Genomic DNA, 141,536 nt, shown 5'->3' on the forward strand with positions numbered 1-141,536 from the left:
TCCCCAGTTGATGGACACTTAGGTTGCTTCCACTCTATTGTGAATTGTGCTGCTGTGAACATCGACATAACACCCATTTGTTTGAATGACTCTTTTTTCAGTAATTTGGGGTGTAGACCCCAGAACCAGAATTGTGGGGTCGTGTGGTAGTCCTGTGGTTAACGTTCACAGGAACTGCCAGTCTCTCCCGCAGTGGCTACGCCATTTTATATCCCCACAAGCAGTGTGCATGTTCCCACTTCTCCTTGTCCTTCCCAACACTTAATTTACTTTCTCTTCTTCATAGTTACGGTAGTGGGTGTGCTGTGGCAGCTCATGGCTTTGATTTGCCTTTCCCTGATGACCAGTGATACTGGGCTTCCTCTCATTTGTGTTTCTGTTTTGGAGAAATGTCTATGCGGGTCCTTTGGCTGTTTTTAAAGTGGGTTGTCTTTTGTTGCTCAATTTTAGTTCATGTGTTCTGGAACTAGACCCCAATCAGAATCCTGAGTTACAGGATCTTGTAACTGATTAATCTGCTGGCTGTCTTTTCTCTTTCTTGATAAAACTTTGGGGCACGATAGTTTTCCATTTTGATGATGTCTAATGTACCTATTTTTTCTTCTGGAATTCTACCTAAGAACTCATTGTCAAGTCCAAGGTAATGAAAATGTGCTTGTTTTCTTGAGTTTTATACGTTAGCTCACTTTTTTATACATGGTGTGAGGGAGGGATCCAACTTCATCCTTTTATATGTGGGTATCCAATTATGTCCACTTATTGGAAAAACATTCTTTCCCCACTGACTGGTCTTGGCACTCTTGCTGAAAATTAGTTGGCCATAGATGTATGGATTTACTTCTAGACTCTCAGTTCTATCCAGAGGTCTGTGTGTTCATCTATAAGCCAGTGCCACACTGTTTCATCATTGTAGCTCTGTAATATGCTTTGAAATCAGAAAGTGTGTCCTCAATCTCTGTTCATTTTCAATATTGTTTTAGAAATCATGATGCATTGTGATGCATTTTTCCTGTTTCTCATGCGTGCAATTCTTTGAGCTTCTTGGATTCTAATATCCGACTAGTAATAGGTCCAGAAAGGAAAGAGAAAACAGAGAAGGAAATAATTCAAGAAACCATCCCAGACTAAAAGACATGGTTTTGCAGACTGAGAGGATCCACACAGTTCCCAACACAATGGATGGAGAAAGAACCACACTGGGAACATAGTGAACATCACTTGGGATAGTAAGATCCAACAGAGCTTCCAGGGGTGGGGAAGCCCAGCTCACACACAGTCTCAGAATGTGGAAGGCAGCGGACTTCATCTCCAGCACGTGGAGGCTGGGGGCAAGGGGGCGGAGCCTGAAAGCATCTGAAGGGAGATGGGATGGCAGCCAGGCCCCTGCTGTGAGCACCTTCTCCCGACAGCCGTGGCAGGTCCAGATGTCTCCAGCCAGGCAAGTGGCCCCCTGGCACAGGAGAGCACTGGAGGCATCCAGTGTTTACCCCCACACCAAAGTGAGGGAGCGAAACAAGGGGGAGATAGTGGGTTCCACCCGCCGAGGCCGTGGAGGGCTCCCGCAGGATGAGGGGGAAGGGAGATCCCCAGAGAGCAGACCCTGCACCCACAGACTACAGTGGCCAGAGGGCCCAGGGGCGACACTTCGACGGGGTGGAGGAAACAGGCCGTCCGTCCGTGCAGGGTCCTGGCCGTGAGGGTGGGTCACACTGCTTCCCCTCAGTTTCCTGTTGGGATCTTGCCAAAGACCCCACAGCAGGAGATAGACGCTCAGGGCCTGGGACTTTGTGGCCCTCCTTGGTGTCCAGCCCTCCCTCCTTTCATTAGCTCAGCCTCCTTGCCCTGCACCCACAGCTGTAACTAGGCTGGGGCAAGTGGGGAGTCCCCACTGCCAGGGCGCAGTCTGGGTGGACTGAAGCACCCTCAGGGTGGGGCAGGAGCGTGCAGCCTGCAGACCTGGGCCCCCAGCGGCCTCCTGTGGGGCAAGCCAGTGTGCTGGGCTCAGTGGGGAGCATGGTGTTCTTGTTTGTGCTGTTTGTTTAAAAGGAAAGGGCTGGCCGGACCAGGGTGTGCAACAGCAGTGCCAGATCACACGTAACCTACTTAAGACAACGAAGTGCTTCAGACCGCGCAGCACATCCATCGCTGGGGCACAGAGGCTGCCCCCCACAAAGACTTCATTGTAGGAACACTCGTTTGCAGATGGGTCATTCCTTACGCATTTTAGTAACAGGGCAGGTCTGTTAGTTTTATTGCTGTCTTCTCGTTAACTCAATCTGGCTTCTGTGATTTAGTTCAGAATAATCAGGCCTTTCCTCCTGGGGCTGGGCAGGCGTCTCCTTCACACCTGCCTGCCCCCTGTACTAGGAGCAGGTCAGGCAGGACTGGCCTTTGGGTGGCCCGGTTGGGGCTGGACTGTGAGCACGCAGTCGGGATGATGAAAGTTGGAGCCCAGAGCCACTTCGCAAGCCGTTCGCACTGAGGACCGTGCCGTGCCTGGAGGACGCGGGTGTCTGCCCTGGCAGCGGGGCCCCTGCAGTGGGCCATGTGTGTGTGGCTTGCTCCCTCCCAGGTCCCCTTGAGATGCCTCCCTTTCAGCCAACAGCAAAACTGGGGGACAATGACTGGATCCAGAGCCAGCATCAGGGTTTACCTGGTTAGCTGAGTGCTTCCGTGGGTCCGCAGGTGGGCTTCTGAGAGGCCGGTGCTGACCCAATGAAGGAAAACAGGCCCACCCCAGCACCACAGAGCACAAGGCGGGTGCTCAACAAACTGCCCCAAATGGTGATGGACAGCAGGAACCAGTTACTTGCTTGCACTGCACGGCTGTGCTTCGAGTAGCGCACTTGTCCAGGGACAGCCGTCTCAGCTCAGCTCCGCCATCCCCAGCGCAGCGGGAAGCATCTGCGAGCTCGCTCACTCCCGCCTGCCTGCTGGTCGGTGCAGGCCCCAGCTGGAACCACTCACAGCCTCTGCATGTGGCCTGTCTTCCCCATCACACGGTGGCCAGGGGACGGTGGCCGGGGACAGGATGCACAGGCAGTGGTCCACCTACGGCGTAAACCTCTCAGTCACCAGCAAGCATCACAGCTACCTCATGCTGTTCTGACGTTACAGTGTAAACCTCACCCAGTTTCAAGGGGAGGGGCCTCACCTGATGGACAAAGTTAGAAGAACGTGGGGGTCTGGAAATGCTGCTGCGGCCATCGTGGAAAACAACCTGCCACAAGACCCCAGAGAGAACAACCTTCCCAGACGAAGAACCACGAACCGCAATGGCGCTGAGTCCCTCAGCACTAAAGTGGACAGTAGTGAACCACCCCTTACATTCTGGATCGAGGTGGTTTCCAAACCCAGTCTTCCCCTGCCTGATCCCCATCTTCATTGAACTTGGGACCTCTGGTGCAGAGTGCTCGCTCTGCACCCCACTCTGGGTCTGGGCGGGCTGCCCTCACTGCCGACGGCCATCCTGGGACCCACTGCTGAGGCTCACTCCCCGCCCCCTGCCGTGGGGCATCCTCGAACAACGCTGTTTTGTGCGCTTCTCGTTTACCAATGGGACTGTGTGATAGATCTGATTTTGCTTTTTCCTCCATCCTAATTTATCTGGAAACCTTGTTTTTCACACCATTTGTGGCTCCACTTCCATTCTGGATGTAGAAAGCCATGAGAGCATGACTTGCACCCTAACAATGAGAAAATGTGGATAATATGCAAAATCTTTTCTCAAGCTCAGAGCGCTGTGGTCACAAGGCTACCAGGTGACTCAATGCCAAAAAGTGACAAGCCCTCTAGAGTGGGAGGGGACACAGGGTGGCCCCCCCTTGGCAGTGCAGGAAGAGGAGGCAGCTGCAAATGGGAGGGCAGGGGAGTGGGGCAGGGAGCTGGAGAGACTCCCACCCCGAGGGTACACCGGCCCTTCCCTCAGATGAAGCCGAAGTCTTAATCCACTGGGGGAGGAACAAGCCCCGCCCCCCTCCCAGAGAGAACCACTATTTGGTGGGAGGGGAGCAGAAAGCCTTTCAGACCCAGGCTCCACCCTGATTCCAGGCACACTCCACCCTAGACCCTACCCAGATATGTCTGCATCAAAGGTAGGTGTGGGCAGACTGCTGAGAAGCTGGCCCTGGAGCCCCTGGACACAGGACCTGCCTGTGACAGAGGCTGAACCGGGAACACACCCTGCCTCCACCTGAGCCTCATCTGGTCTTCTGCTGGCTGGGGCGGGGCCTGGCGGTGGGCCAGAGCCAGGTGCAGCCTCACAGCACCTGCTGGAAGCTGAGGCGTGCAGGAACTCAGAGGAGACCTCAGGATGGGGAAATCTGAGCATAACCAGAGCAACAAAACCCACACCCAGCGACTGGTCAAACAGACTGACCTGGCCCCACACCAGCGGCCTGTCAGAGGGTGCGTGCCCACTTCTGGACCTGAAACTGCTCTACAAAAAGCAGGCAACATTCAACCACAGATTAGGAACAAAGGAAAAACAACTCAGTATCAAAAAGGGGAGATGCTGCCACGAACCCTGAGTGCACCCTGGCTGAGACTCTTGCCCTTCTGTGCCGTCAGGGCCCAGCGGTCCCTCCCAGGGCCACGCCCGCCGGCAGTGTACAGGCTCCCGCTTGCACACACAGTGCCCCCCGCCTGGCCTCTGCCTGGTGAAGTGCTTCCCGGGTCTGTGCCTGGCTCCTGAGCCTTCCAGTGAACATCCTGCCATTTTCCTCTCCATTTCTAGTTTTTTCTCATCGATTTGCAGGAAACTTCCCTTAACCCCAATTACAAACTGCCTGACAGCATTAGATGTAACAAGAAAGAGGGGACAGCCTCTCTCACCTCGTCGCCTGTTTACAGTCCATTTGTCCTTCACTGAATGGAAATCCTCCCTGTGAATCGGCCCAAACCACCAGTGTTCTGTCTCATCATCTTTGCACTTGGGGTCTTAAAATGTCTTCACCCCAAAGCAATCAAATAAGTTCCTGTGCTACCTTCTACTGGCTTCCGAGTCACCCTGTGAGGCAACACCTGGCCTCTGCTTTGACCCTTCTCTTATCAAAGCCACAGGTGCCTGCTGGGGGCCCCAGGCCATGGCCTCCACACACTCACCTCCTCCTGCAAATGCTGCTTCCTCGGCCTCCCTGGCTCCACTCTGCCGAGCCTCTCCTGCAACCCTGCGGGCTGGCTGTTGACACCCACACTCTCTGCAAACTCAGGGCTGCACTGAACCCCCCAACCCCAGACATACACCAGCCAGGGCCTCACGACCTACTTCTGAACACACAAGGCTGTGTTGAGATGATATCAGAGGAAAATAGAGTTTACAGCAAAACATTTTTTAAAATATACCTGATTTTTCTCTATACCCATTTTCTAAAAATGTCTAAGCAACTAAAGCCACCAACATCATTAAAATGCCCCCTTCAGGCCTGCTGGGATGAGAGTTCCTCCTTTGTATTATAGCCACTGTTGGCTTTTATGGGCTGAAGTCTTGGGTTCATTTAAATCATGATATAAAAACCAAATACCTGTGCAAGGTCATGCTTTCCAAATGCCTCTGCACGTGAAGTACAAAACTGTCAGGCAACACTGCCTCGCCCTTCACGGACGGCCAGGGTGGAGCCCGAGACCCTGCAGGACAGGACCTCCCGTGCCCCCCCACCCCTCACAGGGGCTGGTGGGCCTGGGTCAGGGCGACCGAGAGGGAGCCTCCAGAGCTGTGTGCACTCCGGTGAGTCACGGGGGCCGCAGCTGTGCAAATTTCAGCTTCAAGATGGTGCAGCCATCTCCTTAGGTCTCGGAGAAGGTAAGAGAATCTAATGGTAAGAGGGGCAAACGTAATTTGTGCTGGGAATTTCTTCTCACAGTGTGCATACAGCAGAGCACTCACAGCAGCGCACGTGGGCTGCACATAACGCCCCTCACCTAGGACGTCTGCAAGAAGCAAAAACAGGTGAAGCACTAAACATTCAGTGCAGATTCAGTTCTTTTTACTTTCAGGGTTTGCTGGGTCATTACTTACTAACGCATCTCTCGAGACATAAAATTTTGTCAAAAACGGTACTTTTGAGCTAGAATAAACCTCACAAACCAACTTCTTTCCTTTTACAAGTGGAGCACTTGGAGTCTGGAAGGGACGGTCGGCTGGGCCCTTACCTGGTTAATGCCACGTTCGCCCTCACCTCTGACCTCGAGGAGTTGCCGTGACAACGTGGTGACGCCCAGCGGGAGCCCTCCCTGAAAAAGGGCACTCACAGCTGCAGGCCCTAGTCTGCAGCAAGACTCACACTTTCAGATGCACTTTTAAAAATGTGCAGTCTGCAGACTCACGGGAGCCTCGAAGCAGTTTTGGGGGTGCCAAAGCGCCCCTCTGTAGTGGCCCAGATGCCTGTCCGGAGGGTGCAGGGCTGCAGTTTCCAGTGGGACCCATGAAAGGCAGCACCTCGCTCATCGATTATTCTTCTCATTCCTAACAAAGTCGTAAGACTCACGATGCAATACAATAAAAAGCAAATAAAACTTTCTAATTTTTTCCTGGAAAACCAATGACTAACTGAAGCAATTGTAGATTCCTGAAAACGTAAATGGCTCCAGTGCAGGGTGACCCTAAGTTTTAAGTGTGCAGGGGTCACCACAAACCCCAACTGTCACCAGCAAACACGTCAACAGCCTGAACGCATTACTTAAAATGGGAAAGCGTGCGGTGACATGAGCTTTAGAAAATAAAACTTCCATAAGGCGTGTTTCTATTTTTAATTTTTTTTTGCTTTGATAAATCAATTGCTTCACAAAAATCCCTTTTAAAGACAACAATCCAAGAAAACATATTGTTACAGTATTCACGTTTTAAAGATTGTCAGTTCATAGACCAAACGTAACTGAAACGAAGGAAGGTTGCCGAGTCACTTCTGTCACTACTGCCAACACTGCGCCTGTCACACCCTCCGGGTGCATCTGCGTTTGTATGACAGAAAAACGTGCCCCGAACTTTCTCACAGAGGTCAGAGCCGAGTCACCCGACAGGTGCCGGAACTGATTCCTGAAACCCTCGGTGTGGGGTCTGAGCCACGTCACTGCGCGGCCTGTGAACAGGCAGGGCCCTGCCCACTGGCCTTTGCACACGGGATAAATGCTTAAACTTATTTCACCACCTGGAACCAAGAGACTGGAAGCTGGGTCAGTCCACAGCCTGCATTGTCAGCCACCTGCTCCACGGCTGAGCAGCAGGGACAACATGCTTGCCCGGGGTCTCAGATACATTCAAAAGCCCCCTGCCTCGGGGGAGTTTAATGAGGGCAAAGCGTCAGCCTCTTCGCAATGACAGTTCAGCAGAAGCAGCACTTTCACAGGTTCTTGTGACGCCCGAGGGCTGGACAACAGGCATGGACAAGGTGGACACTGACGGCCTGTGTGCTGGGCAGCAGTTTTCTGGACCGAAACAGCCACGGCAGGCGGTTACTAGGGGGAGAGGTCACAGAAACCTGGAGCGCCTGCTCTCTGCGTCTGCCCTGGAGCGCGTGCTCTCTGAGCGGCCTTCACCCTCGTCCCCTGAAGACAGTGACTGAGAACTCAGGGCCTAAGGGAACCAGCTGTGGCTGCAGAGGCTCGTGGGGTGTCACTGGGCCCAGAAGCTTGAGTCTGGGCCAGCGCGAACCCTGATGCAGCCGCCTCCGATCTGACGCGGTGTGCGCAGCCCCAGCCGACAATCTGCTGCCCCCATGGGCACGGTTTCTGGCGGGGGGAGAAGCAACGACCCAGAAGGAGCTCACATCCTCTGAATGTTTTCACACTAAACCAAAGAGCAGGGTGGCCCCGAGGGACAGAGGGAGGGCGGGGTGAGGAAGGAAGGAGAGGGCCGGCTTCCACAGACGATGGTTTCTGAGAAGGCCCCCAGAGTTAGAATTTAAGTAAAGCTAAAATGTAAAGTTGTGTAGACTTAAAATAGTAAAAACTGTTCATAAATAAGGAATGCAATCAACAGTTGCTTAAAAATGGTATTATCTCCCCAAAGAGTTGACAGTCAAGTTTTTCTTTTCAAAGCTCCTGAAATACTTTTTTAAAAGAAATTCCTATTATTTCTCTCAAAAGAAATTCCTATTATTTCTCTCTGCCTTCTAGGTCATCCAGGAAGTCGTTTCCTACGATTGACTTTAATTAATCCATTTTTAAGAAAAAGTCAGTCCCAGAAAAAATGTGCTCCAGCTCTGACTACCTCTCCAAGGGACCCTGTCCACAACCCGCTGCTGCAGCTGACTCCCAGGCACTGCGCCTTCCCAGCCACGGGACCCTCCTCCAGGAAGGCGCCGACTCCCGGCAAGCAACCCGGTTCGGGTTACGTGCAGACCTGCTCCTGAAAACAGGTGCCCTGTTTTCTCTCTGAGCAACAGCCCCGCTTGCAAGCGAACAAGTGAAAACCAACCAACCAAAGCAGACAAAACCCAGTCTATGATTTTGGTTCGTCTTGTCACCAGGAAATGGGAGTCCTAACATTATTTCAAATCTCATGTGCTGGAAAGGAGGGAAGGGCTCTGGACACTCCAGTCACGCGTACGAGGAGGACACATGGGGCCCCAGGACCTATGGTGCACGTGCAGCCAATGGCAGGAGAGCACAGCGCACGGTCAGCATGGCCCCACTCACCTGTCCCTTCACGGGTCTCTCTCCGTTAATCATGGAACAAAGGTGAATGTTTGCGACTTACCCCAGGTCTGAGCCAATGGGATGGAGGACGTTTTATATTAGTTTATAATAAACATTCTATGCATAACATATGGCTGACTAACAAACCCTAAAACAATACGCAGCTAATGTGGCGTGGTCACCACGCAGCCGCAGTCAACTTTAAGTCAGACGGAAATGCGTCTGGGGAGAGCTTTAACCCATCACTGTCTACCACTTCACGTAACTAAGTCCTAGTTAGCAGATGCCATTTCAGGGACATTTAGATTAAGTGAAAATGCAATCTGCACATTTATGTGTAAACTAAAATTTGAAGATACCAAAATTTCATTAAATAGTTGTTTCTTTCATAGTAATAAATGTAAATTACTACCCTAACTATCTTGGGGCAGGTTCATTAAATTTGGTCAATTCATCACTCCAAATTGAAATAGTAAGCATGTATGGTTTCTTCTCTAGAAATTTTACCCTCAATATAGTCATAATCCAATTCATAAGGAATTTATAAAAATAGCTTTTTTATCCAATAAGTCCAGCAAGGTAAAAATAGGAGTTTCTTTCTATATATAGCAAATGAAACAGGCTCCCGCGCTGTGGGAGAACGCAGAGGCCTCGGGGCACCCGCCACGGAGCCACGCCAGTCTGCCGTCGTGTCCCTTCGCCCTGTGCTGGTGGCTTTAAGGTGCAGAAGCTTCTTTCAAACCCGTGGGCCACACAAATAAGCCAGCCCACGAGACCTGCTCTAGCCACAGAACTCAGTTAAAACTGCATAATTTTTTACAAATCGGCAGCACCGATCCTTAACATAATCAGGGGCTCACAGGGTGTTTGTCATCCATCACATTTTTAGCGTTATACCTTTAAAGACATTCCTTGGAAACCCACACGCACGCGCACACACACACACTTGAAAGAAGTCGCTGCACCGGCACAGACGCTCTGGGAGCTCGCTAGGAAATACAAAAGTGCACTCTTCTATATCTACATATAAAACAGATCAGAAATAAAACTGTGTAAAATGTTTGCTGTGCAAACTATTAAAAATCCAGGCCCGCTGCCCTGGGTCCTGGCGCCCCCTGGGTCCGGGCTGCCTGGGTCCTGGCCACGGTCTACTGCAGAGAGTCACTGTTCTCCAGGACCAGCCCGCTGATGTGCGCGGGGGTGAGCGTGGCCCTGCCTGCTCCGGGGCTGTCCACGGACTCGTCTTCACTCTGCTCTGCCATCATGACCTGCTGCACGGCCAGGGTGGCGCCGTCCGAGGACAGGGACTGGAGGCTGTCCACGTTCATGCTCACAGGTGTGGTGATCGTCACGACAGCTCCTGTGGCAGAACGCAGCAGTCACTACTCATGTTAGTGCTCGGTGGAGGAAAGCCGGTCACCAGAAGCAGGTGGGTACTACCTGCTTCTCTGATCTCCTAGGGAGACCCCTGTGTGTTCCTGGGGGATCCAACAGGGATCTGAGACTGCTTCTGGAATGGGCCTCAGGCCTTGTGGAAGGTCTCAGGGTCGGGGCAGAAATAGTGCCACAAGGACAAACGAGACTGGGGAACAGGAGAAAGGCCCACTGAAACATAACTGGGAAAGCAAAGCAGGGGAATGAGGTCAAGCGAGGAGAACAGCTGGGAAGGGAAAAAAGAGGAAAAAGCTGGTATGCGCTGACCCCTGTCCTTGGGGACCACAGTGCATCTCATGTGCTCACCCTTTAAGTGTCTCCAGTGTATTAATAAGCAGCGAGAGCAAAAGGAGACATCACTGTGAATGTTAAATTTGGGAAGAGAGGTTTGTTCACTCTTGCCTGTGCACAGGACACTCTGTCTTGTGTGCACTGGGAACACGCACAGGACCCTGGAAATAAGGGTCGTCTCTGAAGAAGACTAGATTCCCGGAGGGAGGGGAGATTTCTATTCAATGGAAAATCGCATTTGAACTTTTCCCCTGACAGGAACTGCCTTTTCTGAAGGGGAGGACAGAGGCAGAGAGAAACAGTACCCTTCTAACTAATTACTGGATTAAAAGAGAAAATAACAACTTAAAATATAAATAATCTGAACACAAATTTAGGGTTGCTACACATCGACACACACATGATGAAGCCAAAGGTGAAAATGCAGATACCACGAGTCAAGAGGAGTTAATGGCAACAAAATAAGCCTGATGCAACGCCCACTGTGAGGGGCGGGGCCAAGCCTGGCACACAGGGCTGGGAAATGCCTTCGGCACTGGGCACAGGGCAGATGGCAGGCATGTGCAGGGAAACAAACCGAGCTGGAGCCAGGACCGCCTAAGAGTACAGAGCAGTATCCAGAGCTCAGGAGCCAGAGTGGACACACCCGCTACCTGGGACAGTGGGCAGAGCACTCAAGGCCTTTTATTAATGGGGGGGGTTGGTGATCAGCCTGGGACAGAGCCTGCTGGGAACAAGACTCAATCACTAGCTCTGGCTGGTGTGGCTCAGTGGATTGAGTGCCCACCTATGAACCAAAGGGTCGCCAGTTCAACTCCTAGTTATATGGGCCAGGTCCCCAGTAGGGGGCTTGTGAGAGGCAACCACACACTGATGTTTCTCTCCCTCTCTTTCTCCTTCTCTTCCTCTCTCCCTAAAAATAAATAAATAAAACCTTAAAAAAAAAAGACTCAATCACCAAGGCCAGACCCAGGGCTGGCAGAGACAGACTCAGCAGAGAACAGCGTGGAGTGCTAATGGTAACTGTGCTCCATGGGTTCGAAACTTCAGCAGCCCCAGGAGAGACGGGAAGACTCACAGGAAACTGCCGGGGGCGAAACCAGTGTCCAACACAAAGACCGCCCTGGGCAAAGAGCGACTGGGCGGGACGAGAGGAAGATCAAACAGGACAGAAGAGAGACCGGGGAAGCCGGCAGGTAGGAGAGAAATGATCCACCACGAGACAGAAAAACAATCCAAAACCTAAAACAGCCTCCGAGACACTGTGACTGTTAACTGCCTAACAGACAGGCAACAGGAGGCCCTGAAGGGCAGGGGGAGAATATTTATTTGAAGAAATAATGGCCCAAATGTTCTTGACTTATAACAGCTGCTCTGCTGAGGGAAGACAAAGAAAGAAGGAGAATGAAAAAAGTGGCAATGAGATGATAACACCATCATATACATTTAAAAACACCCGCACACACAGCAGAAGGACGTGTGAAACAGAGGACGTGGGTCAACACGTTGGAGAGGGGGCCAGGTCAAAGGGGGTAAGCAAAGCCAGATGAGGGTCCAGGGGCATAAGGGGTAAAGGGGGAGAAGGGGACAATGCCACACTCTGCCCCACATGCGAGGGAAAAGAAAGACGAACGGCCACAGTGCACTGCTGATGCTGGGTCTCGGTGCGGGTCACGTCTCACGTGTGTGTGTGTGTGTGTGTGTGTGTGTGTGTGTGTGTGTGTGTGTATGTGACCTCTCCATCCCTTAGTACACGGGAGGACGCGTCCTCACACTTCAGGCACAGAAACTGACAACTGCACACACCTTGGCTCATGTCCCCTAAACTCTCAGGAAGCAGCAGTGCTAAGGGCTCACCACCCGCCCTGCAGTGTCACCCACATGCACCCTGGGCCCCGTACCTTCCGACATGGCGAGCTCGCTGGGTGGCGGCTGGGCGACTCCTGACGCAATGGAGTCGGGCCAAAACCGCTGAACTGGTCTGTTCTGAGCAGTTTTCTTCTTTGTTTTGGGGGTTTCTGAACAACTAGAATCCAGCATTGGCTGCAGAATTCGTCTTCTAGCATTGATGAACCTGAGCATTGAGGTCAACAAAGGAAGAACTTTCATCAAAACGGCCTATTTATTTTTATTATTTTTAAAGATTTTATTTAATTTTTTTAGAGAGAGGGGAAGGGAAGGAGAAAGAGAGAGAAACATCAATGTGTGGTTGCCTCTCACCTGGCCCCCACTGGGGAGTTGGCTTACAACACAGGCATGTGCCCTGACTGGGAATCAAACTGGCGACCCCCTGGTTCGCAGCCTGCGCTCCACCCACTGAGCTACACCAGCCAGGGAAAAAACAGCCTTTTTAAAGACCCCCAGAAGAGCAACAAAGTCCTTCCAGTAAATGAGCTACTTTTAAAACAACATGAGCCCTGGCTGGTGTGGTTCAGTGAATTAAGTGCTGGGTCTGTGAACCAAATGGAGGCAGGTTCAATTCCCGGTCAGGGCACATGCCTGGGTTGCAGGCCGGGTCCCCAGTTGGGGGCACATGAAAGGCAACCACCCATTGATGTTTCTCTCCCTCTCTTTCTCTCTCCCTTCCCCATTCTCTGAAAATTAACAAATAAATAAATAAATAAATAAATAAATAAATAAATAAATAAATAAATAAATAAAATATTAAAAAAAATAAAAACAACACGAAAACAATCAGAATAACTCTTCTCTTTCACAACAGGCATTTAGGACAGTGACAAGCATATTATCTAAGTGTCAAAAAAAAAAACAGGGCATGAGGTTTTCAAAATAACTCATTGGAATCAAGACTAACTCCTCCATGTCACCCTTTTTTTAGTGTAACTGACTTAGCCTGCATTTGCAAATTGGATATTCATTGTGACCCCAATGACACTGCCCAGGCTATGAATGTGACATGACATTGTTTTCTCTAGGGGAGACGCAGGTCAAAGCAGCAAAGCTGTGTCCCCTAAAGCCTGAGGCCGTCTGTTGCTACCTGCCTGCCTTGCCCTGCGAGGTGCAGAGTGGGGATGAGCCTGAGCCTTCAGGGCTGACTCCAGCCTTGATCTCTGAGCTTTTCAAAAGGCATTTCCAAGTGATGAGCTGGTTCTCATTTTTTAATATCATATTTCACTGATCACACTATTACGGTTCTTTTGATTTTTCCTTCTTTGTCCCCTTCCACCCAGCACCACACCCCCACTTCCTCAGGCAATTCCCACACCGCGTTCATGTCCACGGGTCACACACATAGGTTCTTTGGCTACTCCATTTCCTATACTGTACTTTACATTCCCATGGCTATTCTGTAACTACCTGTTGGTGCTTCTCTATCCCCTCACATCTTTACCTACTCCCCCACACCCCTCCCATCTGGCAACCATCAAAATGCTCTCTGTGTCCACGATTTTGCCTCTGTTCTTCTTGTTTGCTTAGTTTTTTAGATTCAACTGTTGACAGATAGGTATTTTTGCCATTTTATTGTTCATACTTTTGATCTTCTTTTTCTTAAGCCCCTTTAACATTTCATATAATAAGGCCTTGGTAATGATGAACTCCTTTATCTTTACCTTCTCTAGGGAGCACTTTATCTGCCCTTCCATTCTAAATGACAGCTTTGCTGGGTAGAGTAATCTTGGCTGGAGGTTCCTATTTTTCATGACTTTGAATACTGCTTGCCAATCCCTTCTAGCCTGCAAAGTTCTTTTTGAGAAATCAGCTCACAGTCTTATGGGAACTCCCCTGTAGATAACTGCTTTTCACTTGTTGCTTTTAAGATTCTCTATTTTTAACCTTTGGCATTTTAATTATGTGTTTTGGAGGGGGCTTCTTTGCATCCATCTTGTTTGGGGACTCTCTGTGCTTCCTGGACTTGCATGTCTGTTTCCTTCACTAAATTAGGAAAGTTTCCTTTTATTATTTTTTCAAATAGATTTCCAATTTCTTGCTCTTTCTCTTCTCCTTCTGGCACCCCTATGATATGAATGTTGGAACGTTTGAAGATGTCCTAGAGGCTCCTTACACTATCCTCCATTTTTGGACTCTTCTTTCTTCTTGCTGTAATAATTAGATGTCTTTTTCTTCCTTATGTTCCAAAACATTGACTTGATTCCTGGCTTCATCCACTCTGCTGTTAATTCCCTATAAATTGTTCTTTATTTCTGTTAGTATCTCCTTCATTTCTACCTAGGTCTTTTTTATGCTACTGAAGTACCCACTGAGTTTCTTTTTTTTTTTAAATTTTATTTGATTTTACTGATTATGCCATTACAGTTTTGTCCTATTTCCCCCTTCATTCCCCTCCACCCTGCACACCCCCTACCCCCACCATTCCACCCCCTTTAGTTTATGACCACATGTCTCAAGTGCTTTAGATTCTACATTTCCCATACTATTCTTGCCCCATCCTATCTATTTCCTACCTACTGTCTATGCTACTTATTCTCTGTACCTTCTCCCCCTTCTCCTTCTCCCACTCCCGTTGCTAACCCCCCATGTGATCTCCATTACTGTGGTTCTACTCCTGATCTAGCTGTCCTCTTAGTTTGCTTTTGTTTTAGGTGTGGTACTTAATAACTGTGAGTTTGCTGTCCTTTCACTGTTCATCTTTTTTATTTTCTTTTTCTTAGGTAAGTCCCTTTAACATTTCATATAATAAGGGCTTGGTGATGATTAACTCCTTGAATTTGATCTTATCTTAGAAGCACTTTATCTGCCCTTCCATTCTAAATGAAAGCTTTGTTGGACAGAGTAATCTTGGTTGAAGGTCTTTGGATTTCATGACTTGGAATACTTCTTTCCAGCCCCTTCTTGCCTGTAAGGTCTCTTTTGAGAAATCCACTGACAGTCTGATAGGAACTCCTTTGTAGGTGACTGTCCCCTTATCTCTTGCTGCTTCTAGGATTCTCTCCTTCATTTTAATCTTGGCTAATGTAATTATGATGTGCCTTGGCGTGTTCCTTCTTGGGTCCAACTTCTTTGGGACTCTGAGCTTCCTGGATTTCCTGGAAGTCTATTTCCTTTGCCAGAGTGGGGAAGTTCTCCTTTATTATTTATTCAAATGAATTTCCCACTGGTGGCTGCTCCTTTCCCCCTTCTGGTACCCCAATAATTTGGATGTTGGAGCGTTTAAAGATATCCTGGAGGTTCCTAAGTCTCTCCTCATTTTTTTGAATTCTTGTTTCTTCATATTTTCCTGTTTGGTCATTTTTTTCCTTCCTTCTGGTTTACTCCCTTGATTTGAGTCCCAGTTTCCTTTCCATTACTATTGGTTTCCTGTGCATTTCCATTCATTTCAATTAGTTTAGCCTTCATATGTTCCTCTAATTTGTGACTAAAATCAACCAGTTCTGTGAGCATCCTGATCACCAGTGTTTTGAACTGTGCATCTGAAAGTTTTGCTATTTCTTTGTCGCTTAGAGTTATGGGCTCGGGGCTTTGAGATCTTCTTGAGCCATTTTGGTCTGTTCACGCCCGTTAAGTATGAGGAGCGGAGTGTTAGGTTTTCACCAGGGCGGGACTACCCAGGTTGCTGGGTTGTGACGCTGTGTGTGGGGGCGGGATCAGAGCAGGGAAATGGCGGCTCCCTGTACTGCTCCCTGCTGCTGGGGCCTGCTCAGTCCCATTTCACTGCTCACTCCTTCGCTGGTCTATCTGCGCATAAATGTGTGACCACAGTCAACCTGCCCCCCCCCCCACCGCGCCCTCACTGCGTCCACCTGTCGCTCACAGGATACGCCCATTACAATCCCACGCCTGGGACCCGCACACCTGAGTCCATCTGACTGAGTTTTCTTGTGCAACCCCGCTCCACCAGCTGCTGGCTTCGCCCCTCTTACCAGTCAGGCTGAAGAATTCATTGTTATCAGACTTCCAAAAAGCTCAATTTTCTGTGTTTTGGCTGTGTTTTCTGTTGCTAATATTTTGTTGTCTCTAAACTTGGCTCTGTGAGAAAGCACGGCATTTCCACCTATGCCTCCATCTTGGTGGAAGTCCCCACTGAGTTTCTTGAGAATCCTTATAAACAGTGTTTTGAACTCTGCATCTGATAGATTGCTTATGTCCATTTTCTGGAGTTGTGTTCTCTCCTTTCATTTGGGCCATATTTCTCTCTCTCCTCCTTTTTGCAGCCTCCCTGTGTTTGTTTCTGTGTGTTAGGTACAGCTGCCTTGACTCCATGTCTTGGTAGTGTGGCCTAATGCAGTAGGTGTCTGAAGGGCCCGGTGGTACAGCCTCCCTATCAACCAAGCTGGGCACTCAAGGTGCACCCTCCATGTGCGCTGAATACTCCTTCCCTGGTAGATGAGTCTTGATTGCCATCACCAAGTCAGTGGGAGGTATTTACCCCTTGACAGCTGGTAGGACTGGCTGTGACCCCTGGCTAGCAACCACCTTCCTCTGTGGCCTGTGGAGGTAGCTGCGTGGTGCTCCAACGTGGTCTGTAACTGTCCATTGGGTGCACAGGCTCTGGGGTCTCCTGGGTGGTGCAGGCCACGGTCAGCTTCCACCGAGTTCTGGGGCCCCTTGGCATAAGCTATAAAACGGTCTGCAGATGGCTGCTGCTGGTGCTCGGCCTAGGGCCACTCAGCGAGAGGTACGGGGGTTGGGCTCAGCTGTTGCTTGGGTGGATTGAGAAAGGTCTGAAGTCTGCGCCCAGCCCAGCCCTTCCTGTGGAAAGCCTCTGTTGCCAGGGTGGGAAGATTGTTTGGGTGGGCCTGTAAGTTGGATGGGGCAGACCCTTAGGTAATCACCAGGTGGGGCTTACCATGTGAGCCGGGTTGATGGAGACTCAGATATGGTGTCACTACACTGTGGCTCTGTATGAGGGAGGGCTCAGAAGAGGTATAATGGCCGCTGTCTGCAGGTCTGGGAGGAAGCTGTCCTCCAGCTCTCGCCCCGATGCCAGACACTTTGGTTCTTCCCTGTACACGCTGGTGCTGAAGCCCAGAGGGAGTGAGTCTGAGTAAATGAGTGTGTGGTGCGATGTCCTTTAAGAGGAGAGGCCTGAGAATCCTGCAGTTTCTTCCACTGACCCAACCCTCATTGGTTTTCGCAGCCAGAAGTTATGGGGACTTATCTTCCTGGCACCGGAACCCTGGGCTGACTGGTCTGGTGTGAGGGCAAGATCCCTCACTCCCTCTGAGATACCCCTTCCTCTTATACCCACCACACGTGGGTTTGGGACCAGCCCCTTCCTGGTCTCCTTGTCTCTGCCCCTCTGTCCCTCCTGCCTGTCTGGATGAACGTGGTTTATTTCTTTAGTTGTCGGACTTCCCTATAGCTCGATTTCCTGATGGTTCTGAGTGTTCTATGTTTTAGTTGTAATTTTGCTGTGGTTGTGCAAGGCAACAAGCTGTGTTTACCTACACCTCCATCTTGACCAAGAAGTCCTGAGGTTGCTTAATTTTATTTTTTTAAGATTTTATTTATTTACTTTTAGAGCAAGGGAAAGGGAGGGAGAGAAATATCAATGTGTGAGAGATACACAGATCGGCTGTTTCTTGCTCGCCCCCAACTAGGGACCTGGCCCATGACCCAGGCAAGTGCCCTGACTGGGAATCAAACTGGCAGCCTCTCAGTTCATAGGCTGGCATTCGATCCGCCCAGCCACAGGAGCCAAGGCTAATTTTAAAGCCCTGAGATCTGCCTTGGCCGAGTGGCTCAGTTGGCTGGAACGGCAGCCCACAAACTGAAAGACTGCGGGTCTGGTTCCCAGTCCGAACAAGTATGTAGGTTGTGGGTTCGACCCTTGGTCAGGGCGCGTGTGGAAGGCAACTGATCAACGTTTCTCTCTTACACCGATATTTCCCTCTCTAAAACCAAGGAGCATGTCCTCGAGTGAGGATTGGAAAAAACAAAATAAACCCGAAGCCTCAGGAACATGTCAACCTGCATTTGGACACATCTGATCATGCAAATGATAGACTGACTCCACAGAGCTTTGCTCGGCGCCATTTCCGGTCCCCGCAGCACAAGCGTGGCCTGGATGAGACCACCTCACGGCAGCCCTGCTGTCCCCGACGCCGGCGGCGCCTTGGAGGGAAGCCCGCTGCTACTTTCCAGGACCTGCTTCTTTAGCCAATCATGGGCATGTTTAATCTCAGTCCATGATGTAATTTTTGTAAATATAAAAGAAGTAAAGAAAAAGTCACAAAAAGTACCTATAACTATTAAAAGATTTAAAAACACTTTTAATGTATAAAAGTCATGTCATTACACTGTTAGTATTTTTAAAAATTAAAAGTTGGTGTTAAACCTTTTAGATAAGACAATTCTCTGAACACCACAGAGTAGCCAGTTGGGGAACACGAGGACATCAGTAAACAAGGGAAAGTAAGGAGAGGACTGAACAGTAACCAGGCATCAGAAATTCAGAGAAGGAATTCTGTGTCTGCCGTTCATCTTAGCCAATCACTGTCATGACTAAATCAAAACAGGAAGTTTTGACACAGGCTGTATGAAAACAACCGAGTACTTACAAGACATTACAAACATCAAGCAACAATACACTTGAAACCTTTAGATTTCCGTCAGTACTCTAAGATATTCAATAAGAAACAGTCCATATGCTATAGTTATTTATGCTACTCCCCTAAAAATATAATGGCTCAAATGCCAAATAGAAATATTTAATGCAATGCAGAAACATACCTTCTTCATATTTAACTGCAAAAATTAGAAGATTTTATCATTATATTGGAACTTAATTGACCTTCAAGTTTAAGTTTTACAGTTAAAATGAGAATACAACCAACTTCCAGCCAAGATGGAGGCATAGGTGGAAACACTGTGCCTCCTCACACAACCAAGTTTAAAGACAACAAAGTTTTAGTAACAAAAACGCAGCCAAAACACAGAAAATTGAACTATATGGAAGTCTGACAACAATGAACCGTTCAGCCAGAACGGGAAGAGGGGCAGAGCCAGCAGTAGAGCGGGTTGGGCAGGAAAAATCCACCAGACCGACCCAGGTACGCAGACAGCTGTGGGCAGATCCCGAGTGGGGTAGCTATGGGTGGACCCAGTGGGGGCACAAGGCGGCAGACTGACTGTGGTCACACATTCTCGCACAGATAAACCAGCAAAGGAGGTAGCAGTGAGACAGACCGCGCAGGCCCCAGCGGTGGGAAGCAGCAGAGGGGACCCCCACTGACCCTCTCTGACCCCGTCCCCATATACAGCGTCACAACCCAGCGACTGAGTTGCCCCGCCCTGGTAAACACCTAGGACTCTGCCCCTCATATGTGTAACAGGAACAAACAGACCAAAACATTATGGCTCAAGAAGAACTCAAAGCCCCAGAGCCAATAACTCTAAGTGACCAAGAAACAGCCAACCTATCAGATGCACAGTTCAAAACACTGGTGATCAGGATGCTCACAGAACTGGTTGATTTTAGTCACAAATTAGAGGAACATATGAAGGCTAAACTAATTGAAATGAACGGAAATGCACAGGAAACCAATAGTGATGGAAAGGAAACTGGGACTCAAATCAAAGGACTGGACCAGAAAGAGGAAAAAAATGACCAACCAGAAAAGTATGAAGAAACAAGAATTCAAAAAAATGAGGAGAGGCTTAGGAACCTCCAGTACATCTTTAAACGTTCCAACATCTGAATTATAGGGGTACCAGAAGGGGGAAGAGGAAGAGCAACAAGTGGAAAACTTATTTGAACAAATAATAAAGGAGAACTTCCCCACTCTGGCAAAGGAAATAGACTTCCAGGAAATCCAGGAAGCTCAGAGTCCCAAAGAAGTTGGACCCAAGGAGGAACACGCCAAGGCACATCATAATTACATTAGCCAAGATTAAAATGAAGGAGAGAATCCTAGAAGCAGCAAGAGATTAAGGAGACAGTCACCTACAAAGGAGTTCCTATCAGACTGTCAGTGGATTTCTCAAAAGAGACCTTACAGGCAAGAAGGGGCTGGAAAGAAGTATTCCAAGTCATGAAATCCAAAGACCTACATCCAAGATTGCTCTATCCAACAAAGCTTTCATTTAGAATGGAAGGGCAGATAAAGTGCTTCTTAGATAAGATCAAATTCAAGGAGTTAATCATCACCAAGCCCTTATTATATGAAATGTTAAAGGGACTTATCTAAGAAAAAGAAAATAAAAAAGATGAACAGTGAAAGGACAGCAAACTCACAGTTATTAAGTACCACACCTAAAACAAAAGCAAACTAAGAGGACAGCTAGATCAGGAGTAGAACCACAGTAATGGAGATCACATGGGGGATTGGCAACAGGGGAGTGGGAGGAGAAGGGGGAGAAGGTACAGTGAATAAGTAGCATAGATGGTAGGTAGAAAATAGGAGGAAGGGCAAGAATAGTGTAGGAAATATAGAATCTAAAGAACTTGTGACACATGGACATAAACTAAAGGGGGTGGAATGGCGGAGGAGGGGGTGTGCAGGGTGGAGGGGAATGAAGGGGGAAATAGGACAACTGTAATGGCATAATCAGTAAAATATATTTTAAAAAAGAATATAACCATGTGTACAAGTGTTAGAATTTGTGCTTTTTTTCTTTTCCGCCTGTCAACTTCATAAGCTGAAATCACTTTCCATGTCTGAATAATAAGTAAATAAACCTGAGACGAAGGGCTGACAAAACCTGAGAGCACCCAGACCTTGGTGCCACTTAGTAACATGGACAGCTCTCACTGAAGGAAGAACACAAGGACAGGGTGCAGGTGTCCCCAGCCACATGTGACCCAGGACCAGAGTAGGATGGCTCATTAACAAAGTAATTGTCATCCTGGGCATCTCTCCCTTGACACCCCCAGGACCCACTGTGGGGCAGGACCGCCACACAGATGGTGGGGCAGCTGCCTCCCCCAGTCACAGCCAACAAAGAGACAGGAGGGTTGGAAAGGTAGAAGAGCTGCAGAGGGGCTCCCTGAGGTCAGATGTCTCATCCTGGCTGTCCACTGCCCGGAAGCTTGGTGATGAAAACACTGCATCTCTGAATGAATGGGGGGACTTGTTGACAGTAACACAATAGAGACACATTTCTAGTCGGGCAGGTAGGATGTAAGCAAAAAGCTCACAGTGAGGTGTTGATCATGAAAAATGTAAGTCAAGGTATATGCTGATTCATTCTTAAGTGTCTGCCACGGATCCCAGCGCTCAGGTAACAGAGTACTGCTCGTGAAAAGAAAGCTGCTTTCCAACCAAATGCTACTGGTCATAAGCACCAGTGTTTCTGAGCGCTCTATGGCACTGACGGGCGCAGGTCGGGGGCAGTGGGTCTTACCAGTTGTTGACTTGGAGCAATGTCAGATTTGTCTGAGCAGCGATCTGTTTTTTCTCGTCTTCTGTTGGGTAGGGATGCTAAAGCAAAAAGAGGGGTTACCGTGAACTTCAGTTTTTAAAGGGGAACTCAGGATTTTCTAGGTAAAGTAGCAGCATACAAATAACCATTTTTAAATAACTGACAAGTATCAGTCAATACTGCTTTCAGTGAAAACCTAACTTTACTCTCACAGTTTTTTCAGTAGCATCCAAACAGAACAAAGTATTTCTCCTGGCTGTCCAGGAGCACCCTGGTACGGCAACAGCTGGTTACAGCCTAAGGCCCCAAGATAGCTATGCTGACACCGCCAAGTCCTGCCTGTCACCCCAGGTGCTGTCCTAAGACCGTGATACATCTACTGCTTTTGCATCCACTTGACTGAGGAATAACTTACGAACCATAAACAGCACCCATTTAAAGTGGGTAAAGGTGGGTTTGGCCTCATGAAACATTGGGCACAGCGGGCACAGCATGCCTCCATCACCTCTGCACATCCTGAAGCAGTTCACTGGTTCCTCACCAGCACCCCTGAGCCACGCACCCCTAACTTCACAGAGGAGGAAGCCGAGGTGCAGGCAGTTTACAAACTCCCCCCATGCTCCAGCTGGCTCCACAGGGCAGCGGGAAAGGGGCCAGGTGGGCTACTCCACGCGGTCACTTCCGGTCGCAGGTCTCTACATGGGGACCTGGAGGAGAGACCGCCATGGGTTGCACTGCCATGCTCCACGGTTTTTCAGGAACAACCTCTGCTGGGCTCACATGTGCTGCTGATAAAGAACCCAAACGGGGTGGGGGCATCTGTTAGTGTCCTTTCTTTTATGTATTATTAAAACATTTCACTTAAAAAAAAAGAATTAAAACAGACATAACTCTGAAAATTCACAGAAGCACCAAAGAGAAATCATTTCCATTTATGGCAATGAACAACTTCGCCAAGACTGAGCACTGTCCACGTGCAAGAGCCAGTAAGACGTTCACCGTAACACCTATGTGCACGGAACCTACTTCACACCAACCGGGGCCCCAGAAAGTGGATGGTACCAAAGAAGCAGGAGGTGGGTGTTAGCTTTTACTTTCAGTGAGCACCCAGGATGTTGGAAAAGTCACTGTGCCTGAGGGTGACGATGGAACAGCATCAGGAGGACCTCAGCAGCAGACTCTCTGCTCCCTCAACCTGACCGGTAGTGACTCAGTTTGACTCTAGGGACAAGTGTATGGCTTCTCAGGAGAAAAAAGTGGCATTTTAATCGAACTGATGAGGAGGGTTATTGTTTTAGAAATTATTAAAACGTTAAAGGAAACTGAGCCAGAAAACCAATCCCACCACTTCCTTGTGTACCTTCTAACGTTACATCGCGCCTACATTTACTGGTTGCCAGACTCACAACATACTTACAAACATCTTCTCTTTCACTTACCACCATCCGCCTGAAGCCTCCTAGTGCCTGTTTATCATGCTAACTGGCTGGATAATACTCTGTCAGGTGGGTGGGTTCTAATTCACGTCCCATGTCCCATTAGGATAATGAACATCATTGTACCACTTACTCCATAAAACCTTTCATTTTCTTGAGAATCTTTGTAGGACAAATTTCTAGACAGGGTCACACTGTCCCTTCTCCTGACACCCACTGCCATGTCCTGCCGGTGGGAATGGTCTGACAGAGAACAGACACCAGAGAGGAGGGCAGCTGGGGCTTAGCGCTTAGGGGGGAGCTCGGAGCCCCCAGAGTCTTCACCTCAGGAAGGGAGGGTCCCCTTCTCCCCCAGGACTGCTCAGTGACATCACAGCCATCAGGCCCGTGCCTTGCAGGGAAGGAGCCCAATGCCAGTTAGAGGATAGTGGGGCATGACGGGACAAGGGACAAACCCAGAGGGAGACGAGGTGACTAAGACCAGGTGCAGGCCTTGGGGCTCACAGTCGGGGCCCCACACAGTGGAGAGAGGTGGGTGGGTGACAGGGTGAGGGCAGAGGACGGGCACAGGTAGACATGGGTCTGATGACACCTCCGCTGACACCAACGGCACCAGGGCGGAGATAAAAGAGATGCGGGTGAGGAAGCGGCCAGCAGCTGAAGACGCGAGCAGGCTATGACAGCGGCCAAGTGAAGCGCCGGGTCTGGTGCCAGCCCGGCTCTCAGGGACAGCCAGGGGCCATCACTGCTGAAGGAACAGATGCCACTGCACTTGGAGAAAAGTGAGACGCGGGTGGAAGTGCCTGGCTGAGAGCTGGTTCGCGAGGCTGCAAGGCAGCCTCCTGTCGGATTTCTCCCCTGCTGCCCCTGTCCCTCCTGTGCCCCCACAAGCCCCCGCCCCAAGCACAGCGGTAACTCAGCAGGGAGCATCCGCCTTCCTGCCTCTGTTCCCATCCACTCCCCTGACAGCCGTCCCGGTTGGTCCTGACCCTGGCCGCTACCCTGGGAGTCTGACCCCGAAAGCTGCTCTGGTCACAGGCCTGCCCGGGGGTCAGGGGTTCGAGGACTGAGGGGCTCAGCCTGGTAAAGAGTGACTGTCCCATTAAATCATGGACAAGTGTGTGCTTCCCAAGGCAACTCCGCAGAGAAGACGTGGCCACCTCCCTGGGAGTGGGGAACCAGATGCTCAGACAGATGTGGAGTGAGTGGTGCCCCCTCCCGGCCCGACTGCCGCTCACGTTCCACAGCCTCTGTCCAGGCGCCCCACTCCCTCGAGCGCTGTCTGGGGGTCTTTCAGCACATTTTCCTCAAAACTCCAATACAGGCGCCATTGCTGTGTTCCAGGTTCCGTCCACACGCACCTTCTGTCTGTCCGCTGCTCTGGTTGACCCGCCCCGCCCCACTCGCCCTCCACGAGCAGCTTCCCCCACAAGCACGGGTAAGACTGGTATGAGCTGAACTGACTGCCTCTTCACCAGGGGTCCCCTCGTTTCATTTAAGTGCCTTGAAGTGATGTCCTCCATTTTCTGGTAACCCTCCCTTCTGCCCCACACTCAACCCACATGGACAGTTAACAAAACACAGGCAGTGCAAGCCAGGCCTACTAGCATACACAAGCCACTTTTTTCTAGAAGAGCCAGAAAGCAAGCCTGGCGGAGGGTGCCGCCGACCCGAGGCCGCCGCACTCTCACCCCTATGTGCTGGAAGAGCCAGGACCGCATCACGCTGGTGGCGTGCTTCGGCAGGACGCCCCTCTTGTTCTTGGAGGAGCCGTCGTCTTGATGCAAGATGCTCATGTCTTGGTTTAACTGCAGCTGAAGCTTTTAAACAATGGAAAGCTGATGTTAGAAAGCACAGAAAATTACAACACGTCCAAGTGGTTCACGACTTCTAGTGAAGAAAAGAACCGCGGATCTTGGCAAGAAACACCTCGTTGACAGCAGATATGCATACGTCGACCCTGGGCTTTGGCTCCCTCTACCTTGTAACCACCTTCACCACAGGGTCTCGGCTGGGCAGAGGCCTGGTCCGGTGAGGCAGATGGGGCGGATGCTAAGAAGGCCCCTGAGTCGTTCACCTGCAGACAGGTGAGTGTCTCTCATTTACCATCTTGCTTTCTCTAGGAATGGACGTGATAACATCCGAGTTTCCAGCCTCAAAGACATTTCAAGCAGCCACCAGAGAACGGAGAGGGGAGCTGAAAAAAACCCCAGCTAGAGAAGGCCACGCCAGCTGAACAGCAGGGAAGGAACAGCAGCAACAGAGTGAAGGCTGAGGAGCCGGCCTCTGCAGAGGCCTCGGCAGCCACTGGGAACCACACTTCCCTCACCCGAGAAAACCAAGGAACGCTTTCCATAGTTCCATTTTGACAGGAGGGGACATGCACAACACGCCCTACGTAAGTGTTTCATGCAAACCTAGAAAAGACGGTGTTACAGGCCCCACCAGACCACGGCACACTGCCCAGACGCAGCCTGTCGCTCCTGGTGCGCCTACAGAGATGGTGTCACCATGGTAACCATGGATGGACACTACCCTGCCACGGTGGAAGTGCGCCTCACCTGGAGCTGCACGTGCACACAGACAGCCTACCAAGTACGGGACCAAAATCAATTCTCGACACTATGTACTTCTCAGGCCAAGAAAGCAGCAAATGGGGGCTCCAACAGATGGCTGTCCTCAGGGGGATGTCAAAGGGAAGTCCAAGGATATCCCTATGCGAGGCCTGGGCAGAGAGCAGCCTGCACATGGGAGACCAAGAGGGCCAAGAGCTCTGGGACGAGACTGGCCCTGACATGTGACGCAGGCTGGTGCATGGGGCATCACCAAGAATACTGGACTGGAGGGTTTGGCCATCAGTACCAGGGACACCAAGCAAAGGGGAAAACCAAACAGTGACTGGCTGGGGGAAAAGCACACACCCAGAGGCCCAAGGCGGGTCCTCAGAGATGCAGAAAACGTGTGCAGGCGAAAGGCAAGGCAGTGACATGCAGGAGGAATTGGTGCTGCTGACTGAGATCAGGGAACAGGAACAGTGTCCTTCTGACTTCAATCCAGCTAAATGCGAAAGTGTGTGCATGTCCAAAACTCAGAGGGGTCCGGGAGACTGCCAGGGCCAATCACATTTCACCAAAGACTCAGAGAGGACGGGGCCATCCTAAGGCTGCAGCGTGCCACTGCATTTTCAGCTCTGCCGCTGCTGCCCTCGAAGCTGCTGGTGCTCTGGGAGCTGGTGGGCCGTGGGGGGAGAGGTGGGGCAGGTGGCAGCAGACCAGCCTTCTTGAAGCAGGGTCCCCAGGGGGCAGCGAGGAGAGGGCAAGGGGGAGCCCTCTCTCGGGTTTCTCCCCAAGGTGTGGGGGGCATTAAGCAAGTGCCCCAGGCACCCTGAACCCTGCTCCAGCTCAGCAGGAGCAACCAGGAAGGCTGTGGAGAGCTTTTCAGAGTGCACAGGCCACGGCCCAGCCCACGCTCTCACAGTGGAGGTGCCAGCCAGCTGGTCGCGGCTCTGTCCACCGCATCTTCTCTCTGCCCGCTGCTCTAGTTAACGCCGCCTCGGCCCACCCGCCCCCCACAAGCAGTGAAAATCTGCCTGAGGATCTGCTGTGACCTGGGGGTGGAGGGCGGTGTGGCGCCGTGGCCTCAGGTCTCCTGGCTCAGAGTCAAGTGCACGACTGGACAACACGGACTGCTGGAGGGGAAGGGTAATGGGTGACTTTTTTCCTGCCTCCTTAGACTTTTCTGAACTTGGTGACTTTTTCACAGTCAGCGAGATGAAGAGTGAAAAAGAAACAGAACACTACCTTCGGGTTAACGAGGTCGCTGCGTGACAGCGAGTCGGGTCAGTGCTTTGACGCTGAGGGAACGGCCCGCACCTCTACGCCCGGGGCACCCCCACCCCCATCCCGCCAGAGGGAAGGCACACGGACCTGGGAGTTCTGGATCCTGATCGTCCCTGGTGACAATGCCTGCGTCACTACTTGGCCTTGTGGAGTGACAACTGTGACAGGCTGATAAACCGTGCCGCCTCAAAAAGGAAGAAGAAAAAAATTCCATTTAGGTCTCAACAATTTAAAACCAGTCTTCTCACTATATTATGAAATGAATACAATCTCTGGTTTGACGAACTTTTTTTTATCCTCATCCATTTTTTCCCCATTGTTTTCAGAGAGAGGAAGGGACAGAGAAAGAGAGACAAACATCGATATAAGAGAGAAGCATCGACAGGTTGCCTCCCACACACACCTGGACTGGGGATGGAACCTGAAGCCTAGTTATGTGCCCTGACTGGGAATCGAACCTGCAACGTTTTGGTTATGCGATGATGCTCCAACCAACTGAGCGACACTGGCCAGGGCTGATGGGCTTTTTACATCATTTCAATGATCCATACTTTGCCAGCCAACCTGTCACTGTACATTACCAAACAAACTCACAGCACACGCAGTGCCCAGGTGGCACCGTGCCGATGGACACCCCTGCAGCCCTCACAGATGGCGCACAGGGCGTGGCCAGCTCAGGGCCGGCACTTCCACGCCTCGTGCTCACCTGCATGTCCTCCTTGTCCCCACCATTAGCACATACCAAAGGACCTGGCCAGAGGTATCAGAGGACAAAGATTTCTATTGTAGTTCTCTTTCTGATCAAGTGTGCTTTATTTTCCTGTTGAGGCTTCCCTTTGTGCTATGACATGAACTTTTTCGGTGTAAATTTCCCCCCTCCTCCTATTTTCACGATGGCCTTGTGTTTGCAATGTTCCAGGTGCACCAGAGAATTCAGGAATCTGTCCCCCTCTCGTGATGGTTTTATTATACAGGTTAAACCAAGACTAACATGCATTTGTCCTTGCTTGTCATCCATTAATGACCAATTTAATATCTCCCAGGTGCTTCTAAGAGAATAGTTAAAAATCATTATTTGAAAATTACAATTGGTTTTTGCTATAAACTTTCAACTCCTATATAAAACCTTTCTTCCTAACATTTTTTGGTAGGAAAAGACAATATGACAATATGTACGAAGTATTTGTCATTGAGAATTAACAAGAAACAAGCATTCAAAGAGGTCTAGATTTTGGGAGTCCTATTAGGGAACTGGCATTAATTAAAAGTTATATTTATGTATATCTCCATTCTACTCTGAAGGAGTTTTTCTGCACAACTCAGGGAAAGGTGTCCCTCCATCCATCGCCATACCTGCCACTGTTGCCATGGTTACGTTCCCCTGCTGCAGCGCAGATGCAGGCACCACGATTCCTTGGGGGCTGAGAGTGCCCGTGATGGCACTTTGAATCTGCTGTAAGTCAGAAACACACAAGGGACGGCTATCAGGAAACAGAACACCCAGACTGAAAAGTTCCAAACAAGTGGCATAATGGCATCACTGCCAAAGGAGACTCTTGAGAAAGACCACAGTCAGCGGGCAAGCTTTCTCTGAGGCAGGCTCTAGGCATCTGGAAACCAGGGGCAACGACAAGACTGACCGAACATCAGATGTGATGGTCAATACTAAGATGTTAGTTTTGACTGGCTTCCAAAAGACTATCTTCCACCCACCTCATCACGATCAGCCACACCTTACAGTCCTGCAGGTTATGACACCGAGATCACCTGACCTCAGCCTTCTCCACTCCACTTGGCTCGGGCTCCTGATTTTCCGAAAGACAAAGCCTCCTTGACAAGATGAGCGCATTCAGAAGAGTATGCCACAGGTTTGGGAGGTTCTGAGTGGAAATGGGGAGCCACCCCGGGCTTACACAGCTCTGTACCCCGCTGATGTCAGTACACACACATCCGAACCCCTCCCCTCTGTGTGTGCATGCGTGTGGAGTCCTGGGCCTGGCCTGCAGCACACTCCACGTAAACATGTGGTGTAAACGCCACACTGGAGAGTCTACTCATCTGACATTAGAGCCAAACAGGTGAATTTACTTACTGACTGATGGCTGGCTTGGTGGTTGGTAAGGGAAGGGATCCCCACACCCAGCATCTAGCCCAGGGTCTGGCACACGCAGGCACCCAGATATCTGAGCAGACAAGCAGCACAGTGGCTGTGCCCCAGAGGCAGGTACCCTGCAAGCCCGGGCAGGCACATGCAAAGTAGGCCACACTGACGTGGTCAGAATAAAGCTAAGCCATCAAATCAATAACCCGAGGTCACACATCGAAAACTTAAAAAAAAAAAGGAACAAATAACATCAAAGCAAGCAAAAGGTAGGAAATAACAAAGACTGCAGCAGACAACAGTGAAATGGAAAAGAGAAAAAGAACAGTGAAAAGAGCAAGTTCTTTGATAAGATGGACACATTGACAAACCTCTAGTAACACTGGCAGATAAAAAGGGATAAACAAGTTTCTGATACCAGAAGCAGGGAGGTCACGGCAGACCTGCCGGATGGAGAAAGGAGGAGGAGGAGTACCTTGAACTCAACATGGAAATTTGACATAGGCAAAATCCTATTGAAGCAGGTAATTTGGATAGTCCTATAACCATTAAGGAAACTACATTTATAGTTTAAAAACCTCAAAAAAAAAGAAATCTCCAGTGCAGATGGTGTCCCTGGAGAATTCTACCAAACATTTAGAGAACAACTAATACCAATTCTAATCCCTCCCAAAAATCAAAAAAGGAAGGAATACTGTCCAACTTGTTTTCTGAAGCTTGTACTTCCTGATACCAAACCTAGACCAAGACTGTACCAGAAAAGATAGCTACACACCAGTATGCCTCAATATAGACACAAAGATGCTTAACAAAATATTATCAGACAGAATTCAGGAATCCATTTAAAAAGAATTACATGCTATGACCAGGCATAGTTTATTCCAGGAATCCAAGGCATTTTTGGCATTTAAAACCTGGTATTCTACCATATTAACAGGCAAAAGAAAAAAATCACATAATCATATCAATCCATGCATTTGACAAAATTCAATGTAATAAAAACTCTCAGAAAAATAGGAATAAAGGGGAACTTTTGCAACTTGATAAAGAGCATCTAGGGGAAAAAACTACCATTAAAACTAAAATTAATAGTGAAAAGGTGAACATTTTCCTTAGAAGACTGGGAATAAGCAAAGGACGTTAGCTCTCACCAATCCTATTCAATGCCAGCTTTCACCAATCCTATTCTAGCCAATAAGGCAAAAAAGGAAAATGAAAAGTACACAGATTGCAAAGGAAGAAATAGAACCGTCCTATTTGTAGATGATATGACTAAACAGTCAGGAAGTCCTGAGGAATCTATATAAAGGACCTCCTAGAACTAAGAAGTGAACTCAGCAAGGCCACAGAATACAAGATAAATATTAAAAAACCAACTGTACTTCTATAAAATATCATGGACAATGAAGTTTAAAAATATAATACCATTTATAATTGCTAGAAAAAATAAAATAGGTGTAATTCTAAAAACGCATGTGCGGGACTCACTGAAAACTGTAAAATACTAGCGGAGGAAACTGCAGGAGAGTGAACAAGTGGGGGGCACACCGTGCGTGTGCACTGGAAGGGCGAACGCGGCCAAGGTGTCAGTTCTCCCCAGAACGATGGACACATTTAATGCAATTCCTATCAAAATCCCAGTACTATTTTTTGTAGATACAGACAAGATTATTTCAAAATTTATATGAAAAGGCAAAGGAACTAGAAATAGCTAAAATTTTTTGAGAAAGGATATTTTGAAAAAGAATAAAGTGAGAGGATTCGGTCTACCCGATTTTGAGACTTAACGTACAGTGCTGGAGACTGGATGGCACCGATACACAGACCAGTGCGAGAGAAGTTACCCCGTAAATATGCCCAACTGACTGCTGACGAAGGTGCGTATAGGATTCAGTGGAGGAAGGAACCTTTTTAACACATGGTACTGGAGCAATTGGACAAACACTCACACTTTATACAAAAGTTAACTCAAAACCAATCATAAATTTAAATCTAAAATATAAAACTTTTAGGAAAAAAGTAAGAGAAAATCTTTGGGACACAGGGCTAGGCAAAAGTTCTTAGACTTGACACCAAAATCACAACTAATAAAAAGAAAAGATGATAAATAGAAATTATCAATATTAAAAAATATTGAAAAGTACAGAAATAAATTCTCACTTATACAGTCAATTAATCTACGACAAAGGAAGCAAGCATATAAAATAGGGTAAAGGCAGTCTCTTTAAAAACTTGGAAAAACTGGATACATGCAAAAAAGTTTCAACTGGACTGCTTACTTAGACCTTTTACAAAAACAATCTCAAAATGGACTAAAGATTTAGATGTAAGACTTGAAACCATAAAACTCCTGGAAGAAAAGATAGGCAGTGGGCTCTCAGACCCTGACCTTAGCAATAGCTTTGTGGATGTATCTCCTGAAGGGAAAAAGAAACAAATGGGACTACATCAAACTAAAAAGATTTTGCACAGAAAGAAAACCTGAGTTTTCTTCAACTAAACAAAAAGACAATCCATCAAACAGTAGAAGATATTCACAAATGCTACATCTGATAAGGGGTTAATATCCAAAATACATAAGGAACTCACACAACTTAACACACACACACAAAACCCAACCCGATTAAAATACAGGCAGAGGACCTGAGTAGACATTTTTCTAAAGAAGACATACAGATGGATAACAGACATATGAGAATATACTCAACATCACTAAGCACCAGGGAAATGCAAATTAAAACCACAATGACATATCACCTCACACCTGTCAGATGGCTGTCATCAGTAAATCAACAAACAAGTGCTGGTGAGGATGTGGAGCAAAGGAACCCTCAAGCACTGTTGGTGGGAATGTAAATGGGAGCATCCACTGTGGAAAACAGTACGGAGACTCTCAAAAAGGCAAAGATAAAACTGCCATATGATTCAGCAACTTCACTTCTGGGCATTTAGCCCATGAAAAAACAATGCTGATTCAAAAAGATATAGTCACTCCATGTTCACTGCAGCATTATTTACAGTAGCCAAGACATGGAAGCAACCAAAGCATCCATCAACAGATGAGTAGATAAAAAAAGGTGTGGTGTATATATACAATGGAATATCGGTCAGCGATAAAAATAAAGAAATCCCGCCATCGGAGACATGAATGGACCTGGAGGGTATTAGGGAGAGTAAAAACGTGACGAACACATGCATAACCTAAAAGACAAATGAATAACAACAACAAAAACAGAAACAGATGCACGGATACAGGGAACAAGCTGATGGTTGCTAAAAGGGAGAGGGGTGGGTGGCTGGGAGATAAAAATTAAAAATAAATAAATAGCCCTGACCACCACAGCTCAATGGGTTGGGCATCATTCCGCAAAGTGAAGGGCCACTGGTTAGACTCCCGGTCAGGGCACACGCCTGGGTGGTGAGCCAGGTTCCCAGGTGAGAGACGGTTGATCAATGTTTCTCTCTCACACTGATGTTCTTATCCCTCTCTCCCTCCCTTTTCCTCTCTTTGATAAAAATAAAATCTTTTTAAAAAATTATTATAAATAAATAAAATAAAATAAAAACTGGGGGGAAATACTTGCTCTGCCAAAGACCCTGTTAACAATACAGAAAAATAAGCTACAGACTAGGAAAAAATACTTGCAAACTGTATATCCAATAAAGGACTAGTACCTAGACTACCCTAAAAAGTCAACAGTTTAAAAATAATCTGATTAGAAAGTGGGCAAAAGATGTGAGGAGACCTTCCACCGAAGAGGACACACAGATGGGAAGTAAGTACACGAGGAGACAACCACCACCATCGGCCATCAGGGAGGCGCACACCACACCCGCACGAACGCACTGCAGCCCACCACCTGGCTCCAGTACGCAGGCACCCTGAGGTCACTCCCCTGGTGAGACAATCCAAATACAAAAGGACAAATGATTCCCCTTACACAAGGTCCCTAGAGGAGTTCCGGTTTGGGAAGGTGGGAAGTTCTGAAAGTGGACAGTGGAGATGTCCGCACTCCAATGTGCATGTGCTTAGTACCACTGCATGCACACTTCAGCGTGGTTAGGAGGGTAAATGGTGTGATATGTGTATATTCCCACAATTTTAAAAATACATTGTGAAACAAAGAAGTGGATGGAGCTCCAGAACCACTCAGGGTCCCGCACACAGATCGGGGCCTCACCGCACTCACTGCCTGAGGCCAGAGGGGCTGTCTCTGTGATTTGCACTCGGCCCAGGCTCGGGTCGGGGACCTGGAGGACCTCTGAACAGGAGAGCCACTGGGACAGCCTCACAATGCTGATAGGGCTGGTGGTCTCGGGACCGACACAGCTCATCCTTGCAGATGTGACAGCAAGCAGGAAGTAGGGCAGGACCCCAAAATAAATACCTGGGACTGGACAGGGGAGTACGGGCTTCCAGGTTCTCCACTCAGGAGAGTTTCACTGTTCATTTTCGTTTTTAGACAAGCAATGTATCGACTGCAGAAATCTTTGCAGAGTTCATTAACCTTTTCCAGCTCAAGAAGATGAATACGCAAAACCTGGATTGCTTTTACCATCTAGAAGCAGAGAAAATGAAGACTTTCAGACAAGAAAAGGTAGCATGACGTTAAGTTATAATTACCGCCACATAACACATCACTCTGGGTTACTGGCCTGAACCCTGCTTGGCCATCGCCATCCGTACTGCCGGTGACAGAGGTGGAACGATATTAGATACTGTGCAGAACGACAAGTCCTTCCAGCACCGCTGACATGCGGTTTGGCATTTCGGCTCCCTCTGATGTGCACAACGCCCGTGCTCACCTCGGCGAGCACAGCAGCAGGACCGGCCAGGCCCCGGCCAGCTTCAGCCCAGCCTCCAACCCCTCGGGCAAGATGCCAACTCTCGGTTGTCGCCGTTACTCCATCTATGAAGGAGGGTGGATCCAGAGACCCTCATAGGTGGTTCTTGATAAAATTTTTGGATCATGCTTTTGGTGTCAAGTCTAAGTACTGTTTGCCTATCCCTAGATTAGCCCTAGATCCTAAAAATGTTCTCTTATGATTTTTTAAGTTTCATGATTTTATATTAATTGACTAAGTTTTGAAGGTAGTGTGTCTTATAGCAGTAAATAATTATAACAATGATAATAAAACCATTAGCACAAGCAGCGCCTGCCTGTGCATTCACACCCCAAAGCTCAGCTGCTTCGGCCATGACCTTGGCATAGTAATGTCTAGTATTTGTGGAATGAACCAGTCAGTCTGTCAATAATGAGGAATACCAAGCACCAAGCCCTCGACGCCCTGTGCTCTCACACCAGTCAGGAGACCCTTGGTCCCTGCCAGCCTGGGACCACCGGGGCCACTCCTGCTCCCCACACGCTGATGGCTGGCTGTGTGACAGAGAGCTTCTGGCACTAAGCCCAGAAGGGCAGGCACTGTCAGCCCCATTTCCAACATGAGGAGACAGACTCGAAGTCAAACAACTCACCCATAAAATCTATTAGGTTATAAGGGTTAAATATGGAACAAGAAACTTAAAACACAACAAGAATTAAGACCCGGACAATTTTTTTAGGAAAAAGATTTCCGAGGTCCCTTTTCTGCTGACCCGGGCCCGACGAAGGCTTTGGTCTGGGAGTGAGCAGGCTTGGACAGGAGTCCAGTGCGGGCCCCGGACACCGCTGGCAGAGCCCCACAGTACTGACCGGCACCCCTCCCCGCGGGTGCAGCAGTGACGTTGCCTCCAAAGAATTCTCTGTTTTCCTTCAGAAAGCACAGGGAACCCTGCATTTTAGAGCATGGGACCTGGGAGGGGGCAGGGATGTGAGACGGTCTGGCTCCAGACAGAAAGGCCATGGGAGGTAGTGAGGGGCCTTGGGGACCTTTGTTAAGCGTCTCCCTGCTCTGTGCTGGCGGGCCTCCCCAATTCTTCGTGAATTCTGTCACCCACCACAAACCAGTGGGAGCCTCAAGACAGAGCTGTCTGAGTGAAGTCACATGTCCACAATCAAGGGAAAGCCAAGGACTGATGCAGGGCACAGACGCACGGCCTGAGAAGCAAGGCAGGTGAGCACGCCAACCCCAATGAACCCGTCCGAGTGCTGGGAGAGGACTGGACCCTCTGGTCCATTTGGGATGCAGGCTGAAAGCAGCTTAATCACCGAGGGAGAGGGCAGCTGGAGGAGGCCAGAGGACGTTCAAGCCTCACACACAAACAAGCTGTCTCATGAAGTGTAGTATTCTCCCCTTTAGCAGAGCTACAAACGGTCTAAAGTTCTAACTTGAAGTTTAAAATTTATTGACCAGATTTTAAATTTGGAAGAAATAAAATATTTATTTTACTCACTAAATTGTCGGTTTCAGGGTCTTCACAAAAGAAGGGCTTTCCTTCCTTCTCTTGCTTCCTTACAAAATTTTCAATGTCCACGTCAAAACTGGCAGAAGTTGTGCCTTCTGAGCCCTGTGTGGATTGCTCACATTTTTCAAACAACAAAGCTAATAATGGAAAGAGTGGATGCCTGGGAGGGAAAAGAAAAACATATGGATGCTCTACACTTGCATGTTTCAGTATGTATGTATGGAGGCGTTACTGGACCTATTGGCTTCATGAAGATAAAACTCAGAGCATGTCATTCATCCACTCAAAGTGTATGATCCGATAATTTTTAGTGCACTCACAGAGCTGTGCAACCATCACTAGTCAATTCAGAACATTTTTGTCATCCCTAAAAGAAACCGTGTAGCCATCAGCAGCCACTTTCCATTTTACCCACAAGCCCCAGCCACAGGCCACCACTAATCTGCCAATTCTAAACCTTTCATATAACATGTGACCTTTTGTGTCTGGCATCTTTCACTGAGCACAATGTTTTTGAGGCTCACTGATGCTATGACAGGTATCAGTGCCTTGTTCCTTTTTATGGCCAAATAATATTCCATTGTAATGGATGTGCCAATTTTACAGTTTTAAATTTGACATTTGGTTCTATGGTCCATTTTGAGTGAATTTTTATGTAAGATGTAAGAGTAGGTCAAGGATCTTTTTTTCTGCATATAGTTGTCCAATTGTTCTAAAACCATTTGTTGGAAAGCCTGCCTTTTCCCTTCTGAATTGTTTTTGTACCTTTGCTAAAGATCAACTGAATTGTATTTGTGTAGATTTATCTCTAGACTATCTGTGGCATTAATCTATTTGTCTCCTTCCTCACAAATGTCACAATATCTTAATGATTATAAAGTGACAGCAAATCTATGATCAAATACACTGACTCCTCCTTTATTCTTTTTCACAATTGTTTCAGTTGATCCAGTTCTTCTGACTTCCATATAAAATTTAGAATTGTCTATACAAAAACATCCTGCTAAAACTTAATGGGAATTGCATTAAGTCTACAAACTGATTTTAGGAAACTGACATCTTTATTAGGTTGAGCCTTCCAATCCATGGACATGGTACGTCCTGCCATTTATTAGGTTGTCTTTGATTGCTTGCATCAGCACTTTACAGGCATGAATTCATACCTAAGATTCTTTGGAGCTTTTGTAAATGTACTGGTTTTTAAATTTTTGTTTCTGATCATACGTTACTGGTATAGAACCAGGATTGGTTTCTGTGTGTCGCATGCAACCGTGACCTTATTAAACTCCTTCTACACCTGCAAGTTCTCTGGTCAATACTCGGACTTCTCTGCAGACAACCACGTTGTCTGTGCAGAGCCCGTTCTGCTTCTTCCTTTCTCATCTTTTGCCTGCCTCGCTGCTCTGGCCAGGGCGCCCGTTGCAGTGCTGAGCGAGGGGGTCAGGTGGGCAGCTCTGCCTCGTCCTCAGTCCCAGGGGGAAGCAGCCAGTCTCTCGCCATCGAGTCTGATGTGAGCTGAGTGCTTTCGTAGTCTCCCTTCATTAGTTAGTTTCAAAGTTCTCTTTTGCTGACAGTTTTTAATGGTAATTAGCAGCTGATTTTGTCAAACACTTTTCCACATCATTTGATGCGCCTGCACTATGGATCTCACTGGTTAAAGTTTGAACAGCGAACTAACTAGTCTTGGAATAAACTCCGCTTGGGTACTATTTATCGTTCTAATACTATTCTATTACTTTTTGTTGCTGGATTCAATTTGTTAATATTTTATTGATGATTTTTATGTCCCAATTTATGAGGGATACTTGTCTGTACATTTTTTTCCTATTATTTTGGTACCAGATTGATGCTCAATTTGTAAAGTGAACTGGGAAGCATTCCTTCCTTCATCTTCTACTTTCTGGACAAGACTGTACAGACCTGTTGCTTTTTTTCTTATAATTTTGGTAGAATTCTCGTAAAATCATCTGGGCCTGAAAACTGTGTTTTGCAAGGTAAACTAAGATGAAGAATAACATCTGAATCTGCAAATATCTTCACACCAGTAGTTACCACATCACACCTCCTTCTGCCGAGCTCACAGCTCCACCGTCCCCTTTAACAGTCTCCTCCTCTCATGAGCCCCTCACAGCCCACGTGCTTCCCGACTCTCCACTACCTATAAATGGCCTGCTTGTCTGCATCCATCGGTGTCTGGGACCCCACAGGGGGAGGGCTCACTCCTTCCACATCAGGTTCAGAGCAGTTGGGGTCTTGCTCTGTTTTCAACTCTGTTACTACTTGCATCTGTGAAAGCAGGAAAAATTTTGTTACTAAACTGTGAAAGAAGGATAATTCTTGTTACTAAACAGGAAACAAATTACTACTAAATGTTCTATTCTCAAGCAGGAATGCGACGAACAAGGGGGAATGGTAAAGTGCCAGCTATGTGACTGGCAACAACACAAACAAATGCTACCCACAAACTGCTCTTTAGTTTAATGTTTATAAAGTGGTTAAGGATCAAATAGCTACATCATTTAAAAACAAAGAGAATATCTGTGAAATGCTTATGATTTTCAAAGTCATCATCAGCACGAGCCACTGCCAGGAACTGGTCCGTACGCAGTCTTACTCTGTCCTGCCTGCGGTGCAGCCTGGCGCTGAAAACATCACAGGAAGAGGAGAGGACAAATGGTCGGAGCTCTTCTTATCTGGTCGCACAAACGACTCACACCCAGCACACCTTCTGTGACAGGGCCGAAATTCCCCCCTATCTACCCTCAGATGTCAGTAATACATAAACTGTAAATTAAAAAATAAAAGTCACTCACTGTATCTAGAAAATAAAGGCCAGCTTGCTGTGTTTAAAACAACAGTAGTAAGTATAATGGAATAGGAAGTCTTCAAAATAATATCATTTAAATTGCTTTAAACTAGCTGTGTTGTTGGTAAGTCAGGTAAAAAATATTTAAATCCTTAAACGTAAAGAATTCAGTTTACAAAAAGAATTGCCGCAGTAAACGAGTAACCATCCACCAGCAGGTCACCTCCCATTCCTGCCCAATCCCAGGGCCAGGCCTCGAGGAAGCAGCCTGCGGGGGAGCTGAGGCGGGGGATCATCCCCAGGAAATGAGAGAGCCCAGTCGAGACTGCCACCCTGGCACCCCCGAGACTGCCACCCTGGCACCCCCGGGGCTGCAGCCGAGGGATCCAAGGGATCTGCAGACCCAGGCTCCCCCCATCCCTCCCCCCACCGTCTGATGACGACACTTCTGCTCTGCAACCTTTAAATGATACAGTGTACTTGTGAAATTGTTTCTCTCTTAAACAAAACAAAACAAACCACTAAAGTAACTCAAGCTCACTCAAACAAAGTCTGACAGTATTATTAAAAAGTCTATGGCATGTATTTCAAGGTTTCTTTTTTAATGACTGTGAAAAAAGGGGCATCTACATGGTCAACTTCAGAAGAGTGGCTACCTAAATCCGGTATATCTATATATACTATACTATACTAGTAAGTACTTATTTAAAATAACTTATTTAAAACTCCTCCAGGAGTTTCCCTCGCTGGGAGGAAGTGCTTAGCACACAAACCGGGTGATGAACCCGACCCGGCCCAGCACCCCATACCCAGCACCCCTGCCATGCCCAGCACCCCTGCCGTGCCCAGCACTGCACTGGATGCTCGGTTGCACCGGGCACAGGCAGTGAGGAAGGCAGACAGGCACAGCATCACGTCATGGAACGTCAGGAGGTGATCACTGCTAGGAAGGAAAGACAGACCGGAGGGAGCTGCAGTGGTGAGCAGCAGCGGGCAGGGGAAGGGCGGCAGAAAGGCAAAGACTTAGGCAAAGAGCTGCAGGGCAGGAAGGAGCTGGCCAAGCTGCTGCCCATGGGAAGAGGAGTGAAGCGAAGGTCCAGGGCCACAGGGCACAGAGGGGCCCAGGAGTGGGGCGGGCTGGTGAGTGAGCTCCTTGCCCACCTGGGCCTCCCCAGTGGGGGCTGTGGCCTCCTGCGGGTACGTCGACCCTACTCCTGTCCACGCTCACCACGGTCCTCAAGGAGGGGGACAGGGGAGCTGTTGGCATGGCCGGCCGTTCTGCTCCTGCCTTCTGACTGCGGGGATGGCGGGGAGCAAAGGCAGGGCTGAATGTCTTCAACGGAAACCAGCTCCTGGACTCCGAGAAAGAGGGGGATGCCCCCGTGGGGAGCACCCAGGACTTCCCCATGACCGCAGGAATCCCAAGGGAGGCTGCCCGGGCCTCAGTGAGCCTCTGCTCCCCAATTCCTTCAGGTCACAGAACACAGAACGCCTGGGTGGCTTCAGGGAAACGTCTTACAGAGGGAGAGCTACTGAGAAAGCCGCCCGTGCCCTGGCTGGGTAGTTCAGTTGGTTAGAGCATCATCCCGGTAAGTCGGGGTGATGGGCTGGGTCCCTGCTCAGGGCACAGACCAGACTCAACCAATGAGTGTGTGACTAAGTGAAACAAATCGATGTCTCTCTCTCTCCACTCATAATCAGGACAGTGCTCCTGCTGCTCACACCTGCGAATAGGAAACCACGCAATTCCCACTCAGATTAGCAACCATCAGCATGGAAACCTGTGGTTATCAACAACACCCAGCTTTTCTTTCTTTCTTTTTTAAAGGTTTTATGTATTTTTAGAAAGAGAGGAATGGCGAGAGAAAGAGAAGAAGAAAAACATTGATGTGACAGAGAAATAATTGTTGCCTTCAGCAAGTGCCCTGACCAGGGATGGGGTCAGAGTCCAAAACCCAGGCATGTGCCCTGACTGGGAATCGAACCTGCGACCTTTCACTTCGTGAGATGACACCCAACCCACTGGCTGAGCCACACAGGTCAGGGAACACCCAGCTTTTCTTTAAAAGCAACCATACTGCCCTGGCTGGTGTAGCTCAGTAAACTGAGCACTGCCTGCGAACCAGAGGATTGGGGTTCAATTCCTAGTTAGGGTGCATGCCTGGGTTGCAGGCCAGTTCCCAGCAGGGGACGCAAGAGAGGCAACCATACACTGATATTTCTCTCCCTCTCTCCTTCCCTTCCCCTCTAAAGATAAATAAGTAAAAAATTTAAAAAGAATAAAAAAAATAAAAGCAACCATACTTGCTAACGCTGATATTAAAATGGAAAATTCCCACAACAGTATGATTTAAGGGAGTCAAAATGACTAGCAGTCCTGGTATCACTTAGGAAATAATTTGAACAACATAAAATAAATGCACAATACACTGAAGCTGAACCTGCCACCTCAGGGAAATTAAACTATTAACATACAAAGCACTGCTTGTGTTTTAACACCAGGTCAACAGACTGTAATGAAAACACAGATAACCAAGCTCTCACTTGTTGCCCATCTTGATAGCTGTCTATGCTTAATGTCTGTGTAGCCATCATGGTTAATGAGTTTATTACGAAACATCAAATCATCTTGAGTCACAAGCAAACGGTGTCTGCAAAACACAAGCAGAAAAGCATCGGTTAATAACTGCGGTGCACCTTTTGTCCCCTCCTCCACAGCATCTGCATAATTTTTTAAATTTATTTATTTTTAGAGAGAGAAGAAGGGAGGGAAAAAGAAAGGGAGAAAAATATGGATGTGGGAGAGATACATCGATCGGTTGCCTCCTGCATGCCCCCAACTGAGGACCCACCCGTAACCCAGGCATGTGCCCTGACTGGGAATCGAACCAGTGACTTTTGGTTCACAGGCTGGCAGCCAATAATACACTGAGCCACACCAGCCAGGACTAATTTTTTAAATACCTATTTTTACATGAAGAAAAAACCCATCTTTAACTCGAGGCTATGAGTCAAATTCTACTCAGCATCATCCATGTATGTGGCAATCACGTGCTCCTGGCTCCCACATGGGGCCTGACTTGCTACCACACTTTTCAGCCATTTGGATTTGTTCCTTCACTCTGCACGTGTCTACACGTGTCTACACATGTCGGACACTGCTCTAAGGAGCCCCTGCTTTCCCGGGCAGGCAAAGCCAGGGCTGCAGGACCATAACCATGAGGAAGGTCAGCTGGCACACACGGTGTCGTGACAGAGGTGAGTGCGGGGCTCCCCTGACGTGTGCCAGGGCGGGCTCTCTGCAAGGGCACGGGCGCTGAGACCACAGGCACCCGACTCAGGGACTGCTGGGACAGGGAGGCTGGGGCACAGACAGCAGCGGCAAAGGTGTGCTCAGAGAGGCTGAGCCATGTCTGCATGTGAGACAGGGAAGGGAACCATGGCTTGTTTCCCTGTCGAAACACATGGGTAAATGCTGGGAGGTGCCGAGAGGAGGACAACCAGGTGGGGACAGAAAATGACTCTGGGCAGGGCCACGGACAGTGAGTGCCTGGGAGAAACGTGGGACAGGGAAGGAGGCAGCTGCCTGTGACACCTGGGGGCAGGGGGACCAGCAGCACCCACAGGAACAGCTGATGTAGCTGAGCAGAGTGGTGAAGGGGGTAGAGAAGGGGAGGGGTACGGAAGGGAAGGGGGCGGGAGGCATGGAACCAGTTCACACAGACTCTCATGGGCCACAGTGAAGACGCGGGCGTTCCTGGGAAGGTCTGAGCAGAAGCGTGACTTGACATATCCTAGGAGGGTCCCTCTGACTGTTAAGGACAGGCTGTGTGGCTGGGGAACACACAGAGGATATGGGTGTAGGCAAGGGGGGCGCAAGCACAGGGTCTGCAGGTGGCCTGGTGTTGGGTGTGGGCTCAGGGAAGGGCCCGGCACGCCCACCTGAGCAACTGGCAGCGGCGAGCCACATGTCCTGGTGAGGAGCGGACGACGAGGAGCAGGTCCTGTGGCCTGGAAGGGAAAGCAAAAGTCAGGACGTTCCAGGTGTGAGAGGCTTCCCAGAAATCCAAGGGGAAATTCTGAACAAATGAGTCTGGGCCAGAAATATAAAGTCAGTAATCACCAGGGCGTGGTTAGTGTGTACAGAGCGGGGTGAACTGTATCATGTAAGATATGCCCAAGTTCTAACCCCCAGTGCCTGTGAATGGGACGATCTGGAGAAGGAGCTTCACAGATGTAGTTATTAAGGATCTCGAGATGAGACCACCTTGGATTGAGGGGAGGGCCTAGGTCATGGTACGCACGTGTCTTTAAGAGGGCAGAAAGATCTGAGACACGCTGAGGGGACGGCTACATGAATCAGAGGCAGAGACTGGAGTAATGCTGCTATGAGCTGAGAGCGCCTGGCCACCAGGTGGTGGAAGGCCTGATGACCTCCTGATTTTGGGTTCTGGCTGCCAGACCGAGAAAATCCATTCCTGTTGTTTCCGTTGACCCAGTTAGTGGGACTTGGTTAGGCAACCCAGGACCCTAAGGCAGTAATAAAGCCACCAAACTGCAGGAGATCGTGGGGGAAGAAAGAGGAGGGGGACCAGGTAAGACAGCTGAGGGATCAGGTACAGAATGAGGAGCAGCAGCCAGCAGGACAGGAGCAGAATTGAGTGATGCCGCTCGTGCTGGTGGAGGGGGACCGAGGAGGGGGTCGGCCACGTCACTGCAGCTGAGGGTGAAGGAAAAGGACGGCTGAGCATGGCCCCGTGTGGCAGGGGGAGGAGAGAAGATGGTGCAAGATGCAGGTGTGAGCCAGGGCCATCCCCATCTCTGCGCCCGTCTGTGCTGTGGCCTTGACCCACCTCACCGTCTTTAGTGAGCACATCAAAGCCCTCCAGTTAATGATCACCTGTGGTCTCTGAATGTAACCACAAATCCTTTTGTTGGTGACGCCAGGATGACAACTGAGATGAATATCAAACTGGTGACAGTATCGACCATCAGAAGGGATGGCTCTGGCGATACGGCATCCTTTGTCCCTGTGTCCTGTCAACTGTGAGCACCTGAGTCACAGTGTAAACAGCACAGTAACAGGAGTGCTGGGTGTGGGGTCGGATGGTTTGCACAAAATGCTGGGTCCCCTGTCTTTGGTCCAGCCCCACCCAGTCTCCCCGTAAGTAAATTACCCTATAATAAATTCCATTACATCCCATGGAGTTGGCTGCTGTCTCTCAGTCTGAAGACACCTTTTCGTTGAAGTGGCAGTGATACTTCTGCCCCACGTGGAACAGCAGGACTTGGAAACCCCACTGCCACGGAGGGGCCCATGTGCAGTCATCAGGATGTTGCCCTCTCTGCCCTCTGAGACTCCCAATGTTGAGAGACACGCCCCCCTCCCCCACAGTTGCAAACCTGATACTGAGTCTGCCTTCACCAACACCCGGCCCTACTCTCAGTGCCCCAATCTGCTCCTTTGTCCCCAAGCAGTGACCCCAGAGTGGCCTGATCTGTCCGGCACCATGGTCCACACCTTGATCAGGGCAGGAGCTCTGGTGGCCTCTATTCTTTCTTACCCTCTTTCCCCATTCTCCTTTCCAAAGTGCAAATCTGGTCCAAACCGCCCTTACAGATCAAGTCCTAGGGCCGACCTTTGCCTGTCCCTGCCCTTCCACAGCATCCCCCCAACCCTGTCCAGTCCCTCCCCCACTCTAAGTGTGGACACAGTTAAAAGGATGGCCATCTGTAGTTCCTGCAGCAGGTCAACTTCTTGCCCAGCCTGGTAGTTCTGCGCACACTGGCCTCCTCCACGCACGGCCAGCTGCTGCACACGCATCATCATCCACACCACCCTCCCCAAGTCTTCCCTGTGGCTCGCCCCCACCCACCAGTTGGAAACAAGAGTTGTTGGTACGAATTCATGGTTTTTAATGTACACAAATATGGAGAAATAAATGTAGATCAGTGTATCTCACATATATACATGCAAACATACACACATGTACATATACACACAAACACACACTTTCCCTGCTACGTCCACTGAGAGGGCCTAGAAGCAGTGACACCCAGCAGCAGTCAGCACTTAGCACCTACTTATTGACTTATAAATATCATTCTCAATGAAAAGAATCAGGACTCCTCAGAGAAATGGCTGATTTGATTCTAGGGCTGGGTCAGGTCAAGTACAAGATGCGCCTGAAACTGGTGCTCAGAAAATATGAGGATTGCCAGAAGGGCAGAGGAGCCAGCTTGCAGGCCTTCTCACTGGCTGAGTCTGGGACCATCTGAACAACATGACACGAGGGGAACTGGGAGTAAAGTAAAAACCCTGGAGTCCATGCTGACAGCAATACACAAACGAACGAATACGTGGGGTAGGTAGGGGCTCTAAATGACAGTGGAGTCCCGACAACATGTACAGGAAGGAATTTGATCTTCACCATTTGGCGACCAGCACAGTAATCACTGCTTCTGGCAAGAAGTATCGCGGACGGCCACACCAGCCAGTGAAAGCACGGTGTGAGACTGGAAATGCACATGGTCCCAAAGACCTGCCACAAGACACTGACTGTCAATGACAAGGGAAAACAGTAACTTCACAATGGAGACCTGGCAGAAAACACACCAACTGATAGGTGAAAAGTCACATCGACAGCAATGAAACAAGTGAACATGATGGGCCTCCCAAAAGGGACACAGAACAGAACTTCCTGCCTGGGTGGTGAGGCTCAGTGGATTGAGCATGGGCTGCCAACCAAAGGGTTGCCGGTTTGATTCCCAGTCAGGGCACATGCCTGAGTTGCAGGGCACACAGAAGGCAACCATACATTGATATTTCTCTCCCTCTCTCCTTCCCTTCCCCTCTAAAGATAAATAAAGTATTTAATTTAAAAAATAAATAAATAAATAAAATCTTAAAGAAAAAAAAAGAACAGAACTTCTGGGCAGACCTGCCCAGTCCTGAGGAGGTGCCCAAAAATCGAAACAAAAAGGTGAGGGCACTATGCTGAGCTAAAAGAGAGAAAAAACAGCCACCGAATGAAGCATGTGATCCTGGTTTAAAAAACAACAGCTGGGAAAGAAAGCTTAGGAAACTGGGCAGACGGTATATAAGTGGACACGAGAGACTGAGCGTGGAGATGGTGGGACAATGCTGTATGCTCGTGGAAACGTCTTTGTTTTGAGGAGCAAGGGCTGAGATATTTAGGGGTATGGTCTTGGTACCCACTGTTTAAACAGTCTGCAAGGGCGCACACACACAAATTGTGGCCGAAGTCAGCACCTACTGAATGGAAATGCAGGGATGGCTGTTCTACTCTTTGTGTGTTTCAAAATTTTGAAATCAGAGTTTTATTTAAAAAACATGTAGATTAGCAGTCTTTCTATTAAAACTGGTTAAAACTTCAATATCTGATATAAATTGGTACAACTGTTCTAAAGGAAAAACTTGAAATTTCGTGTCAAAAGCTTTGAAAATATGCACTTTCTCTACAATGGAACACCATGTGAGGATTTTTTAAAGGCAATTTTATATGACGAATGTATTTACATTGTTTGGTGAACACAGGGGGCAGAGTCCCAAGGTGGCCAATATTCCTACAGGGACCCCAAAGAAGCCAGACAGGAGTTACCAGCAGATGGCGCCATCTGCTCAGGACTAGCCCCCACTTGGAAGAACCATTTTGCAAATTCATCACTCACAGTTTGTAGAGCTTTCCAAATCCCACTCGAGCAGAATGACATTCCACATTTTGGTGGTAACATCACCTGGCACCTGCAGGCAGGCAGGCAGGCAAACAGGTCTCAGCGGAATTCACAGCGCTCATCCCAACAGACTACTCGGACTTAGAAGGTGGCACTCTGCTCTGGCCGAGGCCTCTGTCAGTCTGCTCAGCCACAGATCCTCAGAATGCTGGCCCAGGACAGAATCTGAGTGACTAAGTGACACCTGTCATCAACGAGGAAACAACTGAAAGCCTCTGACCCCGAGGATGACCGATGATCAACCGGCTTGTCATCCTTTGTCACAATCCGTTTTATGGGGCAACATGTAAAAACCAAAGGCTAACCTAAGATTTAGAAATAATCAATTAATCTTTATTTCTTATCCCCATTACATAGAAAAATAAGTACCTGTGATTTGAAACTCAAACAAGTGTCTTAATTTCTTAACATCACCTGGGACTCTAAAATCCAATCCAAGAATCGCCAACCTAATGCACTTCCAATAAACACCACGGTGTTCAAGGGTCAGACATGGTTTTTCTCCACTTTATTTCTACAAGTTTCACTCAATTAAAAAAGGATATGTAACTTGTTGAAGTTGTCACTTTAGTACCCTTTCAAGAGTTCCAGCCAGACTAATACAGAAAAGCACAACTTTCCAATCTTCATGCAAGGAAATATGAAAACTCACTAGTAATTAAAGAAATACTAATTTTAAAAAAGATTTTACTTTTTTAACAAGATTTTATTTATTTACTTATTTTTAGAGAGAGGGGAAGGGAGGGAGAGAAAAATCAGAGTGTGGTTGCCTCTTGCACACCACCTACTGGGGACCTGGCCTGCAACCCAGGCATGTACCCTGACTGGGAATTGAGCTGGCGACCCTTTGGTTTGCAGACGGGCATTCAATCCACTGAGCCACACAAACCAGGGCTTATTTACTTTTTAGAGAGGGGAAGGGAGGGAGAAAAAGGGAGGAAAACAGCATTGTGTTGAGATACATTGCTTGGTTGCCTCTTGCATGCCCCCAACGGGGGACCTGGCCTGCAACCCAGGCACATGCCCTGACCAGCAATCAAACCGACGACCCTTTGGTTCAGAGGTCAGAACTCAACCCACTGAACTGCACCAGCCAGGGCTAATTTTAAAATAATATACTTTTCATCCAGCAATTACTGAATATAAAACAACCACATTACCAACAAAGATGAAGTAAAACTTGGAACTCTGAAGGAGCCCTAGGACTCACAGACTGCCTGACTGGTTTGGAAAGCAGTGAGACCACATGCAGCCAATCAAGACAAAATATCACAGCCTTCTCAAGTCAACCAGAGAGTGTAATGCTCATGTTGAGACCTTAAAGACAAACAAAAAGCCCTGGCTGGTGTGGCTCTGTGGACTGAGCACTGGCCTGCGAACCAAAAGGGTGCTGGTTCAATTCCCAGTCAGGGCACATGCCTGGGTTGTGAGTCAGGTCTCCAGCAGAGGGTGTGCAGGAGGCCACCACACACTGATGTTTTTCCTTCCCTTCCCCTCTCTCTAAAAATAAATAAAAAATATTTTTTAAAAAGGCAGACAAAAAAATGAAACATGGGCCAAATCTGAGAGGATGACATTTTAAATATTTTTCAACTTTCTAGTCCAAGCTGACTGGAAGAATAAGAAGTTTATTGGAAATGGATCAGATATAAACAGACTGGTTGAATTTCATCTGGTGGTGAAGTGTTTCCTGCTCAGACCATATGGATAAATCTGGGACGGTTGCAGCTGGCTAGGCCCATAGAGGCTGGAAAAGAGGGTGCAGTGTGTGGGTCAGAGGGCGGAGGAAGGCCCTGAAGTTGGCAGGGCCCCATCTGTCTTCCGGCCACAACTCTCTGGCCAATGTGGGTCCCCCAAACTTGTCCAAGATAACTCAGTGCCTTAGTGGTGCTGTTAAGCCTGTGGAAGACTTAGACTTCAGTATTTTGGTATTTGGCTTCAGAATAATCTACTTGACATTCAAAGTGCTTGCAATAGTTAAGAAAATTTAGCGAATTAATCTTAAAGTTTAACCTTGATTTAATTTAAACTGTATACTTGCATTATTGACGTCAGCCATGATTTTTTTTAGTGAAAAGGTATAGGAGAGAAATTAACAAAAATTACAAATGTTTCTTCATTTATGCAAGTTTATTGACTGTCGGGCACAGTTCTAGGTCCTGGGATTAAGCAGCGAACAAACCAAATTCCTGACCACAGAGCTCGCCCCCTGGTGGACAGGATTAGAAAGTTTGAAAACATGAGATTCGTTGTATGTTTAATTTTAAATTATTAGACCTACCTGAGGTTTTACTTGTTTAGGCAGATATAGAAAGTGATTAAATGAAATTAAATCCACTAACCCTGTCTGGTGTGGCTAAGTGGGTTGAGTGCCAGCCTGTGAAGCAAAGGGTCGCCAGTTCAATTCCCAGTCAGGGCACATGACTGGGTTGTGGGCCAGGTCCCCAATAGGAGGCACATAGAGGCAACCACACACTGATGTTTCTCTCTTTCTCTTTCTGTCTCCCTTCCTCCCTTCTCTAAAAATAAATAAATAAAATCCTTAAAAAAGAGAAAATTAAATCCACTAAACTTCAAACTATAGCTCCAAATGTGTACATTGTGAATGAAACTAATCATGAAAAATCGTATATTTAGTCTGATCACCTTGAGTTGATCAAAGGCTGACTTAAAAGTGGAGTTTAGTTAAAATACACTAAATGCATGAACAGAATTTTAAGAATCTGTAAATTCTACACAAAAGTATAAAAAACTGGCCTGTAACTTTGTAGTCTTCTTGACTTTAAAATAACCTCAAATAATCTTTTCTGTGCTCAAACGTCCCATTTGAAAGGACATTAAACATGGCAAGAAAAGCTAGATGCTAACAAGGATTTTTATCCGCACTAACAAAAATGGAAACGGAACCTCCACGTCATCCACAGACAGTGCAATCAGTGACAGTCGCCTGTCATCAATCGTCAGCATGGTGGGTAAACCCAGGGGGCAGCACAGAAAGGCCACAGGAACCTGCCAAGTGAAAGGCAGGACCCACAGCCCCTGGGCATGTCACCGCACCCTTGGTTCAGTCCACAAAGATTTACTGAAGGTCTTCTCCGTGCGGGGCACTGTTGTAAGTGCTGGGGATGGAGCAGCAAACAAAACAGGAAGCAACTTCACACGGACGCTGAAGCAGTCCTGACGGGGCAACGTGGACAGGAGGTACCTGTGCAGTGCCCAGCCGCCTGCTTCGGAGCCCGAGTCCTCTCCCACAGCTGCGTTCCGTCTGATGTCTTCTCTGTGGAGGTCTCCTGTACTCGCGGTTAGATTAATTCCTAACTATTTTATGGCTTTTCTTGCTACTGTCCACACTATCTCATTGCCATGGTACTGCATGGTAGACTGCTGCGTGTTCAATGCCCCCGGTCCATGGGGACTAACTCTACCTGTCAACTTCACTGGGGCCTTTAGTCCTAACAGGTTATGGACAGTTAACTAGTTTTTCTTGGTACGTCATTATCTGTAAGTCTTATAGCTGCAATCCCAACAAAAATTTCTATTTTTTTTAGAAACTCAAAAAAATATTCTAAAATGTACATAGAGGAATCAAGGTCCATGAATAGCTAAATCACCCTTAAAAGTTTAAGAAATAGCCCTGATTGCTGTAGCCCAGTGGGTTGGACGTTGTCCCATAGACTGAAAGGTCGCTGGTTCGATTCCCAGTCAGGGCCCAGGCCTGCATTGTAGGCCAGGCCCCCTACAGAGGGTGTGTGAGAAGAGAGAAACCAAGTGATGTTTCTCTCCCTTTGCCTTCTTCCCTTCTCCTCTAAAAGTAAATAAATAAAACCTTTTAAAAGATTTAAGAAACAGAACATTTCAAAATATCCTGAATCCACTATGTATGTCAAGACCTACGTGAGGCATTTTTAAATCTGAGCTGACCTTACTGCCTCACTCGGAACCTCAAGAATGCAGCGGAAGAGGTGGGGTGCAGCTCCTGGGCCATGTCACAAGCATGAGGCAGCCTCTGCTTTCTGTGCGGGGACACTCATTTCTGAAACCCTGAGGCCCGACGTCAGAAGTCTGAGTAAGCATTAGTGCTCATGTGCTGTGAGGTTCGCCCTTCCCGTGCTGCGGGGAAGTTCCCCGGCTCATGCTGTGAGAAAGCACCGTGCGCCCCCACCCTGCCCCCAGTGCCGTGAAGAAGCCCAGGTCTCATGGAGAGTCCACACAGAGGAGCTCTGGTCAAGAGCCCCAGCTGACAGCCAGCATTAACTTCCAAATTTGAGAAAATTCCTTCCCAAGACAAGCTCTCAGCCATCAAGCTACCCGCAGCCTCTGCATCTTTCTGGCCGGGGACCCAAACACTGTGACACAAACGCAGGCATTTCCACTGCGCCCTCCCAGTTCCTGGCCCACAAACTGGAAGCATCTTTAAGTGGCTGTTTCATGCCACTAACAGAGTAATTGGCTTCCCACTGGCAGTAACCAGAACACTCTAGCAGATGCTTTGTAGCCCGGTCCTCAGATTACTGATGAGAAACAGAGGCACAAAGAAGCCCAGGGACCTTTGTGAGGTCAGGCTCTGGCTCTGAAGCCCTGCCATGTCTCTCTCACACACTTTGAGAACACAGTAACACTGTTTCTAAGATAATTGTGGAACTCGTAAGGAAATCAGGATAGTATTTGACAATCTGTTCACTTTGATTCCTACAAACGTTAATTTCATCAATTCAATCTACGAATTATGGTGTCATTCAAAATGGGAAACACTATTTAAAAGAATAAATGAAGGCAATGCATCAGGTAAACAAAGATGACTTTCAGTCATGGCAAAAAAGTAACATTGAACACTGCACACACATGTAATCTGCTCTGCAAACATTAACAAGTCTAAAGAAAATGATGGCCTGATTCTTGTGTGTAGAAGTGGTGTCTCCTGATAAGGTCTGGAAGATAGGCACCTCCAAAATACGGAAACACAAATTACTGAAAAGGAAAGGGATTCCTCCTTCATGCTCAATCACCATGCACAAGAAATAAATGACGCAGCCCTGGACGGTGTGGCTCAGCTGCTTGGGCGTCACCTTGAAAACCTAAAAGTCGCAGGTTTGATTCCTGGTCAGGGCACATGCACGGGCTGTGGGCTCCATGCTCCACTCCTAGTCAGGCGCTTACAGAAGGCAACCAACTGATGTTTCTCTCCCTTTCTTTCTCACTCCCTTCCCCTCTCTCTAAAATAAAATAAAAATAAAACATTACAAAATACATGATGTAGCAAATGAAACAGTCACCTCTCTAAAGAGGGAGTGGAGCTCCCCATCACATCTCCGTTTTCTGAGCTCCCACAATGCCTGGCCTCCATGGTCACTCTTCCCACCCAAGTCCATTCTCCACGATGCAGCCCAATAATGGGGTTGCTGAAGACTTGCTTCTTTCCCTCCACTTACCGATTTTCAGAACACTGTGCTGGCTCCCTCGCCTTCTCCAACAGTGACCAGTGAGGCTGTTTTAGTACTATGACCTCACGGGTTTGAACATTTTAAAAATAAGTACAGTTATATTTGTTTATGTTCCAAATTATCCCGTCTTCGGCCAATGCAAGCATTGTCAGCTACCACCCTAGGAATTCTTCACAGCTCTCTTGCTTTCCGGTAAAATGAGACCCTCCAGGCTTATCTTCATTTGCTGTACCAAACCCGGACTCTGCCATCCATCCGGGAGGCTCCAACTCCCCACCGTGGAAAAAGGTGTGTAGAGACTGCAATGGAGGTGCTGTGTGTGCTCAATGCTATGGACTGGTCACTGTTTCTATCCTTTTTGATTGACAGAAATAGAAAATTTCTCATAAAAATTTTTAAAAAACAAGTTAACGCTGAGAGCTCCAATTCAAATTTGAGATTATAGAATATTAACTGCTTTGATTTCATATTTGTACATTTTTTCTCTTACCCTGAAAATCCTGTTTCCTAAAGATAGTAACATAATGACTTATCTATCATACAAGATTATATATATATAAACATTTCAAAATGATGATGTGAACGTTATTACTAACAACATGAGCACTAAAACCTGGTTAAGATTTCTTTGCAGTTCTTGCATCTTTAGGTCTCACCCACCAGGGAGCATATACGATCCAATTTGTCCTGAAGTCACCTGAAATAATTCTCGGTGTAGTTATGCCACCAACTCAGTATCGCATTAGGTTCTTTTGATCCACTTTGCTTTTCACTTTTAGGTACTAGTGTCTCCCCATTTGATTTAATTTTATTTAAAAACTATATAAAATTTTCACGTGGCTGGTGTAGCTCAGTGGATTGAGCACGGGCCTGTGAACCACATGATCACTGTTCGACTCTCAGTCAGGGCACATGCCTGGATTGCAGGCCAGTTCCCAGCAGGGGGCGCACAAAAGGGAACGATACATTGATATTTCTCTCCCTGTCTCCTTCCCTTCCCCTCTAAAGATAAATAAATAAAACAAAATAAGTAAGTAAAAACTATATAAAACATTCATATGGTTCTGTGAACAGATGTGTTCAGAACCCAGTTTAACCCTGTCCCTTCCCTCTGCAGTACAGAACCCCATTTTAACTAGTCTAATTTAACCTTCCTTTTTTATTGTAAGCAAATATGCATACGCCTCTCTTAGACAAAGGTGCACATTCCACTCACAGTTCTGAGCCTTACTTTTTTCACTTACTGTATCCTGAAGATGCTTCGTAGCAGGCTAGCGGTCACCTCCACTCCTGTTTAAAGCCGCAGAGTGAGTGCTCTGAAGTGTAGGCTCACCACGGTTTTTTTAAACAGTCTCCTACCGTGGATATGGCCTCTGGAAACCTAGATCTGATCATGATACACCCATTGAAAACCTGTCAGGGGGTTCCTACTGCCTCCCAGACACACATCATAAAAATTAACACAAACAATGACTGTCCGGCACGACTGGGCTCTTACCTGTCCTCCTCTCCCCCGCCCGCCACCATATAACCCCCATATCAGGCCCTTCCAGGTTCTGTGGAGCCCTATACAACCCCCTCCCCACAACACACAACCTCTTAACACACTACCCTACCTCTGTCGGGAACGGTCTTCTTCCTCCTTGTCCTCTCACCCATTCCTGCACCCATGACAGTCACACCCATCTTGGGAAGGCCATCCCTAACCTATGACCCACAGTTCAGAGCTAGCACGCCTCCCTTTCACTGTCCTGACTACACCGTTGTTACTCTCCATGTATTTGGGTGATTCTTGGATTAACCTTTACTACTTCCCTACAGGTAGGAACCCTGTTCGGTACATAACAGGCACTCAATAATTCTTTTGTTCAATGAATGGTTGCTACAACTTATACAGTACAGGTATTATCTGTTCCAAGAAAGTCTGATCTAACTCATGAATCAGTGCCTAGAGCCTTTTTGAGGAGATGAATCTTTGACAACTTTCTCAGTTATACCTAAAGTTACTGATCCATACAGATCTTCTACCTTTGAAGCCAATTCTGGTCATTTATGTTTTCAACCACCCACGGCTCTTGGAATTGCTGCCACCAACTTACACACAGCATGTTCTTATCTGTAAAATTTTCTTATCTGTAGTTACATCCCTTTTGCAAATATTGTGTTCATTTCTTCTTAATCAAATTTGCAAAAGCAGAAACAGTTCTTACTACAGACTATTTTCTTCCATTTTATTTTCCTGGTTTCTGGAGCTGAAAGCTTAATCACCTTTCTTGTTCTCTAATGAATGCAGCTGAGACCTTTTGTTTCCTGGTAACGTTTTTTTTGCCTCATCCTATGGGCTGTGGTGTATGGTGCTCTGTCATTTATTCAGAGTCTGAAAACAGTTTTCAGTCTCCTCTTTAATGTGAGAGATATCAGGGGTTTTCACAGTTGCAGGTAGATATTTTTAGCTATTCACTCACTCTTTGGTTCTAACCAGGGTGTATTGTGGTCTAAGAATCTAGCCTATAGAACCTACTTTTGAAACAGGATTTTTCTATGTGGCTGGTTTTGTTAAATGTCCCATGTAATTGAAGAGAATCTCTATTTTGTTTGTTTGGCACAAATTTCTGTACATACCCATTAGCCATGTTATTTAAATCCTTTATATCAGTGGTTCTCAAGAAGAACCCACTGTGGCCAATCGGGGACATTGGCAATGTCCAGAAGCATTTCTGGTTATCACAAAGAGGTAAACAGACAGCCACTGGAACCTAGTGAGTAAAGGCCAGGGAGGCTGCTAAATATTCTACAGTGCATGAGATGTGCAAGGACGGCTCCCTGACAAGAGTGGCCTGGTCCCAATCCCTCCAGGGCCAGGTCAAGAACCCCCGCCCCACGTCCCTTCACCTTTGTGCTACTTGGTTTGCGGCTGTCAACTCTTCCTGTCCCCATCAACCTTTATTTTCTATATTTCCACAATTCTTTGTTGGTTTATGAGTATGAACTATACCTTCGGGTAGTCTGAAGTATTTCTGCAATGTGTTTCACCACGAGTCTACTTTTATCTGATACTAGTATTGCAAAGCCTGCTCTAGGAGGACGCACAGTTTTCCAGCCCTTTGTTCCCTTCCTGCTTTAGAGTTTTAGATGTATCACTTATACACTGAATTTAGCTAGATTTCTCTCTTTCTTTTTTGCTAAATCTGGAGTTTTTATCCCCTGGGAGAGTGAACCCTCTAACACAAACTGTGATTACTGATAAATGTGGGCTTGTTCACATCTTAGTTGTTTTTAATGGACCAAGCAAGCATCCGTGTTTTCTTTTCTCCTTAACTGCCGGGTGTGGACACGATTAAGTTCCCTGCTGCCCCATTTTCCCCTCCGGAATTCTGGGGGAAGACACCTTCAGTCTTCTGTTGTTCACCCTCGCATCGCCTAACACTGACATCTGGTCGGCCTCCTCGGCCACCCTTGTTCTGTCCCTGAAATGTAGACTTCTGTTCATTGTGCACTTGACTGCGCACTCCTTAGTGTCGGGGACTGAAACTCACTCATCTTCATGGTGCGGTGCAGTAGTGATACACAATAATTAGGGAAGCGACCTCTAGGATCTCTGAGAACATGTTTTTAAACCCTAAAATGAATTTCAGGGCATTTAAGGGTTCAACTTTATTACCTGTAGGTTTCACCTAGCTCTAATGCTTCACTCCCAATTACTGCCAGGTAGCCTGTACAATACCACAAATCCACACACACATGCACACCTTACATACTCTATATATGCTACATAGCCATACAGCGTTATGATGCCTCCTTTCAATAGGAGACCTCATCAGATCTAGCACAGCATCTTACAGTAACCATTTTTGAACATATTATTTGACTAGTCTGTACACTTCAGATAATTTTAATGACATCCTATCAAGAAGATAGCTACAAAGAGAAAATATTCAAATGCTTTGTTTGTACTATAATTGTCACCTTCAAAAGAGGTGTGAAGACAAAAAAAAAAAGTATGAGGGAGGATTCTAGAAAGAAAAAAAGAAGCCCTAATAACCCAAAGAGGCAGCCTTGGCCCAGCTCCACTGAGGTGCAGCCCCTTTCCTTGGCCCGGGCCCCAGAGCCCCCAGAGTCCCCAGGACCTCTCAGCCCAGCTGGGGCCTGCTCTCCGGAGGCCTATTCACACTGTGTTCCTCGGTCCCGAGTGTGGCCCACAGGAGAGCCCCTGAGGAAGGAGCCCTCCTTGCTTTCCCGGTAGCATCTGGGTCTCAGAAAAACTGCTTCTGGACAAGGTGGTACCCATAACAAAGTATCCAACCCCACATGCTAACTTCTCCAGCAAAGCAGAGTTTCTGAGGGCTCAGATGCCAACAAAAGGGGAAAAGAAAGGAGCGGTGAAACAATGAGAACTGGTCGCATTCCTGGATATAGCTTTTAGCATTTATTCACATGGATTCCTTTGATTCTAATTATGATTCAAGAGCTACCTACATAGGCCCTATTTTTACACAGGTGTTCTTCCATACCAGTCACAGCAAGACACAGTCTACTGAAGGACAATAACCTACCTTCCCCGTTATTACTCATATTTCCCCAGCAGACTTATTCTATTTGATTCCATTTATCCAGACTGACTTGGATTTGTTGCAGCTGAGAACTGACTGCGGGGTCAGCAAACTTTTCTGTAAAGGGCCAGCTAGTGAGCACTTATTTCAGGCTTTGTAGGCCACATGCTGTCCCTGTTGCATATTTTTTCCTTTACAATGTACCATGAATGGCTCTACTGGCACTTGGCCTAGAGGCCTGTAGTTTGCCAAACCCTGGCCTAAAATGTAGCTGTCCAAAGATATGTTCATAACTTCTTTCACCCATCAAAAATTTGCTCAGTTTTGGGGGCGAGTCTTTTGCATATTTCATTTAACCCACAGACGTGCCCAGTGCAGTGAGGCAGCCCACTCCTCGGGGCAGCCGCACCTGGCTTCCCTTCTCGGCAGGGAGACTATTCCACCCCCCAAGCCCCTCCACTGCTGATCTGAAAGCTGCTTCCCCTCAGGGGCGTGACTGCCTCCCTACAGCAGTGCAGGCAATTCCAGGGTCCCTGCAGTGTTCTAGTCCGTACAAGATGGCCACGAAGCCACAAAAGGACTGGGGACAAGAGTCAAGACAGACTGGCAAACTACATCCCCAGATTTCCTTTGTGGTTACTGATCTTTCCTCAAAACATTTAATTGATGATCATTTTCCGAACTAAACCTGCTAATATTATTAATAAAGAGAGCTCTCAAGAATCCAAGAAGACTATCAAAACTGTATACCCCCAAAAAGTTTTTTCCCAAGATACCTTTGAGGACACTGAACTGTCACTACAGCTCAGTGAGTTGCTGTCCACCTGTCCCGTCTCCTGTCCTGGCTTCCTTCACATCCCTTACCCCAAGGACGCACTCTGAGGACAACACGTGCCAAGAAATCACTTTATTTTTCAAACAAGGTTTGGGGAAGTACCATTCGAATTTAATATTCAAATAAAATCAGATATTACATTCTGTTAAAACAAAAACCTTCCAAAAAACATATTTCCAAGCCAAAGGTCCACACGAGTTCACTAACAATAGAGCAAAATCCTAACCACAAAGGTGTTTTAATGGTTTTAGGACCTGTTTCAATAAATTCTGAGCTAGGTGGGTGATTACAAGCAGTAGAATTTCAATTCACATCACAGCTCTGTCTCTAAGGCCTTGACTGTCATCGACACCATTAGAAGCTCACGCTCTATCCTTTTAGGAGGCACTTGTTATTAAGGGTCAATGAATACATTTTTTAAAAGATTTTATTCATTTATTTTTAGAGGGGAAGGGAAGGAGAGAGGAAGAGAAATGTCAATGTATGGTTGCCTCTTGTGTGTCCCCTGCTGGGAACTGGCCTGCAACCCATGCATGTGCCCTGACTGGGAATTGAACAGTGATCATATGGTTCACAGGCCCATGCTCAATCCACTGAGCTACACCAGCCAGGGCTCAATGAATACATTTTATGAAAAATGTGAACCCCACCCCTTGAGACAAGGGTCCCCTCACACAGTTGTTCTTCCTGGGGCCCTGCCTGTGCTGGGGAACCGCACCCCAGAAGCGAGCCCAGCAGTGACACCACCCTACCCGTGCCCCCTGGGGTCTGACTAAGCGTGTTGGGCCAGGGGATAAAATAAACACAGAAAGTGATCGAAAACAAGATGCTCAAAGGGCTCCGCAACATCAGGCATGGACATAAAATAATCAGAAAAACAACCACAAAATTGTGAAGCTATCTTAAATATTTAAAATGAAAAACACATGTACCTGGATTATGTAAAAACATGAAGACATATAATGATGCTGATAAAAATACAAAACGACTGATTAAGACATAAAAGTGGATGCACGTCCTGTGAAATTCACCTTCCACCCCATACATCTTGGGAAAGGCTGTTCTAGATCAACCAAGGGGTGAATTTCATCTCCCAGGAAAGACTAGGCAACCTCAGAAGACGTGTGTAGCTGCTGCAGCCGGCATCCCGTGCGTGCGTGCGGACTGAGGATGCTGCTAACACCTCACGACGCACAGGACGGCCCCCACCACGCAGGCGACTTGGCCCTGGGTGTCAACAGCGCCCTTTCCTTACTTTACTTACTGCTGCCCCCAAGGACCGCAGGGGCATCTCCACTTGTGCCGCAGCAAATTCTGCTGAAATAAACGTTTGTTTTTTAAAAAGTATATATAAATACGTAACTGAATTTAGAAGAATATAAAATTAAATTCCTAATTTTTAAAAAAGATTTTATTTATTTATCTATAGAGGGGAAGGGAAGGAGACAGGGAGAGAAATATCAATGTGTGGTTGCCTCTCATGTGTCCCCTGCTGGGAACTGGCCTGCAACCTAGGCATGTGCCCTGACTGGGAATCGAACCGCGATACTCTGATTTGCAGGCCCGTGCTCAATCCACTGACCTACATCAGCCAGGGCCCTAATTTTTTAATGCAAAAAGTACAAGCCTTGATAAAATGTCTTAGGCAAAATATAATATATGCTAACAGATTAACAAGGTCTCATTGATACATTTTTTTCTGTAAAAGTCTAATCAGACTGTTCTGCAAACTGCAATCACAGTACCTAAGAATCCAGTCTCCTCTGAGTGACTCCACCCCACCGCAGACTCAGCTGAAAGGGGGCTGGAAGGGGGCAGCTGTGCAGACGGCAGGGGCCCACCCCACCCCTCCCCTCCCCGGGACAGGACAAGGCAGCCAGGAGGAGGGCGGAGTGAAAGCGAGCTGTGTCCCATGCTCCCTACGGTGTGCTGCGAGACAGGAAGAAGAGGTGCCAGAGCTGAGCCCAAGCTGTGGGCAGTGGGGAGGGAAGATGCAACCGACAGCGTGCTGGAGCAGACGGGAGCTGGAGCCCGACAGGGCCAGAAGGCCAAGACCCAGGTGGGCAGCCAGATCCTGCCAGTAGGTCCACTGGCCCCAAGGCTCAGCACTGTGGCGGTCGGTCCCTGCAATCCCGCTAGATTTCAATTTTCCTTACCTTTGCTGGGCCCCAGACCCTGGACTTGAAGTCAGCCTGCTCCCTGCCATTTGGGGACCTCACTAAAACTATCATTCTGTGTCAGTCACAGGTGGCCAACAAGAAAAGCAGCATTCCCAGCAAACATGCCCACAACCTCACCTCACATGGCTTTACTGGACCAGACGAGTGCAAAAGACGCCTGCCTTTGGGGTGATGACATCACCCCGGCAGAAACAATCTCCCAACACAGGGGCACCATCGGTCCACGCTGAGTAGCTTACCCTAAGGAAAGGAAGGCAGGGCCTGGTAACTGGACCTGTCAGGACGACTGATCCTATCATTTAGAGGAAGGTCCAAGACAGTACAATGAATCCAAAATGCTAGCTAGCTAGCTAACACAGGCCCTGTCTCTTAAGCTGGTGCACCAGCAGTTTTCTACATTTTGAAAAGCTGTTGAACTTTTTCCCCAAGGAATCCTACGCGGAGTTAGGCAGCTGTTCTCTCTCCTCCTCCCCAGGTTCCCCTGGTCATCCGAGGGAACTTCCCAGAAACAGTTAATAGGCTGGCCGGTGCGGGTGGGGTAGGTGGGATGGGCAACATGCCACCAACACAAGGGGCCGCTGGCGGCTAGCACTACTCTGCGCACACTCTGGTGGGCAGGACAACGTGGCAGATACAGTAGGCTCATTTGACAGCCCCTGCAGCCAGGCCTTTCCACCAAATGATCATGTCAATCAACACTTGCTTTCCACTTTCTGTGTTGAAGGGGAGCAGTTTGTGAGCCCCAAATACAACGCTTTGGGATACTGATTATTTTCAGCTGGTTAATTTTAAGAACCAGCATACCTGGGAGAAACCCGGAAAACCCAGAAGTTACCCTTCATAAAAAACAATTAGATTTGTAAAGGTAATCTCCACCACTGTTCCTGGCCTCCCTACACTGTCAGAGGAAAAGGCAGGGACTCAAACCTGCATAACCACCTAACCTAGGTGTTCAGTGCTTTGCCTGGTAAGCTCCTATAATTGCCTCTCCATCATCGTAGGTCGCTAGCTGAAGGTGGTACCTAGGGTGGCAGCTTCCACCATTGGGGCAGGTTACACAGCATTTCTGGGTCTCTCCAATGTACACATGTTACTAAATTTTACTGTGTTTTTCTCCTACTAATCTTTCTTCTGTTGATTTCATTATTAGTCCAGCCAGAAGAACTTGAAGGGTAGAGGATAATTTTTCCTCCCCAATAGTGTCTTCTTAAACAGCCAGTGAAAACTGGAAGAAGAGTAACTCATCATATCTAGGGACCATCACAGTGATCTAACACACCCTGTTTCAACCAGGGTGCTGCAAGAATTTTTCAAACATGCAGTACCTGACTACTCAGTCAGGGTCACTGACCTCTTCTCACTTAGACCGTCAAATTAAAAAATGACAACAGCCAATGTAACAAAAGCCGCCAGGAGTGAATGAATCAAAATTCTATCTATTTTTTCATCAGATAGGCAAAAAAAATGTACTTTTTGGCCTATATGCACCATCACACAAAGAAGGCTGACAATCACTGGTCTAAGACAGCATCCCACGTGGCTCCTGCAGCTCCCCTCACCTTGCCCAGTGACCCCAGACTACTAAGGCCTTATCTGCCCTGTTTTAATTTCCTCATCCCCACTGCCATTGGTACAATAATTTGAAGGGGAAAAAGGGCACACACATATACCCACTAACGAATGGGCTGAGGGCAAACTGATTCCTGATGCAGAAGTTTGGAACTTGATGTCTGTGAACCTGAGTGAGGAAAAACATCACATCTTTATTTGCAGTAAGCTCTGGCTGAAATCTAGTCCTCACTCAATTATAAGGTTAGACATTGAATCCTGGAGTTTCAGCAGTACCTGGAGTTTTTCACCAAAAGAATCCACTAATATCTTCACAAAGCATTATAATTGTGTCATAAAATCTCAAATTGTCAGTTCTGCTTATCGCCACTGCAAAGGAATTAATTTCTGAAGCCAGCATGCAGTGTGTTACTAATTCATCTCATAAAGGGCACATGAGAAACTTTATCACCATTTTGCCTCAATATTTTGATAACTGTACTTCAGTATACCAGGTTCTCTTCTCCATCCCATTGTATCTAAAACATCTTCCTGGACAGCCCAGAGGCCAAGTGGAACACAGGAGAGGCCCCCTGACGGCAGATGGTTTGCATCAGTAGCAGATTCAGGGTTTTCATCTACACAGTTTCAAAATGCTTAACAATTTGCAACAAAAATAAAGTTAAAATTTTGGTAGTACTTTCCTACAGTTGCACTACACTGACACAAATGTAAATAGATTAAACTAGAGGACAGCAACCAACAACTCAGGTTTGTACCCAGCGTCATTCACCACACTGCTACCTTCTGGCACCTAAATCACAAGCCCAACACCTGTTGTCTAGTCCTGGACCTCCGCTCACCCATCCCCACACCCACTTCCAAGCCTCTGAGCAGGAAGCTCCCCCCATGGCTGAGTAAGAAAAAGCCCCACGCCAGTCCGTGGCACACAGTGGCACACTGTGCATTACACCAAATACTGTAACTGCATGATGCATGTACACTGTCCACACAGTAAATTAAGGAAAAAGCGACAAAAGGCAGATAGATGTGAGTCACTCTGCCATCTTTCAAATCCATGTACCAGATGTGTGTGCATCACCAGTAACTACCAGCAAACATTTTTGTATTTCACTTTAATTCCTCTTGGTAATATTTAGAATATATTGTAAAATATTATGTAATTTACTAAAACATGACATATAGTATAAACATATTGAATATGTAAAATATTACCTTTTTTGATATGCCAGCGGAAAAAAAAAGCTATACCCAACTAAAGCTGAGGGTTTCCTTTACCCCAAAGTGGAAAGTGCTCAGTTCCTAAAGAAAAACCAGTAACTTTCACAGAAAGCTAACTCTTACCTTCTAAGTTATTAAATTACACCCCTGACGCGTCAGATACATCCTGGGTGGCTGCAAGGCTGTGCTCAAGCTCATAAAAAACGCACATCTGGTTACGGACAGCTCCCCCGGCCCAAACCCACACAAACCAACTGTCTGCCTTCTGCCCTCACCACGGATTTCGATGCCAGTAACGCATGTAAGAAATATTTGGGGGGGGGGGGTCACAGCTCACGAAGGAGACCTAACTGGTGTGGCAAAACCACTTAACAGGGCATCTTTAGAGCCATCAGGGTGAAATAAAGCAGACTCAACTTTTCCTAATATTTCTGAAGTGACTCACTTCTTTCTAAAGGAATGTGAAATTCCAGCGAGCGCTCAACCATGTCCGACACTTGTACACACTATTTCAAATTGGCCGTTAAGTACAAGCGCTATCTCCGCAACGAATTCCGAAACAGGCACCTTGGCCCGAGGCACACAGCCGGCTCCCTCTCGAAAAAGACCTGCACTGCCTGAAGCGCGCGGGTGTTGGCCGCGGCTCACCCCTCCAGCAGCCTCACCCGCCATCTTCCTGCCCAACACCCCGCGGAGAACCCCCAAGGCCTCTGAACCAACCGAGGGGCCTTAGCGGCTCGAAAGCTGACCCCGCCTCCGCGCGCCCCCGCGCCCTTACGCCGGCCCCGCCCACCCGCGCGCCCATGGCTAGGTCCCGCCCCCGCCCGCGCGTCCCCCACTCCTGCCCCGCCCCCGCCCGCGCAGGGGCGCGCGCCGCGTTCCGTAAGGGACGGTTAAGAGCGCGCGCCTCACAGCGGGCCCCGCACCGCGGCAGCGGCGGCGGCAGAGCCTTCCAGAAATTTCCGCGTCCGTAAACCCACACTGAGAAACAAGCTGGGCGCGCCCCCGCGGCGGCCCGGCATACAGCGCCCCTCCCCGCGGCCTTGGTTCCCCTCCCCCACTCGCGCCCCCTCCCCGCCCCCTGCCCCGGGCGGCGGGTCCGGCTCGGCCCTCCCAGGCGGCGGCGGACCACGGAGACCTAGGCGGTGGCGACGGGGCGGCGGCCGCGGCGCCGGCGGGCCAGCGTGATTGATAGGGACGGGGCGGCGGAGCGGCGGCGGCGGCGGAGCGGTTGAGTGACAGCTTACCTGGGTGCCAATCTTCATCACACTGACAAGCGGCTGCAGCAATCGGGACCCGCAGTGCCGCGCCCGCGTCCAACCGTCACGCCGACGCTGGGCCACGCGACACAGCCTCGCTCAATGGGAGGAGGGCGACGCCGACGCGCGCGGCATCAATATTCAGAGACAGGGCGGGGCCATCTGGGGCAGGGCCCCGCCCCTCCCTTGCGCCGCAGCGGCGCGGGGCGTGGCCTGAGTTCCGGGGGTGGAGAGGCAGGCGGGGGCGGTCGATGGCCGGCCCCGCCCCCGCCTCACGCCCGAGCTAGGCCCCGCCCCAAGCTGGCCGAGCTTCCCGCCTCCTGACTCTGCGGCTGACGGCGTGACCTGGGCGCATGCCACGCCCCCTCCTCTTGCTCTCAAGTGGCCGGGGAAGATTTGTGGAGCGGACTCGGGTGGGAGGAACTATGCAGGAGGAGGTGCGGACCCCACTCCACGCATCTTTCTGCAGGTGGGCCTGGGCAGATCCTGGCTGCCCTCAGAGACCTTTGGAGGCCGGGTCGTGGTGCCCCGCCGAGTCCGCCCAGCTTGCGCGCGCCCCCTTTGTGTGAAGGCTCGCGGCAGCCTGTGCCGCCTTCCTCGTGGGCGCGGCCGGGACCCCACAGTGGGTGCGCACGTATGCCCAAATTCGCAGTCTTTGCCCAGCGACTGGCCTGGTCCCGGGCACCGTCCATCCCGGGGATGCGGTTTCCAGCCACCGCTGCAGTCACGTCTCTCTGGTCTGGCGCTTTGCCTTCAGTATATCTGTACTGGGCCCAGGTGACCCAAGGCCCCATCAGCAGGTGAAGCCATCCCCCTTGGGGGGACAGGGAAAATGTGGTCTGTATTTCAAGGTGAAGACTGTCGCAGTACACCTACGGGTGCCGTCGGTGGCATTGCTTTCCAAGACGTTAAGGGAAGGCATTACTTACCCTAGTGCAGAAGCACAGGGTTTGTCCAACTGGACATTTTTGCAGGAACATTCCCACCAGGTAGGATTGCTGTCCTGAGTTGATACACAGCTCGGAGAAGGGGTGCTCAGCAGGCTCCCCAGGATGGGAATGTGCGGCTGAAGGGTGCCTGGCGTCTGTCTGTCCTGAACAGTCCAGGAAGACATTCCTCATAAATCTTCAGGGCTACATAAATCCATGAACTCACAGGCAGAGCCTGCAAGGCGTTGCAGAACCATATTTTACAGAGAGTACTCTCAGGCCTGAGTAGGGGGAGGCCAGTGAGCCACTGACCTGGGTGGAAAGATGGAGGTGATATCAAAAACTCAGTGAATCAGACTCACTGTAATGTGCAGGGCCCAGTGCAGAATGGAAATGCCCACCAAGTGTGGGCCCTTCTGAGGACAGGAGCTTATGTTACTGCGCTGGTCCCACACTGCCATGAAGTGGCCCTGGCCTCACTCACCTCACCCTGGTGTCTGCTCTGGTCTGAAGCTTTCGTCTGGTTCCCATTAAGTGAGGCAGCAGGGGTTTGGGAACTGAGAAGACATAGGTGTATGCGGTCACCCTAGAGCATGGTGTAAGTCACAGGCAGACTCGGCCCAGGCCCTGCCCACCCACCATCAGCTCTGGCCTTCTTTGCCTCTGTACCCTCATGATCTGTCCTTCTTCTCACAGGGCTATCTCCAGAAAAAAAGAGAGAGGGTTTGAAGCACCATCAGTAATCACCTCCAGCTTCTGTGGCTCTGGTGCTCACACATTTGGGAGGCCCTATTTAGGAAGAATAAAAGTTAAGTAGGCATGTGGCCTTTGCCTCTACTCATGGCACCCAAGGGGGTTTCTTAACAACAACAAAAGAACATTTGTATGTAACCAGCATTCTGGGTACTCTCTTTTCCAATTTCTTTTCTAGAGTTGTTACTGTTATCCTAAGAACCATATTTAGGTGTGTGAAATAAACAGCCACATATAAATATTTGTAGATACACTTACAGCCATCAGGCTGACAGGTGGGAGAGACAGGCACATAGGTTGGGCAGTCAGACAGGCAGAGCACTTTTGAGAGAAGCCACAGGGAAAGGCCGGGAGAACTCTGCTAAGGCGCCAGTGAGCCTGTCCCAGGCTGGAAAATGCAGTTCTGTAGGGCCACACAGACTCTGCCTGTGGCTGTATGATATTGGAACAACCCTGAAGATTTATGTAAAAGAAAAGTTAGACTCGGACCCAGTCTGGCAGAGTTTACAATCCAGTGCACAGTGGCAGATGAACCGAGGGCCTTGGCTGCTTGCTGGCTTTTGACTGAAGATTATGTTCAGTTTCTTGTCACTGGGACCTCTCTATTGCGGAGCTCATTACATGGCAGCTTGCTTCGTCAAAGCCATCAAAGACTAGAGCCCGTTAAGAAGACAGAAGTTATGTCTTATGTGAAATAATCCCAGAAGTGACATTCCATCATCACCTTTGCCTATTCTACTGGTTAGAAGCAAACCACAGGCCCTGCCCACACTCAAGGGCAGAGATCCCAGGAAGACACCAACACTAGGAGAGGATCGCTGGGGACCATCTCACATGCTGCCCATTTTCTTTTTCCGTGTAAAAGAGACCATTGTACATGTCATCAAAAGAGCCCTGGGCTTTTGTTCCAAAGCCCTGGATGGGAAGTCTGTCCATGCCACCTACCACATGAAGTTGATTGAGGCTGGTTCCCCTCCCTGGGGTCCAGTGTCCTCCATCTCCAGTGGGAACAATGATGCCTCTCAGGACTATGCAGAGGAAGAAATGAAGCTGCTGCTAGGAAACATCCAGGGCGCATAGTAGGTGCCCTACCTGAGAAGAGCCTATAAAGAGCCAGGCCAGGGTGAAGATGGCCCACAAGTCTTCATTCCTAAACCTCCATTTTTAAAAACATATTTTATTTATTTATTTTTAGAGAGAGGGGAAGGGAAGGAGAAAGAGTGGGAGAGAGACATTGATCTGTTGTGTCTCTCATGCAACCTAGCGATTGACCGCAACCAAGGCGTGTGGTTCCTCGACTAGGAATCAAACGCTCATTCTTTCAGTTTATGGGACGACACTCCAACCAACTGAACCAAACAGGCCAGGCCATAAATGACATATTTTATGAGAAGTAATTATTTTCACAAAACTCAGCGAGGACAGTGGGCTTCGCGCTTTGGGGACTCTGTTTCATGTCTCGCTTACTGGCAGACGGCCGGGTCCTCGTGTCTGCGTCTGTGCTCAGTCTGCAGGGACGCGTGTGGAGAAACTTGGCCTTGACAGGATGTGCAGTAGGGAAGTGGAGGAGCATTCACGCGCGTCCTCCGCCCAGACTGACTGTGGGAGTTTCTTGAAGGTCCGTTGCAATGTGAACTGTGACACCACAGTAGCGAGATTATGTGCTGTTAGACTAAAACTTCCTGGTTTGTCCAGCACTTTGAATAGATCTACTACCCACACATGACTTTGTAACAGGGCCATTTGGTCATTTGGGAAATAGTAACCTGCTGCGTTATGCGGATACTCTGAATGCTGGCACATTTCACTAGACAGTATTAAAAGACCGTGGTTGTAAGGTCACCACCTGCCTCGTCAGAGAAGGCTGTAAGTCTCAGGTCGTGATCAGGTTCAGCAATAGGTACAAGTTCTCCAGAATCCTAATTTTCACTTGAAAGTTCAAATATGGTCACTGAGAGCAAATACTGTGTGTTGGTTCCTTTGAAGTGACAAACTTGTTCATTTTTAGAAAAATAACTGCCAAATACCCAAGTCTGAATAACTAGAATTTTGTCCATTGTTCTCTTCAGGTTTTAAAAAAAAGGTGTTTTTCCATGAAAAACAACAGCTAAGCCAACTCGGTCACACCAGGGCGGCCGCTGGACCTGCATCTGCAGAGCATGTCATGTGTCCTGCCCATTCCCATGCACAGAATGTTAACAAGGTGCATATTCAGTAGTCAAACACTTAAGAAAATTAATACACTGTGCCTTGACAAGGGCATTGTTAGGGAAACTGCCCTTTTCACAGTGAGCGCTGGTCCCACAGAACGCAGCCCCACGGCCTCGGTCTGTATGTGCGGAGGAGCCTGCAGTTTCACCCGCCATCACGGCTGTGTCAGTGTTGCAGACGCCGCTGTGGAAAAGGCAAGTGACATCTTAGGATTTTATAAAAATAATGTTGACCGGTGTCAGGATTGCGCCACATCCCAACCCCTCTCTCCTTCCCTTCCCCTCTAAAGATAAATAAATAAAATATTAAAAATAATAATAATAATAATGTTGACCACACGGGCTCCCCGAGCGGGTCTTGGGGCTCCTCTGTCCCTGGGCCACTCCCTGAGAGCAGCTGGTTAGAGTTTAACAGCACAGAGAAGAATGAAGTTCATCAAACTGATTCTTCATCAGTAATGTCACAGGGCCTCTTCCTACAGTTTTCTTTTCCTCTCTGATGTCTCCCCCTCGCTTATTATTCACAATGGAGACCTGACAAGGTGCGAGATCCTGTACTGGGGGTTAACTGGTCAGTGCCCGCTTGCCTGCCTTTTCTTCTGATTGGAGTTTAGTTTGCATACACTCTTTCGGGGACTCTCACACTGCAGCCAGGGCCTGTTCAAATGTTGTAATAAAGTGTATGCTCCATGAATTGTCCAAATGACTGGAATCTGTCATTTGATAAAAGCCAGTTCTTCAAAGAGAACATCTCTTGATGAGGTCGATGAACCGTGGAAATGTGATGACCCACAGCAGGACAGAGCCCGCCAGCAAGTATCAGGGAACTAAAAAGGATTTAAGTCATACAAGGTGTGTCCTCCCGCCTGCAACGGGACTAAACTACAAATCAAGAACAGAAAGATAACTGGAAAAAAATCCCCAAATATTTGGGAGCGATGCAACACCCCTGTGGTGAAATACTCATGTCAAGGGATTTGCTGTGGCGACGGGGTTAAACGCACAGCCCGGTGACCTTGAGAGCACTGCTCTGGCCGTGGTCTGCAGAGCGCCCCCCTGGGGAGGCCGAGGCTCTGAGCCCTGCAGCAGGCACTCCCTGCCCCCGCCCACGGGCCTGGCTGTCACCGTTCTGCTCTCTGTCTCCAGGCACCTCCTCTGAGGGCAATCGTGCCGGTCTGTCCTTTCGTTACCAGCTTTTTTCACTTGGCCTGCTGTCCTCAGGGTTCCTCCATGTTGGGATTCGGGTTAGAATTCCCTTCCCTTTTAAGGCTGAATAAGAATTCCAATGTGTGTAAAGGGAGGGAATTTCTTGACTAGGTCCATGAACAGTTGAAACACGATAACCAGCGACAGGATGGAACAAGTGGCAGTGGAGACACAGCTACACAAGGAAAGCAGGCTGGGGGCTCCGGACAGACAGGGCCAGGTGCACACCGCCCATTTTTCGGGAGGCCACTGGCCTGCTCAGACGGGTGGAAGGAAGCACAATAAGCCGGAACTGTGACGCAACAAAAGTGCGTGCAGCTGGCACCGGGCAGCCATAGCGGCGTGAGGGCAGGTGGTATTTCCTGAGCTGTGGAACGGGGACGGTCAGGGTTGTGTTAACCTGGTTGGGCCACAGCGTCCAGTGTATTGTTTTTCTTTTAAATTGCATTTATGTATTTTCTTTTTTTTTAATCATCTACTTTTTAAAAATTTTTAGAGGTTGTATTTATTTAGAGAGAGGGGAAAGGAGAGAGAAAGAGGGAGAGAGAAACATCATGTGTGGTTGCCTCTCACATGGCCCCCACCAGGGACCCGGCTCACAACCCAGGCATGTGCCCTGACTGGGAATTGAACCAGAGACCTTTTGCTTTGCAGGATGAAGCCCAGCCTACTGAACTACACCTGTCAGGGCCAGCTGTGTTGTGAAACACAGAGGGCCCCCTGTGCTGGGGACAGCACCAGGTCACTACAAAAAGGAGCATCACCTGGCTGGTGTAGCTCAGTGGATTGAGCGCGGGCCTTCGAACCAGACAATCTCGGTTCGATTCCCAGTCAGGGCACATGCCTGGGTTGCAGGCCGGTTCCCTGCAGGCCAGTTCCCAGCAGGGGATGCACGAAAGGCAACCATACATTGATGTTTCTCCTCCTCTCTCCTTCCCCTCTAAAGATAAATAAAAATCTTTTAAAAAATTAAAAAAACAAACAAACAAAAAGGAGTATCAGGCTGAATTTTTTCTTTTTCTATTTGTCCCTCATTCCTGGCCATTTTCCTAATCTTCCTGAAATGAGTGTTTACCATCTTTTGAGACACCAGAGGACAGAGTTTCGTCTCCTGCAGCATGTGTTCAGAGAGAGAGAGAGAACAAAGCCCGGGCTGGACCCGGGAGCTCAGTCAGCAGCCTTCTTGGTGGCCGCGCCACCTCCTCTCTCGCTGCCAGTCGGATTGGACAGCACTTGTTCTGCTGCGTCCACATAGATTTGTCCTACAAATGTAAGAACCTTTGTTAGGGGCCACTATGAATCAGGATCAGTGGAAAGGTTAGAGAATAAACTCATTACCGGAAAACAATGTGCTTGTGAATTCTAGGGCCAGGAGGAATCTGGGTTATTCTAAAGGGGAAAAAATGGACAAGTTCAAGGCTCACTGCAGCCCCACTGTGCTGTAAAGACAAGGTCAAAGCCCTCATCCCAGCACAGGGTGTCTCCTTTTCCCGCTTTCACTGTGAACAAGGAACACAAACTCTTGCCTGAGAGGGGTTTGTTAGAAGCCTGTTTAACAACAAGATGGAATCATTTACAGTTAGCTTAGGTTTTGGTAATTATGTATAAAGGTTTCAAGATTTTCTTTTTAAATTTTTATTTATTGATTTTAGGGAAAGAGGAACATCGATGAGTTGTTCCACTTCATTATACACTCATTGGCTGATCCTTCTACGTGCCCCGAGCAGGGACCAAACCCACAACCTTGGTGTATTGGGACAACGTTCTAACCAACTGAGCTACCTGGCCAGGACCAGACTTTTCATTTTGAAAGCACTTCTTACCTACTCGAAGGCTCCCATAAGCCCTGTTTACACCTTCTGACCATCCCTTGCCCAAAGGGTTTGCTAACAAAAAGATGAGCTGCAGTCCTGTCTCATTTCTCCCAGCAGCTGCTCTGAATTCCTGAAGACTTCTCTGTGTTCTCACGTTGGTTCTGTCTTAGAAAAACCAGGGAATCCTTGAGCTTCAAAATCACTGGGGCACTGTTTTGTTTCACTTTCAGCAGGATCCACATCGCCTTTTCTCATAGTTATCGTGAGTCGTGGGTCCCATCACACAGGCCCGGGGCGGGGGGTGAACCCTCATGCTCGCCGCCCACAGCCAGTGCCGCTGTCTGGGAGACGAACACACTTCAGGAACTCGGGGGCACGTTTTCCACGTAACATGAGGCATTCTGGTCCTTTCCGAGTTTTTTACAGCAGATCTATTACTAGCATTCAGCTAATTCTCTTTACACTGTCACAGAAAGCTCAGGGGGTTAGAGGAAGCCAACAATATGTCTTCTCAAATGCACTTCCTTCAGGTCGGGAGGAGGTTGTTGGTGACGTTCACAGCAGTTCGATGCCGTGTCTCTCTATATAACTCTGCTGCACTTGCCACAGCACGGAAGTCATGCTGTGATCGGCACAACCTCTTCGGTTCTCCCATCGGCTCACCAATTCCCCAGACTCAGTAAATCACCCTGCTCCTGGGTGTCGGGCCGGCAGAAATTAACCAGCTTCTGTGGCGGCTTATTTTTTATTCAGTGTGCTCATCTGGGAACTGGTGATTTATAAATAAAAATGTATAACTTGCCGTTTAGGAGACTGGAAATGTTACACGTATAGAACTTCAGAATAAAACTGTCAGCTGCCCAGCAACATATTTTTGATACACTCAGATTTATCTCCGACATCACGGGTTTGCCCAGATGGGCCTCTCCGGTTGGTCAGATGAAGATCACCTCCCCCCCGGGGAGCATCCAGGGCCCTGGAAGTTTTATCTCCCTCTTTCATAGCCATCCTTCCCGTGGGTCCTAATCTATTCTCTGTCTCCTTGTCAACAACACTGAAGGCGTGATGCAATAATTGGAGGGCCACAGAGTAACACTCGAGCTCCTGTGTGTGTGGCATCCTTCGGCAGGGCCCAGAGGTGCTCTGAGCACTCCCCTGCAGTAAACAGGGCAGGTGTATCATCATGTTCTAACCTTTTTATTTTGGAAGTTTTCACATGCACAAAAGTAGAGAGAAGAGAATAATGAACCTCTGTGTACCCATCAGCCAGCTGTACAATTATTAGCGTTTTGCCAATTTTGTTTTCTTCCGTTTTCCCCTCCTTTTCTCCCCCTTTAAGGAGTTTAAAACCAACCCCAGACATCATGTTATTCCACTGCAGTGGGAGCAAGTGTTATTAGTTCTACTTTATGGGGAAATAGAGGCAGTGAAAAGCTAAGAATCTCACCCCAAAGCATACACTGGCTCTGTGGGGAAGGAAGACACCAGAAGTCAGTTCCGTCCGTCCTGACCCTGCTCCTGTAAACAAGAGCAAACTGTCCCCCTAAGTGACTTCTTCGGTTACACAGAGAGTGTCACCCACACAACGTCAGCTGTGGCGATGACATTCAAACAGATTACTCACAGAGATGACTTTATCCCGGCCCATAAGTATTTAAATAAATCAAAAGAGCTTTACTTCCTGAAACTAAAAATCAGAATAACTAGGAAGCTAAACCCCCCAAGTGACATTCACTCAGAAGAATGCTATCTAAAATCCAAACACACGGAGTCATGGGAGCAACTGTGTGACCTTCGGGCAGCGGCGGCCTAGAAATATTTGCTTTGTTGCTGCACTGGTGAAACCGACATTCCTGCGAGGAGAACTCGCTGCAAGGCCATCCCCCACGAAGACATCTCGGATGTCTGGGTTTTTCTCCTGCATGCGTTTCGGGTTTTGGGTGCATGGGCCAACGGGGAAACAGGGACTTCTCTAGTCCCCACAGGGGTGTGGCTCTCAGGGCAGCTCTCAGAGGTCATCGGGGAGTTTCCTTGGTTCCTTGTAGCACAGCTGGGAGCTGCTGTGTAACAAAGGGCTCGTCCTGTCTCTGTCCCCAGTGTCCCCAGCTCCTGGGAGGCAGCCTCCAACCCCTCAGACCACATCTGAGTTTATGCTAATGAGGTGGATGCTGGCAGCCCCTAAATAGCTTCAGGATGAGGGCCAGGCCAGAACAGAGGGCTGGGGCTTTGTGATATCGGGCCAACCTCTTGACCTCCAGGGAGAGAAGGAGGCTGGGAGACTGAGTTCAATCATATGACCAGTGATTCAACTGTGCCCACCTAGTAAACCCCCAATAAGAACTCAAAACATGGGAAATCCACGTGAGCTTCTGGGTTGGTGACTCGAGTGGATGTGGCAGGAGTATGGCACCCGAGGGCACACAGGTTCCTCACAGGGGGCCCTCCCAGACCTTGCCCTGTGGGTTCCTTCTTTGGGCTACTCCTGATTTCTGTTTTCAGTATCTGGTAAAACTATGGTGCTTTCCTGAGTTTTGAGTCATTCTAGCAACTGACTGAACCACAAAGAGTGGTGAGAACCCCTGAAATTAGTCTCCAGTTGCTCAGGAGCACCAGTGGCCTGGAACCCCTAAAACTTGGGTGGCAGCAGGAACGAGGGCCGTCTTGTCGGGGATGGTGCCCCTGCCCGGTGGGTCTGCGCTGACCTTGGGAGTCAGAGTCAGAATCTCACTGCTCAGCCCCACACCCTCTCCTTGGGCCTGTGGGGACCTGGTCCCGATCAGTCCTGCACCCACCCCGGATCTCAACACAGCACCCAGGCGCCTGGGGGGCCTCTCCCCTTGGCCACACGGGGGCTGCACGGGCCCGGGGCACCCTCCCAGGGAAAGCCTGAGCTCCAGGCCAACCTGAGCTGAGGGGCGGGTCACGAGTACTCAGCAGCTCTAGCCTTTCCCTGTCGCTGCTTTATTTCTGTGTTGAAACAGTCATATTAGGCTTCAATTATCGAATAGCACACAGTTACAATCACCCTCTCCCACCTGCCCTGTGCCCTGAGGGCAGCCTGCACAGGCTGCTCAGGGGTTTCCTCCTTCTGGCTTCCAGGGGGCCTGGCCAATGGGGGCACTGTCAGGATTCACAGGGTAGGAAGAAAGTGAATGTGTAGGGGGCGATGGGGGGTGACACCCGGGTCACCATGAGTCAGGTCCCTCCCTAACACTGCCACAGCTTCATACTGTCACCTGCCTCCCATATTCTGGGAACTGCTCCCTGTCTTGTCCTTCCCTCAATGGGAAGCCAGCTCTTGGTAACTAGGGTTAGGAACCAGTGCTGCAGCACCCCCGGGCCACCGCGTGGGGCCAGTGCCCAGTCAGGGTCCTCAGAGGCTGAGCACAGCAGTGGGGAGGGGGCAGCGGGAAGCAGCTTATGCCCTTTGGAAGCAGCTGCCACCTACCCAGCACCAAGGGTTGTCCTGGGGACACCTGGGGCAGTTCTGTCAGACCCAGTTCAGGTGGGAGGGGACCAGCCAGTGAAGGTCATTGAGGAGAGAAGGCAGAGGACAGGCCCTGTGACCTGGCAGGCCAGGCCATCCAAGGTACTACTGGGGGTGTGATGGGAATGGTGGGGCTCTTCATTCCTTGTGGGAAGCATGGAGGCCTGAGGTCTTCGGAGTCTAAGACCTGGAGAAGCAGGAGCGGAAGTCACGTCTGCTGGAGAGGACTTGGTGACCTGCCACGTCTCAGCATCTCAGGTCATCACAGATGGGCAACACCAACCAAGAAGTGACCCAGTGACACTGGGCTGAGGCAGGCAACACCCACATCACTCCAATGCCCCAAAGCAGAGTTCCTCGGAGCCCGGACCAGTTCCGTCTGCCACAAGTCACTGGGCATTTGTCCCACATGCAGATTACTGGTGTTGAAAAGGATGAATCTTAGCTGGAGCCCCCTCCCCAGGAGAAGGCGACGTTGAGAACCACTCTCACTTCCAGTGCAATTTAGATAAGGCTTGCTGTATACTTTTTCTCAGGGTTCCCATCAGACTCACAGAAGATGCCATTTATGCGCAGACTGTCCCCCCACCTCTCACCCCGCCAGCTTCCTGTTCTTTGTCTCATGAGTGCTCAGCTGAGATTAGGTCCCCTGAAACCAGCAAGACAGAGCTGAACCTGTTCCTTTCTGCTCACCGAGACGACCCTCTGTCGCTCACCCAAATGCTGGAAGTTGCCCTGCCTGAGACTAGTCTGGCCTTCTCACTTGCTCCTGGCAGCTCCCACCCCTCCTGGGCCCACCAAGTCAGGAATCCACATTCTCACTGGCACCCTGGGGTGACTCCTACAGGGTCAAGTTTGACCAGTCCCACCCTGGAGGCCAGCATGATGGGTGGGTGGGGGGGCATCTTGAGGTCCCTACAGTGGAACTCACACAGACTCGCACACTGCACCAGCCCGTGAGTGTGCGATGGGCGCCCGGTGAGGAATTCTCTCTCCAAACGGCAGTTCTAGCTTTCATGCTGGTGTTCACGGCAGCCCTACTTTGTCCAGCAGGAAAAAGGCAGACTTTGTAAACAGAAACAGATTTGTGTAAATCGACGGTAAGAATTTTGAGGTCAATCAATGAACGGTAAGAATTTTGAGGTCAATACATTCCTTTTTGAAATCAGCTCCAAAACAGCCTTCTTCCCATGCCAGGGTCCAGCCAGCCCTCTTCCTTCACCAGCCCCTCCCCCCTCGGCCTTTTATTGGTTTGTCATCATCACCCCCGCTGACAATGAATGATTTCCTCCCCGGGAGTATCACAAGAACCGTAGTCCTTGCCAGAATGTGTTGGCACAAAACATCTCTCTGAGTCAGAGCCTAAGGCCATTAGCGAGGGAGAGACAGCTGCAAGGGCTGCACATCTGCGAGTCATTTGAAAATTTTATGATGAATAAAAACTATCCATTACACAGACTTATACATTATGCATTAACCTAATGCCTCTACAGTTACACTACCGACAGTCCCCTTTTGTATGTGTGTTTTTTCTAAAGTCACTCTAACTCCAATAATAAATCCAGATACCCCGAACGTTGACTGTCCAGTAACACTACTTAAAATTCCCTCCTCTCAACGTGGTCAAATCCTTCACAACAATAATAAAAAATGTAGCCTTCCCTGAAAGCTGAAGAGAGACCTACAAACCCCACCATGCTGGGAGAGTGGAGAGGGAGGGAGTTGTGGGCTTTAGACTAAGTAACGAAAAGATTGAAACAAACCAAAAAAGAAAGAAAGAAAATATACAGGGGACATCAAAAGATGCTGAAAATAAACCTTAAAATAGTCCAAGCACCCTAAGCTGTTTAAGCTGCCCCCTGCGCCTAGACGACTTCAGTCTGCAACCGAGTGTATCTGGCGGTACAATCGAGACGCTTTGAAGGATCCAGCGGCACCATGAAAAGGGGGGATGGGGGGAACCAAACGCCGGAGAAAGGAAAGGACTTGAGTTAAGCACCATTCAGGCCGAGGCAGGACGATAGACCTCACTAAGAGCAGTGTGTACCTGGTCATCTACGTCCTAGATTGCGCCCTCAGTTTGTCGGCGACGCTGCTCTCCCCTCCCCTGTGTCCTGTGTCCGTTCTCAGGATATTCAGGTCCCCAGGGCCTCGGTCAGTTTGGGGATGTCTATCCCACCCCTTTCCTTTTTTCTCTCTCTTTCCATCCACTCTATGGTTTAAAAATTCTCTCTGAAAACAGCTTTTGGTGGCATGAGGCTTTGCCAATTTCCATGCAATAAACGTGCATTTTAATTTCGTACCAGAGCACCTTTCCTTTCTGCTCCCTCATTCCGGCGGCAGCGACTTGCCATATGTTCTGAAGAAGACGGTGCTTTACTTTGGCTCCCCTGGCTGGCTTGGGGCTGAGGATGATATATTTTAAGCCCCACATTTAAAAATAAAAACCTGGCAAGGCTTGTGATGAACTAAAAACATTAAGATATGCTTGGAGCCTGGGCTCCGATTCCTATGATTTCAAAAGCCAGCGCTTAAAAGGAAGGAAGAAAAGAAAAAATAGGCGCCAAGATGGAGAGGTTGGATCTGCTCCCGGCAGTGGGTCTCGCTCTGGGGCAGGCGGGTCTCCTAGGACAGACGGGCCCAGAGAGCCTCCCGGCGGCTTCTGCCAAGGGACTCCCGGCGGTCAGTTAGGTCTTTGCCGCCTAGAAAAATGCAAAGAAGCTGCCCTCCTTTCTTCCCAAGTTTGCCCTCTTTGTGCATTTGCCAGCCACCGGCCGCCTGTTTCAGACCTTAGGTGGCCATGGCTGTCCCTGACCACGAATCCTAGGCTGGGATCCAGCGGATGGGACAACAGAAGAGACATTCTCAACCTTATGTGCTAAGGAGAGTTGCTTCCTAACTAGAGCCCAAAGGCACGGTTTCACTCCCAGCACCTCGCAGGAGGTGCTTGACTGGCGAGTGTCCAACCCTGCATGAAGGGAAGGTGTTTTTCGTAAGCTACAGGGCAGCGGACAGGGCCCCAGCGCGGACCCCACATCTTCTCGTGTTCTCCCCGCACAGCTGATGCCCTGGAAAAGCCGGCGGTCAGGGCTGCCTGGCCCACTCCCCCTCACCAGTCCCCCGGGCCCCTGCTAGGGAAGGAAGGCTGCATCTCACCCACCTGGGGGCCTCCCCAACATCATCCCAGGGATGTACCCCTCAAAGAGACCCCTCACCATGCCAGAGGAAGCCCCACTAGTCCCAGCACCAGGACTCCATGATGGGCTTTTGTCTTCCTTGGTCGTACATCTGCATGTCTATTTAGAGGTTTAAAAAGGCAGCAGACATGGATGACTCGGTCTGTGCCAGCATGTTGCATCTTCTGGAGGGACTGCGGTCACCTGCAGCTCTGCCCCTTCCAGCTCGACACAGCAGAGACAGGTAAGAACCCTGAGGTGTGGCGCATTTTGCCCAGGCGACAACTTTGGGCAGGTCCGAGACCTCACCTCGCTGTCCCTCTGTCACAGGGCTGCAGTACTCCACATTTACAGAAAGCACGCTGGGGACCCCAGCCATGGCACGGTGGCCAGCGCTCTCCGCAACAGGGCTCAGTGGCAGAAATTGCCTGAGTTCAGGCACCAAGGTAGCGCCCCCCAGTTAGAAGAAACAATATTGCAGATAACTGAATATTTATAAGTTCTCTGCTTGTGTGAAAAACAGTCGTTGAACACTGTTTTCCCAGTCTGGCCTTCTGCGGCTTCTCACCCACGTCACTCATTTCTTCCATGTGTACAGGTCAGAGTTAGATGAACTTAACAGGGAAGTGCTGTGGCTTTTAGTGTAAAGATGCACTTGGGCCCTGGCTGGTGTGGCTCAGTGGATTGAGCACGGGCCTGTGAAGCAAAGGGTCGCCAGTTTGATTCCCAGTCAGGGCACATGCCTGGGTTGCAGACCAGTTCCCAGCAGCGGACACACAAGAGGCAACCATACATTGATGTTTCTCTCCCTCTCTTTCTCCTTCCTGTCCCCTCTCTCTAAAAATAAATAAATTTAAAAAAAAAAGATGCACTGGGCCATCTTTGAGGAACGTGTGCAAGCCTGACACATACTACTGCCCAGAGGTGGACCCCCGAGTAGCCCAGGAGACAAGATCAGGCCCCTCCCCCCGGGGCAGGGTGGGGTGCAGCCCAGGCTCCCCATGGCCACGTTTGTCCAATTTGCCAAAGTCAGTTGTGTTGGTCGCCATCACTCGCAAGCACAGCCTCTTCCCCTCCTGCTCCTCAGTCATGCCTCCCTCCTGTCCGGCACTGGTGAGGTTGCGTGCGTGGTGGGACCAGTCGGGGGTGCACTAGGTTCGGGTTCGCGTGGACTTCCCTGTACACCCAATGCTACTGACAGCCGTCTGGGGTGGGAATGGCTTCCAGCCAAATGCCGACTTCCCACTGAACTGACCCATGAGGCACACCACTGGGAAGGTGGGGAGCACAGGGCACGAATGTGTGACATGATCATAAGTGTTATGACCACATGACAGAACCATGAACCTGTGACATGTCCACGAACACACATGACTTGACCGGGAACATGCGGTCTGATAAAAACATGTGCTAGGATCATGTGGTATGACCGTGAACATGTGATATAATCATGAACCTCTTAGATGACCTGGAGTGTGTAACATGAATGGGAACATGTAACACGACCACAAGGTGCATGGTGTGCACATGAAATATGAACATGTGATGTGGCCACAAACATGTGACTTGACCACAAACATGACATGACTATGAACATGAGCTATGACCGTGTCCTGAGATGTCTGGCACCAGAAGCACAAGGAGAAGCAGGTTTGAAATTCAGAAAAGCCAGAGGCCAGTGGGTGGGAAATTCCTTCAGTCATGAACAGCTGTAAGCAGAGGATTCGGTCACGTCCCTACCCAGATGACAGAATCTGTTTCCTGCCCAGAGCATTCTCCTGAAGGCAGCCTGTGCGATTAAACACAGGCCTCGCTTTTTCTTTCTTAGTGTGAACCATGTGAAATAAACTTTACCACAATTCCTGTGTTTGGAGCAAGGGTACGAACAGCAAGGACGTCTGTGTGCGAAGTCACATTTTTATGTATCTGAACGATCAAGCACATTCCGACCAGCCATGAAGAGGGAGAAGCTGAATCATCTCTGTTCCAGCAGAACAGGGCTACAAAACTGTTCCGTGAAAAAGCAATCAAAAGGTCTGCAGCCAGAACTTTTTTATTAACTGCCTGGCACAGAAGGCATGCCAAGCAGTTAATAAAAATATCATATTCTCTTTCTGGATGTGTGAGGTTTATGGTATGTACCAGCTTTTAAAATTTGTAAGCTTTTTTCCTCATTCTAAATAATATTCACTTTTATACGCCTTACTTTGAATTCATAATTCTGCATTATTCTTTAATTAAAAAGAGCTCTCCCAATTCCATGAGCTTTAGGCCCCACGAAACCCACCCCCCACCCTGGGAGTGGTCTGTACTTTCTCTCCCTCTCTTTTTAGCTGTTAATATTCATGAAACTAGGCTTAAGATATTCATTCATGAATATAAAAACTAACTGAAAAGTTCCAATACTTTTCACCAGGAAATGCATGTCCAAAAATTTTTTCTTTTTAAGTTGAGAAGTGGTCATTAAACTGTGAGTGCATCACAGATTAACAAGATCCGCAAAAAAAAAAAAAAAGGCTTTGAGAAAAATTAGATATTTTAAAGGACCGAATATTAAAAATATTTTAAAGCTTTGATTTAAATTTTTGTTTAAATTTTATTTTATTTTATTTTTTAAAGATTTTATTTATTTATCTTTAGAGGGGAAGGGAAGGAGAGAGGGAGAGAAATATCAATGTATGGTTGCCTTTCATGTGTCCCCTGCTGGGAACTGGCCTGCAACCCAGGCAAGTGCCCTGACTGGGACTCGAACCACAATCCCTTGGGTTGCAGGCCTGCACTCAGTCCACTGAGCTACACCAGCCAGGGCCCCTAAATTTTACAATAAATTAAAATAATTAAATATCAACTTAGAAAAGCATTTTCTGTTCAAGAACCTATCAGACATAAAAGACCTCATTTCGACACTTTTAAAAACACAAAGCATTAAACTATACACTAAATTCTTAAATTTAATTGATAAAAAGAAATTGAAGTAAAAACAAAGGGATTTCTAAACTTCAGATAAATAAATGTATTTTTTTTTTCAGAAGATACTGGTTCCTCATAAATGCTGCAGAGATAAAGAGGCAGCGCGTGGAGTCCTGCCCTCTGCAGCCCCGTGTCTACGTTAGACAGGCCACACCGGCTCTGAAAGGCCAGCTGGGTCCCTCTCAGGCCACCTCCTAGCTCCTGCTCCTGCCTCTAGTCTTCCATTCCTAAGGTTTTTACTTGTCAGAGTTTGTGACAGTCCCGTCCCGTCTTGCAACCATGATCCTGTCCTTGTTTCGTATTAGTTCCGTATGCACATGAGTTCTATGGCCAAACCCAGTCCTCTTCACACAGCTCCGCAATTGCTGAGCTTTCTCATTAATCACCTCCTGGTCGGCTGGGTTTCATTGTCCAGCTTTTCTCCTGTGAAGGGCTCGGGGTGGATACATTCTGTAAGAAAGGCAGTTAGAAGACAGACAAAAGCGCTACCACTTGTGGTTAGATGTCCCCATGAGCGGAACAGAAATAGAAAACAGATTCGGATACATTGCAGGAAAACTTGCTGAAAGCGAAGAACCGTATCAAATAACGGACAGAGCAGATGGAACAGGAGACAGAGACACGTGGCTACCATCAGAGCAGCTTGCTTTTGATGCCTCTAAGCCTGGAGGAAATACAAACTCACCCACACTCGGGATTAGAGTTATTCACCAGATTAACACATATTGAAACCCTGATTCTGCTGTTGGCAAGGGTGTGAGTTGGAATGGCTGTAAACTGTTGGAATGGCTGTAAGCAGGACTGACCTCTCAGGACAGCAGTGTGGCTACGTCTGCCCTAACTGCCCAGTTCCCGGGCCAGCCAGGCGAGGAGCCAGGCCTGAGCAAGATGCAGCGTCACTCTGCCTGCAGGAATTGCAAAGTGACCCATTTCCTCTCTCTGTCTTGCATTTCTCCTCTTGCAACTTTATTCTCCACGACACTAGTAGGATTTACAAAGTTCTTGTTATTCCGAAAGTTCCCAAGCACTAGAAATGTGGGAGCAGAAGCATCAACTCCCGCCCCATCTGGTCTCTGCAGTGACTGGCATTTTGTCATTTACGTCCGCTGTGGCCAGCCCCTGCCTACCCTTTTTGTCAGAGTATTTCAGACAAACGGTCAGTCTGATTCTTCTTATAAAACGGGATAGCCCATTTCTTTTCCTGCAGATTAGACCCTGTTACAGATTGAAGGTTTGTGTCCCTCCAGACTCGCATACTGAAGTCCGAATCCCCAGCACGATGGTGTTGGAAGGCGGCCAGTGCGAACCAGGCAGAGAGCGCTTTCGCCATGGACTGACTTGGCCAGCCCGCCTCCAGGCCTGGGAGACAATAAATTTTTCAGATCAGCCATCCACTGCGGTATTTTGACATGGCAGCTGGGGTGGGCTGACACACAGCCCAAGCCTCGTGACCAGCCTCCTTACCCATTCAGTCCTGGTGCGTTCCCCTCTCAGACGGAGCCACCCTCCATGCCCAAGGACCTAGTTTCCTGAAAACCAAGTGCTTCTCAGCATCCGGGCCTTTCCATACACATACCCATCCTGAAGGCCCGCCAGGGTCCCTCCACAATCCCACCGGGCACCCAGTGAACTCCTGGTTACTTTTCAACGTTTGGGTGAGACTTGTCCTGCACGTTCTTCTCCGACGAACACCCACCTCCACCTGTTCCCTGCAGCTCCCTTCTGGTGTCACCCTGCCGTCACTGGATGTGGCGCATTACCTCCCGGGGCTGTGGTGCTGTTCTCGTGCCTCCCTCCCTTCCTCTGAGCCCAGGGCATCAGCCTAGGTCCACACATAGGAGACATTTACAGCGATGCTCATCAGAGGCCTGTAGGAGTGGAAACTGCTCTGGAAGAAACAGCACTTTAGCCATCGTTTCAGACCCCTTCTAGACGAAGGGCAAGAGGAGGGAAAAGGAACAGAGGGCCAGGGAGAGGAGGAGGCAGAGCCAGGGCGCGGGGCACCTGGAACACACCGCTAACTTAGTCTTTTCTCTGGCTAGCTCTTTCATTCATTCAATGAGCTGTGGGAGCCATGAACACTGGCGCCCGTGACCTGCGGCCCTTGGAGAAACCCTGCCCTCTGCCTCTGCGTAAGAATCACAGAGGTCTTGCCACACCGACTGTGTGCAAGTTGCCACCAGATGGGACATAGAGGAGTCACTGGCGACAATGGGTCTAAAACACAGACCCACCTGTGAGCCTTTTCGGTGGGCGGAGAGGGGACAGAAGTCCCAGGGAGACTGAGAGACAGCCCCACAGAACTGGCTCCAGGGGTGAACTTCATGCACATTAAAATACACTCGAGGCCCTGGCCAGGTAGCTCAGCCTCAAACCAGGCCCTGGCCAGGTTGGGGCATCGTCCTGATACACCAAGGCTGCAGGTCCGATTCCTGGTCAGGGCGCATATAAGCAGTTAATGAATGCATAAATAAGTAGAACAATAAATCAACCTCTCTCTGTGCCTTCCTCTCTCTCTAAAAAATTAATAAAAAATACACTCAGTCATTTTTATCTAAAGACGTTTGAGTCTGTGGCATCAACAGTCCAGGGGAACGCACTCTGTGGCTTCACATTCTATTTCCCCCGCCCCCCTAAACGTCACAGGGGTTCCGTGGGCCACGGTAGGACAAGCAGGCCACTAAGAAAAACATCAGGATAGAAAACTACGCACGTTGTGTGGTTATATCTAACAAAGCCACAACCACTGGGGAACACGTGTAAAATGTTAATAATGGCTGGGTTAGCACAGTGGATTTTAGGTAATCTTACCACTTTCCATTTTCCCTTTGGTAATGTGGTTTTAGTACTTTTATAATAAAAAATGTGCTTAGAAAACTTGCTGAGTTGCTAAGCCTCTTGGGTGGTAAGAAAATCTGAGGCAGACAATCACAGTGCTAGTTTTCGAGACTATTTTCAATTTTGGTATTCCTACTCAGACTAGTTTTAAGAAATGTAGGCTTACAGGAATGTGAATCGTCAGTTACAAATCCACTGCTCGCTGTAAGCTGACTGGAGGCCAAGGACCCGAGTTCGCACGAAATGCCATGAAGCCCGTGCACAAGAAGGGAGGCGTGAGAAGGAAGCCCAGGTGAGACTCTCCTGTCCGGCGGGTGAACTGCCCACTCCAGGCCCCGCAGGGCTGCCTGCATCAGCGCGGCTCCTAAGCAGCAGCAGTTATCCAGGTGTGTCGCTGCCCCTGAGCAGTCCGCGGCTTCATCCCCACAGGCTGCCTGGTTGCCTGGTGTGCACACTGTAACCCCCCCCCCCCCGTTACGTTACGTTTTAAGGAAGGTTATCCTGCCACCGAAGCTAATCCTGCTGGGTGAGCTGTGGCCACCTGGGAGCCGTAAAACTCCCACCTTCCCCAGTCCCACCACTGGAAGCATCCCTGAGTTCACATCGAAAACCGAATTCAAGTGAACAAAAAGGATTGTTCCTTCTCTGATAATAAAATGCTGTAATTTTATTTCTTTGCAACCCCATCATTAAGATGAGCAAACTCCTACTCCGGACTGATTGGGAACTGGGTGTGAAAGCAGAAGCTGCCGGCCTGCTTGTCAGTGCCCAGCGGTGACCCAGATTAGCACTGAACTGACTGGGGCTCCGCACAGAGCGGCCCTGCCCGGAAGCACACACGTTTTCTAACTTCGTGGCGTGTCTGTGAGCCTTAAAGAATTCCCCGCACAGCCCTGGCTGGTGTAGCTCAGTGGATTGAGCGCGGGCCTGCGAACCAGACAATTGCGGTTCGATTCCCAGTCAGGGCACATGCCTGGGTTGCAGGCAGGTTCCCTGCAGGCCAGTTCCCGGCAGAGGACGCATGAATGGCAACCATACATTGATGTTTCTCCTCTTCTCTCCTTCCCTTCCCCTCTAAAGATAAATAAATAAAATCTTTTAAAAAAAACAACAACAACAACAAAAAGAATTCCCCGCACACAGATGAACACACGCTGAGTGAACGTGCAGTGCCGTGCCCCCAACTCGCCCTTCACGGTGAAGGTGTAACAGGGGAACCAGTGACACGCCAGACCTCGGGACCTGAGCACTTTATTTCGCAGCCCAGAACACAGCAGACAACGTACGCGCAATCGCTAAACCAAGCTCTCAGTGGCGAGGCGACTCCCGTCCGGAGGAGGGCTGGGGCATCCTGAATCTGGAGAGGTCCAGGTTCAGGTCTAAGAAGGTGTACGCGGTGTAGTCGTGGTGCTGCAGGTTCTTGTAGGAGGTGTTGTCGAACGGCTCGGGGGCGGCAGCCTGCACGGGCTCTGTGGGCGGAACACACACAGTGAGCTCGGCAGACGGGGAGAGAACTGCCTTGTCTCCCTATTACAAAGTGTCTAGTTAGAAAAGCCCTGAAAGCACCGGTGTCTTCAAAACTCAGATGGAGAGTTCAGCTGAGAATCTACCCTAAAACACACGGCCTCACAAGAACTGAATAGTTATGGTCATACGTCTTAACTTACTACTTTATGCACTTCTGGACCCTGGGCTTCTCCAAACCTTGCAAATGCCTAGAACAGTTATGGTGGAACTTTGGGGTCACATAAAGATTCAGGGGAAAAAATGAGATCTATTAGAAATCTGTCTATAACAGAAACAAACATTTTAGAAGAAAATTTTCAAAAGCAGCATAAGTCTCTGAACATAAGAAAACTAGGTAAACTCCACCTGTTTTAGTAACAACACAGTTAAGGAGTGGAAAGGGGATGTGTAGGTTTTAACTTTTGGAAACAGTTGGTATATTTTAGATTCACAGAATAAAAAAATATTCATTTAGCTTCATTTCCTTCAGTGGAAAAAAAGAGTTCAAATCCACACACCTAGACATTTGGTGATCTTAAAACTAAAAGTGTGTGGTTGAAGCAGAGGAGACATCGGTGACGCGGAGCGTGAGACAGAACCTCGGCAGGACAGAGCTCGTGGGAGAAGCCGGCTAAGGTCTGGGTCACGTTCTCGCCGACCCCAAACTTCCGTCACCGGGGCTCTCTTTGCTTCCACTCAGGCTGCACAAAATATAACTGAAACTCATTCTCCCACGATTTTAATTCATACCAAAAGTTTTTTTTTTTAGTTATATTAAACAAAAACAACGTGTAAAGGGCCGGCATCTTTCTAGCCTCCATGAGCAGAGTATCTTCGATGTGGCACGGGGGCATCCTCAGAACGAAGGTGAATGTGGGCGTAGGAAACTGATCAAAGACCGGCAGCCCTGGAAGGCAGAGCCCGGGGGACTCGGGGACGTGTCGGACCACCGCACAGACACGGCCCCCGTGTTCCTGGGTGGCGGCGCTCACCTCCCCAGGGCAAACAGAACAGTGGAAGATTCCCACATGCATGAAAAATCAGAAGCAAAGGTTTTTCAAAAAGTCTGCAATCTGAGCACCCGAATTCTGTTTCCTCCTGAAGGTTCCGGTGCTCCCCCCAGTTTACGGCAGAGGGGCTGAAAGAGCAGCGCCAGGCTGCGCGGTTCTTGAGGTCTGGAGTGGTCTGGTAAGCTCTGGCACTTTGTACATTAATGACAAACAGAGAAAAGGGAGGGAAGAAAACACGTAAATTCTGTCAACGTAAGGCAACTGATAACAAGGATGACCAGGTCACGTAAATTAGGCAAAAGGAAGATTTTAAAAAGAATCAAGAGCAAACAGGAAGGAGCTGGGTTTGTTAGTAATAGTAATGCATCTTGAAGAGACACGGACCCTAAAATCAGAGACCTCCTAGACCGTTTGGCCATGACCTACCTAAAGCACACTCTTATTTTATAAAGTTCAATGCACAAGAAAATGGTAACCTAATAGGAATACACAGTTTCCCTTTCAAAATTGGTGCTAGCAAAAAAGCTCTTCATAAAATCTCATTATAGGCAAATAAAGCAGTGCACTGGATTTTTCGGGTAAAGCAGAAAAGGAAGCATCCAGTGGAAAGATTCACGTGGTCAACGGCTCCCTTCAGTCACTCACTGTGCGGATCCCTGAACTGCAGGTTTCTCATCCCTTAGGCGTAGGATGCAAAAAGCACCACCTGTTAGCTCACCTGTACAGCACCGGATCGAACTGAACCACCGCCCTACTCATTAAACGGGACTCCCCCTTCCGCTCAGTGAGCTGCTCTGCAGTTCACGAAGCGGACACTGGCCACCACCCACAGTTAAGGGCGATGCATTACACGCCAGTTTGCAAACTTAGACTGGTTTGGGGACAGCCCAGAGTGCCAAGGGCCTACTCTTCCACTGTAAGGTCAATTTAGAATGTTTTGGGGATTTCTGTACGTAAGGCGTGTATCTCTCACAATTCAGACAGACTGCGCTGCTGATCTGACACAGTGTAACAGGCCACGTCTCTCCTGTGGAGTCCGATTAGTGGCGGCACTTCTTTCTACCCTGTGGCTCGTCAGTCTCACCCGCCCCCCCAAGGACAAGGAGAGTTCGCAGCGGTCAAGGTATATACCCTGTGCGTGGTCCTGGCCGCCTGCCTGGGTCACTGCGTCTTCGGCGATGCCGCCCTGTGCTTCAAGCTTTAGTTCTGCTGTCTTATCAAACACGGCTGTATTCTGAATGGGAACTGACTTCGAATTTGTTGTTGGTCCCTGCTCTTCCGAAACCTCTCCATTTGCCTTTGAGATTCCTTCTATCACCTGCTTCCCCAAGTTTTCTTTTTTGAACGGGGAAGAAGCCACCGCCCTGGTGGGCTCTGGTCCTTGCTTCTCCAACCGCCTTCCTCGGGTCTCGGGAGGAGCTGCTTGTAGCTGCCCTCCCATGGCTGTGCCTTCTGTCAGTCGCGTGGGCACTCTGCCCCCACTCGGCTGTGCTGACACTCTTGACTTTGCAGGGTCGGGTGAGGTATGTGTAACTTCAGGCGGCCTTTGGCTTTCCTTATCTATTTTATCTGAGCTAAATATTTGCTGCATTTTTTTCCCCTTCAAAACCTCTTTATCTACCTGTGACTTGGATAACGTGGGTTTTGGTTCGTCTTTTCTGACCTTTAATGGCTTAATGGAGGCCCCTTTCTTCTTTGCCTGATGGGGCCCCTCTGGAGAGGCGAGGTCCTGACGTGGCTGTGGGGACCAGGCCGTCTCTCTTGCTGATACCGGAGTCTTGGGGGCCCTATTTTCAAAGGAGCGGGAGGCCCCTGGTTTGGGTGCCCCCCCTCTGCCTTTGCTCATCACTGGTGAACCCGCTGCTGAGCCATCGGCCTCGTCGTCAGACCCTGAGTCGGAGGAGCTGGATGAAGATGAAGAAGACGAAGACGACGATGACGACGAACTGCCTGTCACTCCCCCACTCTCCTGAGGGGCGCCTGCATGGGCGCCCTGGCTTCTGAGCAGAGACGGGCCCTTCTGAGGAAGTGCTACCAAGGTCTTCCTTGACAAAACCTTTGGGACCCCTTTGTCTGTGAACAGCACGTCGTCAGCAGGGCGAGGGCCAGCTACTGTCCCACCTCGAGTCACAACTGATGAGTAAGAACTGGGTGAAGTTAGGTTTTTAGACAATTCGGCTGCTGTTGGGGTAGTTAGTAGCTTGCCCCTCTCCTTTGGGTCCACTACATCTAGGAAATGGCATAAAGAGGAATATTATTTTTAATATTTAGTAAAACAACCTAAGTGAATCAAAGTCACAGACATTTTATCGTACACCAGTTGGTCATTTGCAACGTCTTCAACGTAACCACCCTAAGGACTGCGTCGGGGGCCCACCCTCGCGGGAAGGCCAAGCCCCACGAGGGGATAGGAAGAAATGCAGATGGTTTTCTCTGTAACTGGCCGTGTTTAACATGGGGCTTTTAACAGAAATAACAAACATGTCCACATTTTTCCAAAGAGAACTTCTTTGATAATTACTTTTAAATGATTTCAACCAAATTTAAGGTAAACTATAGTATAAAGATAACTACTGAAGTTTTACAAATGTAAAATTTCTCAAAACCCTAAAAACTGGTGCTTCTCAAATATTAGAAAAGGTCTCCATATTGTATGAACTTGCACTTTCTGAACAACAGCAAAACAAAAGGAGACAAAAGCCTGGTTTGGGTCTGGGGCGTACACAGCCACGTGTTGGGGGTGGGGTGGGGGAGGGGATAATGTAGTTCACATGACGTTGCCCTAAGAGGAAGAAAAGTTCTTCAGGATCACAAGCGATCTGGGAGTTTCTTCCGCTAAGGAAAGCAGAAGTGCTGTAAGGCCACAGAAGTCTACGTAATTTAGTATCATATATACCACTGGAAACAACAGGTTTTACACTGTAAAAAATCAAGTAAGTGCAAACATAAGCCTTATACTTTGCCAAGTCAATTATTAAACAAATGAAATCACACAGCTCACTGACTAGAGCTGATTTCCATTTCCTCAGGTGGTGAATCTTCTCTAACTATACAGATTAGGAAAAAAGTGTAGGGCATGTTTTTATAAAGTAAAACTCCTTTTCAAATCTAAAGCAAAATTTAAAAAATATATTACAAACAAACTCTAAATCCAGTCTTTGTTTTCAAGCCTATTTTACACTAAAAAGACCTCAATCCTATTTCTCTAAAGTAGAAAAAAATGTATTCCTAGCTTTCCTATCTTACCAGTATCCAAGAAGGTTTTTTAACAGTTTTCTGAGCTCAGGGGCCTGTATGTAACAGAATGATAGAAAACGATAAAAGAAGACTGAGGATCAACCAAAACCCAGACATGGGCCAGAGAGGCCAATGGGCCGTGTACGGAGATGTGCATGAACAGCTGGCGCACAAGTGACTGTTCAAAACTGCCACCTCCGTCCCCACACCCGCTGCACGTCGCGTCTGATTACGTAGCTGTTTGCCAGCCCAGGATCTGCATGCTGACCACCCAGAGCAGGTGTGGATGCAGGTAACTCTCAGGACTCACATGGAGCTCCAGGGGCAAACATACAAATGAGGCAAAGAAGTGCATGCGCACTTGAACTCTCCTTTTCTCCCCATCTCTCTAAACCATGCCCGATACAGCTCGGAAATCCCTAACAGTAGTGTATAGGGCACGCAGCCTCCAAACCCCGATAGCCTGTTCACCTGCATCATTAATCCACTTCTATGTTGCGTATACTTCTAAAGTTCTGAAGAATACAAAATTAACTTACATAACTCAACATAATAAAAAACCCATACAGTGAATAATCCAATTAAAAAAATGGGCCGAGGACCTGAACAGACACTTCTCCAAAAAGGACATACAGATAGACAATACACAAATGAAAAGATGCTCAACGTCACCAATCACCAGGGAAATGCAAATCAAAACCACACCTCACACCTGTCAGAACGGCTGCAACCAAAAGAGAACAAATAACAAGTGCTGGCGAGGATGTGGAGGAAAGGAAACCCTCCGGCGCCGAAACACAGACACTGTATGACTTCACTTACATGTGGAATCAAAAACCAGAACAAATTAACAAGCAAAACGAAGTAGAAACAAACCCACAGAGAACAAACTGATGGTCGCCAGATGGAAGGGGGACGGAGGGGTGGGTGGAAAAGAGGAAAGGAATTTAAAAAAAAAGATAACTTAAAATAAAGCCTGTCTACAACGGGCTGCTTTGAGTAGAAAAATTATATCTGAATCTTCCAAAAATTGTTGTGAAATGTTTTAAATTGTAAATAAGTTATTAAAACTACATTGCAGGTTGATGCAGCACCCACTGAAAATGGGAAGAAAATTTCAAATGGGATTAACAATGATATATTTAGTTTGAAAAAGACACTTGTCACATGAAAAAGAATGCTTTAAAGCACAGGTGTCCCACCTTTTGGTGTCTCTGGGTCACACAGGAGAAGAGTTGCCTTGGGCCACAGAGTAAATACACAAACACTAATGAAAACTGATGAGCAAAAAAAGGCCTGTGCATAATTTTCATGATATCTGTCACCAGAGAGAAGCAAAAAAGTCCTCACATAATAATAACCCTAATTCTGCAGTGGCCCTTTCGATAATCTTTTAAAATCATTGAGCAGTTTCCAAGTTTGTGATCACTAATATAGAAAATATACATATCTAAGTAGTAAAACTTCGTATAAAACTTAGTAATAAAACTAAGTACCGTATTAAGTAAATTTACAATTTTGTGTTGGACTGAATTCGTAGCCATCCAGGGCCACATGCAGCCTGTAGGCTGGATACTCCTGCTTTAAAGTTTTCTCTGTCTGGGCTGCGTTATTGGGAGACGTCCACGGACGGCCGAGAAACTGAGGTCCAGCACTCCGCTTCTCTACCGAGAGCCAGTTTCCGACCCGCTGCCGCCCAGCCCAGCACCCTGTCATTCAGAGGGAAGCTGGCCGCCGTGACCTGGAGCTGCCACCAAGCTTCTGTGCCACAGCACCGGTGCCCGCACCCAGTCTGCACTCAGTGGTACAGAATGGTGTCCTTGGAAGACCGTACTGTCACGCAGAGGGACAATGGCTCCAACTTTGAATACAAGCGTGAATTCACCTGTGTGTTTTCATGAAATTTCTGATGTGTGTGTAGAGGCAGGATGCTGATGTATCTGGCAATGTTTTAGTTTGGTACTGACTTTCCCTGAAAGACAAATGCAACAAAACCACCACCGCGGGTGGGGGGTAACCTGGCCATGTGCCACCTGTGGGTGAAAAGCACTCCTGCGTCTCGAGCTTTTCAATCACTGAACCTCTGGGACGTCTGCACACTGTGATTCAGAAGCATAAGTTGCTCTTTTTCTTCACCTAGGGATTACTGTGTTTTAAATGCTGAGATACGAATGTAATGTGTGTTAAAGATAGTGTAGCTCTGACAACTGTGCCCATGCACACACCACACCTCTTACCACCCCCCACCGGACTCACCCTGGCCCAGGGCGGCCGGCGTGATCGCTGGCCCCACTCGGCACCAAGGGCAGAGGCTCGAGCCTGCAGGGCTTGCTGCGTCCGGAGGCAGAAGCTATGAACCCAGGGCAACCCCCAGTTCAGGGTTCCCATCTCATAACTGCACCCCAAACTGTCACAGGATGAAGCACCCCATTTCCACTCACATACAGAAGAATGCTTCTAAAAAGCAGCAAATGAGGCTCTGCGATGGTCATTTAAATTCCATTAATCCAAGCTCATAAAGCTATGAAGCAGGACTGCAGATAAAAGATAAAACTCCACCAAGGCCTGCCCCGGCTGGTGTGGCTCAGTGGACTGAGTCCTGGCCTCCGAACCGCAAGGTCCCTGTTTCGATTCCCCGTCAGGGTTGCGGGCCAGGTCTCCAGTTGGGGGCATGAGAGAGACACCCAATCAATGTTTCTCTCACACATTGATGTTTTTCTCCCTCTCTCTTTCTGCCTTCCTTCTTCTTTAAAAATAAAAAATAAATAAAACCTTAAAAAAAAAAAAAACCTTCACCAAGGCCAAGGATAACATTAGTAATGAAACTCAACTACTCATTCATCAGTAAAGAATGTTAGACACATGCCAGGCACAATAGAGAATTTAACTGATATTCTTATAAACATGTTTTAGGTGTGATAATGGTATAATGGCTGTGCCCGCAAAATAAAATACATACATACATACATACATACATAAATAAAAGTCCTTATTTTAAGATCCTTATGTTAAAGCTTATGAATGAAAAAAAGAGAGCACCAATTGAAAAATGAAGCAGGTACAGGTGACAGGGGCCGAAGACATCACCAGGAAGGTGCGCCTCCTTGGTCGAGGTCAATGGCGTGTGAATGGCAGCTGGCAGGCGGCACTCTGAACGGAGTGCCAGTATCTTCTAACCCACTCACGCTTTTGTGTGCAGACCAAGGAGGGACACAAGAACAGAATCTAAACACTTTCAAACTGAGAAAATGGTATCATCCTGAAAAGAAGACAAACTCAAATGACCATTCTAAACCCCAAATGAAGATGAAAGACTTTGTCAAGAGACTGAAAATATTATGTGTATTTTTTTAAGACTCAACTAAGGTTTCATCAGTTAAGACTAAATGCAATAGACCTGGATTATAATCAATTAATAATGAGTGGGAATGGAACATAGAATTCTTGCACAAGAAGTATTTAGAACATACAGTCGAAACAGAACAAAATAAAATAAAGTAAAATAAAACAGCCCCGGCTGAGTGGCCCAGTTGGCTGGAGCATTGCCGCACGCACCAAAAGATTGTGGGTTTGATCCCCGTTCGGGATAATTGATTAATGTTTCTCTCTCTCTGACCCCCACACTCCCCTCTCTCTCAAATCAATAAACATATCCTCAGGTGAGGATTAAAATTACTTTAAATTAAATTAAAATTAAAAAACAAAACAAAACAAAACATACTGTCGCACTTCCCCTTTCCCTTCCATGAGGACAGGCTACACTGGTATTCCAGGGAAAAGTACAGTGAAATTGATGATAAAAGCCAAAACGACTCTGTAAAGAGCCGGAAACACAGCAGACACGTGCATGCTCCATCAAAGCAAGTCATAATGGAAAACGGCGCATGCCCTCAACTCTCTTCACAGTCACAGAATAATGCCTGCAATCCTGGACTGGGGCTGAGCAAAGCCACAGAGAGGCCTCAAAACATTGGGGAAAAAAGTCACAATGAGGGAAAGGAAAGTGGGATTCATGGGAGGGGCACAGGGTCCGTGTTAGGTCCACGTGAACACCCAGAGCCTTTATACTCTGCATCCCATTCCGGGCTAAGTGGTGAGTAGAAGACTGTTACATTACTGATACGTTTGGTCTAATATCTGTTACAAACCTTATGTCTGATTACAATCTGGATGCAGCTGGAAACAAAGAAGCACAAATTATGTAGCTAGTAAAACCCCTTTCAGTTTGTGGGAGCTTCCTGATTTATCTGCATTCTTTTCACCTACGACTACCGTTCAAATCTTACTTTTTGGTGAACTTTGCTTCTTGGAATTTGGTGGCAGTCCTTTGTCACTCTTTCCGGATTCTGCAGAGAGAGAAGCTGTAGGACCAAGTCCTGGAAACACTTGTCCTTCTAGGAGCATAGTCTGACAAAAGAATCAACAAATAAGGATATTTTAGGAATTTAAAGAAAAAGCCAAATTGAACAGACTCACAGACACGGCGAACTGATAGTTGCTAGAGGAGAGGGGGTTTGGGAGGCAGTGTGGAAGAGGTGGAGGGATTGAGAAGTACAAACTGGTAGTTACAAAACAGTCACGGGCATGCAACGCACAGCACAGGGAATACGGTCAATAGTATTACAACAATTATGTATGGTGCCAGGTGGGTGCTGGAAATATGAGGGGGAACATTTTGTAAAATATGATTGTCAAAATGCTATACTGTATATCTGAAACCAATAAAATATTGAAAGTAAACTTTAATTGAAAAATAAAAATAGCCCTGGCTGGTGTGGCTCAGTGGATTGAGTGCCGGCCTGAAAACTGAAAGGTCACTGGTTCGGTTCCCAGTCAGGGCACATGTCTGGTTTGTTGGCCAGGTCCCCTGTTGGGGGCAGGTGAGAGGAAACTGATGGATGTATCTCTCACACATTGATGTTTCTCTTCCTCTCCTTCTCCCTTCCTTCCTCTCTCTCAAAAAATAAAATCTGCACTGGCTGGTGTAGCTCAGTGGGTTGAGCACGAGCTGCGAAGCAAAGGGTTGCTGGTTCGATTCCCAGTGAGGGCACATGCTTAGGATGCAAGACAGGTCATCAGTAGGGGGAGTGCAAGAGGCAACCAACGACACATTGTTTCTTTCCCTTTCTCCTTTCCTTCCCCTTTCTAAAAAAGTAAATAAATACTTAAAATAAATACATAAATAAGATATTTTAATAGTTTTTAAAAAAATAAAAATCTTAAAAAAAAGAAAAGTAAAACATAATTTTCAAAAGGATATTTTAGTGAAATACCATTTATAACAGCTATTAGTACATATGAAAATCATGTATTATTACTACATATGAGTGTTTTCCTTTAGATTCATATGGCATATTTCTAAAGATTATAATTTTCATAATACGTGTATATTACAGAAATTGTGGAAAATACAAAAAAGCTGCAAAGGCTAGGACTACAGATGAATACTGTCCTTTGCATTCACGTGGCATATTTCTAATGATTACAATTTTCATAACATATGTATATTGTAGAAATCATGGAAAAATACAAAAAAGCTGCAAAAAGAAAAAAAACTTAGTTCAAGAACATGCACTATCAACACTTGGGTACTTCTCCAACCAGACTTCCTTCTGCGCATGCTTTTTTGTAGTCTCCAATTTACCATTACCTACAAAATACTATGGTTCTTTTTGTAAAATTTTTCTTATACTTAGAAAGTAAACTAGAATACTACTTAAAATAGTATTTAAAAAGTGACGAATAAACCTGCTTCAAATTTGTTTTCAATATATAAAAGTGGCAAGCATTTTACAAACTGTTAATTTATTCAGCATATATTTACTAAGACCTACTGTGTGGTGGGCACTGTTCCAGACGCTCCCCATAAGAACAGAGGTGCCTTGAGTGCATACGTGAAGGACAAACTATTTTTTGTTTATGGCTACACTCAACGTGGGTATGTGTATATAAGAACACAGAAAAACTCGTTTGCAACTACTCCAAGGAGTAAATAGACTCTCTGACAATAGATTTCCCACCTGTACTTTATTTATATCAATGAATAGTTATTGCTTATGTAATAAGAGCCTTTTTAAACTTTAGAGATCGTTTAGTGGCCTTAGCCTTTATATATGAAGAAAGGCTTCTTCCGTTCTTTTCAAACCAGGTAATGTAAGCTGGCTTCTTGGCAGCTGCGAAACAAGTCACCGGGTCAGCCAGGTGCCCGGAAGTTCCCTTACTTCTTTTCCTGCTTCAGAAAGTAAAGACGCAGTCCTACACGGTTTGGACAGAGCAGGGCGGCGCACGCCACCTGGGAGTACCGCTCACCGGAGACTTCCTAGGGAATTAGGGTTCCGAGGGGGCCGGGCCGGGGTCGGGGGTCCATTCGCCGGCCCCCACCCCCGGCCGCCTGCACCGGCCAGGCACCCTCTCCACTGCGGAGCGGGGTCAGCGCTTCCCAGGGACGGCCCGATGGGGCCTCAGGGCCGCGCCCTCGCCGAGACCCTACGCTGGCTCCCAGCCGCAGGCCCAGCTCCCCTATACCTTCAGCGCCCTAGCTCGTCCTTGCCGGAACAGAAGGAAGGCAGCCATCACGGTGACTCGGAGGCTGGCAGGGCGAGGGGCGGTCCTGGAGAGGCTCGCAACCCGACCGAAGCCACCCCTGAGCGCGCACCGCCGCCTGAAAGCCCGCCCCTTGAACCTCGGGTAGCAAACCCAGGCTCGGACTGGCCGGGTCCCAGCCGATGCGCGCGCACCACCACCTGAGTGCCCGCCCGCTGGCCGGAGGGCACCAATCATAAGAGGGATAAGAAGCGAAAGGGAAGCGGGGGCGTGGTTCTGCGCAAGCACCCCAGCCACCCTTGGCTCTTTGCCTTACCCCCGAGGCAGTGCTGCGGTGGAGTTAGTAATCTTAGGTTGGTGTTTCTTGGGGCCCCGGGAGGCACGGCAGGACGCCTTCTGTCAGTGTGCGGAGAGCCGACCCGAGGTCTTCCGGTGTCCTCTCCTAGAGGTGCACAGACTTCTGGCGGTGTCTGGAGCTTTTCAGCCCTGGTTAACAGTCCTCTAATGTTTGGTGGGCTTGAAGCACCTCTGCACGTTCTGTCCGGCCCGCACCCCGTTCCCAGCCTCCCCCTCCTCCCCCCGTGCCCACTCTGCGGTGTCAGGTCAGACCCCCATCCTTTCATTGGTGTAGTCTGTAGCCACCCCTGTGCACTGCCCCTTGTACAGGGTGACCTCAAACGGGATCGTGGATGCGCTTTTGGCCCGTAGTCCAGGCCAAAACACTAGTCCAGGAAGATCAGAAATCCAAGTTTATTTTATCTGAATGTTTATAGCTATGGGTGCAGATTTTCCCCCCAAATTTGGCAAAATCGTGGAGTAGATGTAGTTAGTAATCGGCTTCCTTCTCCCTTATTCATCATGTCTCCCCGCCCCCAGCCCTGCCATGCCCAGTGCCCTTAAGTATCACATCCTAGTTGAGCGTACCCGCAGTTCTAACTTCAGTGGGCTAGGCTAGAGATTCATTCAGGTGGCAAGATAAACAGGCGGAAACTGGTCCCCCAGGCTCTTATCAGAGAAGATCAAGCGAATGCAGTAGGACCTGCCACCATCCACCCTGAGAGCCAAGGCAACAACCTTAGATCCTAGTGTGTAACAACGAGAAAGGAGTCTTTTGTCTCTGTATTTGGTGTTTGGTGCAGGGCTCTCTACTCAAGAATCCAGACCTGTTTTTCCCAATGTAGTTTTATTTACTTGCAGAAAGTAAAAAAGACAAGGGGACTCAGGTGCAAAGCTCTGTCTCCTAGAAGGGAGGCTTAGCCATAGCTTGTATACAGTATTTGGTTAATTACACGATGATTTCTTTTTTGCAGTTGACTACCTTTATCTGGTTGCATTCCTGGCAAGCTCATTCTGGGTACAGCTGGTCTGCAAAATACTGTGCTATATTTTAACATTTAGCAAGAATAACATTTAGTAATAAGATTTAGACCTGCCTGGATGTTGAGACTCTTGTCCTAAAAACATCCCTCACTACAGGGAGAAGGAAAGAAAAACAAACATGCTAACAGAATTGCCATTTGCTCAAACCAAATTAACTTTGTTGTCCTAGAGAAAAGTTCGTACTTGTCTTTGTGAAGTGTGCTTGTTTCACTGGTGATTAAGAAAATTGAAGGTAAGCCACAGTTGCCACTTGGGGAACCTAATCTGGAACTGGGTGGTCCACATCACCCTGCTTCAGAGTCCCCAGATCCCTTCCACAAACAGCAGGGCACAGCCAGCTAAAGGCAGACCCCTGACTGGTGTCTTAAGACTGAAGAACAAAAAGAAAAAACCTTTCCCGGTGAAATGGGGTGTGGTCGTCAGCCAGGGTGGTCTGAGGAGGGGGGCAGAAAAGGTGGAGGGGATCCCTGGGAAGGAAGAGACCCAGTGAGTAGGGGGATGTCTTAAAGGTTTTTAAGGAAGCAACATGATTATGAGGGTGAAGGTAACTATGGCAACCTGTAAACCCAATGCCTATGCCTGGAGGGCACAGTCTGCCCTGCATTTGGCCAAAGGGAATAGAAACCACAGGGCCAAATGCAAGAAGCAAATACAAGATGCTACAGAAAAAAAATCAAAGATGCAGAGGCCAGAGAAAGGGCCGGGTGATTTCATGAATCTTTGTGGAGAGGGGATTACATCGTATTTTCCAGTCTGCTGAAAAACTAGCCTAGATTTTGCTGGCAGCAGGGGTTCGTCCTCCAATTGTTAATTCTCTGTCCAAAGTCTTTCCACAGGGACCTGTCACCTCTGCCTGGAGCTCTACCAAGTTTCAAACCAGCATTTTCAGACAAAACCTTGTGAAAGTTGGCATAAGTGGAACCATTTTAAAATGGCCATTCCAGAGGTCCAGCCTGCACGTCTTACTGCTTGAGCCTTTGGAATGTTTGAACTGGGCAAAATAACATTTGGATTGGGCTGGAACAGCACTGTCTTCCAAACAATTTGTGAAGTTAACAAGAAAGGATGCCTCCTGACTCTAGGACTGTAAACTAAAGACATTCTTTAGAATTAGTAAACAGCTATATGTAGCTAATAATTTAGCTTATTAGCACCAATACAAATTCCTTCTTTCTGTTCATGCAATTATTTCCCTGTCTTTTTTCAAACCCCTCCCTTGCCTCAGTCTCATTATTGGAACACTAGTTTTCTACCTGAGTCAGTGCCTTTGCAATAGCTACCCTTGATCCTAAATAAAGGGTTGTTGCTTTTCATTGTGGCCTTTTATTTTGCGGTGAATAACCTCCAAAACTTGTATTTGTCTGTATTCTTTTATTAACCACCCAAAGTTTTATATAAACTAGAAATTCTCCCATATGTATCCTAAGGGTGAATTAAACTTTTAAAAACATAACTAGATAACTGGAGCATCACTGGGACCCAAGCTGTGAACTCAAAGGTGTTTGGGTCCAAGAAGAAAATAAAAACACTTCGATATCACACCATCTGCACTCATACCCAAGCTCTGCATCTTTGTCTGATATGTATATTCTTTTAAGCCCCAAAGGAAATGTATTATGCCACTATCCTATGTAAATTAATACACTTATATGTTTTAAATTTTTTATAAACCACTTTCAATAACTGGTTTAAAAATATCACTTAGGATGACCCTATATAGTATGCTTTGCTAAGCTAATAAATTTTCTTTTTAATAAAAGAGTAAAGCCCTGGCTGGCTTGGCTCAGTTAATTAGAGTGTAGGCCCACAATTGAAAGGTCACGGGTTCGATTCACACTCAGGGCACATGCCCAGGTTGCGGGCCCAATCCCCAGTTGGGGGTGTGCAGGAAGCATCCGATCAGTGTTTCTCGCTCTGGCATTTCTTTCCCTTCCCTTCTCTCTTGAATGAGAATAAAATCCACCTTAAAAAAAGAATAAAAACAGGTAGCTCAGCATACAGGAAAAGTACATTTTAAAGCCTTGTTAAGAAAAAAATAAGGAAAATTTAAGTGAAACTGGGGGTGCTTAAGACTTTTAAAACATGTAATGACTTCTTTTTCTGGCAGTATTTGGCCACTAGATACTGTGGAAAAACCCTTGGGCTACAGAACATTTAGCAATTCTGGGAAAAATGTTACAAGCATAATTTAAATCACCAGTTCTGATCAAATGTCCAGTTCCGTTCCCCGTTGCCTGCTGTCTCTTGTCCATGATCGCTGGGCAGTAAGACACTTGAAGCTCACGTCTTTCTGGGCTCCTGGGGGAGTTCCCAAGCCTGGGTTGAGCATGCGCACCTCCTGAGTGGACTTGCTTTTTGTGTCCACCAGGGTCTTCTGCGTGTACCCCATCTTGGTCTAGTGTGATCACGTTTTCATAGGAAGAGTGTGTCCCCAAGGACCAAGGACCAAAAAATAGAACCCAGAGGCCAGGAGATGCCTGCTGCCCAGGGATCATTTGCTGATTTCAGTGAGCCAGAGCCTTGGTTTAACCGATACCAGGAGGGGAGACAAGGCTTTGGTCTGTGAAGGCCTGGGATCGGGCTGGAAAGTGGAGGGGGCCCTTGCAGAGCCGCCCCTCGCTGACAAGGGGAACCTGGGCAAAGCCACCTGCTCACAAAAAAAGGCCACGGGAAATGTGTCTGTCTTGGTCTGGGCACTGTGCTGGGCAGGGAAGAAAATGTCTCCAGGGCTACTCTTTCTCTTTTTTAAAAATTATATTTTATTGATTATGCTATTACAGTTGTCCCAATTTTTCCTCCTTTGCCCTCCTCCACCCTTACTCTTTCTTGAGTTTGGGGCTAAGTGCACACACACACACACACACACACACACACACTTTCTGTGGTCCAGGACATTCCAAGTTATTTAACTACATTAAGATGAAAATTTCTGGCCCTGCTGGGGTAGCTCAGTTGGTTAGAGCATCGTCCCAACACACCAAGGTTGTGGGTTTGATCCCAGGTCAGAGCACATACAGGAGGCAACCAATGAATGCATAAATGAGTGGAACAACAGATCAATGTCTCTCTGCCTCTCTCTCAAATCAGTAAATAAAATTTCAAAAAATTAAAATTTATGTTTGGCAAAAGGCACTATAAAAATTAAAGACAAACCACAAACTAGGAAGTCCTTTAATTCGTAAAGAAGTAGTGTCCAGAAGACAGTTTCCTACTGAGGAAGAGGATAATGGCTCCCTCTGGAGGCGGTGGGGGGAACTGGGGTGAGGTCCACGTGGAAGGGAGCCTTACAGCTTCAGTTCCATTGGTAACATTTCTTCGGGTGTGTTGTAGGTACACGAGTGTTTGCTATTTTACTTGTATATTTTTGATATGTATAAAATTATTTCATAATGCACTTTCATGGGAAAAAGCCCTACAAATACTTTGTTTCATTTGGTACTCCAACGTTCTATTATAGTTTTAGATGCTCACTTTTTAATGGAAAAAAAAGTAGGTTCCAATATCTATCTTCTTGAACACTGAACAATGAATAGGTTTGTCCAGCAAGATCCGGTCTATGAGAATCTTGCATAAATGACCCAACTCTGAGTCATTCTGGAAGGACCACTGATGGTGAGATAGAACTTGCATCCGCCTTCATGAACAAATTATAGTGGCCATAGTTATTTTCAATACACTTGTCCTCCAACCTTTAAACTAGAGTTAAGTGGCTAACGCACCCCTTAATGGCAGTATTAGAGTGTTCTGAATCTGACTGTATAAACTTACCTTAACCCTGGTATTGTATATTAATTGTGTTTTCATGTTGCTAGTTAGTATCCTTTCATTTCCCCTTGAAGAAGTCCTGTTAGTACTTCTTACAGGGCACGTGAGACATGTTCCCTCCGTTTTTGCTTGTTTGGGAAAGTCGATTGCTCCTTTGTTTCTGAAGTGCGACTTTGTTGGGAGGAAACTCTTGCTTGGCACTGTTTTCTTCCAGCACATTGAGTATCTCATCCCACTCCCTCCTGGCCTGGGAGGTTTCGGCTGAGACATCTGCGGAAGGCTTTATGGGGATAGCTTGTAAATTACAAGATCCTCCTCTCTTGCTGCTTCTGAGATTTTCTCTGTCTTTGATGCCTGAGAGTTTTATTATGCTTCTTTGAGATTTCTTTAACTCATGTTTGACTTAGGAGCCCCATGAACTTGAATGTCCAAATCTCTCTGCTGATTTGGGAAGTTCTCAGTCAGTATTTATTTAAATAAGCTTTCTGTCCTGTTCTCCCTCTCGTCTGCTTCTGGACCTCCAATGATTTGCAAATCGTTCCTTCTGTCAGCACTCCGTAGATCACGCAGAATTTCTTTTGCCTTTGTTCTCTTCCAACTGGAATTTCAAAGTTCCTGTTTTCTGACTCACAGATTCTTATTTAATTTACTTTACTTTTTAGAGAGAGGGGGAGGGAGATAAACATAACTGTGCAAGAGAAATATCAATTGGTTGCCTCTTGCCTGCCAACTGGGAACCTGGCCCACAACCCAGGCCTGTGCCCTGACCGGGAAGCAAACCAGTGACCTGTTGGTTTGCAGACTGGTGCTCAATCCATTGAGCCGCACCAGATTCTTTCTTCTGCTGGATTCTGTTGTTACTGCTCTCTATTACCTTTTCTTTTCTTTCTTTCTTTCTTTTTTTTTTCATTTCATTCGTGTTCTTCAGCTCCAGAATTTTTCTTTGGTTCCTTTTTTTTTTTTAAATTATTTTTGTCTTTGTTAAACTTTCATTTTTTAATGTGCTGTTTTACTGATTTCATTGAGCTGTCTTGTTTGTTTTCTGGTATCTTACTGAGTTTCCTTAAAACAGCTATTTTGAATTATTTCTTGAGAAAATTGCAGATCACCACATCTTTGAGATAAGTTACTGAAAGATTATTGTGATCCTTTGGTGATGTCATGTTTCCTGAATTTGTCAGGTTCTTTGAAGTCTGTGTCGCTGTCTTCACCTTTGAAGGAGCACTCACCTCCATGTCTGCACTGACTGCCTTCAGGGAGAAACACCTTCTTTCGGACCCTGTGTGGACACCTCTGCTCCTCTGCTCCACGTCTCTTGCTCCCTCTTGTGGTGGAATTCCTAAGCTTGGCTGTCTTTCTGTGGACCCTGTAATGCGAAAGGTGGGTGCTTTTATCTTCTGGGGGTGGTGCTACAGCTCCACCTTGTTATCTCTCCTCCACCCACCAATGTGGGCCCCTGCTCTGTCTGTGCACACAGTTCCTTTGCCTGGACTTGCTCTTACCTCCACTGGGAACGAGCAGGGTGGCACTGTGTGTGGATGAGGTGTGTCGGGTGGGTGCTGGGGTGCCTGTGGGCCAGCTGAGGGGTCTGCAGGTGACTCTAGGGGCTCATGGGCAGGCTGCTTGATAGAGTCTATGATGCATTTAGCAATGTTGGTATCCCTTTAATTTTATCTCCTGCTCTCCCAGCCTCGCTCTTTGGTACTCTGGTCAGGGCAGGAGAGAAAAAAACCTCCTTGGCAGCATCTGGCACAGCTGGGGAAGCTGGGTGCTCACTCAGCGCTCTCACCTTCTCCTGTGGGAGAAGGCATGGGTGAGAAGGTCTCTCTTGACCCGAAGCTGGGCTGCCTCAGGGGAGCAGTGGTGCCGGTAAAGTCACACTGTTCTCTTACCCTCTCCAATGCACCAAGCTCATATACGTACATGCTGGAACAATGTGCTGGAACTTGTCCACCGGAAAGCTGGACTCTTGCAAAGGCTCTCTTTGTGGGTGACTGTCCAAGATGGTGTTTCCCAGGGGCTCCCAGACTGGCCAAGAGGGGCTGGAGGCAGTCTGTGGACCACTGCCGCCTCCACAGCTGGGGCCAAGGTCTGTATGCCTGTCATCTGATGCACAGGGGGTGATGCCCTGGTTCCTTGGCATGTGATGCTGGACCCCCAGCTCCCCCAAAGGCACGTTTGCTTGTGGATGGATGCTCCACTGTTGCTGAGTGGGGGACCTGACAAAGGGTGTGTCTTATTCAGCCTCGATGCCGACATCCTGCAGTCTCTTGGGGAGCTGTATTGAACAAAGAACCACCTGCTGGCTCAAGGGGCCTGGGCAGTTTAAAGTGAAAAATGGCCTCTGGGTCCCCAGCTTGCTAAGGGCAGGAAGAGGTTTAGGAGAGTTGCTCAAAGGGCATATATTTCAAAGTGACCAAGAAGGTGCTGGAAAAGGAGGGGTATTCCAGAGGGCAGAGGCAAGAGCCAGGTTGGGATGTCGCCTGGGGGAACACTCCCAGGAGCCAACGCACCTCATCAAGGAGCCACCCCTGGGTGCCCCGCAGACACCTCCCTGTGGGGTTCAGAACTGCCGCAGACTGGTTGCTCTGTGTCCCGTGCGTCCCCTTCCCAGTGGAAGCGTTCTCTGTGGTTACCCTTCTCCAGTCCACCAGCGTAGGCTGGCAGGAGGGGAGGCCACTCCGCACGTCAGTTTGTAGTTCCCCGGATCAGAGGAGCTGCACCTGAGGAGCGGCATCCAACCTCGTGCAGACCCCGAGACCCTGGCCTTTGAGCCTGAGGCTGGGGGTGGACGAGCCCCTCGGGATCTTGGGAGGAGGTGAGTGCTTTTCAGGTGAACAGACCTGAATCACTGGGGCCTGAGGACAGACTGTGGTAGATGTGACTGTAAAAATGGCCTCAGTTCTCCATGGGTCCCTTTGTCCAGACCCTTTGTATGTGACTTGCTGTGCCTCTCGTCAGAAGGGGCAATTTATTTCCCTACCCCTTGGCTCTTATTGTCCTTGTGAGTTTTTAAGAAATATTTTCTTTTTTTTTATTTTTAGACAGGGGAAGGGAAGGAGAAAGAGAGGGAGAGAAACATCCATGTGTGGTTGCCTCTCACATGGCCCCCACAAACCTAGGCATGTGCCCTGACTGGGAATCAAACTGTGACCCTTTGGTTCTCAGTCCGTGCTCAATCCACTGAGCTACACCAGCCAGGGCTCCTTGTGACTTTTTTATGGCAAACAGCATGTGTCAAAAGTACACACAGAACAGTGCCCCATTTCACGAGGTTTGTGGCCTTTTCCTTGGTGGTGCTCGTCATGCGGACCACGCCCCTTGCCCTTCTGGTGGAGAGGCTGGGTGGAGTAGAGACCAGGCATTCTAGGCCGCTCGGACCGGCGAGTTCTCGTCCAACCGAGGGGCTGGCCAGAGACACAGAGCAGAGGTCATCCGGCACCAGAAGAACCAGGCAGCTAAGTGCTGCCCGGATGGCCGGGCTACAGACTCATGGGCTAAGTAAAAGCTGTGTTAGGCCAAAAAATTTCATGCTTGTTATGCATTTTTATGGCAGTGGGTAGCAGTAGTTACCAACAACACAGCTAACTTCTTTGAGAAAAGTACCGAGAGATGGTACAAAACCAAATAGCTTTCCATTTTTATCCAAGCTATAAATGATTAATATGCTTTCATTTTTTTAAAATGATTTTATTCATTTTATTTTTAGAGGGGAAGGGAAGGAGAGAGGGAGAGAAATATCAATGTATGGTTGCCTCTCCTGTGTCCCCTGCTGGGAACTGGCCTGCAACCAAGGCACGTGCCCTGACTGGGAATCGAACCTCGATCGTGTGCTTTGCAGACCCGTGCTCAATCCACTGAGCTACACCAGTCAGGTGCTTTCATTGTTTTTAAAATTTCATGGAAGTGAAAACTTGGCAATAACTTAACTAGGCACATGAAGAATTTTTTTTTAAAAAACAGACAAATTGCCCTGGCTGGTGTGGCCCAGTGGGTTGAGTGCCGGCCTGCAAACCAAAGGGTCGCTGGTGTGGTGCCCAGTCAGGGCACAGGTGTGGGTTGTGGGCCAGTCTCCACTGGGGGCGTGTAAGAGGCAACTGATTGATTTTTCTCTTCCTCTCCCTTCCTTCTGCTCACTCTAAAAATAAATACATAAAATCTTTAAAAAAACAGACAAATTATACAGAACTGAAATGTGAGTTTTGGGTAATATGCTAAAATAATCGGACAGTAAAATATCAGGGTATCATAGTAATGATGAGCTTTATAGTTTACTTATATGTAATTGTAAGGATGATAAAACCCACTTAAACAATACTTTTGTAGACATACATTATTATCTGGTAGCTCACACCAAAATAAAATAAGTAGCATTGGGAAGACACAAAAGGGATGGGTGTGAAAAGCATAAGCTTAAAAACATTTCGATTCAGACTTTTTAAAATTAAAACGGTATGGGTTACCAAAGAATTTGAGGAGAAAAAGATCTTGAGGTAAATAAATCTTGGCACAAGTACTATAAGAATTCAAGGTCCGAGGCAAGTGACTTACTAAAAAAAACTCTGATAGTGTGATTAAATGGTGCTTACATCTGATGGCCAAGCACAGTTCTCTGTGTTTTCATGTACGTATGCTCTGTGTCTCATAATAAAATGTGTGATTCCTCTTCAGTCTTCACTATTCAGTCTCCAAGCAGTTTTTTTTTTAATCGTACTTATTTCTCAAGGCTGCAACCTACAGCATGAAGGTAGCAAAGCTTTAAGGTCAATTTAAATACGCAACCATAGTTCACTGCATATGCTATGATGTGTGTTGTGGGACATTTTGTGAGATCTAAACCACGACATAAAGGAAGTTTCATCTGCTCACGAGCCTGGTGATGATGGGTCCCTCTAGAACCTCTGTGGTCTTGGAGTTGTCATCCCATCCAGAACAGAAACTGTGTGAATTCCCCTGTATGCCTGAAAAATGTCCCAGACCATGCATATGGACTTTCACAGTGCCAGTCAGGTTAGCTGAATAGCAGTGATGTTCGTAGCAGATTCACTTCCAGAAACACTGATGTTTCCTTTTCCCCTGTGGTTACTGCCCAGTGTCAACCCCTCCCCTGGTGATCTCGCCCTTGCAATGCGTCAGTCTTTCACTTGGCTGCCCCTTTTCCCCCACCACTCCCCTTACCCTCTGTCCTTCATCCCACGATACACAAGCTGTCTTCCATTCTGTCTCCATAAAATTCCCATTTACCTCATTGACTTTAAGGGAGCCCAGCTTTCCCCCAAGCATTCTGCTTTGCCAGCAGCAGCTACCTTCAACTTTGGGTGTACGTTCATCCTTGGTTTGAACAGAAGTGGGGTTGGGGTCAGCATTCTCCTGGTTTCCTAAGCCTCCTGCTCATCATTATTCCTTGCTCATAGGTAAAAAAAAGAGCTGCTCTTTAAGACAGTCATTTAGTTGTTCCATTTATTTACAAATATTGACTGAGCACTGACTTCACGCCAGGTATTGTGCTGCAAGTTGTGACAACAGTGACCTACAAAACTAGGTATCAGTCCCTGTCCTCATGGGGTTTGTAGCCTGGTGACAGACATAAAACAAGTAATCATGGTGCAGTGAATGCAAACAATGGAAGATCAGGGAAGCCTTCCCTCATTAAGTGAGGGTTCCACTGGTGTGAAACTGAGTGACTGGAATTAATTAGGGAAGGTGAAAAGATGGGATGGTGGGGAGATCGTTTCAAGGCAGGCAGGCAGGCAGGCAGGCAGAAGAGCATGTGCTAAGGGCCTGTGGCTAGTAAGGCATTGGGCCAACGAACTGGAGGGGCAGTTTTGGTCTGAGCACGAGGAGGGAAGGAGGCTGCGGCAGGTCAGAGGTAGAGCGCATGTAGTTTCACAGTGCACGATTAGGCTTTGGTCTTTATCTTGAGAGCAATGAGAAACCACTGTTTGGGTTAAGCAGGGGGGTAAAACACTCAGATTTATGTTGCAAAAATATCTCTCTGGCTGTAGTGTGAGAAGTGGATCTCTGGGTAAAAAAGATGTGGAGATCAGCAGCAGGACTGTTGTGGTTTAGGTGATGGCAAAAGCCATGGAGATGGAGAGAAGGGGCGTCCAGGAGAGAAATCTGAGTAGATGAAGAGGGTGTGATATGGGGACCACGTGTCCCGAGAAATCTGTTCAACTGGTGACTAGCGATGCCACTCTATAAGCAACGGTCAATTAGTTGTCGCATTATTAGCAAATACTGGTGGAACCGTATCTTGGGTTTTCAACCCAAGATAGCACTTGGGGCGCCTATGACTTGTCTCAGTGCGCAGGTTACAAGGGCTCACTTTCCTCAACCTTAGCTCTGGGCCCACCTCACACGCGCACGCAGACACCACGTCCTGGACCTGGATCTGAGCTCCAACTTTTACATTTCTTGAAGAACTACTTACTGAGAACCTAGCAGGTCCAGATACAGCACGAGAAAGATCCCGAAACGTCCTTACTCATTTTGGAGAAAAGCCGCACATTAAGCAGCGTTACCACGTGTGGAGTGTAAATTTCACCCCAACAAACTTGGTCAGCAACAAACCCGGACCGCAGAGACACGAAAGCAGGGTTACTGGACCGAGAGAGCGCGCGGAAAACTTCCTACGCACGCCCTGGGCTGCAGCTTCCGCGCCGACGGACCGGGATTACGTCACCTTGAGGCGTCTGCGCGAACGTCATTTTCCGGCGCCATCCGGAAGAAGCTCGGGGCTGCGCACGTGGGTAGAGGCCTCAGGACCCGGCTGATGGCTAGTTCCGCTGGGTTGGCGCTGTGCGGGCAAGCGCTGGTGGTGCGGGGAGGCAGCCGGTTCCTGGCCACTACCACTGCAAGCAGGTGAGGGGTCTAGGCTTGCAGCAGGGAACCGATGCTGCGGGCGTGCGACCGGGCCTGGAGATCCCAGTTTCCCGGAGGTGCCCCGCGGGAGTCCCGCCACGGCCTTCGCTGCCGCCTCGGTCCGGCCGTGTGCCTGCGCTGCCCTGGAGTGCCAGTCCTTTTAGCCCTTCTGCCAAGAACCGCTCCCGGCGCACCGATCGCCCCCGGCCTAGGGCCCCGCCCCCTCGGTGTCTGTCTGCGGCGCTTTTTGCAGAGATCTGCGGAGTTTGGGCGGGACCCGGGTACACGGGGCGTGTAGGGCCAGGTTGGGGCCTACGTGGCGTCGTGGGCACGCCCTCCAGGCGCGAACGTTGGGAGGAAGGCGGCCCCTGGCCTGCCTGGTTGCAGGGATTTGCTGTTTGGGAACACACTGGGGCTTACTGATCTCTGGGTGCACTCTCTCATCGCGGTGGGACCTGCTGCCTCATACCCTTCAGCATCCGTCGATTCCTTGCCGTACTTATTCTTCAGCAGTCGAAGGTCTTTAATGTTACAACTCCTTCCTCAGTGGTGCAGAAGCCGCAGGGCTCAACTCCCTGATGGCCCGTCACACGTTTCTGCTTTTGCTTCCCCCAATTTAACCCTCCTTCCTTATCATTCCCCAGTGTGTACACTATGCCCGGGATTTTTTAATTAGGAAGTGTTTGTTGTTGTTCTAGTAGGCTTGATTCAGGAGCCTCATGGGTATTAGCCTTGGCCAGTGCCTGCCCCTTGTTTCTTCTCCTGAGGATTCGATTCTCATAAGTGAAACGGATGACGTGTCGAGCAGGTGCACCGGCAGCGTCAGTGTTCAGTGGTTGGCTTCAGAAATCCACCTTGATGTTAAATTAAGGTTTTGCACAAAATCTACTCGCAAACCTGGCATGTATCCCAGGTTCCTTTGCAGGTCCAACCTTTTGGCAGCCCTGGGTCATACATTAAATACACTGCAACACATAATCACACACATACACACACACACAGAAACTTGTAATGTTTTAAGTAAATTTATGATTTTGTGTTGGGCCGCATTCTTAGCCATTTTGGGCCTCCTCCGGGCTGTGGGTTGGACATCCTTGAAGAGATTCCCAGTAGCTCACACGTGACACAGAAGTATCACAACCCATCTGCTTGCTTCACTAGTGGCCGGCACAGTTTCTGACTTGGAGGGCTGTTTCTCTTTTTTGTGCTTCAGTGTTCCATGCAAAAAAGAGTTTAAAGTACAGTCCTTTTAGGCTATGAATTTGTACAAAATGCCTCCCCTGTTCCAGGCACTGGAGGTGGGGGTGGGGTAAGTGGTAGAGAACTTTAGGTCTGATGGGAGAGATGGTTGGCGCCTGCATTGGTCTGTGCTTGGCAGTCACGCGAGCTTTTTTGGGTAGGTGAGACATTCTTCCCAAACAGGAAATGGTAGTTTTAAATTTGGGTACAAAAAAACCCCACTGAAAATAGTATCAACACAGTTTCATCTAACATAACCATTTTGCCCTAGTGCCTGAAAGAATTGTGTATTACTTCTTGTTGAGTTTTTGTTCTTGCTTGTTCTACTAAACTGATTTGTGTACGGAGCTGTGCCTGTTGTATATGGCAAATCTGAACAGATAAGGCAAAATAAAGAGCTCTGTGACTGTTCTCCGAAGTAGTGTACCTAGACTGGACGGTTTCCTCTTGTGGCTAAGACCTTTAGAATACTTTTCCGTTCCAGGGATCTAAAAGAAATGAGCGTTTTCATGAACAAAGTGCTCCTTGTAAAGTCTTTCTATGATTTCCTTCAGTGACGATGACAGCCTCTTCATGTATGATTGCAGTACCGCGGAAAAGAAGCCACAGGAGAATAAAGGGTGAGATGATGGGGAAGTCTCTTCAGGGCTTGAGTCGTGGTTTGACTGATGGGACCTGAGAGCCTAAGAAGGAGTCATTGTCTGCATTTCTCTTCACCTTGCCGTGTGGGTAAACCACCCCAGGAAAGAACTGGGGGGCTAATTTTCAAAATACGCATTAAACATATTAGGACTTTTCAAAAATAATTTATTTCTGTCAGTAATGATTTTGCTGGCATCTTGAAATAATGCATTCAGTCTCAAGTGCATTGGAGGCAGTTGTCTGAAATTAACTTTAGCTAATTGAAAAGTAAGAAAAGCGGAGTGTCATGATTTTATATGGTGACTTTCTTTAGTAGAATTGGTCTTGTGGCTCATTTATTTTTTTAAAAATTGTTTTAATTTTTGCCTCTAGTCTTTTTTGTTTTTCTGATACTTTATTTATTTTTAGAGAGGGGAAGGGAGGGAGAAAGAGGGGGAGAGAAACATGGATCAGCAGCCTCCTGCGCACCCCCAGCCATGGGCCTGGCCCACACCCCAGGGCGTGTGCTGCAGTTGGGAATTGGACTGGAGGCCCTTCGGTTTGTGGGACGACGTGCATCCCATTGAGCCTCACCAGCCAGGGCCCTGCCTCTAGTCTTGAGTTAGTTCACAGCTGCGACGGAGTTCACAGCCGCGACGTGGTCACGGAAGGTCCTTCCAGCTCAGGTCTCCGGATGTTGATGTGTTCACTGAGAGATTTTTCTCTTTAGGTTTTACTCTTTAAACATGAGAACTGTGCGACTCTCCTAATGTCCCCTGAATGGGTCCGATATTTTGGCTACATGAACCTCGTGGCATTTCCTGTGTTTGCTCACATTACAAGTGAACGAGCTGGCCTGGAGGAACGCAGCCATGGTGACTCGGGCAGGGCCTCACCATTCTCCTTGTCTCCTTCTCAGGGAGGACGGGCAGCCTGTGGAGAAGGGGAGTGACACGATCCTGGCGTCCACCTTCTCCAAGTCTGGACGCTATTTTGCTTTAACGGATGACAGTAAGCGTCTGATTCTTTTCCGTACAAAACCATGGCAATGTCTGAGTGTCAGGTATGAAATACTAATGTTGAATAATTACAATGTGGAACGCACAGCTTACACTTGCATGCCAGTAGCAGTAGTGACATTAACAGTTACAATATGCAACTAACACACAGCAGCAGTCGCTCCCTCAGGGTCTGTGACGGGGTGGGGGCGCTGTTCTCCTCCCCATCTGCTGGCAGGCAGTCTGGAAGGTGACCCCACTCAGACTGGAAGGGCAGAGCCAGGTCCTGAACTGGGTCACTTTGGCTCCAGGGTGGGAGCGGACTATAAACCCAGTCACCCCATGAAGGGAGGGGAAAGTGCTGAGACCCTGCTCAGGCTGAAGATTGCTGTGGCCCCTGCCTTCCCTTGGGGCAACCAGCTGGCCTGTCCTATCCTGTGACCTGCCCTTCTCCTCCCCCGCTGCTACTCGACTCCCCAGACCCAACCCCCGAGCCCACTCTGTAGAGTGGGCTGTGTGCCAGAACCATTGCTGGGCTGATTGGAGCCCGAGCAGCCGAGAGCCCCCATCTGGCACAAGACAGAGGGACACGGCGTGGAGCTGAGCGGAAGCTGGGTGCTGTGGGGGGTGCAGGAAAGGGGGAATTGGATTCCCCCTGCGCTGGGCAAGCTCCTTGGAAGCCAGGCCCAGCACTCTGGGAGGACTGTCCCAGCTGCTGCTCTGGAAAGCTGTGGCTGGGCCATCACAGCCACTGAATTAGCCCATTAGAGCGAGCACAGGCCACCATCGAAACCACAGAACTGGGAGAAGTTTGATGGATCTTGCCCCAGACCTGACCGATTGTTTCTCTTTTGTTAATTTTTTCACCATGTTTACGAATAGTGTCTCCTCCTGCAATCCTCTGGCCTTTTCTGTCCATTTGTCCCTCTGCCCCTGAGTAGTACAGGGTTCTCTCTGGATGCGAGTTGGGGAATTGTGCTTTTTTAGGCTTCAGTGGCCATTCCAAGCTAACATCTGGAGCAGTGCGTGCCGGCCAGCTGGTGCTGCCACCAGATGCATGGCTGACAGGTCCGTTGCAGGATCTTGCCCCGGCCTGTGTCAGCCTGTGTCACCCAACCTTGGGCGTCTCTGTGGCCCCCCAGGACTGTGGTGAGGAGGTGCACGGCCCTGACGTTCACAGCTTCTGAGGAGAAGGTTCTGGTGGCAGACAAGTCTGGGGACGTTTACTCCTTTTCAGTGCTGGAGCCACACCAGTGTGGCAGACTTGAACTTGGGCACCTGTCCATGCTACTGGATGTGGTATGTGGGCAAAGAGCGTCTTAACTCGGCTCTGGTCACACTCAGGTGGGGTGCAGGCGGGAGGGCCGCCCTGAGTGTCCAGGTGGGAGTGGGCTCTCCTATAGAGGGCAGCCCTCTGCGGGCTTCTGCAGGTTTGGGAGCAGGAGGAGTGGATCCCAGGAAGGGGGGGGGCGAATGAGGAGGGGCGCTGGTTCTGGGTGGGAGGGTAGGCCCGGATTGGGGTGATGGGGTGGAGGGGATGGGGGGTATGAGAAGAACACGCACAGCCAGGAGGTCAGGGTTTGCTCTTGGCGCTTCATGGGCATCACCTCGGTGTCCGGGAGCTGGCCCACTGCAGGCACCAAGAGGCCAAGTGAGGGCCAGCCACGGGTGGTGGAGCTGGGGTAAGGCCCCACAGGGACACACAGATGTGACAAGGGGGAGCCAGGACCTGGTGCCTGGCTGGACAGGGGGACATGTGAAATAGGAAGGAGAGGGAGGTGTCTTGGTGCTGGAGACCGGAAGGTGGAGGCAGTGATAATGAATTGTGTTGAGAGGGTGTCTGTGGGGATGAGGAGTGAAGGGGCTGGAGACAAGGGGGACTGAGGGGTAGCAGGAGTGGAGTGGCACTGGCTGTCCCATGAGCAGACCTGCCCTTCCTCACCTTTGTACGTAGGCCGTGAGCCCTGATGACCGCTACGTCCTCACTGCTGACCGGGACGAGAAGATCCGGGTGAGCTGGGCCTTGGCTCCGCACAACATCGAAGCCTTCTGCCTGGGGCACACTGAGTGAGTCTCCCTCCCTTCCCTCGGCCTTCCGGGGACGGAGCTCGGGTTTGGGGATGGAGCTTGGGTTTAAGCCTGGAGCGGGCCCTTCGTCTGAGGAGCTGGTGGTCAGGTGGAGACACCGGCTGAGCCTGTGAGCCTTGAGGGAGGAGGAAACCATCCCGTGTGCGGCTTCTGGGCCAGGCCCTGTGGCAGCGTGACCTTCAGGTTCTCCTGCCAGGGGAAGTTTTCTTATTGGCACTGAAGCCTTAGACCCCAGTGTCCCATCACCCTGGATGGCGCTGGCCGTCTGCTGGCAGGGCCCACGTGCATCAGCTGAAAGCCCCTGCATGGAGCAGTTGCTCCTTGTCTGTTACCCACCACCTGCGGTGGCCGGTGGCTTGTTCTAGAACACCCCACTTTCTCAGTGTAGACATCAGCAGTGGTGAGCAGTCACAAGGTGGGGACAAGGAGCACACTCGAGCAGTTTTACCTGTCCATGAATTAAAGAATCTCGTCGTGGTCTCTGACTTCTGTGAGGGCGCTCTCTCTGCAGGTGAATTTTGGTGTTCTGGAAGGGAGGTGTTTCTGAGTGACGCTCTCTTCTCAGGCAGAAGGCTAAGAGTAACGTACACAGAGGAAAACCAGTTTGATTGGCCGAGATAATTAAAACATTATTTGAGGCAGCGGGAGACATTGGGGGGATGCTGTTCAATTCCGAGGTTGCTCCTGCCTCCTTGATTTTGAATGGATTGTACACATGACCTTTAGAAAGGTTGACAGCACTGCGTTTGTACATCGAGACAGCTTACTTTGGCTTTTATTCTGTCCCTAGTCGGCACTTGCAGTTCTCACGGTCTGCCAGTCCTCCAGCCCTTGCCTGTTGCTGTGCGTTGCTGGGGCCTCTGGACCCCTCCATCTCGGTGTCTTTGCACGTGCGGCTTCCCCCGATGGGCACAGTCTTCCTCACAGTGCCTGCCCCTGTGCTCCCCTTCCTCCCTCCACTGCCCGCCACCCGCCGTCCCAGGAAGGCCACCCCGCACCCCCACCCCCCTCCACTGTGCTTCTTAGCCTGTGCCATCCAGTTCTGGAGTCACAGCGGGCCAGTCGGCAGTGAGACATGCCCATCGTGCAGAACACCGATTTCAGAGACTTAGTGTGAAAAGGGATGCAGAAATGGCCCGTTATTAACGAGGTACACCGATTGCAGATTGAAATGATAGTGCTTTGGACATGTGGAGTGAAGTGAGAGCACAGCCCGGTGGTTCATGCCACCTGTGTTTGTTTTGTTGGGTGGCATGGTCACTAGTAGCTACTTGAAGATGACCCCAGTGCTGTGTTTCTGCTGGCCAGTGCCATGCAGAGCCCTCTGCCGACACTCCTGTGTCCCACCTGTCTCTCGGGCCCCCTCCCCGGGCGGGGCCTCTGTTGCTCTTGTCTGTCACCGTCTCTGGTCCCGGGCACAGCATCTGGCAAGCAGCAGGTGCTCAGCAGGTGCTTCTGTGAGTAAGTCACGGGTCATCAGTGAATATTAAGAATCTCCTTTAAAAGCTGCGTAAACTGGCTGCCGCTTCTTTCCTGGTGTGTCTGAGGTGACTCCCGTCCTGAGGCATCAAGGTGGATACAGGCTGAAGCGATCCCATGACTGCGCTGTCCCTTCTGCAGTTGAGCTCCTGAGAGATGAGAACCTTCCAGAAGGCAGCCTGGTGGGGGCCGCGGCCAGGCCTAGGCCTGGGCCAGGGAGGGTGCTCATCCCCAGGGGTCCTGGGGCTTGTGCGTTAGGGATCTGATTGCATCCCCTCACAGTTTCCGACTGCCCGACCTGAGCTGGTGTCTGGGGAGGCAGTTCCTTGGGCCGAGGGACAGCTGGTCTGATTCTGGCCCCTGGGCAGTGTGGCTGCTCCTCTGTCCCCACTGTCCCCACACAGGGCAGCTGGGAGCAGTGAGCACACAGCATGGGTCCCCCAGGCAGGCGTGGCTGGGGGCCTCGCCGGGCCTGCGGGCCGTCCTCTGTGGGGGCCGTGGTGTTGCTCCCCCCGAGCTCCTTCATCACCCTTCACATGGCTGCCCCTGTTTCTGTGTCAGCCGCAGTTGGTGTCAGGGGGGGCGGGGGTGGAAGCTCTTCAGCAAGGTGACAGGGCATGCGGTATCACAGCAGCTCGGTGTCACAGCAGCACTGGAACCCCAGGTCACCCTGCTTCTCCTTGTGCCACAGGTTTGTGAGCCGCATCTTTGTGGTGCCCGACCACCCCGACCTGCTGCTGTCCTCGTCCGGGGTAAGTGTGCTGCCCCACCTCGCGCCCCTCCAGGTCCTCTCTGGGACCCAGCTGGGGCTTGTCTTTTGTTCCTGGCTGTGGCTCGGAAGCCAGCATGCTCCTCACTGGTGGCTGCCCACTAGGTGGTGCTTGTTTTCTGCATTTCAGAGCCGGCTAGGCCTTGCTCCTGGCCTGTGACTGCATGCTCGGGTCTGTGTGTGTGTAGGTGCATGTCCGTGTGTGTGCAGAGCTAGGGTGGGTGTGCAAGGAGAGTCCGTTCTGAGGGCTGTTGTTGCCTCTGTGATCACATCGGGACCCAGTTCAAACAGTTGGTACAAGGAACCTTTTTCTGAGCCGCATAGGGACCTGGCTTCCGTCCCTACTGCTGCTGACGCACGCTCAGTAGCCCTACGTGTGTCTCCTGTGCGAACACCTGGTATTCATTGATGTGCCTGTGTATGTGTGCATACCTGCCCTGAGTAGAGCCTGGCATGTGACATCAGGTGGTTGTGTGTCCTTTGCCCATTTTGTCGTGTGGGGCCACCTGTTTTTCGTAATGCCTTGCATGAGCTTTTTAGAGTAGAGAGCTGCCGGGTGAGAAGGGTGCCCTGGCTGTCTCAGAGTTACCGTCCATGTGACCTGGTAGAAGCCCGTGGGCCTGTGGGGATGCCCGCCCCTGAGGGGCGCTGATCCCTCCCTGTGTGCAGGACCGCACCCTGAGGCTCTGGGAGTACACACACGGGCGTGAGCTGCACTGCTGTCACCTGGCCAGCCTGCAGGAGCCAGCAGGCCCCTGGAGCGACAAGGTAACCTTGTTTGTCTCTTGTTGTGGGGGCTGGGAGGGCCTCTCGCCGGTCACTCAGGTCTTGTGAAAAGAATGTCTTACATTGGAAACATTTCTTTGCTGTTAGTGCAGCTGCAATTCTTCTAGCTTAGAAGAAACCATGTATTTCAAATTCTGAAGGCAGCTAGTCAATAAGTGGGAAATAATTTATATCTTACCACACTTGGCATTGAACAGTTAATTTGTAGAAAGGCCTCTAATCCCCTTGGAAAGGGGAAAAATAGTGGAGCAGAGAGCCCGGCTGTGCGTTTATCAGCCGGGCAGCAGGCTGAGTGCCCACTCAGCATTCTCTGTCGTCTGTCACGGATTAATCTCAGGATCCCCTCTGGTCAGGTCACCTGGGTCTTCGGTTGCCAAGGAGATTTTCTGGGGGGAAGGCATGGGCTGCCTTTAGGGGTCCCCAGGATTCTATGCCCATGCATACCCAGCTCTGATGCTCCTGAGCTAGTTCTGTGCAGCCTGGGTCCCGGTTGGTCACACGTGGACGGCCCCCCGCGGCCTCGTGGGGCGGAACGAGGGGTCCCCAATCATGTCTCTTTAGGCCTTCAGAGCTGGGTGTCCTCTGCCTGTCCCCAGGGATGTTGTGTGTGCACAGTCCCCTGCAGTCCCCCCATGGCACCCTGCCAGCCCTTGGGAGCTTAGCTCTCCCTTGTGCGTGACAAGGCCTGGGTGTGAAGTGAAGGGCTTGTCTGTCTGCTCCCTGGCTTGGCTTCTCGTTTCCGCTGTCCACTCTGAGACCAGTCTCTGGTATCCGTTCTCACTGGGCTTCAAAGCTGGCAGGCTGCGGGCCTGGCTCTGGCCAGGGCCCCTGGGACCCCCAGCCAAGCGCCTGCAGGGGATGCTGGGTCAGCTGCTCTGGTTGCCCCATGGGTGCCTCCTGCCTGGGCTTCTGCAGCCATGGAAGTTGTAGCAAACAGAGGCCTGGTTTGTTCTGGCAACCTGTCATCTTTGTGCCCTCACTTAACCTGGCGCCCCGGCAGCGAGGTCTAAGAATGGGAAGAGCAGGTGGTGGAGCGGGCTGAGGACGAGCAGGCTTCTGACCCATTCAGTGTGTCCAGCCTGCAGGAGCGGGGGGCAGCCCTGCTCGGGCCGGGTGAGGGCCAGGCCCTTCCTTGTCCGCTTTTGTCGTCTGGCATCCAGCGTTTCACCCCTGCTGTGTCTGAACTGAACAGCCTCCTCTTTCCCCCTCATGTTCTCTGTGCCCTCCTGTCCTTGCTTTTTGACTGACTCTGCTGGCTGGCTTCAGAGACATTCCACAGTCCAGAGAGGGCCAGGGCCACGGGGGGCCTCTGCCGTGTGCTACAGCATGCTGGAGGGACTGTGAAGCGGGTGGGCAGCGGTTTGCAGAGAGGCCTAGCATCGTCTTTCTCCTTCCTGGTCCATGTGTGGGCGCTGCCAGTCTGGCAGCAGCGTGCGCTTCCTGTGGGCACTGAATGGTTGGCGGTGGGTCCCCAACACACAGTTGAGCCGCCACTTCCCTTTCAGAGGTTTGCTGCATCCAGGATCACTTACTGGAGCCAGGACAGCTGGGTGGCACTGCTGTGTGACTGGTAAGCTCACTGTTCCCAGCCCCCTCCAGCTGGCAAGAGGGGATGACACAGATCATCTTCCCAGCTCAGGTCTGCACAGTGTGTTGGTACCACAGCTCCCTGCAGGGGTCTCCCTTCCCGAGGGCTGTGGCCCCTTTGTGCTGGCGTTCTTGACATGCTCCTTACATCCACTGGTTTAACGGAAGCAAGGCCTCTGCCTGGTCTTTCCTGTGTGATCCAATCCCACCTGGGGGTCAGTGGTGGTGGTGGAATCGGCCTCGTTCAGTCCTGCCCGAGGGCCAGTGGTTGACGAGACGGATTCGGGCAGCACATGCCACTCAGCTGCTTCCTCCTGAGCATCTTCTCCGTGTTCTCTCCTCGCTGGTCCCGTAACAGGTCCTGGGAGGGTGTCTCACTCAGCTTGTCTTAGAAATCAGGGCGCAGGCTTAGAGAGGGTAAGAGTGCTGGCCTGGCGGTGTGCTGTCCGCCTCCCGCAGGTGGGAGGGCTGTCTTCCCCACGCCGTCTATTTGGCCTGTCCCGCTTGCCCTCGCTGCCGCACACGTTGCTCCGGGACTTGCTGATGTGGGCGTTCCTTACATCTCCGCCTGTGGCCCAGGGTTCGGGGAGCGCTCAGTGAGCGCTTCTAGCTCAGGTTTAAAATAATAAACTCAGCTGAGACGTTGACTGGGGCCAGGTTCCCGGCACGGGCAGGCCTGGGCTGCGAGCCGTGGGGTTGGGCTGCAGGAGTTGTGACGCTCTCCCCCTTTCTCATGGGAAGCATCCCCGTGGTCTGCATCTTCCGGCTGGATGCCCCCGGACGGCAGCTGGTCTGCAGACAGCAGCTGTCTTTCCAGCACCGAGTGTGGGACGTGGCTTTCCAGGAGAGCCAGGGGCTGTGGGTGCTGCAGGACTGCCGGGAAGCCCCACTCGTGCTCTGCAGGCCTGTGGACGGCCGGTGGCAGGTGGGTCGTGCTGGGTCCCTGCTGTCCCCTGAGCCTGGGGTGGGGGTGGGCCACAGCTGTCATGCTTCTGCACTTGATCACACCTTGCTGCCAGAGGGTGTGTCCTGGGTTGTGGAGGTCGTGGGGCCAGGGAGCTGGGATACCAGCTAGCCTGTCCAGGGTCATGGAGACTGCAGAGGGCTTTTTGGGGACCCCCATCTGGCATGCTTTCTCTGTGCCTGCCCTGGTCACACTGGTTTTTTTAGCAGAGAGGTTCATACTTGGTGTCCTTGATGTTTGCCGAGTAGCATGGCCTTGGCCTGGGGCACTGGTCCCACTGGTTAGGGGAGTCCCCGGGTGTGGCCCTGTCCCGTGTCTTGCAGGACTGCTGTGGACCGCAGGTCTTTGTGGACCTTCGAGTTCTTTGCAGTTGTGCACTGGGCTGGGTGCTCTGGAGAGAGCCCTGAGCTGTTGAGGTGGTTTTACCTGACAAGTGGCTGTGAACAGAATGCCACCAGCTGGCACCTGTCAGGCCTGCCAGGCTTCGTAGATAAAGTCACACGTGACAAGCCAGCATGTGAAATGCCAGCAGCCCTCATGTCGTGGGTCTTCATCCTGATGAGAGGCGGCAGCTGCTGGGCTTGGTGAGCCAGCTGCATCCGGTCATTGCGGAGTGGTCACGTGCCTCTTCTGGGGCCCGCAGTGGGGAGCCCGCAGCTCTGCCTGTTACTGCGCCAGCAGCGCCTGCTGACACAGGTTCCCCTCTTTGCCTCCCAGATAGTTCCTGAGACCACTGCGGTACAGAAAGTCAGCGCTCATCTTCACAGGAACTGGGCCATGCTGGAAGGTGAGGGCGCCATGGCCACGGACAGAGCCGTTTTTCTAAGAGGTTCTGTGATAAGACCCCATTTCCAGTGCAGTTTGGGGGGAGGCTTGGGGAAGAGAGTACAGGGAAGGCAAGTTGACCTTGAAAATTCTGAAAGGGTGAGAGAGCCTGCGGGACTGGGAAGTCACTTGTGCAGGGCAGATGGAGGTCACGTGTGTAGGGCACAGGCCTGTGCATCACTGATGGGCCCCGTGGAGTTTCTCACCAGGTGAGGTGGTCTCTGGAAGAGCCAGCTTTCACGTTCTGTTAGAAGCGAGTCTGGGGTCCAGGTGACGTGGCAACCAGCAGTGGGTCCCTCTGGAGGCCAACCTGGAGAAGGGCCAGAAGTCCACAGAGAACTCTGGGTGGTCGCCGGGTTCATTCCCTGCTTGCTGCAGGAGGGCCTCGCCGGCCCGCTGGGTCCTGCCGCTAGAGGTGGCGGGCGTCCTGAGTCACTGTCAATCCTGTTCCTCCCACACAGGCTCTGCCGGCGTGAACGATGGCTTCAGCAGTCTGTACAAGGCCACCTGTGACAACATGGCCACTTACCTGAAGAAGAAGGAGGAGAGGCTGCAGCAGCAGCTGCGGAAGAAGCGACATAAGAACCCACCCCCCGGGCCCAACGGGCAGACCAAGAAGGTGAAGTCCGGGGAGGTGCCCTGGAGCGGCCCATCCTAGCCCTGGCGCGGCTCGCCCAGCCTCGGAAGACAGACTCTCTCTCCCCTCCTTGCTGGCAGCGCCTGGGAAGGAAAACAGGGACAACACTGCCCACTTGCTCTTGGTGGCAGTGAGGGCCACACAGCTTCGCAGACACCGGGGCTGTCCCAGTAACAGGTGGTATCCCGGGCTCCAGAACGTCCTGTTGCTGAGCAGACGCTCCGCCGAAGGCGCCCTGCACCTCCTGCTGCCACTGGGAGGCCGAACAGTGTGTTCGCTCAGCTGGACCCACCACCGGCGGGCAGCGGGAGCCCCGAAGCCCTTCCCCTTCACATTGTGGGGACGTGAGCCTGTGTCCACAGCGCCTGTTGGTTCTGCTATTGCCGCCCATGCCTGGCACACCTTCCCCCAGGGCACTGCACAAGCAAACGTTTTTACGCGGCATGATGGGTGTTTTCCTTGTGTTCCTGTCGGCGGGTCCTTCCAGGCGGTGTACTGCACCGTCCACCCCGGCGACCACTCACCGTAGGGGGCCACCGCAACCCAAGTAGAATGAAGGGCTTGGCCCCGGTCGCGTGCTCCATCCCCACGCGGCGAGGGGCTCCCGCTCGGCTACAGGCATGAGAACTTGGTGGCCGTGCTGGCAGCGAAGTGGACTTGTCTCAGGACGTGAGGGCACGGGAGCTGGACCGGAGGCTTGGTCCACAGGGAGGTGGCTGCTGACGTGTGTGTATTGTTTTGATTTGAGCCTTGTACACACGTCACGAAGAAGGGGGTGTCAGCTGGATCCTATCACGTCAGCAAAGATGAGAGCTTCTCGCAGCTTCTGGAAATGTTTAGTCGCGACGTGTGGAACTGATTTCAAAATAATATTGAGCAAAACCAGTTTTGATGAGTGTGCTGTTTGTGACCGAACAGTTCACTTTGATTTGAGGAAAAGTGGCGTGGGGTCCCCGGGTGCCGGGGACAAGTTGTTCCGTGGCGCAAGGGCGGGAACGCCGCCTGTGTCCTCACGTGCCTTGCATGTCTGGGCGCATCCATCTGAAAACCGGTTTGTGATGTACTCAGCAGAGGGGAGCCGGGTGGAGTGGGGGTCCCTGGGGCGGCAGGGGTTGCCTGGGCCGTGGCCCTTCTGCCGGAGGGGCCTGACTCCGCTCTGTGTTGGGGACAGGGAGCGTTCGCCTCAAAATGCTTGGTGTTAGAGAAATTCGGGTTTGGTCTTGTCGGTGTTATATTTTAAGGCCAGTCAACAAACTGGCCTGCAGACCAAATCCTGTCCACTGCCTGGTTTTGTATGGCCTGTGGGTTAAAAATGGTTTCCACGGTTTTAAATGGATGTAAAACAGTTAAAAAAATGATAGTACTTGAAAGTCATATGCCATTCAAATCACTGTGTTCATAAGTAGAATTTTACGGGGTGCAGCCACTCCCATCCTCTCAGGCACAGGTCTGCATGGGCTCTGTGCCCCCACAGCAGAGTGGGGTCCCGGGGGAGGGCCCTGTGGTCTGCAGAGGCCACGTTGTGTATTGTCTGGCCCAGGGCCCCCAGCCTCCAGGCAGTGGGCGAGCCCCGGGCCGGGCCTGTCAGCAGCCGAATGCAAGGCGGGAGGTGAGCTTGAATGGGATGCACTTGGATTGTCGTCCTCCCCCGCCCCCCCCACACTCCAGTCTGTGGGAAAATTGTCTTCCACAAAGCCCGTCCCTGGTACCTGAGAGGTTGGGGGCTGCTGGTCTAGCTTTTTATAGAAAAGTGTATTGACCCCTGTTTGTGAAGTCCTTTAAAATGAACTGGTCCGTTTATTTGAAAACCAACTCTACTATCCTGTGTTCACATTGATGTCTCTCACCAAACCTTCATGGTGGTCCTTGTCGGGGCCAGTGTGCGTGTCTGAAACATGCCTCTCTGTCCCGGTCATCCGGGCTCGGGCAGGCTGGGAGGGAGCCCTGGGTTGGGCTGCGGAGGGGGTGGGGGAGTCTAAGGCCGGTCCTCTTCCCCACACACACCTGACAGGCAGTGCGAGGTGGCGCCCAGGGCAAGGGTCAGGAGAACAGAGCGGAGCGGGGAGGGCCACGGTCATTTATGTCTTCCTAGTGGTTGCTTCCACGTTACTTCCCTTCTTACCAAGGTCACATGTGGTTGGGCAGACCACGTTATGTTGACCCCTTGGCTGTGACCATGACCCATCCCACCTTTTCCTCCACACCTCCGTTCCTTCTCCACTGTGTGCGTTGGTCTCCATTCGCCCACACAGGCACCCTTGTTCCCCTCTGTCCAGGACTCGAGGACCGCGTGGACTGCGGGCTCCTGGTGAGTGTGGCCAGAGGAAGCCAGGCGGCAGGTGTGCTGGGCAGAAGGGGGTGCAGCGCCCTCCTCTGCAGGGTCCCTCCTGCTGGGCTGTGTCCTGTCAGGGCAGCAGCCTCTGGGGCTCTGGCCCCACTGGCCCCAGGAGCAGAGATGGCTTCCTTCCCGGTTCTGAAACCCTGTTCACACCCCTGGGACTGGTCCTTCTACCAAAGGTCCCGACCAGTCACAGGTGACAGGAGCGGTATCCTTGGGGAGACCCTGACTGGTAATTGGGTCTTTCCTTACTTGTCCCCAGTTGTCCCCAAAATTTTTCTGGTTGGTAAACCCGAGACAGCCATATGTTGTATTTAAAGGGTTTTACAAATCTTAACGCTTCATCTGGAACAACATGTCCCCCTTCTGTGTCTGGCTTTTTAAGGAAGACAGGTCCACCTCCATCTCACAATCTTGTTTTTTCTTAAGCTTTTATGAAAGGAGGGAGAGAAACATCAGTGTGTGGTTGTCTCTTGTGCACCCCACACTGGGGACCTGGCCCACAACCCAGGCATGTGCCCTGACTGGGGATCAAACCGGTGACCCTTGGCTCTGCAGGTTGCCACTCAGTGGGTGTGGCTCCCCTGAGCCGCCCCAGCCAGGGCACAAAGCAGTTTCCTGATTCGTCAGTTTTGCCTGTGGCCCTACTGTGGGAGCTGGAGACTTGGTTTTCTTGTACACTCCTCTAATTGCATTTTTTTCCTTTTGTCCATTTTTTTTGTTTCTACTGGGCTTTGTTCCAACTCATTGATTTTTTAAAACTGGGCTTTATCATATTTCTTAATTCAAAGGGTTCTACTTATTTTTTCATTTTAAGTGCAGTATACACCTGGGAAGTACACCTGGAATGCACAGACTGAAATTTCACCGACTGGACACACTTGTACGACAGTCCCCACCGGAAACGGGGCCTTTACCAATAGCCGAGAGGTCCCCCAAGCTCTTCCAGCCTTTTACACTCCCTCTGCTCTTCCCCAGTGATGCCCAGGCTGATGTAACAGATTCGTTTGCTTTGGCTCGACTTTTTGGACTTTTTGAATGAGATTCATCTACGTTGCTGTCAGTGGTTCATTGTCATTGCTACATGGTATTCCCATGTGTGGACATACCACAACATATCCATTCTGTCAAGAGCATTTGAACAGTTTCCAGAGGGGCTGCCATGAACGTTCTGGTCCTTGTCTTTTGGGACATATGTAAACATTTCTGTCCCGTGTATATTTAGCAGTGGAACTGCTGGCTTGTCGTGGTGTTTAGCTTGGACGATACTGCCTATGCTTGTTAATTCTAATGCTGCCACGGAGTGTAAAATTTGGTGCGCTCGTGCTCAGCATTTGAGGTGATACTGTTGAATTTTGCAAAGGCACAAACTTGGGAGCGTGGGCTGTTCATGTAGGAATCAGTGAAGCTGCCACCTGTCTTCCAGACTTGATCTTATTCTTGGCAAGGTCACCGGAAGAACAACATGGATGACCCACTTTGGGGGATGCCAGCCATGAGGTCCGAGGACATGCAGGTGGCTTGTGAAGAGGTCAGTCAGCAAGGAGCTGAGGTCTCCCAAAGGCCAGTGACTGACCGCCTGGACTGAGCCACCTCGGAAGAGCTTCTTTCTAATGTAAACACAGCGCTGTGCATTCCGCCCAGCAGCACCATGTGCTCGAACCTCCTATGTGTTGACGTGTTCCTTTGTTTCTAATTTCCCTTGTGATTTCTTTGATCTCTGGGTTGTTTGGGTGTGTGGTTTAATTTTCAGACATTTGACTTTCTTCTTCAGCTTTCTTCCATTATTGTATTTTTTTCTTTAATCCTCACCCAAGGATATGTTTATTGATTTTTAAAGAGAGAGGATGGGGGAGGAGAGAGAGAGAGAGAAATATCCATGTCGTAGAGAAACAGCCATCAGCTGCCTTGCACGAACCCCAGCTGGGCATTGAACCTGCAATCTAGCAGGAACCGAACCGGCAATCTTCCAGTGCATGGGCTGGTGCTTCAACCAACGGGGCCACCTGGCCGGGGCGGTTCCTGGTTTGAGTTCCGTTGTGGTCTCAGGATGTCGGTCTTACTCCTTTCCTGTTTGCTGAGCTCCGTGTGGTGCTCCACACCGAGCTGGCTGCCTTGTGTGCCCTCGGCAGAGTGTGTTCCGAGATGGGGAGTGGCGGCTGGAGGAGCGCTCTGCAGACCTGGGCAGAGTGGGTTGGGTTGGTGGCCGTGTCAGTCACCGTCGCCAGCTGGGACTCTGCCGTCTTCCTAACTTTGTGCACTGAAACGTCTCACTACAGCTGTGGTTTTGTCTCACTATCCAATGTCCTGCTGGTTTTGCTCCCTGGATTTAAATCCTCTGACATTAGGCGTGTACACACTTAGGAACGTGGTGTTGTCCTGAGGAGTGACGTCCTCAGCATCACCAAACTCCCCTTACACCCCAGGTCTGGTAATGGAGCCATGCCAACTTTCTTCCAATGAGTGTTAGCATGAACTTTTCTTTTTTTTCACTGTGTTTAACATGTGGATGTAAAGCGGGCTGTTTGTAGGCAATGTGCCTTTTTAAAAATCCCCATGTCTCTTAGATACGAGCCACAGTGGGGTGATGGCCTGAGGGAAGGGGGCTGAAGGGGGAGGGAATGGGGACATCTGTAATAATGTAAACAATAAAAATAAAGTTAAAAAAATCCCCAGATCATTGGATTTCAATGGAAAAACAGTCCGAGCCACATGTGTAGTTGACTATCTTCCAGTGGTCACTTTGAAAAGTTTTTAAAAAGCTGGAGGAATGAATCTGAGAATACAGTTCATTTAACCCAAGACAGTGAAAGCAGTGTCTCAACCAACGCACGGTCTGTATACTTTTTCATGGCTATTTTATGCTCTATTTTTAATCCTCATTGTTTGCAGATTTGTCTTATCTGTGCAGCTCCCTTCTCGGGCTCCCTGTCCCAGATCGAGCTGCCTCGGCCTCGGGATTCCAGTGTGTGTCTCCCTGGGTGTCAGGCTGTGTGTGGGCTTGTCCCTCCTGGGCTGCGGTTGGCGTCACTTCCAGGCACGCAGATCCCCCAGCGTGTCTGCCGTTCTTGGGGCCGGAGGGCGCATCTGGACCATGTCTGCTGCCGTCGGAAGCAAATGTCCTGGTTGCAGTTTGAATTCACGTTTATTTGTGATAAGTGAACTATAGGGCATCTGTTCTCTGAACTGTCTGTTCTCTGAGTCTCCTTCACCCATTCGTTTCTCTGGAGTTTTTTGGGGGGAGGGCAGCTGATTTGAAGGTGATCTTTGTAGCTCTTCATCTGATGTATTATTCATTGCAAGTTTTCTCCCACTTTCACTCTTGGCCTTTTTCAAATGTTTTATTTTGAATGCAAACTTTTTCATAGTCAGATTTATCCATCTTTTTGTTTATGGTCTCCGAGTATTGTATTCAGAAAGTTTTTCTTCTATACCTCTGGCCCCCACGTTGGAAATGGCCCATTTATGAAGCGGGGACGGAAGGGTGGGACTGAGGACAGAAGTGGGAGCACCTGACGTGGGGCGGCGACCCGCAGCTGGTGGGAAGCAAGTGCAGGAGGACTGTGGTTTCCCCGTGAAGAGCCAGCTACTTTTTTCTGTTGCCCAAGCCTGGCTTCTTACCTGGGAGATGGAAGCAAAGGGCGCTGTAGGCTTCACAGTGAGATTTGCCCAGTTTGAAGCAGAGAATGACAAACCCCACACTGGCTCTTATGTTCTGCTGGTTCCAATCTCGTGACAAGGAAATGAAGGAACCAGAATAACAGAGCTGTTTTGCATGGCTCCTTTGGGCTGTTTCCTGCTGGGTCGGTGGGACCGGGGAGATGACCAGAGAGAGAAGAGGCTGCAGAGGCCCCGGTGGGCCAGGATGGCAGGAACGAGGGCAAAGAAGAGTTCCCGTGTGTGCGCCTGCAGCTCAGGGCCCCATCCTGTCTGAGGTCAGTGTCCTTGAAGGTGACTGGCTCGTGTGACCATTAGCCAGAGAAATCAAAGGGACACGAGACATCGTCTCAAGTCACTGGCTCAGGGCATCTGCTCCTTTTACGAGATATTCTGATGAGAGACAGTGGGGCGGCTTTTAGCACATCACAAATGTGCTGCTTGGTGCTTTTTGGCCCAGCTGGCTTGTTCCGCAGAGCACATGTGGCAGGCACTGCCCTTGACTTGATTGAGGTCATGTGGTACTTGCTCCATTTCTCTGGCTCTTAATAGGACTCCAGGACCGGAGACGGCAGGCCTCCTGCAGGCTCCTGAGCCCTGGTGACTCCCCAGGTCCAGCCTGGCTTTATAGCCCGGTGTGGTCAAGGCCCCTCTGCAGCTGGTCCCTGGTGTAAAACCTGCTTTGAACTTGAACTAAGTTAAATATGTTCAGAAGGTCCCCGAAGCCACCACCACAGATGGAGGTAAGTGAGAGACTGTTCTCGGTCAGGCACTTGTTGGAAGGCTGCTCGCTCACCACATGTGGCTGAACGGGGACAACTGTGTCATGGATCAGAGCTGACAGAAAAATCCATCCGGGGGCCACCCCAGAGACCCCAGGGCCGCGTGTACAGGGGGAGTTCTGTCCATCTTTGAAGAGCAGGTGGTCCCAGCACCGTGAAGTGTGCGCTCCAGGTGTCGGAGAGGCAGGGATGCAAACACTAACACATTGGAGGGAGAGGTTCACAGTTCCCTCCGGGTGCCAGTCTTACAAAATCCAACATCTGTGATAAAAATACCCAGGAAAGTGGAAAATGAGGAGTACTTAGAACTGGTAAAATACACATCACATAAAATTTACCATGTTAACCATTTTAAGTGTGCACGTCAGTGGCATGTAAGTACATGCGTGTTGTTTGCAACCCAGAGGGATACACTCTTGACCTGACGGAATCTACTGGGTTGGCCAAGAAGTCCGCTTTGGTTTTTCCATAAAGTGTAAGACATTTTTCATTTTCACCAAGAACCATGGATTTGGATATTTTTCAGTATGCCGGCCATCTCCTGTTACTGGCCTCCAGTGGGTAGAGGCCAGGGCTGATGCTAAACATCTTCCAGTGCAAACAACGGCCCCACAGCAGAGGGTTATTTGGCCACAATGTCAACAGCACCAAGAAACTTCACAAACCACTTTTGACACGTTCAACCAGTCATAGCACCTTCTCCACACCTGGCACAAGTCTTTTCCGTGTGTGTGTGTGTGTGTGTGTGTGTGTGTGTGTTTCGGTTGTGTTTTTACCGTCTTGAAACAATAAAGGATAATACACTGAAAATGTTGCATATCTTCTTCCATCTTAAATATTTTTTCTAAGTGCATGCCGATACGCCAGCTGTCACAATACAATCTTAACAACATTGTTTCAGATGAAGTTAAAGGCACCACCTAAATGCTACTAAGTGCCATCATATGGAAAAAACTAAGTGAACTTTTTGGCCAACCCGATGTATACCTTGGTGCCGAAGCCAGTGCCTTACTTGATGAAGAGACCGCGGCACTGCCACCAAGATTGGGAACGAGGCTTGAAGCCCCCCAGTGCAGCCACAAGAGGAACCCACCAGCGCGTGCTCCTGGCCGAGGAGGTAAACTGTCTCTCAGCAGGCATACTTTTATTTTGCAGGTGTTGTGTTTAAAATGTAAAAAATTTTCAATTGCCGTTGACCAGATAGTGTGTTTTTCACTGATGGAAGGCGAGAGCTTCCACCAACACAAAAAGTTCACGACCCCTTTACTGCTTTACTGCGACGGCTGGAGCTGAACCCACGATGTCCCCGAGGTCTGCCCACAAAAACCCCAGGGATCCTCGGAGAAAAGGGTGGCTCCAGGGCTGTGGCAGGGCAAACCCAAGCTGGGCCTGGAACATTTTGTGGAGCAAGAAAGTAAGGATGAGCTTAAAACATGTGGGCACTTGTTGAAAGAACGCAGGGGCCAATCTGAAGGGGCTCCTGTGGCCGAAGCTGGAACAATTTGAGCAAGAAAGTAACCGGGGAAAGAATTGGATGATAACCCACAGCATCACATAAATACCCGTGAATCCACCCTGGTACGAGTAAGTCATTGAACCAGTCAACAAAGGGCTGCAGAAGGGCGGCTCTTCCGTACAGAAGAATCCCAGTTAGTACATGTCCAAAGAAGGACTCAAATACAAAATCAACACCAGGAGAACGCCACAGTAATGACTGTTGCCAGCAACACTCCGGGGAGCAACTCGAGACCTGCAGTTTCAAAGCACCTCCTCCAAGGTATTTATTAATTACGAAGGGAAAACTATGCCTGTATAAGGGAAAAACCTGGCAGACGCCACCCTAGCCTGGTGATCAAGGTCCCCCGTAATCTAGCGTGTGGACACCCCGCCCCCGCTGTGCGGCACTGAGGACCCGACGTCACCGCTGCAGAGCTCGGCCAACATGCGCAACCCGTGTGTCAGACACACCCACGCAGAGGGGCAGTCTGGGTTCTCACCCTTCACGGGCGTCATGGCTGCTCAGAAGGGGCGGACCGAGGGGGCGGCCTCAGTGGGGAGCAGACTGGGGACCCTGCAGCTTGGTGCCGTGTGGGGTGGACCCTGGAGCAGGAGGAGGATGTTGGTGGGAACGGTTTTTCACATCTGGGTCACCCCTGGGCTGTTTGTGTGTGTGTGGGAACGAGCTGGCCGGGAAGGAGCAGTGGGTGAGTTAGGAGGGAGGAGAGGCTCACGGGAGGGAAGTCCAGGGGAAGGTGGGGTGGGATGGGACCCTCGGCTGCCTTTCCCGCCTCTGCGTGGTTGGTTGCATTCTGGGTGGGGGCGAATGTGCACACAGGAGAGTGGAGGGGCCCAAGGTGCTCTGGGTGGGCACCAGCAGGAGCATCATATGCCGTCGCTCTGACGAGGTGCAAAGTCTCCATCCTGGGGACTCTCCCTGGGCTCCCAACCATCGGTGCCCCCCCCCAGGACCACACTTGGACCGGGGCAAGTGGTACCCCCGCCTCGGGTAGATTGATGGGTTTGGCAAATGAAACGGCATTGGCGACCCTTCTCAGGGCCTGCACTTTGAAGTGCCTCCCTCTTTTCTCATTCCCCCTGGTGCTTGGGGACAGCCCACCCCATTGGTCCCTTTTGGGGTACTCTCTGATCATCTGCCCCCACTTCCCAGGATCAGCCAGTCCATCCCTCACTCACGGTCTTCAGCCACACGCACACGTACGTATGTGTGTCTAGCTTCTGCTCGCCCTTCTGTCTTGTAACGGCTGAGCCGGGGCGGGGGCACGCAGGTAACCTGAGAAGGGGTCGGAAGGGGGTGGTTTGTTTTATTGGTTTGGACTGGGCAGCAGTCCGAGATGGGGGAGAGCACCCCTTAAAGGGCTGGTGGTCTGCTCTGCCTCCGTTTCAGAGCTCATTGTGGCCCCATGATTTGTAGCCGGACCTGCCACCTCAGCCCTGGGTACTGCCCACGTTGGTGTGTGACTTCTGCCTGTCCCCCTCTCATGGCAGAGCCAGGCAGCACCTGTGAGTGTCCCTCCGGGACCCCTGGGGCAGTGGGCAGCAGGTTTGCCCTTGCCGCCTCAGCAGGTGCTGGTCAGGAAGCCTGTGCGGGGACCCAGCCTGCTCACCAGCCCTTTCTGTTTTTATCTGTTAACCTGAAAATTAAGTTCACCAGCCTGTTGGGGAGACTGTCAGCCATGTGTGCCTATCACAAAGGTACAGCACAGGCCTTTGCAAGCAGACATTGCGACCTGCTTTCTCATTGTCCCGACTGCCGTGATGCCCCCTCCAAATCCGGCTGAGCAGCACCAGGAATCCTCCCCTCCCTCACCCAGTCTCCTGTGCCCACTCCCTCCACTCCCTGGGGACCACAGCCCTGGTCTCTAACACTGCATAGTAGTTTTGCCTGTTTTTGAACTTGATGTGCATGGAGTCGAGTTCAAAGTCTCTTTTGTGTCTGGCTCTTTGTTTTGCATCACCATGTGGAGGGCCACCCCTGTTGCTGCATTGTTTCCAGCTTGGGCCACTGCGTCTGTGCTGTTGTGATTGTTCGTGTGTGTGTCATGTGTGATGGATGCCTGTGTGTGTCTTCACGAGTATGAGGGTTCAGTCACAGCATGCATGTATTCATGAATGAATGATCTGGGATTAGCGTGTGTGAATGAATGAGTGAATGAATGATCTGAGATTAGAATTTCCAGTAACACTTCTTTGGAACTCCAGTCCATACGTTTCACTTGATATTGGCCAGGCTTGGCCGGTTCCTCTGACGTGCACGGACTGTACCTGTCCCTGGGTTCTGTGGTTCTCATCAGGGGACCACAGTGGGCCTGAGCAGTCAGTTGTGAGAGGTGACTCTTCATTCTGAAAATAGTCCTCTCTGAGATCTTCAGATTTGGGGGAGAGTGATTTTGAGGGCCGTGAAGGCTGTTTCCATGGATACAGGAAGAAAAATATTACTTCCTGAGTACTGCTGACCACCAGAGGAGGCGTTTCCATGGTCCATTCTGCTGACTCTTCACAGCAGTTGCCATTATCCCACTTTGCAGATCGGGAGCCTGAGACACAGTGGCAGGTTGAACCGGTTTGTCTGCCTCCCAAGTCCAACCCGCCGCAGGGCTGGACCGTTGTCTTCGTGAGATAAGGCCCTGTTGTCTGTGTGTCCCTGAGCCTGCTCCATCCCCCCCACATAACAGGCACTCGCAGTCCTGTGGGGGGTTCCCGGGGGGGACTGTAAAGCAGGAGCACCTTGCAGCCTGGACACCACGGCCTGGCCCAGCCGGAGGCTTTCTGATTGAATGAGTAATGGGTGGGGGGAGGGGAAGGAGCGGAGGACTTACTCATTTCCTCCTGTGTTTTGGCTGTACATATTTTGAAAACATTTATTTAGTGGCTCATAGATTCAAGGTTACCAAGGACATACATTGCCCCTAGTAATGTTCTTTGCCTCAGAGGCTCTGTTAGTTGGTATCCAAATTGCAACATCAGCTTTTTTTTGGTTAACACTTTCTTGGTATAATTTCTCCAAGCCTTTCCTTAATCCTTGGTTCCTTATATTTGGATGTGTCTCCTGTAAATGGTAGATGGCTGGGTTTTTCCTTCTCCGAGATCTGCCGTATAAGTGACGAGCCTACTCCGTTTGCGTGAGGTGCAGTCACGGGTCCCCTGCTGATCTGTCTTGTTGGGTGCCCTCTACTTACCGCATCCTCTCTCACGGTGCCTCCTCTCGCCCCCTTTCCTCGGAATCAGCTGAGTTTCTGACCCTCCCACCCCCCCCACTGTGCTGCAACCCGTCCGCTCTGCATCATCTCTTTCGGTGCCACAACCCGATAAAACCGAAGACGTGTGTCACAGAGGAGACCTCGGGGGCTTCTGCCGAGGAGCCATCACTCCGTCACTTGGAGTCTGGGTCTGTACTTAGATGTGGAGGGAGGACAGGCCCCCAGCAGGGCTGTGATGACCAGATGACCAGAGAGCCGGGTGTGCCATGCGGCTAGGACTCTGGAAGGTTTTCCTTCTGCTCCCCCCACCCCACCCCACTGTGGTCAGTGCGCGATCTCCGAGCTGAGGCCAGTGGGAGGGCCAGTCTGCAGAGCCTGTGGCCGTTTGTGGGTGTGGATGGCCTCACTTGGTGGTGTTGCTCTGGCATGGCCTCCCTCCAGGAGAGGACGAACGGCCAGGTGGCAAGATCCTGATAAAACGAAGACAGGAACTGATTGTTAAAGAAGATGACATTTAGTGAGATGACTGTGCAGCGCCGTGTAGTAAAAGGAACGTTTCTCCTCCGTAATGAAGTCCTGAGGTTAGCTGGGCACATTGCTGCTCAGCCAGAGGATGGGGCTTTCCAAACAGTAGAGGGAATGTTGTGTCCTGTCCTCCTTCCTGGAATACAGTCACGATGGCTGGCCTCCCATCCATCATACTGGCCCACGAGGCGCTGTTCCAAGGATGGTGGAGTGGGAAGATGCTTATTTAACAAACACACATAAAACTTAGGTGTCAGGTCTTGCTCTAAATATTTTACAAATGTCAACTCATGTCATCCTCACAGCCAGCTCTGCTCTTCTCAGGTTCACTTTCCCTCAGCCCCTGTATAGTTCACCAAGCCGCAGATAAGAGGAACGTGGCAGGCAGGGGCAAGGCGCCGCTGGCCCCCCCCTCACCCTGCTGTCCCCCCACTATTGCCTTCTGCCTTCATCTCGGCTCCTGCCCGCCTTTGGATGGGAAATTTAAGTTCATCTTAAATTTTTTCTCTTGCTTGATTTCTGCCGTATTCCCTCCCCTCTTTGTGGCCTTCCTATTTTAACCATTTGCTTTTGGAAGACAGAAATGAAATCGTAAAAGCCCGCAGAGAAATGCTGGATGACCCCTATGGACTGCCCGCTGATGGGTCGTGGCCATGAAAGCAGCTGGAAGGTGGCAGGGAAATCAAAGTGCCGAGGAAAGAATAACGGCCAACCGGGCTTGGTGAACGTGGCTAAGGGATCTCTCCTAAACTCAGATGAAACGAAGACATTTGCCAACAAGCACAAGCAAAGGGAGTTTCCTATGAAAGAAACCTTACAGCCTGCAGAAGAGAGCCGAGATGCAAAAGGAGAGGTGGACAAAGGAATTGGAAAATGTGGGTGGACATAAACAAGTATTGACTATGTAAAATAGTAATAACAATAAAAGAGGTTTACTTGGGCCATTAAAAAACCATGGTAGTCCCGGCTGGAGTGGCTCAGTGGATGGAGCACCTCTCTGTGAACTGAAAGGTTGCTGGTTCGATTCCTAGTCAGGCCACATGCCTGAGTTGCAGGCCAGGTCCCCAGTTGGGGGTGAGTGAGAGGCAACCACAAATTGATGTTTTTTTCTCCTTGTCTTTCTCCCTCCTTTCTCTTCTTGCTATACATACATAAATAAATAAATCTTTTGTAAAAGTTTAAAACACCATGGTTGGCCTCAAAACACTGGGCAACAAACACACACTTAAACAAAACAGAACTTAAATATCCAAAGATATTTGCCTTTTGCAAGAGGGCAGAGTTAGTAAGTTTACTTTGTTAATCTAAGTGTACAGTTGAGAATATGGAATGCACCAATAAGAAGGCTAGAAATAGTAGGGAGAAAAAATGAAATAGAAAATCTTAACCCAGAAAATGAGGAAAAACACCCAAAGGGGCCTCGGAAAAGCCTGCAGCTGGTGCTGTGGGGGCCATCGTCACCCTCCCTGCAAGCAACCTCCTCGCTGTCCCCTTCTCACTTGCGTCAGCAGCTTCCCAAAGAAGTCACCTCAAGGGCCATGAAGAGACAAGACTTTGCCTGTCAGTGGCAGCCAGACTCAATCAGGGGACTAATTCCAATTAAGTTATCACTAAAGTGTTACCTTGTCAACTTTTTTTTCTTTTGCCATTAGAAAGCTCCCAATCCAATACTTTCCTGTTCTTTCTCGAACTGTTCTTGCTTCTGGCTCTGCCGTGGAAGCAGGACCAGGCAAACCTGCCTTCCTGCCTGGGGGCTAAAAACTTCCCTCCCAGAAGGGTTTGGAGGCGGTTGGGAGTCATTCCTGGCAGAGTCTTCCTCCCGTTTTGCATTTTAATAAGCCACTGCCTTAACGGAAAAAAATGAGTTTCCGATGGAGAAATTTTCCATGGGACTCTTGGTGGCAGGAGAGCCCTGCCTGTGTTCGAAGGCTCAGCTGGGGGGTGGTGCCTCTTTGGGGGGCAAATGTACAGATGGAGCTGCAGGGCAAGGGCTGTGAGGAGCACAGTATTCAGAGCAAAGACGGAAAGCACCTCCCAACCCATCCCCAGCAGCCAAGAACACGGAACCCCACGGAAGGAAGGGCAAGTGCAGTGTGTGTGTGCACACATGTACATGTGTATGCATACGTGTGTGTGTGCAGAAGCGTGTGCTTGTATGGGCCCTTTGTTGGGGGAGGAATTCTCCTAATAGTTGCTCTCATTTCCTGAACACTTCCGATGCCTTGGATGCAGCCACCTGCCCCAGAGAGCTGCTGTGGGGACTCAGCAGCCCTGTCCCCGTCCCGGCCCCCCGCCGGCACACTTTGCCCAGCCAGGCTCCTCCTGCGCCCAGCTGCCCAGGGCCCTGCCTCGAAAGCACACTGGTTCTCAAATGTGCAAAGCAGCTGTTTCCATGCATTTCTTCAGAATGTAGTCTCCCCCGAACTCGGCTTTTCCAGCTTGGTTCCTTTCCTTGTTTCCAGAGGACATACCCACTTTGGAGGGAGTGATCAGCACGCAGAGAAATCAACGTTCCAACCCAGGGGACCCTCCCTGGGGGCCCGCCAACCCTGTGGGAGAGCCCCCCCTTCCTCAACCTGGTAGGCTTTTGCTTGAACTCGCTCCTTGCTCTCTGGCAATCACTAAAAGCCAGTTCTCTGAAGAGCTAATTCGCCAAGTGACCAATTCCCTGATTTGATTGTTTCTTTGTCCGAACTCATTTTAATTGAACAGTTTTCAGTTCCTGTTCCTATCAGTATATTCAGACTACTCTTTCGTCTCTGCCTCGGCGCCCTGCAGATGGAGGGACAGAGAGCAGGGTTGTTGGGAAGGCCCTGGAGAGGACAATTTATGTGTATAACCCTCACTATGAAAGGTTCCGATCAACCAGTTCTCTATTAAAGTAATTGTCATAAAGCAAATATTTCATATGGAAGAATATATTCGAGATGACAGTGATATACCATAAACGTGTTTTTTTTCTTGCAGATCTATTCTTCCAATTTTTTCAATATGAAGGTGCGAAAGAGATTGCCAGTTGTCTGTCCAGTATTCATTCTCTCTTTTCTCTGTAACAGAAGGTCTTGTGTTTTGGGGGGACACTGTTGTACCCGGTAAAATGACATTTCCGAGCCTTCATGAAGGTAGGAGCAATTAGAAAGATGTAATCCAACGTATCTGGGTGGAGCCTCATTAAAACAGTCCCATGGTCGCAGTGGCAGGATCTGCAGTGGCCATGTTGGGACCATGAGGTGACCTTGATGATGAATGCTGAAAGACCGAATGTCCAAGTGGACAGTGGCCAAACTATGTATAAAAATAAGACTCTGACCCACAGCCTGTAGCAACCTGGCCAGGTAACCAACAGGCTCATTATCTGCAGTAACCAGCCCAGGGAGCCGGCTGCTGTGAATCAGACATGTAGGAAGTCAGGCTGCTATCCCTAGTGACCTTTCAGGCAGCCAAATGATGCCCCTGTTGCCAGAAACAAAGACAAAAAGGTCAAGTCATGAAGAAGACATCATAGTCTTTAGTGTGCAGGTCCTAACAACAGAGCTTCAGAATTTGTGAAGAAAAATCTGAAAGAACTGAATGTTGAAATAAACAAGCCACAATGACAGCTGGAGACTTCCATGCCGTTTTTGAGTACCCAGTGGAATATGCAGACAGAACATGTAGACAGAGTCATAGAAGTCATTGCCTCTAGCCTCCCGCTAGCGCGGGGGCTGTACCATCTGGTCGGACGCTGGGTGGTTTGGGTTTGTTGTTGCCATGGTTATCCTAGTGCCACAGACTTCAAATTCCTCCAGGTGTGGGCTGCAGTGGCCTCCTGGCGACAGTGGGGGCTGGTGGGCTGGAGGGTTGTTCTCAGGGTTCCCATGCCCCTCTCAGCTGTTAGCTGTCCCTGCTCATCTCTCCCACTGAAGGGGTCCCTCACCAAGCTCTTACCCCCTCCCTGAGAACCACTGGATCTTTGCTTCTGCCCCTTCCTCTGCAGCTTCAGTCTTTTGCTTGTAAGAGTCCAGGAAGCACGTGGGGCCTGTTCCTCCCCCAGGAGTCACCTAAGCTCTCTCAGGCCTCCTGCCCTGTTCACGTCTTACTTGGAGGCAGCCAGTGGGGGCCCATGGCAGAGAGCTTGCCAGTGTGTGCAAAACTCCCCTTATTTATGGGACCCCCAGATTTTCCCAATTGTCATTCCTACTAGTCTTTAAGAATTCCTTAACATTCAGTTGAGTCTTTCTCATCCATCTGTATGGTGGCCACTCTTTGTTTCATGCTCTGTCAAAGATGAAACAATTCTCTCTCTCCCAGTCTCTCTCTTGTCTCCCCTAAAGGGACTTGTTTCTTTTTGGAATTCAGATGAGTTCCTTCATGACTCATCTGCCTGATGGCTTTGAGGATTATCTGAGTTTTGTCATTGTTAGTGTGGGAGTGGTGTTCTTTGCAGCTTTCTGCATTCTAAGTGGAAGTGGAAGCCTCTGTTATGCATGTGCAAACCTAGCTAACCACGCTGTGAGCTCACTTTCCCTGGAAATTTCTGTGGCAGGCATCACGGGTAATGGCAGGAGCCCTCCAGGCTATCTGTGATATGATGAGGCCACAGCAGGAAGCAGATGGCACAGAAAACTGGGTCACTGGAGAAAGTTACAATGCTGGGGCGGGGTGAGAGAACCTAGTATGTTGGTGCTAGCCAGAACAGGCAGCTGCTGTGCCCTTAGGTGTGGAAGGGTAAGGAAAGGGACTGTTTCTCGGGGCCAGAGAAGGGACCAGCAGGGGCTGTGGCCCTCAGTGAAAGGTCTCAGCCAGTTTGTGGCCACACGTAACACAAGCAAGGGTGCTGAAGAGCACTATACTGTCGCCAACCAACAGGATCTAATCGACATTCGTAGGACACTCTGTCCAACTCAGGCACAGTACTGACGCTTTTCAAATGTCCATGGAACATGTACCCAGCTAGATGGCATCATGAACCATGATCCGCCTCTCAGCACATCAGACACAATCGAGATCACCCCACCTGTGCTCCTTCGCCACAGCGGAATCCAACGGGACACCAACAGCAGAAGGCTAACAGGAAAACCCCCCAACAAGTGGAACTAAGTAACACACTTTTAAATAATCCATGGCTCAAAGAGGAAGTCTCAAGGGAAATAAAAAATATGTCAGACTGAATAAAAGTTGAAAGTCTAACATACTAAGTTTAACAGTGCAGGGCGGAGAAGGGAATTTACAGTAGACAACGCTGACTTTAGAAGAGAGACATGATCTCCAGTCAGTGATGTGGGCCCTGCTCTCAGAAAAAAAGAGTAAATTGACCCAAAACAAATAGGAGGAAGGCAATGATAAAGATTAGAGAAGAGAACGAAATTGAAAACAGATAAGTAATAGAGAAGGTCAATGAAACAAAGAGTGGCTCTTCGAAAAAAGCAGTAAACCTTTAGCAAGACTGAAAGAGAGAGAGACACACAGATTGCCAAAGTCAGGAATGCAAGAGGGACCATCACCACAGATGCGGAAAGTGAGGAAACACTTCAGGGGACTCCATGCACATACGTTTTACAGCTTGGGTGAAATGGACCAATTCTTTGAAAAACACAAACTAGCAAACTTACCTATAATGAAATAGATAATATGAATAGCTCTCGAACTATTAAGGAAATTGAATCAGTAATTTCAATAATCCCCCCAAAGAAATTTCTACAGCCCGATATTTTCACTGGAGAATTCTTTCATGCTTAAAGAAATAACACCAATTCCACACAACCTCTTGCAGAAAATAGAAGGAAGCACTTCCAAATCATTCAACAAAGATAGTGTTACCTTGATACCAAACCCAGGGAAAGACAGGACAAAAAAGGAAAATTACAGACCAATATCCCTTATGAATATAGATGCAAAATCCTTGACAAAACATTAGCAAATAGAATTCAGCAATCTATAAACAGAATTAATCACCATGACCAAGTGGAGTTTATTTCAGGGATAAAAAGTTCAATGTGCAAAAAACTGATCAAATGTGATCTACCACTTTAGCAGGATAAGGAAGGAAAGTACCACAAGCTCATATCAATCAATGTAGAAAAAGAATTTGACAAAAACTTAACACCAATGTAAAATCTTTCAGGAAAACAGGAACAGATGGGAACTTCCTCAAGTTGATAAAGAGCATCTACAAAAATTATACTTAATGGTGAAAGACTGAATGATTTCTCTCTAAGATCAAGAACAAGGCAGGATGTCTGCTCTCACTGCTCTTATTCAACATGGTGCTACCATTCTAGCCAGTGCAATAAGGCAAGAAAAGGAAATAGAAGGCATACAGACCAGGAGGAAGGAATAAAACAGTCCCTGTTTGCTGATGATGTTATTGCCTACATGAGAAACCCCAAAGAATCTATGAAAAGGCTCCTAGAACTAATTAGTTAATCAAGGTCACAGGGTACAGAACCAATGTACAAAAATAAATTGTATTTCTATAGACTAGCAATGAACGCATGGACACTAAATTAACAATACAATTTACATTCACTGAAGCAAAAAGAAGTACTTAGGTGTAAATATAACAAGGTAGGACTTGTGTGCTGGAAACTACAAAGTGCTGATGAAAGACCTGAATGTTCACAGATTAGAAGACTCAACATAGTAAAGATCTCAATTCTTCCCAAATTGAAATACCGGTTTAATGCAGTTCCTATCAAAACCCTGGCAAGATTTTATAGATAGAGAAAAAGGTTATTCTAAGATGTATATGGAAATGTAAAGAAACTAGAATAGCTAGATATTTTTAAAAAGAAGAGAGGAATCAGTTTATTGATTTTAAGGCCTACTATACAGGGGTGGGCAAAAGTAGGTTTACAGTTATAATACAAATTATACTATAATAAATATACAAATTATAATAGGAATTGTACAATACAAGAATAAACTCTCCGTTTTGCATATTCACAACTGTAAAACTTACTTTCGTTCGCCGCTGTATAGCTACAATGATCCAGACTTTGTGATATTGAGAAAGATACTGAGGGACAGACACAGAGACCAATGGAACAGAACAGAGAACCTAGAATCACACCCACACAAATATGCACAAGTGATTTCTTTTTAATACTCACCCAAGGATCTCAGAGAGAGAGAGAGAGAGGAAGGGGGAGAAGAGGAAGGAGAGAGAGAAACATTGGTTGGTTGTTCCCATTTGCACCCCAACCAGCAATCCAGCCCACAATGTAGGTGCGTGCCCTGCTGGGGGAGCGAACCCACAACATTTGGGTGCATGGGACCACACTTCAACCAACCGAGGCATCTGGTCAGGCCATGGCTGATTTTGACAGTGGTGCAAAAGCAAGCCAGTGGAGGAAAGAGTCCTTTCAACGAATGGAGCTGAAGCAACTGAACATTAAAAATGTGGACTTCAACCTTGACCTTGCACTTTGTACAAAAGTGAACTCAAAATGGACTCATGGATTAAAGTGTAAAACTATAAGACTTTTGGAAAAAGACATGAAAGAAAGTCTTCAGGATCTAGGGCTAGGCAGAGAGTTCTTACGCCTGACACCAAATGTAAAGTAAGTAAAAGGAAAAGTTGATAAATTGGACTTTGTCAAAAGTAAAAATGTTTGCTCGGTGAGTGATGCTATCAGAGAAAGAAAGACAAGCTACAGACTGGGAGAAAATATTTGCAAACCACACGTCTGACAGAGAACTGGTATCTCTAACATGTAAAGAACTCCCACAACTCGGAAGTGAGAACAAAGTAAAACAGCAATTCTCCCCCTTACCCTTAAGACATGAGCACACATTCTGCCACTGAGGATATATAGAGAACGGCCTTTCAGATGTTCAACATCTTAGCCATCATGGACATGCACGTTAAAGCCACATGGGCCTGGATGAAGTAAAAGAGTGAAAACACACAAAAAAATCTGATGAAAGTGTGGAGAAACTGGATCACTGGTGCAGTGCTGATGCGAAAGTAAAATGGCATAGCCATTCTGGAACAACACTTCTTTAAAGAGTAAATAAGCAGCCCTGGCTGGTGTGGCTCAGTGGATTGTGTGCTGGCCTGCAAACTAAAGGGTTGCTGGTTCAATTCCCAGTCAGGGCAAATGCCTGGATTGCAGGCCAGGTCCCCAGTAGGGGGCGTGCGAGAGGCAACCACACACTGATGTTTCTTTCCCTCTGTCCCTCCCTTCCCCTCTCTCTAAAAATAAATAAAATCTTTTTTTAAAAAAAGTAAATAAACAATGACCATATTACCTAGTGATTACACCCCTTGGCATTCATCCCAGGGAGATGAAAGGTCATGTCCAAACACAACCTCTTAGTCAACGTTTACAGCAGCTTTACTGGGGTGAGTGAAAACTGGAATCAGCCAACATGTCCTTCAACTGGTAAATGGTTAAACAGACTGTGGTCCACTCACATCATGGAACACTACTCAGCAATAAAAAGGAACAGATTGCTGACTCACACAACCGCCAGGTGAATTTCCAGAAAATGCTGCTGAGTGGAAAAAACCAGCCCCCGAAGGTCACACAGCATGTGATTCTACTTATATAATATTCTTGAAATGACAAAATTATAGCATGGAGACCAGAGCAGTAGGCTCTAGGGGCTGAGGCAGGGGGTGAGGCGGAAGGAGGAGGGTGTGGCTATAATAGGGCAGCAGGAGGGATGCTCGTGGGGGTGGGATGTTCTGTATCTGGACGGTATCACTGTCCACATCCTGGTTGTGATCCTGAACTAGAGTTGTCACCCCAGGGGAGCCGGGTAAGGGGCCCATGGGATCCCTCTGTATTGTTTCTTACGATGGCATGGAAATCTGCAATTATTCAAAATATAAAGTTCAACATTTAAAAATGATCATTTTTGCCCTGGCTGGTGTAACTCAGTGGATTGAGCGTGGGCCTGAAGCAAAGGGTCACCAGTTCGATTCCCAGTCAGGACACATGCCTGGATTGCAGGCCAGGTCCCCAGTAGGGGGCGTGCGAGAGGCAACCACACATTGATGTGTCTCACCATCTCTTTCTCCTTCCCTTCCCCTCTAAAAGTAAATAAATAAAATCTTTTTTAAAAATGCTCATTTTTCTCGGTTAGCGAACTCACCAAAGAGAGGTTAATTTCCCAGACTTGCACATGTCTCCGAGCACACCCTGAGCCGTGAGGACTCTCCCTGTGCAAACCGCTCTGAGCCCCACTGCCCTCCGGACACCTGCTGATCCGGTCTGGCCTGGGCCTCTCAGGGACCAGACTAGGGTCTGAGAGTCTGGCAGGGATCGCCCCGAGAAAATGATCCTCTTGTTGTCTTTGAATGGTGCTTCCCGGATTGGGAGAAGGTGGGGTGAACCTGTGGGCGGGGAGGGTGTCCTGAGTGGGTGGATGCCGCCTATGGACTGGACAGTCACTGGGCCCTGGCCTGATGACAAGGGTCTCCGGTACCTGAGTCAGTGTCAGCTCTCCTCGTGGGGAATCCAAAAGGACCACAGAAGTTCCGGCTGAGGGGACTGTGGAGGTTCTGAGAGGCTGGGGGGCTGTGCTGAGATGCAGCAGGAAATGACCCAGGAAGGGCGAGTCCCAGGTGCACCGCCTGGAGTGTGGGGCTCTCTCTAGCTCACGATGAAGCAGTGCTTGGCTCTGGCCGATGTGGCTCAGTTGGCTGGGCATCGTCCCATGATGCGAAAGGTTGTTGGTTCGATTCCCCATCAGGGCACATGCTTCTTGAGAGGCAACTGATTGATGTTTCTCCCTCACACCGATGTTTCCCTCCCTTCCCCTCTCTAAAAATAAATAAATAAAACCTTTAAAATATAAAGGGGCAGTTCTTGTTAGAAGTGACCCATTGCACTGGGAGCGAAGAGTCTTTCCTGATCCCCCTTGTGGGCACAGGTGACAAATGCTGACTCACTGGCCCAGCTGCAGTCAGGAGGCCACACGGCCGATACGTGAAGGTGGGCGGGCCCTGTAGGTTTGCACACTGCACACCTCTCCCCAGGGGCTGCTTGACCTCACCGGCTCCTCATGCCTCAGCGGTGGCTGGTGACGGCTGTGCAGGTGTGGTGGCCTTTGTGGAGACAGGGGGACTCGAGTGGCTGGAACCCGGGAGAGCTGAGTTTGCCTTGGTGAGCCCCCTGCCTGAGTTTCACTTCATTGCCCCCGTACCCCCGCCCCGCCCTGCCCCGCCGACTGGCCTCTCCGTTTCTGATAGAACTACCTCTAGCAGCAAAGAGCTCCGTTAGCCACTGAAAGGGCCCTTTATGGTCAGGAGGAAAGAGCACCCTGTCCCTTTCTGCAGTAATGCTAATATCCTCCCCTCATTTCCCACTTACGCCCTTTGATTTCTGAACCAAAGCAGATGCATTTTCCTAAAGACAAATACATTGGGAACCGGGCAGCTGACGTGGTGCACAGCGGCCCTCCGCAGTGATCATAAACATACCGCACGGCATTCCCCCGGCGCTATGTGAGAGCCCGTCTGAAGCGCCGGGTCAGTGGTGGAGGGAGGGCCCAGCAGGCCTTGAACCTTCTGTTCCCTCTTCCAGACCTCAGGTCAATCGTAATGCAAAGCTGGTAACTCTCTCAGCTGAAAATATGAGCACTAAACCCAGTAAATTTACCAGGTTAGCCGTCCAGGCAACAGTCCAAGCGCCTGCCATTTAGTTGTTGGCTCACTCATTCATGCACGCATCCCGTCATGGGTTCATCGAGCAGCCTTGAGCGCTTCTTGCCCACACCAGGCTGGGCACCAGCAAGAAACCCGAGAATTTGTCTCCTTTGAGTTTACTGGTGCCCACCCTCATTGGCCCCAGTCTGCTCTGGCCTCTTCCAGAGACGCCTCTCTTACCCGTCAGACATTAGCTGTTTAAGAGAACAAGATTTTTTT

At 49.2% G+C, this 141,536-nt stretch overlaps 4 protein-coding genes and 2 long non-coding RNA genes across 16 annotated transcripts in view; 3 read left to right on the forward strand and 3 right to left on the reverse strand.

Moving 5' to 3' along the window:
- CBS (cystathionine beta-synthase) overlaps positions 1-1,014 on the forward strand; it is a 17,709-nt gene extending 16,695 nt beyond the window's left edge. For all 3 annotated transcript variants that reach the window (XM_037144570.2, XM_037144573.2, XM_037144571.2), the window contains one exon: positions 1-1,014. This exon is cut by the window's left edge and continues 953 nt beyond it. The gene's annotated coding sequence lies outside the window, so the exon portion shown is untranslated.
- Positions 1,015-6,583: 5,569 nt separating this feature from the next.
- On the reverse strand, positions 6,584-63,075 carry PKNOX1 (PBX/knotted 1 homeobox 1). Of its 6 annotated transcripts, none has more exons than XM_037144575.2 (12): positions 62,969-62,991; positions 42,113-42,181; positions 40,715-40,821; positions 37,523-37,650; positions 35,353-35,524; positions 33,407-33,577; positions 28,271-28,367; positions 27,005-27,102; positions 24,770-24,898; positions 21,625-21,701; positions 12,261-12,433; positions 6,588-9,994 (listed from the first exon to the last, which is right to left on the reverse strand). In XM_037144575.2, the coding sequence occupies exons 3-12, from the start codon at positions 40,763-40,765 to the stop codon at positions 9,783-9,785; spliced, it is 1,308 nt and encodes a 435-aa protein (XP_037000470.2). In that variant the 5' UTR covers positions 40,766-40,821; positions 42,113-42,181; positions 62,969-62,991; the 3' UTR covers positions 6,588-9,782. The 6 variants fall into 6 exon arrangements, with proteins under 6 accessions (XP_053513617.1, XP_053513616.1, XP_053513618.1 ...); XM_037144574.2 differs by having other exon boundaries at positions 6,625-9,994; positions 28,271-28,370; XM_053657641.1 differs by lacking the exons at positions 40,715-40,821; positions 62,969-62,991 and adding an exon at positions 45,863-46,159 and having other exon boundaries at positions 6,586-9,994; positions 28,271-28,370.
- Positions 63,076-83,598: 20,523 nt separating this feature from the next.
- On the reverse strand, positions 83,599-94,797 carry NDUFV3 (NADH:ubiquinone oxidoreductase subunit V3). 2 transcript variants are annotated; one of them, XM_037144577.2, is made up of 4 exons: positions 94,642-94,797; positions 92,403-92,523; positions 86,011-87,108; positions 83,599-83,832 (listed from the first exon to the last, which is right to left on the reverse strand). In XM_037144577.2, the coding sequence occupies exons 1-4, from the start codon at positions 94,687-94,689 to the stop codon at positions 83,672-83,674; spliced, it is 1,428 nt and encodes a 475-aa protein (XP_037000472.2). In that variant the 5' UTR covers positions 94,690-94,797; the 3' UTR covers positions 83,599-83,671. The 2 variants fall into 2 exon arrangements, with proteins under 2 accessions (XP_037000472.2, XP_037000473.1); XM_037144578.2 differs by lacking the exon at positions 86,011-87,108 and having other exon boundaries at positions 94,642-94,778.
- Positions 94,798-94,879: 82 nt separating this feature from the next.
- Positions 94,880-97,352, forward strand: LOC119048803 (uncharacterized). The gene is made up of 2 exons (XR_005082398.2): positions 94,880-96,271; positions 96,865-97,352. It is a non-coding gene; the product is annotated as an uncharacterized LOC119048803 (long non-coding RNA).
- LOC128626245 (uncharacterized) lies at positions 97,322-106,574 on the reverse strand. The gene is made up of 3 exons (XR_008390167.1): positions 106,490-106,574; positions 101,034-101,170; positions 97,322-98,002 (listed from the first exon to the last, which is right to left on the reverse strand). It is a non-coding gene; the product is annotated as an uncharacterized LOC128626245 (long non-coding RNA).
- On the forward strand, positions 106,529-119,546 carry WDR4 (WD repeat domain 4). Of its 3 annotated transcripts, none has more exons than XM_037144579.2 (11): positions 106,529-106,668; positions 108,462-108,527; positions 109,448-109,591; positions 110,669-110,825; positions 111,481-111,593; positions 113,785-113,845; positions 114,532-114,630; positions 116,154-116,218; positions 116,977-117,160; positions 117,917-117,986; positions 118,486-119,546. In XM_037144579.2, the coding sequence occupies exons 1-11, from the start codon at positions 106,580-106,582 to the stop codon at positions 118,680-118,682; spliced, it is 1,245 nt and encodes a 414-aa protein (XP_037000474.2). In that variant the 5' UTR covers positions 106,529-106,579; the 3' UTR covers positions 118,683-119,546. The 3 variants fall into 3 exon arrangements, with proteins under 3 accessions (XP_037000474.2, XP_037000475.2, XP_037000476.2); XM_037144580.2 differs by having other exon boundaries at positions 108,495-108,527; XM_037144581.2 differs by lacking the exons at positions 106,529-106,668; positions 108,462-108,527 and adding an exon at positions 108,534-108,632 and having other exon boundaries at positions 109,448-109,539.
- Positions 119,547-141,536: the final 21,990 nt, after the last annotated feature.

Source organism: Artibeus jamaicensis, unplaced genomic scaffold, assembly GCF_021234435.1.
Source record: "Artibeus jamaicensis isolate MK-2021 breed Jamaican fruit bat unplaced genomic scaffold, CSHL_Jam_final scaffold_474, whole genome shotgun sequence".
Taxonomy (NCBI): domain Eukaryota; kingdom Metazoa; phylum Chordata; class Mammalia; order Chiroptera; family Phyllostomidae; genus Artibeus; species Artibeus jamaicensis.

Excerpts from the sequence above, each read along its gene's own strand:
- PKNOX1 (XM_053657641.1), bottom strand. The coding sequence starts at position 45,925 with ATGTTACCACCAAAATGTGGAATGTCATTCTGCTCGAGTGGGATTTGG. Across the intron at positions 33,578-35,352 it reads ACCCTGAAACCGACAATTTA|ATGGTAAAAGCAATCCAGGT; the intron begins GTGAGTAAAATA and ends CTCTGCTTCTAG. Across the intron at positions 12,434-21,624 it reads TTGCTCCAAGTCAACAACTG|GTTCATCAATGCTAGAAGAC; the intron begins GTAAGACCCACT and ends CTCAATGCTCAG.
- NDUFV3 (XM_037144577.2), bottom strand. The coding sequence starts at position 94,689 with ATGGCTGCCTTCCTTCTGTTCCGGCAAGGACGAGCTAGGGCGCTGAAG. Across the intron at positions 92,524-94,641 it reads GACGAGCTAGGGCGCTGAAG|ACTATGCTCCTAGAAGGACA; the intron begins GTATAGGGGAGC and ends TTCTTTTGTCAG. Across the intron at positions 87,109-92,402 it reads GAAGCAAAGTTCACCAAAAA|ATGTAGTGGACCCAAAGGAG; the intron begins GTAAGATTTGAA and ends GCCATTTCCTAG.
- WDR4 (XM_037144579.2), top strand. The coding sequence starts at position 106,580 with ATGGCTAGTTCCGCTGGGTTGGCGCTGTGCGGGCAAGCGCTGGTGGTG. Across the intron at positions 106,669-108,461 it reads GCCACTACCACTGCAAGCAG|TGACGATGACAGCCTCTTCA; the intron begins GTGAGGGGTCTA and ends GATTTCCTTCAG. Across the intron at positions 110,826-111,480 it reads TGTCCATGCTACTGGATGTG|GCCGTGAGCCCTGATGACCG; the intron begins GTATGTGGGCAA and ends CTTTGTACGTAG.